We start from the raw sequence: 121896 nt of genomic DNA on the forward strand, positions 1-121896 counted from the left end.
CTGCTCGTGAAAAGGAACTGGGCAGCTGCTATCATCTGTCGCAGCAGAAGGCGATTCCGGGCCAGGCCAAACCGGACCGGAGACGCGCCCCTCCAGACCCCCACTTGCCACATTTCCATCACAATACCGCCAGACTTGAACTGTGACGCCTGTCTGGACTTTGTGAATACGCGAAGGTCGTCCGCTCATGGCCAGCATTCGCACAGCTCGCGCCCTTTGCCAAAATGGACCCCGGTGCAATTGCTCAATGTTTACTCCCAAACACGTTTCAGTCACTTAAGTAGGTTAGGCCGCCATTGTGGAAGCCCTGCTTTCCATCCACATGATCGAGCACGTTGAAGGAGGGAGCTGATCGACGCGCACAAACTACAGATACGGGATAAATAATTAGGAGAAAAAAAAAAAGCGCAAATATGAGCTCAACTCGTTCTGCACGCGTCCTACGTCACAAATCCATCCATGTACTCGCGCATAAATAAAACCACGGTTAGCTCGGAGACGCTCCGACGTAAACAAGCAGCACGACCCGGTTGTTTTGCTTCGAGTACCCGGCAGGTGTCGGCAAACTAGTAGCACTCATTGTGATTTCATTTCTCCCTTATTTTATTTCCCCAGTGCATTTTTTTTTTTTTTGCATTTGACTTTATTTATGGGTCAGCGCTCGCGGTGAGGCAAATCCCCTCCAGTGCGCAGCGGCGGCGCCATGGCGGGGAGGGTGCGAACGACAACACGGATAAGGCACAAGCGCGCGCCGCGCGCACACACGGCGAGCGAGACAAAAGGCGAAAATGTGCTGGGCTCGGCTCAAACTTACCGTTCGCGATCGCCAGCAGCCCGAGCAGGGCTAGCAACGCTCGGCCGGTGTGTTTCACAGCCATTTCTTGCACACTTCCATCGCTTCGCACGCTAAACACGGGAAAAGTCGACCGGCTGCAACACAACACAACCACAGTCCGACCGCAGTCGCCACACACTCCGCGCACACATGCACCCAAGCGCACGGCGAGCCAGGCAGGCGCGTGACGTATTTAAAGGGGCAGCGGCAGTTTAAAGGGGAGGTCCGCGTGTCCTCTTCCGAGGTCAGCAGCAGCAGCAGCATCTTTACGACCGCTGCTCGCGTAACATGCGGGGAAATAAATGACATTGTTTATTCATAGAAAGTACGACAGTCGTGCCCCCCCCCCCCACGACAAAGAAAGCGTGTTCATGCTATTGCGACAAAGTTAGCGTGTGTGCGCATGTATTTGAGATTGCATAAAAGCAGCTGAACTCATTTTCCCTCCCGAGGATGGCGAGGGGGAGGGCAGTGGCCGGGAAGGAACCCTCCAAATAATACTTGTGTCGATAAAGGGGTGATCTTTTTTTTTTCATCTGTGTGAAGTTATGCAAGAATTCCAGAAGGGCAAACCATTTTCTTTTGTGCAAAGATATTTTATGGCTTGTCGCTGATTTTAAAAATAGCAAGACACAGTTGTGTGGTCAAATCTTGCCAGCGGCCTTCCAAAATGGACTAGTTGCATGCCCCCCCCCCCCCCCCCCCCCCCCCGCCCTTGTGCTTGTGTTTTCTCCAAGGCACAATTCCGAAATATCCAAGCTTCTTTGAAAAGCTCAAAAACTGTCCACACTTGTTTGTCTGTTTGGGCCTCGTGGCGACCACTCCAGCGACTACTCGATTTTTTAAGCAGTGTAGAAAATGGATGTCAAATTCAGGAGTTCCCAGACTTTCTCTCAAGGCAAGCCATCAAACAACCTGTTTTTGATCTTTTAAAAAAAACATTTAAATGTGGACTGTTAGCAAACACCTCACAGCTCCATGGTGGTGTTTTCCAATCTTGCTGTGTGAAGTTTGCATGATCTGGCTGTGCTTCTCTTGTGTAAATTTATTTAATCTCTTTTAGAACATTTTACTCAAACGCAAATGGCAAGCTGAAAGCGAATGATCTCGTTTAGGGCACGAAATGTTTTTTTATATTTTGTTCTGCGAATGAATAGTAAAACAAATGTGGCCAATTATTTTGAAATCATACATTATTTCATTTGAAATGCGTTCTTTCCATGCATTATTCAGTGGTTCATAATTTACTCCAGACGGAGCCCCAGGAGCATGTTTGATTTGAGGAGAAAAAAAAAAAAAAAGCAAACAGTTTTTGCTGTGAATTGTTCAACAGCATTTTTTTGTTGTTTAAAATATGCAATCATTTCATCTTCCTTGAATTGGCTCGTTTATAAAGAAAAACATTGCAAACAGGAAAAGATTAACCCCCCCCTCCCCTCACGTATTTTAGTGTAGCACATGTTTTGTTTTTGAATGGAATAGGATTGTTTTGGGAGGCCTCGATTGGGGCCTGCTTGCCTCGGGTCTTGAGACGTCATCACTTTAGGTCCAATTCTGCGGTTTCGGCCCACGGACCAGACGTGTAATCTGGCTTCCATCAGCAGTCCAATTCCGGGGAAAACAATTTGGTTGAATTAAAAAAAAAAAAAAAAAAAAACCAACATTTTGCATTTGCTTACAGAGGTTGAACAGAACAAAATGAGTTTGCTATTGGCTACACCAGCGCAAGGAAGTAAACATGCGCCGCTCCGGGGACTTTGTCTTGTGTCCGATTCGTCTTGAGATGTTCCAACAAATGCCTCCACACCCCCGTGGGAAAAGCCAAACGCACGAGAAGCTAAAGTGAACTCTCAGGCAGCCACCGACGGCCTGCAGGGTTAAAAATAATCAGACTGAGCAGACAGCCTGGGGTTTGAGGGACTATTATTGTTCTGGACCTGGTTCAACAACTCCACGCCTAATCATGCACACAACGCCATGGAAATCAGAAGGGACGTTTTGTTGCAATCTAATTTCAACCGGCTCTTTATTAGCTGTCTGATTTGCTTCGCATTAGAGAAATTGCTTCATGCTCCAACGTGACCGTGTTTGCTTCGTCCAAATGCAATTGAGCGCAAATAAGGAAATGTCTCGTTATGTAAACACTATGCTAAACTTTGAGAGTATTCAAACACAGAGATAAATGAAGATATATTATAACCGTAGGTAAAATAAATAGACGTGATTTAATCCTGTAGGAGAAATAATATTTTTTTTTTTTATTATCTTAATATCTTAAAATTAGTTTGTTTGGGGGCAGCCCAAACATTCATTGACATTAATGGTGTGGCATATTGATTAAATTTGCCTTTTAACGACTTTCCCATTCGTTTTGAAATGTAACATGATTTTTTTTTTAATGTCGATAAAATAATAACTAAATAATTGTCACTCCTCCTTGTCATCTTGAAGCCGCAAAAAATCAAATCCTTTTTTTCCCCATGTTACTTTGCTGCCCTCTAGCGGTCATTAAGAGACTTACAACACATTCAAGCCTATCAATTCAAGAGTTGACACGCTTGAATAAAAAAAAGTTTAATTCGAAATACATAACAGATGTAAATGATACGTTGTTGGAGAAAAATAATCTTGATCAATACTTTTTGTGTTTTGTATGCCGTATACTCAACGACATTCATCCAGCTAAAAAAGTGAAAAGGTGCTTACAGAACAAGCATTGTGCTGCTGCTTTGTGAAGTGTCATCATTCTTATTCATTGCAAAAGTCTTTCTTTGTTTCTCTTCTTTGGATTTTTTTGGAAACTGGTCAGGGGGAAGATAAATAGCCTTCGGCGCAAGACAGTCTAGACACTACTGCAAAAAAAAAAAAAAGGCTATTGTGTAAATAAAATGCAGTAAGTGAGTCATCAAGTGAAAATACGCAATTGATATTCGCCACCGTGCCAACGGCAAAGTAGCCCAAAAAAATCCCTTCAAGCTTCTTCAAGTCTAGAAGTCCTGTTTGAGTTTCTTGATGCTGAAGTCAGCGGGCAGGTCCAGTTTGGAGAGGGTCTTCTTCACACGCAGTGCTGTGAGGCGTGCCGGCGCGTTCTGGAACCAACACTCCTTCATGATCTTCACGATGGACGACATGATCTGCACACAGGCGTAACAATGCATGGATGAGATGATTCTTGGTTGCCGCCATCATTATCCTCCTCATCAGGTGCTGAAACATTGAATTTTTGTGTACCGGGTGGGAGTGCAGCCGGTTGTGCAAGCTGGGCCTCTGCTGATCCACACACACTACTTTCTTCATCTCTTCAAAGCTGGGATCGGAGGGCACCAGGTCAAAGAAGGGAGGACGGTACTCTTCCACAATCCCTGGGAAAAGGAAAAAAAAAGAATGTTTTCAAATTGTAGCCTCAGAAATATTGCAACACATCCCCTGGAGGCTGAGTGGGAAACTGGGCCGAGTGGAATGCACCATGTTGGAAGACTCAGCCTAATGAGAACTTAGATCCATCTTTTTTTTTTTTTTCTTCATCTCTGCATGCATTTGGAAAACGTCTCCGTCCTTGTTCAGCCGGGTTACACATTTGATTACACAGGAAAAGATAGAAACTCCCTTAGGGAACTGCACACACACATTGTGCCGTGTGTGTGTGTGTGTATGCATCCATCTGCATGCTGGCACTCGGGCGTCTGGTGTATGTACAAGGCAGTGCTGACACCAGATAAGACTGTTTATAATTACTGTAGCGCTAATCGTGAGAGAGGATAGTCGAGACGAGGGAGGGGAGGGGAAAGACGTGCCGCTAACTGCCTTCCTCCCCCCCTCCCCTCTCTAATGTACATGCAAACCAACCAGCCACACACGTCTGATAAAACACATAAAATCAGACTCCCGGTTGGATAAAGATTGCTTTGGCTCCAGAAGAAATAGTTGCCGCCCAGTCGTGCAAAAAAAAAAAAAAAAAAAGTCAGATGGCAAGATGTTTTGACGATTCAATGTTCGGTTTGACCACAAGGTCGTGAGCGTCGTTACCATTGACGGTGGTTCTGCGAGAAATTTCCCAGAAGACCAAAGCCAGGGCCCAGATGTCCGTTTGCTTGTAGGACTCAAAGATGTCCATCCGAATGCTCTCGTCCAGCACCTCGGGTGCCATGTAGCGTTTGGTCCCCACGCGAGGGTTGTGGCCCACATCCAAGTAGTCGTTGGACTGGGAGTGGATCACAGCGAGACCTGACAGAGGAGTAAAGCAGGGCGGCGCCCTCGTCGAGTCGCGCCGATGAAAACGCCGGCGGCCGACCGGCCGGCGAGTCCTCACCCAGGTCGGCGATGCAGCACTGGCCGTTTCGCTTCACCAGGATGTTTCTGCTCTTCAAATCTCGGTGGGCGATGGCGGGTTTGCCCTGGGAGCTGACGATCTCGGTGTGGAGGTGGACCAGGCCGCACGCCACCGACAGGCACATCTTCAGGCAGTTCTCGGGCTCCAAGCTGCCGTACTGAAGAAAGTCGTAGAGCGAACCCAGCTCGTGAAAGTGGGTGACCAGCCACAGCTGGGTGCTGGAATTTTTGGACGTCATGTCGGAGGCGATGAAACCTGAAGCGGGAACGGACCGCGGCTCGTTTTTAGCCTTTTGGCCCGACGCGGAGCAATGAAATCGAGCGCAGCACCTAAGATGTTGTCGTGCCGAAGCTGCACGGTATTGTAGATCTCCGTCTCTCGGAACCAGGACTGCTCGTCTCGGGAGGAGAAGATCTTGACGGCGACGCTCTCCCCCATCCAAGTTCCTCTCCACACCTCCCCGTACCTGCCTTTGCCTGCCATGAAAGATTTGTTAAGTACCAAAATGGCAGCAGTGGCAGATGATTCAGACTGACCAACACATTCCACAAGTGAGATCTGCCTGGCCATTGTCCTTTGGACCAGGTAGGGCAGGCCGGTCCCGCTTCCCGATGTGCAGAACTCATCATAAATACCCTGGAAAAGACCACACTGTGATCCAACTCTGGAAATCGATGATCCGATGACTCACCCCGTAAGTGGGATCTTCTCCGTTGGGGACCTTCAGCATGCTGACGTCGTGCTCATCTGTATTTTTGAGGCGGACGTGCGCTCGACGCAAGCGCAAGAAGATCAGCAGGCCGCACAAGCCCACGGCCGTGACGAAGAGCAGCAGAGCCGCCGTGATCCACAGCTCCGGGCGGGGCTGCAGCGGCGCCACCGTGGTCGTCTCGCCATCTGCACGCAGGTGTCATCGTTAGCAGGTGCACACATCACATTTTGGGCAGGGATTTTATTTATTTATTTATTTATTTATTTATTTTATTTATTTACTTATTTTTTCTTTGTATTTTATTATTTATTTATTTTGATTTGTTATTTATTATTAATTTCTCACTCGACACTATTGTTATGCACTTTATTTATCGCTCTCTTCCTTGTTTGTTCTCTTTTGTACTGTTTCTAAGTGACCTAACGGGACCAGAATTTAAATAATTTCATTTCAATAATAAATTTTGTTGGTTTCTCCCAAAATTTGACCCCAAATATTTTGTTCGGCGGAGTTCATGCTCGCTACTGACTGATGTTTGGAGGCGGCGTCGCAGCGGCGTTGCAGAGGCTCTCCCGGCAGCAGTAGACGTGGAAGCGCTCAAAGGAAGTGAAGCACTGCTCCCTGTAGTCATGGTTGGAGAAGCAACCTTTCTCCTCATGGCCTTGCACCCACGTGTAGAAGCAGACGTCGCCCTTGCAAGTGTCGTTCACGCATGTTCCTTTGGTGTTCTCGCACATGCAGAGCAGCTTCCCGTCATCCTCGGAATCTGCAAAAGGTGACCAAGTTCCGTCAAGATTTGCGTGCTATGTCCGGCTGTACATATTTTGCCCACCAGGAGGCAGAGGAGCCGCTCAAGATGAGCTCAACGACAGGCTGCAAAGTGCAGATACTTTTTTTTTTTCAACTTTAGCTGTTTTGCCCTTGCAAGGACATGCGTGCGCCCGTTGTGACGTCATTGATGGATGGAAGTTCTGCATCCAGCCATCGGGGAACACAATTCGCCCAAAAATAATAACATGGAGTTTCTGAGGAATTGTTTGACATGTAACCAGACGAGCGCGTGTGTAAACGACAACATTAGAATTTCACTTCCGGGACCTTCAACTCACCTGTGTGGCGAGCAGACGTCAACAGCAACAGGCCGACCAGTACCAATGGGAAGCCAAGAGATCCGTCCATCCTGCGGACCGGACACGGAGTTAATAAACACAGCTAAGGGGTCGAAGATAGACAAACGTGATTGTCCTGATATTTCTCTTCGTGGAATCTAAAGCCACAGAGGAAACACTGAAGTCCAAAACAACGCTCAGTGGGCCCAGCCTGTCTGCCTATGTTCTAATTACTCTGGAAGGGGAGGGGGAGACGGAGGGGGCACTCCAGAGTGTTTGTCTAAGTGGGCTGAGACTGCATGTGGCGCTGCGCTAGCCAGGCTCCAGCCAGGCCCGACCCGTCCTGGCCCGTCCGCTCCTCGGCTGGACTGCTTGCAGAGTAAATATTGACGGCGATGCTTCCTGCCATTGAGTGGCCCCACCCGGCTGGTCGCCCAGACCCCGGCTGCCCATTGTTTAGGGTCGCGCTGCCGCGAGTCATGCAAGTAGTAGCGCCACCCGCCAATGTGGAAGCAAGCTGGTGGCTAGAAGAGCCTTTGGAGACATTTTGAGATCTTCCGTTTGATGTATTCAAGTATTATGAGTATAATAGAAATATGTGCCCTTTCCCAGCTGAATTTCAATGAACCTAAGAAGAATCATTCTAGAATGTGAGAGGAAGTCAAAAAGTCTGAGGAGAACATTGCCAGTGCACCACACAGGAAGCTCAACCTTAGACGTGTGAGGCGCTCATATTTTGTCCTGCTCGTTCCTTGGGCCTACCTTTACCGCGAGTTTCGAAATGACGAGTAAATCAGATTTCCCGCTGAGTATTTCTGTGCATCAATGACTCAAATCAAAGATGGCCTGCTTTAGTCTCGTGCACTCCACTCTTGGTCCGCAAGCCATTTCTGACCCAACACGAGCACTTCCTGCAGTGCTGGCGTGCGACGAGCAGAATCACAACTCCACCCACTCGGTGCAGGGGCACAGCCGGCTTTCATTTATCTGCCGATGGCTTTATCGTAATCGTGTGTTCCATCGCGGGCCGCTCTGACATTGGACTTCCTATCCAAGCCCTCTCCCGTTTGTTCCCGTCCTGTCCAAAGCTCCTCCTCTGTGACCCAAGAGGAAAAGATCCATTGTCATCTCTTCCTCCCATCGACAACTTCAACTCGGGGAGGCAGATCTCTCATTCCATCTGAATGACTGCGTGGATGGGAGGGGGGGGGGGGGCACAGCCCGCCTCACCGCACAAAATAAAAAACACTTGATAATGTAACCCGAAGCCACCCGAAGAATATCTGCAAGTCCCCAGTTGCTCCTAATGTCACCAGTGGGTGAATGTGAATTGAGTGGGAAGTGCTTTGACAGGTCAAAGTTCACGTTGTTCAAGCCAAAAGTTAGCATATGTGACTTTCTGCAAAAGACACACTGGAATGACTCAGCGTTGTCTTCATCTGGCAGACAAAGCCAAACTTGACAGACGTCACGGCTCACTTAGCATCTGCGTGCGCTCGCACGTCCCGATGTTATAGAATTTAGCCAAGAATGGCGCTCAGCAAGAATTTATTTTGCTCGTCTGATGTGGGCTGGATTCAGTTGAGTTGAGGCCAACTACACCCTAAACTGGTCGTCACTCACTTACAGACAAACAAGCAATTACGCAATCTCCAATGCATTGCCCTATAGCGACAACTGCATGAAATGATATGCGATGCAGTTTATATATATCAAAACATATTAAACACATTTAATTTACTCTCCAGTGTGCACGTGTACCAAATGTCTGTGTATATTTCATATACTTACTTTTATACTTACTGGTAAATTATTGATGCTGAAGTAGACATTGATGCCTTCATGTACGGTAAACATTTGGGGATTTAAAAACTTTCCATAAGAACCACGAAAATATATGCAGAAATACAAATGAAAAATTATCCTAGCTCGACTTTTTACTTTTAGGAAAAAGTACACTGGGACAATCATTATACTAGAATGAAGTTTGTTTTTCATTTACAAACATTGTTTTGGCACTGATCCGACTTTCACTACTATGATGTATTATCTTAAAAGTTTTTTAAAATCTTTTACATTTGATGACACCTGTTGATTCTCGGAAAACACATGTGATTTACGCTTCGGTTCCCAAAACACTTCATGCCTGACTAAAATGATAAAAATAAAAAAAATACATAATTCATCCGTGCCGTGTTTTGACGCCATTACCTGTTATCGGAGCTCCTTTTAACGTGCCGCGTGTGAACACCGCACGTCTTCCATGTCCACTTCAAGTGTCTTGTCTCCCGTTTAAAAGAGCTCCACGAAAAAAGCTCACTTGAAGAAATTTAACTGTAAGATAACTTGCATCCTTGCTCGGCGTTCGTGGACAAAGTAACCCCCCGAAAACTGCAAAAAAAAAAAATTCTCCAAATGGTCCGTAAACGCGTCCGTCAATCGTGGACGCAGTCGCTGCAGTGTGAGATTATCTCATCTCGGATCTCGTTTCAAATCTACGATGACAAACACAACCCAAAACGAGCAGCCCGGAGCCAGCCTGCTCTCCAGCCACCCTGCGAGGGCTGCTAAAACAAGTTCTGTTCCATGCCTTTTGCTGATGTCTTTGACCGTGATCAAAAGGCAAGATTATTATTTTTTTTTGCCACAGTCCAGTTTTGTCCCACCCCTCATTGTCCCGCTCAGCTCAACTCTGCCTGGAATGTTCTCATAGCGGTTTTCCTGTTGCTAAAGCTCGCATTTTCCTCTTTCCCCTGTGGACTGAGTCTGCATTGCACATTGCAGGAATGTGCTTCAAAGATGACGCGACAACACTCGCCGTGGCTGTGATTTGTTTTATTTTATTAACTGGAGGGAAAAAAGATCAAAATGTGTCTCTCGGTGGAAAATCTGACAGTTCAGCTCATTCAAGCTCGTTAGTTAGTTTCAAGATGATGCGCAAAGTTTGCGAAGGGAAGTGCCAAAAAAGGAAATCCAGGTAACACGCACGCGCACAAGCACGCGCACTAGCACAGTATACGTCATGGAGTCAAGAGGGGAAGCCTCGTCCAAAAATTGCTTGACGATAATATTCTTTATGCGTCCCTCTATTCTTAACAAGGCATTCTAATTTTCAGTAGTATGAATTAATTCTTTTTATCTGTTTTGCCTTGGACTCAAATCTTGTGCATAACTTTAGCAATAATTCTTGCAGCTTTTACATTTTGTCTGTTTCTGTGGAAACTTCTAGTTTGGGTCATGTTTTGTCGATATTTTCGGATATTTTCTCTTCCTCCATTTCCTTTTGCTTCTCCCTTTTTTTCTTCTCCTTGTACCTCCACACGGGAAGCTCCAAGTAGCCATTCTGCTGATTCTTCTTCTCCGTTTTAGGAGTAGGCTCCCCAGATTTGGTCACCTCAATTTTGGGGACGCAGCGGGTGGGGAAGATGCTGTTCCTACGCGCCACGCTGCGGGGAATAAAGCTTCTCACGCCCCCTGGTGGTGCGCTCTCCCCGCGCTCCGCCTCCTGGCAGCGGGAGCTCAGCTGTACTGAGGCGGCGGAGGCGAGGGGGCCCTTGCTGTGAGACACGGCGTGTTCCTCCAGCTTCGCGCTGCTGTGCTCTTCAAGTCGCTCGGGAAGAGCAAAACGCCGCTTGCCAATTTGCGGGGGGCTGCTGGGACACAGGGGATGGCAAGCGGTGGCCACCAGGGGGCTCCGGATGCCGGTGGTCATACGCACCATGTGGTCCATGACCCCGTTGTTTTGAGGGTCATGCGGGAAGCTGAAAGTCAAGTTCTTCTTGATGATCTGGCGCAGTTTTCTGCTTGTGCTTTTGCTGCCGGTGGCCTTGGCCACCAGCTCTCGGAGTTGCGGCCACTCGGGTGCGTAGCGTTCACAAAACTGCTCGGCCACAGGACGAGCTTGCAGACGGCGTATTCTGCTCAATGTCTCAAATCGTCCTGTCTTCAAGACCCAGTCCTTCAAAGCACCGGCTTGAACGTGGTCTCTTGCGTTCATATCAGCACCTGCGCGTGACCGAAGAGTCAAATGTTAATGGCTGGCTGCTGGTTCACTCGTCTCGAGTTGGGTCATAAATCACGGTGGCGGCGGTTCTGAGGTTCCAGTTCCCGTGTGGACTTGACCTGCTCTTCCGGGAGTTTTCTCTGGACAGCGCGTCTTCCCAAAGTTCAAATTGTCCAAAGATGTGAACTGTTATTTTTTTTGCCCAAGTCAGCTGGCATTGGATTCAGCACACGAGTGACCCGTTTCATAAGCACCAATATAGAAAAACGGATGGAAGGATGCGCAGTCAAATACCGCCACCATGTGGCCACTTTTGGAACTCAACGCATTCAGCAAGGGCTCTTTTTTTTAATATTGACCAAAGGAGGACCGGGTGCCCCATCGGGCCCTCTAAGCGGCTCTCACCGTGAGCGCCATCTAAGCTTTTATTTTGAAAGGTGTGCTTTTATTTTCTGTGCACAAACAAGCACTTGAGTCTAATGCCGGACTTGAACATCAACTTACCGTGCATGAGCAGGGCCGACACGCACTCCTCCCGGCCCTGCAGGCCCGCCTTCATGAGGGCGGTAAAGCCACGAGGATCTCTGAGCTCAGTGTCCACACCAGAGTAGTGGTTGAGGATGAAATTCAAAATGGTGGTGAAACCTGCGCCAAGAAAAGCTTGCAGTGAACAGAGGGTCAATTCCCGACCTATGTTCGTGTGTGTGGTGCAACGTACCAGCCTGGGCGGCAATCATGAGGGCGGAATTGCCGTCGTTGTCCTGGTGGTTGACGTCGATGAGAGGGCAGACGTGCAGCGTGCTGACGACGTCCACAAAGCCTTTGCTCACAGCCACCATGAGTCCGCTCTGACGGGCAAGAATGCAGACAAGCTAGAAACAGGAACAGGCGCGCCACCCTGCCACCGCAACATACATTCACTCTCCCACCATCCATTGTTTATGTAGTGCGCTGTAAATATATATATATAAATTTTTTATTTTTATTTATTTATTTATTTATTTTTAAATCCATGTGTGTTTTGACATGGACACAAGTGAAACACTAAAGACAAAAACATGACTTGTAAGATCATTTCATAGCATAACAAATTAATCTGAGGGGTGTAACAGAAAATAATTGAGAAGCACTCATCTAATTGTAAATTTCAGGAGTCAGATATTTCGGAAATTATGAATTCAAATTATATTGGGAAAATAGCATTTGTCTCTCTTTACTTTGCCATACAAGTCTATCTCTCTATCTATTTTTTTATTTAATTTATTAAGTAATTTATTAATTTATTTATCAATTTATTTATGAATTAGTTCATGTATTTATTTATTTATTTATTTATTTATTTATTTACTATGGCTATTTATTTATTTATTTTGTTTATTTATTTATTTAATAACTATTGCAGGGGGGATTGGAATTGTGCCTCAGTCTAGTTTTGAAGTTAAGAAAAGACATTTGGAGTTGGTCCATGACCACCAGACTGCACGTTGGAGCAGATGGAACTGCAGCGGTTCTCACCCTGCCGTTGATGTCCAAGTGCATGGCCTGGTCCTTGCTCACACCTTTCTCCAGGATGCTTCGCAGGGAGGCAGCGTCATTGGCTGCGCAGGCCTCGTACAGCGTTTGAGGAGGCTTGTCACGCCTTTCGATGTTAGGAAGCAGCGAGTCGTCACAGAGGACGCTCCCGGTGTCGGAACCGTCTGGGTCCGGGTCAGAATCCTCTCGCGGGCCGGCACCCGAATGGGGGTGGTCATATGTGGAGGCCATGAGCCCCCACCGCTCTTTCGGCCGGGATCACACCTGAGCGTCTCGTCTTCTCATCTGGAAGTGCCAAAATAAGTTCTTGTCCGGCTTTTGAATTGAGCTGTGATGTTTGCGATTCTCACAGGGATTCAAAACCTTCAAGCTTGTTCTTCAAGGTGCGCTGGAGGAGCACACAAGGAAGATGGCAAGATGCACTTTGAGTGTAGCTCTCAACATGTTGAAAATGTATCAAGACCATGATTTAAATATAAAGCGAGAGAGCCAGATTACGCTTATCGACGTGAGGATCCAAACGCTCAGGAAACTTTTTTGACCCAAGTGCGCTCTACCTGCTGATAGACAGCCATTCTAGTGGAGTAATAGACAAACTTTAAACTCCTTTTCATCAATGACCGCAAACATTTTTTTCTGTCACTCAAGCAAAAGTTTTAGCTATTTCTTTTCAATTCAACCCATTCTGTGGTTTCCACTTCCTGCCGAGCGTACCTTCCGCTTCATCTCGCCACTGCTCGAACTCCCTTTAACTTCCAAACGTGACCCGTGTGCCTTCTTGACTGATGCACAATTGTAAATAATCCTCACCCTAAAAGAATCCATCCAGAGAGCGTCATCTTCTTCTCCCTTTGTGTTGGCAGCCGCGTGCATCTTGCTGCTTCTCTTCTAAGAAATTGGTTTGGCTTTGGTTCCCCAAAGTGTCCGTGGGTCTTGTCTGGCCCCTCCCTCCACCTCTTGTAAGGGCTGCTGTCCTCCTTGCAGGTCCCAACATAGACCATGCAGCATGCCTCCTCCCTCCCTCCCTCCCTCCCTCCCTCCCTCCCTCCCTCCCTCCCTCCCTCTCATCCTGATTAAAGAAAATTGAGGGATTAAGACTAGCAAAGAGACAGCGGCAACCCTGGATCCCCTCGAGATTATCGAGTACCCCAAATATTAACCATATTGCCCGTCCATCGAAAAGCCAGTGCAAGGAGATGATGTCAAATTGGGCCCTTCATGTTGACATCCATCAATCATTTGTATAAGGAAAGATGGCTGTTTTGAGTTACAAGCGTGGTCATGGAACTTTTGGAATCCTTCTCTCAAGGCACCCATTAATGTCTTCCCTTTAAGCATCACTTAATTAGCCTTTAACTTAGTTGATTTTACTTTTGAAGCTTTTAAAAAAGACATTTTGTTTTGCTCAAGCTGCCTCAAGTCTTATTTCTTGTGACAAAAACCGCTGCGGGTTTTTGTTAGGTCCAGGGGTGACGCCAGGACTTTAGTTACTTTGTGAAGAAATTGAATTGTCATTAGAAAGCAACTGGAGTTGCAAAGTTCCCACTGGTGGTTCCTCCCATTTTGGGAACTGTGGACTGAATGTGGACAAGAGCCCTCTCATGAGCAAGTTGATTGAAAGCATCACGTCCTGACTCACATGATGTCAAAGTGTAAAAGACGCATGAACCCGGGCGGCGACCTGCTGAGGTTGCGCAAGACTTCCGCTCAGATTTCCGCTCAGGTCTGCCTCCCTCAGGTCAAAGATGGAAATGCAGCACTTGAGTCATATCTGGTGTGGTAGGTCAAACATGTTCAAACGACATGGCGTATTATCAGAAGAGGCATAAGTACGTACAACTACAAGTACTTGTGTAAAAAAAAATAAAAAAAATAAAAAGAGAGCAGGTAAATTCTGAAAGCGTAATCAGGACTGCACGAGCACAGACCAAAAACGGAAGACGGTGCCTGAAAGCTTCAACATCAAGAAAATGAAGGCCAAGGCTGCTGGGCAATAAATCTGGTTGATTTATCAACCCGTCGTCGTCATCCATGCAGGTTAAAAATGTCGCTTCCAGCCAGCAGAGGTCGCTGTGAGAGTAGAAGACATCTGCAAGTGGCTTGGCAAGCCATGACAGCGCTAAGTTTAGCCTGTTTGGTGAGCGATTGTGTACACACATGGCTAATATTAGACTCTTGGCACTTTGTCCAGGACTGTTACCGGCACTTAGCTCCGACTTTTTCAGTCTGCTACTGGATCCTCCGGGAATCAATCCGACGGACGGAGAACTAACAGCAAATTTTGGACATGTAGGGCGATGGAGGCAAAGTCAGAGAAGTTGAGGTTTGCGCTAAGCTCAAAGATTCAAAGACAGCCGCAATTTGAGGCCTGCCTGCCTTCTGCTGCAACTTAATCTGATACTGTGATCTCTAAAAAGGAAGAAGACTCAGCATTTATTGGAAGTGTGATGCAAAGCCTTCCTTCTTTGGAAAGAAGACTTTCCTGGCAACCGCAGTGAGACTTGAGCAACCTTCATGGACTCTCATTGTTGGAAGAATAACTGTGACGATTAAACACGGCATGAACTTTCAAACAGATAACACATGGGCTTCATCCAATTTTATTTTGGATGCATTTTGCAACACCGACAAATAGTGAATTGCTCATTGTGGTCATTTCAAGGACTTTAGTGGAGATGTTGGTCCATTTACTGATGGTATCAGAAATAGATGGGCTTCAGGGGCTCTGCGTTCATACCTTATTTGGGGTTGCGCCTGCTGCTTGAGACTTTACACTCTCCCCGTGTCACTGGCTGAGAAGAGGTGGATCTGGATTTGTCACAGAAAGGCAAGAAGAAGCTAAATGAAGCTAATCTAAGGGATCCGTGTCATGAAGACACGGAGGGGGGGAAAGTAATGGTAGATGAAGGGAGGATAGTTTGGGGGCGGTGATTTTGTGCAGCCAATGAAGAACTAGCCGGGAGGATTCCAGAGAGAGCGACGGACGAGTCTGGGCCAACCGGTTGGACACTTCCAGAAGAGGCTGCGGCGGACGCAGAGGAAGACGGAACGAGGAGGCCCCCATCAATCTGCCATGCGTGTTTGCACAGGAGCTTTTCATTAGAAGCTGCGCTTGGGGATGGAACAAGAGAACAAGCGAGACTCTTCGGAGGCAAGAATGAAGGCGCTTCCCAAGAATCAGGGACGCACGGACCAGATGTTGGGAGCCATGGCTGACATGCTGACCTCGGTGGCATTGCCCAATCAAACTTGGGTGAGTCGCAAGCACGTGATTGGCAGCTTTTATCGACGGTCGGGGGTTGCTTATCAGGTGATCAGGTGATCAGGCGATTGACTAATTGATACGTGGTAATATGAGATTCATGGAGTGCAATGTCGTTCTTGCATAAGCAGTTGACAAGCTGTCACGGCTGCAACGATGCTTGTGGATGATCATAAATGTTAAAGTTGGTAATAATAAAAAAAAATCTATAAAATTTAATGTAACTGCAACAATCAAAAGAAAATAATTGAAGTGGTAAAAACACATAATTTTTTTAATTTTATATTTAACAGTTTAGAGTCCAGCTTTCCAAAGGTCATTAAAAGAGGCCTTCCAAAAGAGCTTTCTGTTTTTTTTTCCATCATCCACATTTTGCGGCACCCTCAGCGCCTCGGGCCGAGCATTCGAGAGCCGCTAGATGACTATCTGGAATGAAGCTTCATGAAGCTTCATGAAGCTATAACACGCATTTTTTTCAATGTGACCTGTGACCTACTCGTCCAAATATGCTTCAGGGGCCTTTAAAGAGCCACGTGAGCATGACATCACCATCATTAGCAGAAAGCATCTGGCATTGTATTACTCCACACTGTCTGGTAGTCTTCCCTTCTTCTTTTTTCGTTTGTTTGAGTCCTGTGAATGAAGCTCACGTGCCAGGAACCATCACGCCATAACAGTGAGTAGCGTCGGCAGACTGAAACCTCTGCCCTTCCACTCAATTGTTGCTGATGGAGGAAAGCGGGAAAGCCTTATGGAAAAATACAAGCTAGATTTTTGTGGTTGTGAGAGCGTAATCACTCTTAGCCAGACTTGCTCCAGGAGAGCAGGACTGCCTCTGACAAAGGCGCTCTGTGTGTGTGTGTGTGTGTGTGTGTGTGTGCAGCTGGTGGAGGGCGGCGAGGCGGACCTCCCATCACGGCGAGAGGAGAGGGGGCCCGTGCAAGGCCGCTGGGAGCCCGATTGGGAGCCCTGCCGAGAAAGAACAGGTAGGACCGGAAAGCTCCGCCCGCCGTGCTCGTCCAAACACTGGCCCTCACCTAACCAGTCACCAGCAACAAAAGCTTCCCGCTCGCTGGACTTTCCGTCTTTATGTGGAGGCTGTAAAACGAACCCCCCACCCCCCCCATGAGCCACTCAATCACTCGAACGTCAAAATATTAGCACACAATGTTAATTTTGCCGCATTTCAAAACAGGGTTTTTTAATTTTTATTGCTAGTTTTTATTTCCTTTAGATTTTTCTATTTTTTGAGTTTTTTTTAATTAGTTTTTAGTAGAGTTGTTAATTTATATTATTTTCTAAATGTTTTGTATTTGTAATTTTTTTTCTTAATATCTGGAGTATTCATAATTTTTTTATTATTTTTTTCTATATCTGGAGAATTTTCCCAGTGCAGGATCACTCGGTGAGTGTCTAACTAATTGCATACCAGATGGATTAGAAGGGGGACTAATCTAAGTCGTGCCGATAAGTGAGTAATATTGAAGTGGACCCCCGGTTAGTCACCAAAACATCCAAATACAATTCGCGGCCATTTTAAATGCATTATGGAAACAAAAAAATGGAGTTAAACTTTGAATAAGCATTTTCCACCTGAAATGGTTTGCCCCGCCCCTCCCACCCAAAAAAAAAATATAAAATTAAAACTGCAAAACGTATTCTAATTTTTTTTATTTAATTGTGTAAGTTGGTCCGTTCGTTGGTGGCACTTCTTGAGGCACTTCATGTGTGCGCCATTCCTTGTTCCTTGAGTGCAGTGGAACAAAAGGAACTTTGTTCTGGATCAGAGTTTGGATTGGGTGCTGTGTGTGTAAGTCAACGCTTGGTGTAGCAAAGAAGTGGCCCGCCGAGGGCGACAGGAAACTGTCCGCGATGCTTATCTCAAACAGCCTGCTTGAAAAACCGCTCCAATTTTTCTTTCCCGAAAACAAACACAAAGAAGTTATGTCGAATCAAGGTGACCAAACGAGAACTTGCTTCTTCCGCCTAAATTTCCTCCGGATAGGAAATTGCATGGAAAATGAGGGCAAGACAAGGCAGGAAGACGGCCAGACCACAACAACAAGAGGCAGACTTGGACTACCTCACACTTGTTCACGTTACACTTTTTCCACTGCCATGTATGGAGTATTACGACAATGTTGGGGGAAGTTGGACAAAAAGCTACAAGCGATAAAAATCGGATTGCAACGCAGCTCACAGAGAAAAGCTAGAAAATTGGATTCTCGTAATATTTATTGATTTAAAAAAAAGCCTTTCTTCTAATTCAACAGCTTAGCTATCTTGGAAATTGTAAAGATAATTCTTAAATATAGTGGTGCCGTCATATATATAACTCAACTTTCCTTGTGTTGTGAGATAGGACCCAGGTCAGGCGATATTTTTTCACTTCGACTTGTCAAGGAACTCAACAGCACCTTTTAGTCAGATAGTGAACGATTTTTCCGAAAATGAGGTTTCAGGTTCCCCGGTCGATGGATTTCAAGCAACCACGTAACTTCACCTCAACTTCCCCTAGCTTAATGCTAACGCATAATGAGTATCACCATAAAGAAGCTAACAATTAGCCTTTGTGTTGCAGTGTATTACCTTTTAAGCGGCAAATTTTTAAAACATATTCTTTATCCTCTGTGAAGAACGACGAATATTACTGCCGCTTCCTGAGTAGCAAATAACGTGGCAACTTTTTTTCACTGCTGTATGAAGTCAAAATTATTTTACCACATTAAAAATCGAACTATTTTGTCTTGCTCGTGAATTTCAATATACTTGAGGCACGTACGTGAATGAGCTCGCTTTTTGGAAGGCCATCAAACATGGATGAAGCCGCTGTGGACGTGTGATTGCACGCCGCTATGCTTTGTCACGCCGAGGTCAGCGTGTTGTTGTGTGTGTGTGTGTATATGTGTGTGTGTGGAAGGGATGGGACGAGGAGAAGGCTCTGCCATGCTCCGGAGAGCCATAAGGGCCATCTGTTCCGTCTTCAAGACACCTTCACGTGCCTTGAGAGGAATCACAGCAGATCCAAATTTTGGATTGAAATCTCTTTTTGCAAACATGACCAGTGTTGGCACGTGACGACAACCTCTTGAAATGACAAGAAGGAGCACCTTGAGAGGAGCTGTCCTCATCTTACTTAGCGTGACCGCTTTCAACACTGTCACGAACGTCCAACATGATCTTCCAACACTCTCTAATTAGAGTGTGAGGTCACGTGAGCAGCATGAAATCATTTCGATCAAGTTCTGCTCGAGGGTGGGAGAGTGCCGATCCTGGAGGCCCCCTGGGAAGGAACTCGGTATGTGACCTTACATGGGCAGAGATCGACCTGAAGCTAAAGCTAAAGCTGAGTGGCATTGTGGCGAAAGGGCCTCAGGTTAAACCATTTTGACTCTTGCCGCATTTTGATGCACCCCTTCACATCCTACAAAGTGAGACTTTCCTTCTGCTAGATGGAGATGCAGCCAAACTCGTTTCCCTCTACGTCTTTGGGAAAAAAGCGAATGCAGGCCAAGAGAGATGCTAACCTGACCGTGGCTCCCATTTCGAGATGGGACGGCAGCCAGAAAAGCTCCCCCTCGACATGTCTAGGATGCCCCTTCTCCTTAATTGGCTCTCAGCTTTGCCACGAAGGAAGAGGGAGAATCGGCAAGGGAATAGGAGAGGGGGGAAAAAATCGAAGTGAGCATATTTTGGCAGGGTTTCAGCTGGATGATGGACTGAGGAGAGGCTAATGTTAGTGGTGGTGGATGGGTTGGGGGTGAAGAACTGAATGCGTAACTGACAATGAGAGCACCGCTGCCATCTACTGTCGTGGATGTGCAATTACACCATCTTTTTTGTATCCACCCACAAAATAAGCAAATTTGGAAAAATATGTTTTCTACTTGTACTTAGAAAAATCAGAGTTCACCGTCTGGGCTCTTCAAATCATATTCCTTCCCGAATTTGTCTCTTGCATGCGGATCGACTGTCTCCTGCCCGAACAAATGTTACGTAAGTTGATTTGAAGCCATTTTGAATTTGGACGCGTCGCTTCGCCGAGACAGCTCACCGTCAATAAGCTTGCTATTCGGTAGCTCAATCCTCTGTGCTGCTTTTTGTTTTTGTGTGTGTGGGGGGGGGGGCATGCGTGGGGGGAGTCAAGGCGAGATAAAAGCAGAGAGACAAAAGGGTGTTAATGCACCCCCCCCAGATCATGAGCACGATTTTCCATATTCCTGCACAGTTTTTTGCGACACGAACGACACGATTTAATCTCCTATCAGCTCCTCGACAAACGTGCCGAGCTTTTACCAAGTAAGCCGACACCACGCGGACGGTATCGATGTCTGTTATGCAACAGCTATTAACGCCCCCTACTGGGCGTCTTGTGCTATCACACTTTGCCAGCTTATTTCAACCTCACATTTATGAATGTTGTTGACTTTTGAAGCGACGGCGAGAACGCTTTGATGCTCGTTTGAATCGCTTTATTTGAAGCACGTGTGGCGTAGAATCAAGTTTTCGAGCTGACGTCTTAGGAGGCATCTCGCTGTTCTTATGCAACGAGAACTTTTGAGAGTGACGGAAGGTGTCGCAGCGAGGCATAACGCGGCACACCTCGAGGATTTTTCTTTCATAAGCACACCTCGAGGATTTTTCTTTCATAAGCTTCTTAGTCACATGATGCACACACTCCAAACAGAACTCCAGCGGCTTCAGATGAAGTTGTCAAATTGTCTGCGTGATGCTGAGATGAGCTCGAGAATAATTGTCAGCTGTGGCCATGTTAAAAGCCCTTTGAGACGTTTCTGGGATTAATTCCTTCACCGCCATTGACGAGAATTGACGTCAGACATCACTTTGTACTGAGCTGACTTTGTGGAATGAATGAATGAATGAATTTATTTATTTATTTATTTATTTATTTTATTTTATTTTTTAAATTATTTATTTATATTTATTTGAGAATCTCGCTGTGCCACATCTTGCCGGACAGGGTGAAAATGTCTTTGCTTGATGAGTTCATCTCCCGAGAAATGGGAGCAAAGACATAAGCGTCGCATACGGAATCTTGTTCAGCACATTGTGCACCTTGAAAGCAGATCCCCAAGCGCCTCGCTCGTTCCGTCTTTGTGCAGAGACGACATCTGGGATTTGTTTGTCTCTCCTAACACATTAGCCAGTCACTGAGCTTGGAGATGAATTGTCAGGACGCACACACACACGCGCACGCACACAAAGCATAGCAACATAGTGAAATCGGAGAGCCCACGGCTCGCTCCACGGAATTACAAAGAGAAAAGAAAAGCTGCGCGTGTTGAGCGAACACAGACGTCGCCGGGAAAGGCAAGAACATTCTTGCATGTCACTTTGAAGCAAACGGCAGCGCATGACACCTGCGACCTAACATGGCTTCTCTTCTGTTCTCAATATGAAGTCTCAACGGGTGGGAGGGGATCAACTTTTCATCTGCTCGTGCAAGAGGAAAAAAAACAGCTGAGATGGAAAAGCGAGTTGTGCTTTATTGGCGGGGGGCGTTCAGGAAGAGCCAAAATAAGGGGAGTGGGAACCTTCTCCTGGAATAGCCAGTGAGGAGAGCTTGCAGACTCCACCCTCCATCCTCAGCCCTCCCCTCTTCTGTCTCTCTTGGCTGAAGCAGTCTGTCTTTTAAGCGGGCAGTTCACACAAGCGGCGAGCGAGCCCGCGTACAACATTGAAGAAAAACTGAAGACAATATGCTCAGCGCAAAATGGCTGGTCATCCCCCGCTCGCTGGATTTCTTTGCGTCTTCTTTTCTGGACTGTGGATGTGAAGTCAACTAAAGGAGGAGGCCAAACGGACCTGATTTTGCTTTCCGCTCGGAACTTTTAACGGCAGGGGGGGGGCGGGGGAGCGGCGGGTCATGCCCACCTCTGCTCATGGTCCAACAGCATGAAAGGGGGCCACCGTCGCCATCGCCACCACCGAGGCTGCTGTGGCTGCCAACACTTGTTCCGAAAAGTCCTGACTAAGTGTGGCTGCTGCTATGCCCGGGTCAGAGGTCAGTGTCACACACACATACACAAAGTAAGTCAGTCGCTTGAAGTTGCTCTCCTCTACCTCCTCCGCATTAGCTTCTTATCTCGACTCGTCATGCATCTTCTGATTTAATAAGTGAAAGGCTCCCACTAAAGCAACAGGTGTGACACACACACACACACACACACACTTTCTCGTATAAAGCAAGCAGAGACGGAACAGGAAAGGAGGATGTGCATCACACATTCTTCCATGAAAAGCAAGCGGGATGGATGAGTGTGTGTTTACGTGAGGTGGAGTTGCAAAGCGTTAGTCGGGAATGCGCGGCACGTGGCTGCATCAAACACGTAAGGGGGAATGTCCCCCCCCCCCCCCCCCTTCACGCCAACTGTGCCGTATGTTGTCATGAAGCTGTAGTCCAGTAGGACGCTCCATTCAAAGCAGAACGGGCGGCGGACGCTCGGAAAGGAAAAAATAGCAAGCTGAGGCTATAGGGGGTCTCGGGGGGTGGGGGGGGGGGTCTTCATAAAGAAGGCTTTAATATTATTGGCTGGCGTTCTTGGCTAAATACCAGAGATTCCTTGAGTTTAATCTCTTATGTAATAGATATTCTACTTTTCCATGGCCTGCAGTTCCCAAGCCAGGGCAAATACGCTGCCATCAGGTTCTGGAAGTTGGACCCAAAAGGAAGACTGAGAAGTCACGGCGTTCCAGTTGACATTTGGAAGCGGAAAGCACTCCGTGTTGTTTTATAGTCTGAGCAGGAATTGGCTCCGTTCCAAGTGTGCAGCAGGCTCCGGGTTCAACTGGTCATGTGAAGCCCGTGCCCGCTCGTTACCACGTCGAGTCGCTCGCGTTGCTTGAGGAATCGAGAGCGGCAGGGCGTGAACTTACTTTCCCCGTGGAATGTTTTCGTCGTGCCGCTCTAGGTAATCTTTAAAGTTGGCGACGAGGATTAGATGTTCCCGCAAGCGTCGGAGAAGACCATCTGTCATCACAGAGGGGCGAGAGATTTTGAAATTCGGAAAAGCCAATTTTCCATCCATCCATCCATCCATCCATCCATCCATCCATCCATCCATCCATCCATCCATCCATCCATCCATCCATCCATCCATCCATCCATCCATCCATCCATCCATCCATCCATCCATCCATCCATCCATCCATCCATCCATCCATCCATCCATCCATCCATCCATCCATCCATCCATCCATCCATCCCATTCATTCAAAAGCCACGTGAGTCATCCCGTCATGACGTGTCTGTCGGCCATGATGTCCCAATGTGCAGGCTCTTTGGCGCTCCACGGGGCGTTGCGTTGCCTCCCCTCTCCTAACCCAGCGTGGCACGCTTAATCTGATAATTTACGATCTCGTTTCAAGTACGCTGGCGGTGGCTGGCGGCGGCCGTCTTTTGCGAGAACAAGCAACTCAATCGGCTCATTCTCTGTAGGCCGCCTCTTCTTTTTGTGCCACAAAGCAGGAAGCACATTTGATTTAATATGGATCCAAAAACGGGCTGCGTTACTTTTGTTTTATGGCCGACAATTTTGGCATGAAGGGAAATGGCAGTGAGGAGGGATTATTCATCTGAACTCGACGGCACGGAGGTTGGAAAGATTGGGAAGATGCCCAACAGTGGGAGCCATAATTACGGAAAATGGCTACAAGTCAGCTGTGCGATATTAGCGCCGATCTGCACGCCGTAACAAAGTCGTTGTTTCAAAATACATTCCACTGGACATATTTAGGTTATTGCTGTGCATTTTAGTTCTCGTGACCCCCCCACCCTCCTTCCAGGCTTGGTCGGACCTTTGGAGTCTTGCTCCTCCCCCACAACAGAATTGGCACGCCATCATTTACATCAGCGGCTATACCGAAAGCTAGCTGTCATTAGCGTTAGCGGAAAACACTTTCAAAAGCTTCTTGTAAGATCTGAAAGCCAAAGGCTGTGAGGAGACACTTTTTGAGACTGACCAAAAGCACTTGAGAGTCCCGACTTGGAAACGTGAGAAGGAATTCACATAAAAAAAGCCGCACAGACTCCCAGTGACAACACAAAACGTGCATACATGGTCATGTTGGAAGCCCCATAGAAATCTCCGGCATCCACAATTATTTTGTAAAAGGAAAATGCTGAGTCATGGAGCAAGTCATGCAAGAGTGTTGTGATTGCCTTGCCAAAACAGAATTCTTGCTTTGAATGGACGATTCCACCCCGACGTGGGCCAGCGGTCGCTTCTTGATGGCTGCTCGTTTGCTTTCCTTCGCTGTTTTGCTTCTGCTTTATGATTGAGCCGATGGAAGGCGCAGCTTGTGTGCTGACTGAGCTGTGTCATAAAGATACACACACACACACACACACACACGATACAGAAAGTATTGATGTTTTTTATCAAGATTTGATTTTTTTAAAATTTTTATTCTTGGCCTCTTTGTTTTATGATTTTGTTTTAAAATTTTAATTTTTTATTTTAATTCTTGGCCTCTGTTTAAAAAAATTCATGATTTTGGGGTAATTTCTTTTTTTTACAAGATTTAAAAAAAATATTTTAATAGTTGGCCTTTGTTTAAAAAGAAATTCAAGATTTTGGGGATTTTTTTTTTTTCTTTGTCAAGATTTAATTTTTTTTGCTTATTTCAATTCTTGGCCTCTTTGTTTTGTGAGCACGATGTCTCCGATTTGGGCATTTTCCGACGAGCACTTAGAAATCAAATGAAGCCACTTTGTCGACGTCTTTTCCTCAGACACTTCCTGACAAATGGCTTGCGTTGTGACGGAGAGCAGCCCTGCTGGCAAAAGTGGGGGAAAATTGCAGCGTGGCTTTTTTTTTTTTTTTTTATGTCTCAGCTGGAGAACCTGTTTTTCACATCAGCTTATAAGGCAGACTAGAGACATTATGGAAAAAGCAACCAAAATAGCAGAATTGAAGGTATGCCGCCACTGCCGCTGCACTGCTGCGCCCCGACCTTGTGTGCCGGCCGAGATATTTTTAATCTTCGCCCCCGAGCCCACCCTGCGCCCTGCCTTTCCGCCGTGTCCATATGATTTTGTTTTTCCTTGCGCATGCAGGCGGAGGACAGAGGGGGGGAAAAGGACGAGGTGACCTGTGGCAACCCGTGTTGCATGATTTGGAATCTAACCCCTCCCCCCTCCCCTTCCTGCCGGTTATGAATGATGTGCAACGTTTTTCTTCTTTTCTGCTCAGCGTTTTGCTCAATTTTCCCGGACGTGTGGGTTTTTGCACAGCTTTCCTCCAACTTGCAAGCTCCCTTTTGGCTTCCTCAAAGCACCATTGGTAAATGTGAGAAGGAGGCGAATGAGGGAAGAAATTATGGAAGACAGGAGTGCATTCCATACCTTGTTTAGCAAGAATTCTCCAACAGCAGAGGCCACTTTTTCAAACGATACTTTTTTCCCTTTTGAACCTTGTGATCCACTTTTTTTTGTACGTGTTGTAAGCAGTTCTCAAACACGGGAGATGTTACACCAACAATCTTTATTTTCATTTTAAGAGAAACAAATAGGTGCAGATGCTGTTTTTATATGACCAAACTGCAAAGATGTTCATTTTTCTTGGGTAAAATTTAATTTTTTTAGAACTGAAGATGGATTGTCAGAGTAGAATTATTATTATTATTATTATTATTATTATTATCATTATCATTATCATTATCATTATCATTATTATTATTTACAACTGACGATGTTTGCTAGGATTGTAAGAGTAGATTTTTTTTGCAACTGATGTTTGCTAGGATTGTAAGAGTAGAATTTTTCTTTTTTTTTTTTTTTACAACTGACGATTGCTTGGATTGTAAGAGTAAAATTTTGCAGTCAATGTCAAATAGCCTGAGCTGCGTCGTTGCCGTATACTAAACAGGTCACATCTGTCACGACTGTTATTTATTATATGTAGGTTGTCATGGTTACTGTCCGTCTGTGTACTCGCCCCTCCCTTCCTGCGTCAACTCACAATCTATCTCACCTGCCTCTCGTTACCTGTCTCGTATTTAAATCCTGTCTGCGTGTCATTCCTGTCGGGTCATTGATGTCCTTTGTCTCTCGTCCCGTCTGTCGTTCTTGTCTTTTCGTTATACTCGTTCCTAGTCGAGCTTCTTGTCGTCTGTCTTTTGAGTTTGAGTTTTAGGCGGCTTTTCAAAGTCACTTGTAATTCTTTTTACTTGGCGTGCAAAAACCTTAGCGAGCGCACTGTAGCGATTTGAATTCTAGATTGCGGCTAAAAGTGTGTGTGTTTGTGCGTGTGTGTGTCACATTTGCCTGTTTAGTGTGTTGTTGTGTGAGTGGAAAAATGTTGTGTATTAGTCGAACGTCCTCCTAATGGCCAGAAGCAAAAGCGTATTGTTTTCCAAATAACAATTGCAGCTGCTCTGGTCGAAACATTGACAAAAAAAAAAAAATCGATGCTAATGATGACATTAAAGCGGCGAGTCTTTTGTTTTCTCATCTTCCCATGGTCTCATATTTTGTGCGTCTCTCTCTCTCTCTCACTTTCTTCTTTTGACTTTGGTTGCCATGGCGATGAAGTCGAGAATCATGACACAATATTTGTCTGGAAAGCTTTGAGCTGCTCCTTTTGTGCGCTCCTTGGCCTCACCAAATTAGCGTGATGCAAAAACACAAGAGGAGATCGTAGGTGCTGCTCGGACTCTGATCTCACCTGGCTCGCATCCTGACCACCACTTTGCTTTGTGTTCTCAGCCCTGCTGGACTTAATGTCAACCTTGTTTGCCAACGTGTGAGTCATCCCCCCCCCCTCCCCCCCTCTTTGGCGTGTGCCTGGATAATCATTGTGATGATGTGTTTGCTTGCTAACACGCGAGCGGACTTTTTGGTTGTATCTGACTCAGTTCTTCTCTGGTATTTGTTCAGCAGATGATTCTGTTCTGTGTGTATTGGACATTCAATAGGACAAATTGCAATGTCGGCCAGAATTTGGCCAGCCGTTTGGTTGCTCTCCCAAATTTCCTAATGGCACTCGGGCAAGGCTTTTTTTTTCTTCTGGAGTTTTCGTTGATGCTTGACACGGGCTGGCTTCTTCCTCTGTTACTTAACCGCGCGTGTGCGTGCGTGTGCTCCTGGAAGCGTGGCGGTGTGTTGATTCCAAAAGTGGGTCAGTAGGAGGACAGGAAATCTCCGTTCCTTCGTCTGCCTTCTTGTTACTTCTACTTCTATGCTTTTAAAAACTGCAAAGGGAAATTTGATTATTATAGGTAAGAAATGATGCCTTTAGGTCGATTTTAGAAAGACGCTTGCACCTCCTTGTTCTTGTGTGCTGACATCCAAGGGGCAAGAGTGCAACGCAGACTAATACGCAGTGGCAGGAAAAAGAATTCGGGGTGGGGGGGGTCAGATGATGCAGGAGGAAGGGTGGGAGAGACAAGTACCGGCCGCTATTTATGAATCACAGGTCTGCATGAATCAAATGTCAACGCGCATAGTCACGCAAAAGTGTCAAAGATTCCCAAAAGCCACAATGACGTCATTTTACAGGACAAAGGTGGAGCTTTGGAAAATGTCTTCTCCACCTGGCAAACTATGGAGTCCATCGCAATTGATACTAAGTGCCTGGCTGTCTGGTTGTCTCCCTTTCAGTCTGCACATCCTGCGTGCTGAGTGTCCATTTCCTCTGAGTGGCTAAAATGCAATCGAGCCGTCCCGCCAGGGATGAACGCAATAAAGTTGTCGGGCGAGAAAGGGGATGTTGTTTGTGTGTGTGATGTTGTGCAGCTCTTGCGACGTGGGGGGGTGTTGTTATTGATTGCATCTGCTTGCCTCGTGTGTGTGTGGATGTGTGTGTTGAAAGGACAAAGTGGAGTTGCTGCGAACAAGGATGCTCCATTAGCGCCCGCGCTTTTAGCCTGATTTGTCCGCTCAGCAGCTCTCAGAGCAAGTGATCAATAATAAAGGAAAAGGATGGCTGTCTATCCGTGCGCCTTTCTCCAAGCTCATTTTTCTTGATGTTCCACGTTTGCCCGCTCTCCTCTTTTGTGCCAAACGTTTACGGGCCTCTGGAGAATACGGCGGCGGTCGCCCTCTTAACGTGACTGGGCAAGTGGTTTGTTAATTACAATTAGCGGGTTAGCTTCCGCCACATTAATTGAGCTTGTGAAAACTTGTTTTCCTGGAGCTTTCTGAAAACACGATAAAATTAGCAAAAACAAACGACCCCAATCTCAACCGTGTAATTAACATTTAGATTTTTCCATGAATCTTGGTTGCAATGAAGATGAGTGAGCAAAGCAGTTTTGATGTTTCTGAATTGTCACAAGCTAGCGCCGTAGTTAAGCTGCATTAAGAAAATGGCTGTAGCTAAGCTTTGATTTGAGGTTCCATTATCCCAATGAATAGCGTGCGGCACTATCAGCACACGGCAGGGTTGAGGGAGAGTGGGAAGATGAACCCCCCCGAATGTGTGGGTGCGTAATATAAAATAAGCAAGGTTGTCAGTCGGGGGAGCGTGTCGCTTTGAACGTCTTTTTCCTTTTGTGCTTTCCCGTTGCTGTGACTAAAAGATTCCACAGCTCTCTCCGCGGCACCTAGTTGAAGGTTTCCTGAGCTTTATCGGGTCAGCTGGGAAACCGCAGTTGCCATGGTGACAGATGTGGAGGTGATGAATCCGGCGTGTTATGTGTATATCAATGTGTACCGTATTTTCCGGACTATAAGTCGCTTTTTTTTCCCCATAGTTTGCCCGGGGGTGCGACTTGTACTCAGGAGCGACTTATGTAATGTGTTACATCAGGCTTTTTCTCAGTTCTTTGTTTATGTAACATTAGCATAGCCTATTCTATTTCGAATTTAAATTTCCTTTCAAGATGTTTGTTCTTGGTGTTGGATTTTATCAAATAAATTTCCCCCACTTATACTCTTATGCTTTTTCTTCTTTATTATGCATTTTATGGCTGCTGCGACTCCAGGGCGACTTATAGTCCAGAAAATACGGTACTTGATTCAGCGGGCTGAAGAGCTTCAGCCGCTCTCTCGGCCTCTCTCGACCTTGGTGGGACTCTCAGAAATGCTGCGAGCCTCAACTATCCAATTCCAAGAGTTTCTAGCATGCAAAGTTCCCAGTCAGACTTCCTTCTCACGTCCGCTTCCAGCGATTGTTCTGCTGGACACACGCTGCTCAGATTAGAGAGGAAATTCTCTCCCTCTTGTGGAAGCGTGAAGCATGTCTGATTTGAAAGTCGTGTTTGCATCAGGCAAGGTGACATTCGGAGAAGGACAATCATCCACGCTCACTTCAAATTGAAGCCACAGTGCCCGCATTCAAGTTGGACTTGGAGTTTCACTCTACTTGGAATTTGAGGGAGCTGTCTCCACGCTCAACTTTATCAAGGCAATTTTCTTGGGAGACACGTACCAACGCAACCCCGATAACATTCTTGGAAAGAATATTTGGTGCTTTCAAAAGGAGATAGTGGCCAAAGGTTTTGTCGGCTTACAGTAATCCTAAAAGCGATCCAGGGTCAAACCTGAGGTCATCTGGATGCGTCGCATATTTGAACGCATTTGGGGGTAACGACGGACACAAAAGAAACAAAAAAAAAAACCAGTCCTAAGCAAACATCCTGGTTCTTTTTGGACCTACTCAAAAGTGCAAGCTTCCTTCGTACGTCTGACATCATCTTCATCCACATTCTTCTACCTTTCATCTCATCATGTGACCAAGTGAAAATGGTGCACTTCCTGTAAACAAAGCTCACACAGCTGTGTCTTCGGGGTGTGTGTGTGTGTGTGGCTATTTTTATATATCCACTCTTTGTTTTTATTTCTCGCTCACTTCCACGTCGGAGCGACCTGCGGCGGTGCCCTCTGTTTTGCTTCAGCGGGCACTTCACATATGCCGTTTTCGCTCCACCGTTTATGGAACATGCAGCGTAAGCCGGCGTGACGTGGTTGGAGTCTCGGAGGCCCGGCCGCGCTTGACCTCTTTTGCTCTTCCCGCAGACTCGTATTCGACGGCGGCAGGCAGCGAGGGGAGCATGTCAACCTCTGTGGCGTCTCTGCCTCCGCTGGCTTCCAGCAGCTCGGCGCCCAGCTCGCCGGGCTCCAAGCGCTCGGTGAGCACGCTGAAGAAATGGCTGAGCAACCCCGTTCGCAAGCTGAGCGTCGGGGCCAAAGGCGAGCGTCAGATCCGCAAACTGGAGGGAAAGACTCCTCCTCTTCCTCCTCCTTTTCCGTCCCGCAGTCCGAGCCAGGATCCGGGCGGGTCCCTCAGGCCCGACGAGCCTCTCGCCATCCTGCCCGTCACGCAGACGGAACTGGTGAGCTTTATGCTGAGCGATCATTTACTTGTCCTTAGCTATCAACTGAACTTTGCTCTAAAACGCTTTGGTGATGATGTCATCATTAATTATGCAGTATGTGGCTCGATAGCAAAAAAAAAAAAAAAAAATCTCTGCGTGAAATATTTCAATGTATTTGGCTTAATAGCCAAAAAAAAAAAAATGCTTCTCTCTGCGTGAAATATTTCAATGCTGATTGCAGCGCTTAGCAAAAGGTCAATTGAGGTCACATGATTAGTTTTGGGATTCAAATGAGTCTCCAACATTTTAGCTGCTATTAATAAAACATGAAGCTGCAGTTCACCTGAAATGACCAACGAAGCTGCTTTTCTGTCTTGGTGTACGGCAGGAGTGGAAAGACGGACTGGCGAGCCCCGAGGATCTGTCGCCGGCCACACTCCAGTCCCCCGCTTACATCACCGACTCGCTCATTGGCTGCACGTCTCTGCCTCACACGCAGGTCTGTCTGTCTGTGTCTCTGTGTCTCTGTCTGTCTCCCTCTCTCTCTCACAATTGTTTTGTTAACAAACAGAACATTTGACCCGCTTTTTCCAAACATCTCCCCCGTTTTCCCCCTCCTCCCCTTGACATGATGGAGGCTGACAATGAAGTGCTTTCTGCGGCCATTTTTTTTTTTCCAAGAAAATCAATAAGTGGACTTGCCAGTCAAGTAAATAAATAATTCCTAGAATTTACGTTACTAGGAACCCGTCAGTCAGTCGCGCAGTCTTCGATTGTCTGTGGCGGTAAGCGGCGGGCAGCAACCTGTCTCAAGCCAGACTCGCATTTTACAAAAAGTCTCGGATAGCATCGAGCAGAAAATGGCTGAAAGATGCCGTCGCTGAGGACACCTGATGCTTGGCAAGAATGCTTTCATGTCGTCATCAAACAAACGGGCGCCTCCGTTTGGCTCTTAGTTCGGATCTGGCCTACCTACCTGCCTGCCAGTTGAAAGAAAAAAAGATCTGAAGCTAAAATGATTATCATGAAAAAGCTCAAATAAGAAGACTGAGGTCAGCCATCTTGAAAGAGAGAGAACAGAAGGAGAGAACACTTTTGGACACACTGTTATCTCTTATCAAATCAGCCCCCCCCAGTCGACCATGCTTATTGTTTCTCCATCAGTGGAACATTTTGTTAAGCAGCAAAAAAGGAAGCTGGCTGGCGAACCAGATGAGAACATTTTCAATGGTTTTCCTGAGGAACAGCCCGTACGGTCGTCTCGCCCCGCAACATCAACAATACGATGAAGTTGTCGGGCGCTATCCTTGGTTCTCCGCGCTCGGGCACGGTGAGAGCTAGCAGGCCAAACACACGCGATGCTCTTCCAAAGCAAATGATGGTTGCTACCTCCAAGCGCAAGTAAAGATTTGGGAATGACTTCATGGAGACCGCACCGCATGCTTGATAAATGGTACCAAAACACAGAGAGAACAAAGAGTGCATAGAAGCAACAGCCGCCAGCCGGCGTTGGACTTATTTTGTGGTCACGCAACTCCAGGGGAACATTTCAGCAGTTATGTTGTCAAGGTTTGTCTCGCCGAGATGCAGCTTTGCTTATTTACGGGCTGGCTGGCTGAAAAATAAAATGTGGACCCGGGGGAGACGGCCATTCGTCTTTCTGCGGGCACATCTGGATGTGATCAGGGAAGCAGCTTGGCTCAAGCTCTCCTGGAGGGACAAAACCAGCCAGGGGTCTCGCCGTCTCCGTGGATACTCGCTCGCTCCTGCTGTGCACCTACCACCTCCAACCCCCTCTCTCTCTCTCGCTCTCTCTCTCGCTCTCTCTCGCTCTCTTTCGCTCTCGCATTCCCTCTCTCCCTCTCTCGCATTCCCTCTCTCTCACTATCTCTCTCTCTCGCGTTCCCTCTCTCGCATTCCCTCTCTCCCTCTCTCGCATTCCCTCTCTCTCTCTCTCTCTCTCTCTCGCTCTCTCGCTCTCTCGCTCTCTCGCTCTCTCGCTCTCTCGCTCTCGCTCTCGCTCTCGCTCTCGCTCTCGCTCTCGCTCTCGCTCTCGCTCTCGCTCTCGCTCGCTCTCTCTCTCGCTCTCTCTCTCTCTCGCTCTCTCTCTCTCTCGCTCTCTCTCTTTGTCTCGCTCTCTCTCTCGCTCTCTCTCTTTGTCTCGCTCTCTCTCTCTCTCTCTCCCGCTCTCTCTCTCTCTCTCTCTCTCCCTCTCTCACTCCCCCTCTCCCTCTTCCTCTCTTTCACTCTCTTGCTCACTCACTCACTCACTCACTCACTCACTCACTCACTCACTCACTCACTCACTCACTCACTCACTCACTCACTCACTCACTCACTCACTCACTCACTCACTCACTCACATTTCTGTCTGTATTTATTTCTCAGCGATTAGGTGTATATTTCTGGTGGCGGGAGCGGTGTGTGTTTGTGCGTGTGTGTGTGTGTTTTGTGTTCCAATTTGGGAGGCTCTGCTTGACCTGACCTGTGATGGCTGACATGGATTTGAGCAAAGACAGACAGCCGTAGATTTAGATTTCGCTTTGGAGCGTCCAAGGAACATAAACAAGCCAGTGTCTAAAAATAAAGGAATGGGATCATTTTTGGGAGAGAGAAGGTTGTTGTTCAAATTTTAGCGGGATTAGCATACGCTGCTTGTGGCCCCCGGTAAATTGTGAATTCCAGGAAAACGGCATCTCAAGGATTGGGGGCGCCCTCTTGTTATGAATGCCGCAGCAGAAATGAAAAGGTAGAGCGGCAGCCATGCCTGTGGGCTCCTCCAAGCGTCGGATGGTAAACAGGAAAACAACCTTGACGAGCTCGTAAATCAGCCCGCCACTTCTCCGCCTGCTGTCGTCGTTTCGCTTGTCCTGCGGGCGCCAAACTCAATCAGGTTCCTCGGCGGCTTCGTCTGTCAGCGGCACCGCAAACTTTTCATGTTTATCACCTTATCTTCTTCCTTCCATTTCTTTGACTGATCTGTCAGGTTTGCCCATCTCCGTCAGATCATCTTCTCGTTCGAATTTGTCGTGCGCCGGTTGCCTCGGCAACCTGCGTCATTACCGCGTCCCCGCTTGCGCTTTATCGCCGTTGTTTGCCACAATGGCGGTCCGCCCCAGCCGCCTTTGATTGACACGTCTTGTGCGTCTTCAGGACACTCTGGACACCCAGTCCAGCTCGGTCGCTCCTGACGACAGCGGCTCCGTCCTGATGGACGACACCTGCAGTCAGTGGTCTTCGGCCGCGGACACCGAAGAAGAACGGAGAAGCGCCCTTGAAAAAAGCTTGTAGGTCTTCTCGTCAAGAGTTTGGATCTTAAGTCTGATGTTACTTTAGTTTATGGTTACCCATTTGTCTCTTTTGTCTCTCAGGTACGTATTGAAGGAGCTTATTGAGACGGAGAAGCATTATGTAGCAGACCTGGGCCTCATAGTGGAGGTAAAGCTCAAAGAACTTCAAATCCTCCTCATTGCCATTTTGGCATTTGGGCGCCGTCTCCAGTTTGAAACAGATGTGAGGAATTATGAGCTGGTGCCTGAGATCGCTTCAAATACTTTGGGGGCGTGCAAAAATTGCAAAAAAGTCATGTGATGCGCAAGCTAGCTTTACGAGTCATGGATTCTTTTTTGGTCCAAATTCCATTAGCACCTCCGTGGTTGTCTTGCAGGGCTACATGGCCACAATGAACTCCAAAGGCATACCGGAGGACATGAAGGGAAAAGACAAGATTGTTTTTGGGAACATTCATCAAATATTTGACTGGCATAAAGAGTAAGGCCTCCATTTTTTTCCAGGGGAGGACAAAGGAACAATGGCTCGGGCATCCAGGCATGTTGTTTGTGTTTCCTCCTCTCTAGCTACTTCCTGGGAGAGCTGGAGAAGTGTGTGGCCGAGCCAGAACGACTGGGTCAGCTTTTCATTAAACACGTGAGTACTGAGGTACATACATATAGCTAGCTAGCTAGCTAGCTAGCGAGCTAAATAGGTCGCTAGCTAAATAGATAGCTAGCTAGATAGCTAGCTAGCGAGCTAAATAGGTCGCTAGCTAAATAGATAGCTAGCTAAATAGCTCGCTAGCTACCTAGCTAGCGAGATAGGTAGATAGATACTTTATTGATCCCGGGGAGAAATTAATGTGCCGTATTCTCGCCCAATTTTGTTTGGCCTGCAGGAGCGACGTCTGCACATGTACGTGGTGTACTGTCAGAACAAACCCAAGTCGGAGCATATTGTCTCGGAGTACATCGAAACTTACTTCGAGGTGAGGAGCTTACTCCATCGCTTTATGTTTTGTAACACGAGACACGTTGAAAATCAATTTGCTGCTTTGTTTACGTGTCACGTTGAAGGTTGGCGCTGTCGCGTCCACATTTGATTTGTTTCTTTGTTTTGCCTCAAGGAATTGCGTCAGCAGTTGGGTCACAGACTGCAGCTCAATGATCTGCTCATCAAGCCAGTCCAGAGGATCATGAAATACCAGCTGCTGCTCAAGGTGAGCATTTTTAAGCTCGCACAATCCAAAGTGCCCGGAGCGCCCACAAAACGGGTCCAGATCTCTGGAATGTTCTGGTGCCCATGCTGTGTTTATTTGCGTAGGACTTCCTGAAGTATTCCATCAAAGCTGGGATGGACACGGACGAATTGGAGGTGGGTGTTCTGAAGGAACCGGTTAGGAGCTTGTGTTTGGATTCATCAGCTTACTTTTCAAACAGAAAGCGGTGGAAGTCATGTGCTTCGTGCCCAAACGCTGCAACGACATGATGAACGTGGGCCGACTCCAAGGGTTTGAGGTAAGTCCTGAGGATTTGGACGGCAAGGCAAAGGGCCACCAGAGGCTCCTTGCGCTAAGTTTAGCAGCGCCACTTCCTCTTGTTGTTGTGTTTCTCTTACGCTGCGGGTACAAGGGCAAGATCACAGCCCAGGGGAAGCTGCTCCAGCAGGACACCTTCACCGTCACCGAGCAGGATAGCAGCTTCCTGTCCCGAGCCAAGGAGAGAAGGGTCTTTCTCTTTGAGCAGCTGGTTATCTTCAGCGAGCCCATTGACAGGAAGAAGGGCTTCTCGCTCCCCGGCTACATCTTCAAGAGCAGCATCAAGGTAAGAGCGGAAGTGAATTGACCACAAGATGGCGTTGTCACCTGGATTGCATTCCAGGTGAGCTGCTTGGGGGTGGAGCCTCCCGCCGAAGGTGACGACGCCCGTTTTGTGTTGACGTCGCGCAATCCCGACGGCAGCGTGGTTCGCTTCCAGTTGCTGGCCTCGTCCCCGGAGACGTGCCGGGCTTGGCTGGACGACGTGCTGCGCATCTTGGAGACGCAGCGTGACTTCCTCAACGGTTAGCTCCGCCCCCATTGGCGTATCTTCTCGGGATTAATCATCAAATGATCTTTTTTTGTCAGCCTTGCAGTCACCGATTGAGTACCAGCGGCGGGAAAGCAAGTCCAATAGTTTGGGGCGATGCATGAGACCCCCCGTGTCCACGGACGGCGCCCTGCGACCGCACTCCTCGGCTTCCATCGACCGCCACAAGCTACCCTCCCTTCATTCCCACAACATATCGCTTCCCGCCCTTCACCTGCCCAGTCAGGGGGGCGCCACTGAGACCTTCTTACGGCAAGATGTAGGTGTACGCCGAACGCCGTCGCATTCTTGAAAGGTCTTGAACGCCCGCCGTCGCTTTTTTCAGTCGTGCCCTCCCGACTCGGTTTCTCCGTCGCACGTTCAGCTGACCTCGTCTGACTCGCCCAGCTGTGGCGCCGTTTCCAACGGGCTCCACGCACCATCCACGCAAAGCACACAGGTTTGTTACCTTTCTAACGAGCTTGCCTTTTAATTATGGGGACTAATTAATTCGGTTAGGACCTCGTATTCTTAATATTATTCGTTGATCTTTCTCGTCTGGCATCGTTCTTACCTCAAAAGAACCAACCTTGACCCTGACGGTCCAAGCGAGCGTAGACATGTGTTTTTCTTGAAGCACTTTTCTAACCACAGAGCCATATAATGAAGTCGTTACCTGAAGCGAGCCACGGAAGGGAAAGTGGGTTCGTGCATAAACATGGTGGAAATTGCGATGGAAAGAAACGTAATCGTCAAGAGAGCGAAAAGGAGAGTAGCACGTAAACAACATACTTCAGGACTCCGGGAACAGAATTTTGGAGCAGCTGGTGAGTCTTGAGAGACTTTTCGCAGCAGCCTGAGCAATATCAATTTTTAATCATGATACTCGTACAAAGTAGGGAAAGTTTTTTTTTTTTTTTCTTCGAATGCAAAGTTCTTATGGTGTCGGGAGTTTGTCCGGCGTTTTCTTCTCTGACTCAAGCTGGAGCGGCCGGCTAGCTCACAAACAGGAAGCAGGAAGTGGCTTAGAGATGCTTATCCAAAGCAGATAATTGTTTCCCAAACGCGCCGACCTGGGCTGAATAGGAGGAACTTCACGCCGGGCCTGCAAACACCACATCGCTTTCTTCCACACGTCAACATTGCAATTTCATGCGCGGCGCTCGTGCTAACTCGAATAATACTGAAAAGCTTTCCGTGGGTGTGTCAAATGTTTTGCCGCAGAGAGCAGGCAACGGCTTCCGCAGGGCCCAAGCGGCGGATTCCGGAAGCCAGGCTCCGTTTTCGGGTCCCTCGACCGGACGACGTCCGAGCAACTTGGCCCAGCTGGCTGAAGATGACCTTTGAACTCAGATGGCTTCCCTCTCATCTTCTAGCCTGGCGTGAAGGCGCCACAACTTACTTGGGCAATCTTGAAGGAACCTGTAATTGACTTTTCTTGAAAAACAAAAAAAAAGGTGATGAGCCACTTTGCGTGCACATGAAGACGATTCCCGCAGGATATCGCCGGCCGGGCAAGGACAATCAGCGTCGGGTGACAATTCCTACTTTTGACTTTGAAGGGTTTTGACTATCAAATGTTCATTCCTAATTGGGGAGGTCACTGGATTGTGCCTTTCAGTTCGTACGCACCAATGTATGGACACCTTTTTTCTTCCCGCCCCCTCCCTGCATGAGAACGGATGTGCATGGACGTGCTCTTCCTGTCCTCTTTGCTAATAAGTGCTGTGGTCCACCTGGCGGATGTTCTGCTGAGGTGCAGGAAACACGTCAATGGTCAACATGACACCAAATTCAAGGGTCAGTGAGCACGGAGCATCTTGAGCAAGTATACTCCGCAGACACCAAGTGCTTTGATTGCGCTTTTGCAGGACAGAAAATGACCTCTAGAGGGCGCCAAGCGTCGGACACTGCGAGGCCGCCTGTCGGTTTGTTTGCGCACCGCAAAATTCTCTGGTCTATCTTGTATTTGTTTTTCTTTGTTGTTGTTTTTTTATTGCTGTTATTAATATTATTTTAAACTTCCTTCCAAAGCTGAAAATTGACTTTTTATTTCAGAGGACAGAAACATGACTGTGATGTCCAAGAAATAAAAACTTGTAATCAGTTATTTGCTCTCTTGTTCCCTCAATTCCATTTTCTCCAATTCTGGTCTTTGGATGTAAACAAACTCATTTGCTTCCCTTCTGTCAAGAAGCGTTATGCCTTTTGACCAGTAGAGGACGACAGAGTGCTTCCTCATCAAATTCGTATTTTTACCTTACAACCAATACTGTTCTTTAGTCACGCAGCTTTCCATGCTATTTTTTTTCTACAAAAAAACCTTACTACACGTGATCATTTTTTTTTATATACAAAAAAAGGCCTATGATACATTTGTCACATTTTTACAAAAAAAAGTCCAACTATACTTGATCATTTTTTTACAAAAATAATCCTAACTACATGGTCATTTCTTTTTATTCAAAAAAGTTTCACTTTACATCTTTTATTTTGAACTCCTAACCCAAGTTTGGAAACCCTTATGTTAAAACCCTGACCCATGTTTAAAACTCTATCCTGACCCTAGTTTGAAACCCCAACCCAAGTATGAAACCCTGACCCTACTTTGAAAACCTGACTCTGCTATGAAAGCCAACTTTAAATCCCTAACCCTAAGTAAATCTGCCATTGCTATCATTTGACTTTTTATCACATTCTTTAAACATGATTTTTCTTGCTCCCAAAAATGCCCAATCAAACGTATCGCTTTTATATGACCGTATTTTTCCATTCAACAATGTTCGTGTCCTCGATGATGTGCAAAACGCCATAAAAAAGTTCTTCTGCCATCGACACGACCTTACATGGACTTCTGCAATCCCCCCCCTCCCTTGAAGAAGCTTCAAACACTGGTGCAAACAAAGAGAGGGAACCCCTGGATGAGCAGACATCTGGTTGGCCGCTCTCGAGATAAAGGCCCATTCGGAGCCGTAAAGCTGAGCCTATCGTAACACGACTGTGATATACGGCTACAGTTCACGAGGGGGGTTGGGGGGGGGTATTAACTTTCACAAGGGTGCAAAATCAAAGGGAGTTTCTGTCACCAGCGAGGGGGTCCCGGCAACAGGGGTCCCATTCACAGGCAATTCCTAGCCAGTGCCCTCCTTCCCTCCCTCTGTGGCATCTGTTGACTCAATCTTCAATCAAACTCTAAAAGGCCACACGACTGTGAACTTGCTTGCAGAAGGCGCGAGCGAGCGACCCCGGGATGACAATTTAGTGCTTTGAACAACCATCTTGGGCTTCCTTCACGCCGGCGGCACAACGGGGCAGCTTTATTATTCCGTAGGGGATCAAATCATCATTTGCATGTACATCAAATGTTAGGGCTTTTGGGAGCTCTGCAGGGGAGGGGTCCCCATTTAGGGAATGAGAAAGATAAATAAAATAAATCAGCCCATTTTTATGCGCATTTGCACTTGTGAAGGGGCGAGAAAGTGACATTAAAGAAGTGCGCCTCGTTTCAATTGTTTATTAAATTTCACATGCGGCCATTAACCGAGTAACAGTTTGCATTTATACATAATTACAGTCACATTGGAATGTTACGCATACACTTTGGGAAAGTGTTTTAAAATATTAAGGTGAGGCAAACAAATTAAAATTTTTGCACTGTAGGGGAAAAAAAAGTTGGGTAAAGGCAACATTTAAAAAAATTAACGTTGGGCAATTGAAGGAAATATTTGAAGTTTGGCTTTCCTGTATTTTCAACAAAAAAATTAAACATCTCTCGTATTGCTGCCCAACTTTAAGAGTCAAATCAACTCGGCAAATTGTTTTGGATCAACCCAAAAAAAACTTGCTTTGTTGACATAAATGTAAATGATTGATCTTTTCAAGTTGTTCCTCTCCCAAAACATTTTCTCCATGTAATTCTTCAATTCAGCATCTCGTCATTCTTCATCATTCATCCCGAGCTTTCTCGTATGGCTTACCTTTAATTGCACAAAGGCGAGGTCATGTTCCTCATTGAAATATAACAAGAGAACCGCTTTCTAAAATTGAGAACCTGTGAAGCGTTTTTTTTTTTTTTGCTGGCCTGCTCAGAACGTTCGTGGAGCTCGCCGGTGTGCAAAGTTTGGATCGGGAACTTCCGGCCGTTACTCTCTCTTGATGTTGGCCAGCAGAGGGTCGGCGGCGTGCGTCGGCTGACCGGAGCGGCTCTTCCTGCTCTGGTGGGTCTTGACGTGCTTGGAGAGGTGGTCGCTCCTCATGAACCTCTTGCCGCACTGCTGGCAACCGAAACGTTTCTCGCCGGTGTGCGTGCGCAGGTGCCGCTGCAGCTCGTCGGAGCGCGTGAAGCTTTTACCGCAGAAGAGCCAGTTGCAGATGAAGGGCCGCTCGCCGGCGTGCCAGCGCAGGTGGGCCTTCAGGTGCGAGGTCTTCTTGTACACTTTACCGCACTCAGGAATGTGGCAGATGTGCAGTCTCTTCTTGCCAAACTCCAAGCCGGCACCACCGCCGCCGCCGGCTTGGCAGTTGGGGCACTTGCAGCGCCTGCAGCGGCGCGTGGAGCTGAGCAGGCCCTTGGAGGTCCCCTGGAGGAGAGCGGCGATCTGCGGCTGGTGCCCCAACACCAGCTGCCTGCCCAGAGTGAAGGGGTGGTTGGAGGGCGGGGCGTTGCTTTGGGGAAGGCTCCACCATTGCTGGCCTTCTTCACCGTGATGCCTGGCCGAGGAGTTCTGGAGGAACCCGGGGAAGTTCTGTCCCACGCCGCTGTGTTGAGGGTAGTAGGAGCCGTTGGCCTGCACTTTAACGGGGGAGAGTTCAAACGAGTACGCTGAGGCGGGCTCGGCCGGAGGGGTGAGAGGAAGCTCGTGGTGCGGATGATGATGATGATGGTGGTGGTGGTGGTGCGGGTGGTGGCTCAGGCTGGACTGCACGTGTCCCGGAAACTGCACCTTGGGCACGGTGAAGGTCATCTGGTGCGTGCCGAGGGCCGTGCCGGGCGCCATGTCGTTGCTCCACAGCTGGAACATGCCGGAAGCGGAGCTGACGCTGGCCTCGTAGGGGAACTGGGAGCCTTCCGAGCCTGTGCTACTGCCCACCTGCCAGGCCTGGCTGCAGGTGGTGGCCAGGAAGGACAGGGCGCCGGGAGGGCCCTCCGGAGACGAGCTGGGCGTGCGGTCCTGTTTTGGGGGCAAAAACAAAATGGCCGTAAATACAAAAGCACACTTAAACTGAGCTTTCATTAAATTGCATTTTATTAGTCAGCGCAAAGGAAACATTTTGTTAATTGTAGTAGCAGATTAGCTCATTGAGCACCTCTCATAATTTAAAATTAGTCACTCTTGTTCAGTGAAAAAAAAGGTTTGTTGAATTTACGCTATTTTATTTTGCCAAGTGGTCACATGAAATAAAAGCATCCGGATCCAAATATATATAAATTATTTTATTTCGTGCAACCACTTGCCAAAATGAAATTGAGTAAATTCAACACACACACCATCACCTGCCAATGTTAAAATCAATTCCAAAATATCGAATCGGATTTATCAATCCAACAATTTACAACGCTGCAAGGAAATCAAATCATCACGAAAATTAACTTCATCCCGAAGTTAGTCAAACACAATCAAGAAAATATAAAGCTGATAATCGGATCGTGACTGCATTTTTATTTTTGTTCACAGGAAGAATAGTCTATTCTAGAAAAAGAAGTGAAGCAAGTCCTCGACGCTGAAACATGAAAGTGCAGAGTCACGTGTCGGCAACAAACCTGCAAAAAGGTATGCAAAAAGTTGTCAGTCCTTTGTATGGTGAGCGCAGCCATGTGTCCTCGCGTCGCGTCTTCTCCACCACGCAAGTGTAACGCGAACGCCTACGCGAGGCTGCAAAGTGGACCAAAGTGACGCTTTTACGCGCGCGGCTCCTGCGCACTCCCGGGAGAACCGCACCGGGACAATCCCGCCGCATTCAAAAACAAAGTCCACGCTGGCGAAAGGTGGTCGCGGTGCTCCACAGTGTAGGACGTACGTGCAGGGGCGGTCCGCATGAAATCGTCGCCATCAACTCCTGACGAGGCTGAGCGGGGTGCGCGTCTTTATAGAGGCAAAAAGATCCGCTCCACGGGGTCTCCAGTATGATGCAGGAGAGCGAGTCAATGAAAAGGAGAGCGTCAGATGAAGGGGTGGGCCGCTCATCATTTCAAGCAAAAGATGACCCCCCAACAAGTGACTCCTCCCCTCTCCTCCTCCATTGATGTGAACACAAGTGGAGGGACGACCCTCCCCTCCTCGCGCAATTTATGATCGTAAACTTTTGACATAGTACGTTATAGTATGATACTGGATATAAAAAAAAAATGAAATTATTCTATTTGTATTGAATTCAGTGGGTCCCAAAATGGCTGGATAAAAAAAAAAAAAAAAAAAAAAACATCTTCATGTTGTCTGGGTTGACTTGTGACCCAACAACAACAATTATATGTCTGCCGTTTTTCACCTTGGTGCTGATTTTGGCTTTTGTTCCAAAGTCCAAGGACCACTTGGTGGTCAGTCTGCAAAAACATCTCTTTTCTTATGGCCACTTTGCACGGCTTCATTTTTTTGCGGGGTTGAACAAATTTCAGAAGTAGAGATCAAAATAGGAGTCAATAAACTCTGATCTAAGTCCTATTTTTTCTTTATTATCGATAAAATAAAAAGTCACATGCACTTAGAGTTCTCGTCATGCGCGTCTCGGCTAAACAATCTTAATCATTCGTGGGGCCTCGGCTCATCTAAAAACGACCAAAATAATTACAAATGACATCAGCGGTTCTATCGGGATGACATTGAAAATTTGCTGTCCATTTTAGAAACCTAAGTGGGTGCTTTTAAAATGCCACTGGGAAGCTTTTTAAAGGCCGGTTAAAGTGCTCAAAAGGTTCAACTGTGACACAGCTCGTTTTATTTGAACAAAATCTAGCAGTCGTCACGGAAACGACCTTACTTGTATTCTACGCAGAATATCAAAGCCGCCATCTCTCCTCCACTGAGGACCAAAAACTTGCTTACTCTGTTCAATAAAAAAAAAACATCTCGCATACATAACAGCAGCTCAGTCAAAAATTATTTTTAACTCGACAACTATTGCTTCATCTCCTCGGTGGGAATTTGAATAATAATTGATTTATTCCGAACGCAGCGGTGTCTGAAATCGGAAGTGTTAGCTTCGGATCCCAGTCAGCAAAAATAATCCATAACTGTCGTGAAATTCAACACAGGCGCGAACTGATCACGCACACAAAATGTTTATCGTCCAAACCGCTCCTCTGAATTCGAAACTTTTCCGTCGAATGGAAGAATGAAGAGCACTTAACACACACACACACGCAAAGCTAATTGATAAAACTCAATCAAAGCGAGTTCTCACCAGTAGGTGACACATGAAATAGGCCGCCCCGTGTGACATTCTCACATCGGCGAGTTCAAGTGGAGGCCGCTTCAGATGTGCTCCATTAAATGCAGATTGAGCCTTAATCTCATTCTGCGAGTCTGCTCACCATTACAATGTTAAGAGTTGAACTCCGGGCTGGGAAGCCGCTTCTCATGTTAATTGGCTTCTCCTAAATAAACGCACCTCCAGGAGAAGGCTGACAAGCTCCTCTTACAAGAAGCCATTTTGTAGATCTGATTTAGCGCGACGTGACACTGCGCTCGTTTTCATTGCGGGCCATATATATATATATATATATATATATATATATATATATATATATAATAAATAATGAAATGAGACTTGTAAAAACTTTATTTTAAAATTATGGATGTAATAAAAATTGCTAACAAAATTTTTATTTCTAAATTTGTAGTATCAGTATCGACACATGAAGTCGATTTGTTTTTGCGGGCCACGTAAAATGATGTGATGGGCCGTATGTGGCCCCCGAGCCTTGAGTTTGACACCTAAATTTTTTTTTTTTTAACGTTGAGAGCAATATTCCGAGCTTGTGTGCAACGCGATGAATATATTCGCTTCGGGGGTTCATTTTGCTCTTATGTTGCCAAAGGTCACCACAGCTCTGGAAATAACTTTCATTTGAGTGAAGGACCAAATACTGACGAAGGATGACGCCGTCTCGGCTTTATTAGGGAGCAGAAGTTGTTAATTACCCCGACTCTTATTTCCTGTCCCCTCTCATCAACCCCCTCCTCCTTCCCGAGCAAATATCCCCCGCCCGCCACCCTCCGACATCCCCCGCCCGCCCCACCTGCCTGCCCCGCCCCCCCCCCTCTAGTGCGCTGCCTCCCAGATGAGTGTCTTTGAAGTGCAAAGTAGCCTCTCCTCACTTTGAACTGTGAAAACAATGCTCATGTGGCTGGCTCTGCTTACCTTCCCCGTGTTAGCTCATTTAAATAGACCTGGATTTTCAAGGGAAAACTCATTTCCACAGAAAGAGGTCCCCGTGTTCATTAAACAGCTGCCGAGATGGCCGCTAATCAGGCCCGCACCGTCGCGCATTTGCCGTCGTCTGCAGCGAGGCGGCCGCTCGCTTTCTCCTCTTCGGGAGGAGATACCATTATAGTCGTGCAAGGGGAAATTAGCCTTCCGTGGGCCGGCGCTAACGTGACAACGGGCTAAAATGTGATTGGACAAAACTAGGAAACATGCACATGGCGTGCAAGCAGCAAATAGAAAATGAAGCCCATTGGGAATAAATTAAAAGGCCTTCACGGAAGAAATATTCAAATGAAGGTTGCGAATGTAGGTCGGCGTTTCTCGTAGCGTCTCGGACAGCGGAGGAGGCCTCGCTCGCCCCGACGGCCTGAAGTTTTCCGTCAAGATAGCGGAGGTCAAAAGTGCGAGTTGCTCGCCGCCATCTGTCCGCTTCATTGTGTCGCGTGATGTCGCCGACGGGATGATACGCTCGACCAGCCAAGTGTTAAAAAACTCGGTTGATTAGTTTACAGCAGGGGCTCAACTCGTCTTTTTTTTTTTTTTTTCAACCTGCGAAACAGGAAAATCAATCGAGTTCACCGGCCTGTTTTTAGTTCCTGATATCGCAAACTCGGAGGAGAACGTTGAATAGTGGAGTGGCTAAGTCAAGCTGTTTTGACCATGGCTGGAGGCAGTTTGAAGTTTTAAAAGCCTCCTCCCTAAATTGTCCCAGCTGTCTTGACCATCTGCACTGGAAAAGGATGAGCTCCACACAGGAGAGCGGCCTTTGTGCTGGTGGCCATGTCAAAGAGGCCATTTTACAGCACGCCGCCGATTCGAACGGCCCTCCTGTGACAAATGTGGTCTAATGGACGCCACAGACAGAAAGACAGACAGACAACATGCTGCTTGGCTCGCATGTATTGAGCTCCAGGACGGGGCAAGCTGGGCTCCAATTAGCATGACACTCCCTTTCACGACCTTCGGGAGCAACATCAACAGCTGGACTTTACAGTGGTACAATTTGATACCTCAGTCTGCTTCCTGCTTCCTGTTGCGATCACGCTGTGCGTGTGTGCGTGTTTCTGTTTGAGACACGATGGCCCGGCAGGCAGCTCAAAGGCGCTTTAGCAGACACAAAGTTATCAAAGAGAACTCGAGTGCCGTGATGCAGCAGCGGCGCCTTCAAGTGGCCTGACTTCCATGTTTGGCGTTCGAGACGAGGGAACGTGGGAGCTAGCGAGATAGCCTAGCACAACAACAAATATAAAGCTTGCGTTTTAGTGAATCGGACCGACAAATTTGATTCAAATTGAGTCACCAATTGAATCCTAGCTAAGGGAACATGGAAGCTAGCGAGCTAGCCTAGCACAACAACAAATAAACAGCTTGCGTTTTAGTGAATCGGACCGACAAATTTGATTCAAATTGAGTCACCAATTGAATCCTAGCTAAAGGAATATGGGCGCTAGCGAGCTAGCCTAGCACAACAACAAATAAACAGCTTGCGTTTTAGTGAATCGGACCGACAAATTTGATTCAAATTGAGTCACCAATTGAATCCTAGCTAAAGGAATATGGGAGCTAGCGAGCTAGCCTAGCACAACAACAAATAAACAGCTTGCGTTTTAGTGAATCGGACCGACAAATTTGATTCAAATTGAGTCACCAATTGTGCTTCCTTAAGGTGGCACAACTTTAAAGAATTGGGAAATCAAAATGATCCGTTCATCCATTAGCTGAAGTGCTCCGTTCACGCTGCATTAAAATTGCCCCGATCATGAGTCGTCGCTACTTTTTGCGTGTCAAAGACGTAAATACGGCCACGATGCAGATCCATTGGCTCGCCAGCCGTCTCGTTATGGTTTGAAAGCGCTCTCGCACTCATTAGCCAGGTCCCCGCGCTCCTAATTATTTTCCATGTTGTGGTGTATTGCTCTGCCAAATGTCGATTTCGTTCTAAGAGCAAAGAAAGTATTTTTTTTTTTGTTTTTGCTTCTGATTTGATACATCACAAATGTTCCAACATTGACAAGAACAATTCATTTCCCAGCAAAAAAAAAAAAGTTCCAACCATCAATTAATAATTGATTCATTTCATTTGGCTTATCTGCATTTATCTTGCAATCTGGAAGAATTGAGGATGAAAGGATGCCCAATAATCAAATTTTCCCAATACACTTACAATTAGTTACTAGTTGGTTATATTTCTGCTCTTGAGGATCACACAATGGGTCCCTCATTTCTTGTCCGTTAACATGGACTCCCCCAAGGCGGGCAGGCAGGTCCCCTCTCCACTTGTCAAAGGAAACTTTTATCACTAGCAAGAGCACTTGAAGTTTGTTTGCATTTTGTTTTCCAGCACTCTTAACAACTTCAGAAGTCGGATCACAGGAGTATCTGATCAAAGCGCTCCACGGTTAGTTCTGGAAACACAGGAGTGCTACGCCACGCTTTGATACTCCACATCAATATTTCAATTCAACAATCACTTGACATGCGCCCGAGACGGAAGACGAAAGGGAAGTGTGTGAACACGGCAAAAGAAGAGCAGGCTGTCTTCTTCTTTGCCTTTTCTTAAAGAACATGCCGCACCTCCGCTATCATTTTTCAATCTTTTTGTCAGAGACTGTTTGTGTAAGAAACCGAATCCGGTATTTGCAGAAAAGCCGGCCAAAAGCAACACGGAAAATGTTGAAAGTACGAGCGTAGCATATGTTTCATGTTTTATCAAAGGCGAGTAGCACGAGGGGCTCGAGTGCGATAAAGACGAGCACGGTCCATCTGGCGCGTGTCACTTTCATGCTGCTTCATAATCATTTCATCATCTCGACAGGATACGACACCAAGGCGTTTGATGTGAAAGAGGCTGCCTGAGTGAGCACACGAGTCGTCCCGTCCGTCTATCCGTCCGTCCGTCTACCTGCAACCGACACGTGCGATACCGCCCAAACCAAACAAATATTTTCCAGCAGAAGCTTTTTGAATGATCGTGGGAAAATTCCAGACACTTGTCAAGCACTTGAAATCTGGCATGTTTTAAATTTCCTACCCAAAATCCCGGTTGCTCCCCTGGCAGTACGGAAAACGTATGACTCGGCAAATCCAAGTTCCGATGTTTGGCATCGTTGAAACTTTTATGAATTTTGATTATTTTAACACATGACTGTGATATCAGTCCAATCTTAAGCACTCTTCTTTAGTATGATATATAAGGATTTATTAATATCAAGAACTCACTTGGTTTAATAGGCCTTGATAGGTGAGGTCAAAGGTCAAGGCAATTCTTCTCGAGCATATTTAATAATAATAATAATAATAATAATAATAATAATAACAACAACAATAACAACAACAGTAATAATAATAATAATAATAATAACAACAATAACAACAACAGTAATAATAATAATAATAATAATAATAACAACAATAATAATAATATTTAATCTCTGATTAATGTTGGTCAGTGTTATTTTTCCATAGGAAGATGAAAAATAAAAATGGAAAATTCCTTTCAGTATTTTTGTGCCACGTCAATCAAGTTTTATTGTGAAAGAGCCACCTTGTGGTCCGGCATTGACTTGCTCTTGGCTGGATGGTGCAATGTGGCGCACCAGCCTGTGCTGCTTCTTTTCGACACGTTCAAAATCCATGTTCATCCATTTCCCCCAGTCTACCATTTAAAATTGATGACAACTAATTTATCGAGAAATAGCGGACTTGTTTATTCATAGCGTTTGCCGAGTAAAAAAATTCCCAACAATCGCTTGTCACTGCGGCGCCGCGTGGAATGAATAAAAAAAGAAGCTGAGACAAAAGGGGGGAAAACAAACAAACAACGAGATTATCAATCATCCGGCGTCTCGGAACACACTCAGACAAAGATGAACAAAGGTAAATAATGAGTCGCGCCGCTTGATGATACCGTTTACAGCCATCAAGTTGTAGCATCCGGGGATGGATGGATGAATGGATGGATAGATGGCGGAGCTTTGTTCTTTGGCGACGGCAGCACCTGTCTTTGGGATTCAAGCTGCCAGCTCTAATCATTTCTTTTGCCTCTGAGATTTCATTTGACCTGGGAGAATAAAAAGTCACTTAATCCCTTCATCATCATTCGTGCTCCGAATGAAAAGGAAATGAAAATAAAAAGTGAAATAGGAGTAGAATGACATTGCACATTTGACCTACATTCACAATTGTATTATAGTTTTGCCAAAACCAAAAAAATTTCTCGTAGCTGCACTTATGGAGATGTCGACTTTTTCCGTCCAATCAAATTTCGGCCTTTCCGCCAATCAAATCTGGCCAGGGCCTTCACAAGCGACTTGCACTGTAAACATTTGAATTTAAAAAAAATTCAAATTCTAAACACTTGTGTGTGTTTTAGCCGACCCAACAAACACATCATCCTTCGCATACTCGAAATAAAATCAGAGGCCCGAGCTGAAGCTTCATAAATATTCCATGTGACGCCCCAACACGCCATCTGGGTGGGGGGGGCCTAAATTCGCCATGCTTACAGGATCTCATGGCGGGACTCCAGCTGAAATCAGGCACGGCGGGCTAAGCTAAGGAGTGCCAAGCCTGGCCCGGATTTATTTGTAAACGCCGGGCCGCCACTCGGCGTTAAGCCCCTCCGTCATCTCGGGGCAAGTGTCATCTTGTCAGCGCGGCGCTACGGATCAGCCTGCCGCTGTTTAGGCGCCGAGTTCTGTGGCGGAGGAGGAGAGAAAATGACAACACGGGTTCTTTCATCTAAGCGCGTTTGCGCCTCAGCGACTCCAACGGTTGACGACTGATCAAATACTTACATTGGGAGGAAAGAGAAAAATCTGATGGAGATTGTTATTTGCCTCTTCAACAGGCAAAAAGAATTCTTAATGCGCCTTACCTGATGTTCTGAAAGCTGCATCTTAGGTATTCCTACTCATGTGGCACATCACAAAATTTGCCACTTGCCGATTTGAGCTCGACAAACTTCATCCGGCAAACTCGAAGCGGGTTCACGAGCAGCTGGCTCCGGCGTGTTCGACTCGCGGCGGCGGGCCGCGCGTCAACGTCATTCAGACAAAGTTAAAGCGACAGGCCCGGCTTCTCTCTGGGACTCGGCTGAACAGAAGGCTGCGCTTTGCAAAACAAACCAACAAACAGGTGACGAGCGGAAGACGATGATGAAAGAGTCAACAACGGAGCAACCGGGCCAAACAATTTGACAGGGCCCGGATGCCATTCCGGTAACACAACTTTTAGGGGTCCGGGTTACCGGACCGGGTCATTAAAAGTCAATGGGTTGCTGTTTCCGAGCTAATTGTAAAGCGAGGGGAATTCACGCGCAGATGTTGCATTTCAAAGCCGTTGTGCGCCAGCAGACAGGTTATGATTTATGCTCCAATGTGTGGCTTCAAAGAGCCCAATGAGCCTTCCAAACAAATTGAACAAGTCAAGCGCTAGTCACCTAGGACCGGGAGGGGGCCCGGCGCACGCCCATCACAGGCGCAAGGCTGCTGCTTGGAATATCACTCACTGCAAAAGTGTGTGTGTGTGTGTGTGTGTTTCCACTTTGGGGGGAGCCTAGCACATAGCGCTGCCTGCACAGATATGTACCAATGCAGCTGCAACACCTGTGCAGAGGCGACCCAACTCCCCCCCATCCAGCCCTCCTGGAGCATCATCCTCACATGAAGGGGGCGGGCTGGGGGCACCCTGAGACTTGACATCCTTTCTTTTGAATGGCAAGATGATTTAGGAGGAGATGGAAGACTTGGTAGAAGGTTTGTTGCCTGTGTCAACACACTGACGCAATTTGGGGAAACACACGATGCACACTGGCTACTTGTTGGGAAGATGGGGAGGGCTAAGGGGTGGGATGTGGGCGGCGGCGTTTGAGTGTCATTCAAGTGTGATTATCTCGATTGTCTTTTATAATCTGCATCTCACAGGGCGTGTCGAGAAATGTCCAAAATAAATAACTATCATTACATTTCTCAAATTTGTTTGGAGAAGCAGTTGATCCAAAGATGCGTAAGTTGCACACACCTGCACAATCCAATGTAAGAAACCTCAATAAATGCAACTTGATATGAAATAATATCAAAATTGTTCATATCATATAATATATATAATATTTGCAGTGCAATATAATGGCAATATTTTGCCAAACATCATCATGTAGTGATAGAAAATTGGCAACGATACATCCAAATATGTTCATTATGTCAGTGATCTGCACGCAAGCATGCAAGCAAAATAAAAAATTTAAAAAAAGAAACAAATAAAATAAATAAATAAATAAATAAATAAATAAATAAATAAATAAATAAATGTGAAAAAATAATAAAATAAAATAAAATAAAATAAAATAAAATAAAATAAAATAAAATAAAAATAAAATAAATAAATAAATAAATAAATAAATAAATAAATAAATAAATCTTTCCATCATTTTATAGTCTGATGCAAAAAAGTCTGATAGTATTTGATAGCAACAATATCAATCGCTGATGTTGGCGTAGAGTTTAACGGTAAAGTTCAGCCAGAATCATAAGCAGGACTTGCTTCTATCCATCCATCCATCAAAATGGGGCAAAAGCAAAAGCTTGACGACATCTGCACAATTTGACGCGAGCTGTTGCCAGCGTACGCGCGCGCATGCACTCATCTCACAAGTCAATTTTCTCCCGTCTGTTTTCTCCTATTTGATGCCGCCTAAATTGGGATGGGAGAAAGGAATCGCTAAATTTTTAATTAACTTCATCACATCTGCACTTGTGCTTTGAGAGAGCTGCGAGCTTTCCTTTTAACCTATTCCAGCACATTTGCACACCAAGGTAAATCTTGACGCTGGCGCTCTTACAGAAAGGAAAAGAAAAAATCAAAAATGGAAATGAACCCTCACTTGTGCCCGCGCGTGTGTGTGCGTGCGTGTGTGTGTAGATCAAAGAAGCAGAATTATTCAACTTTTTTTTCCATTGCTTGATCTTCCAAAAAAAAAAAGGAAAGAAATGAAGAAAAAGTAGGGAGGATGAAAATGGAAGAATCAGTTGGAGGTTGTCCTCATAGTTTTGAGGTTGGGGGTTCAAATCCGAGCCCCTGACGTTCCGGAATCTCCTGATTAAGTCCATAAGATCCAAGATATATTTTTCCCACACGGGGAAATTAATGCTCGTTTCACAAATGATGCGGCCTCTGTTGCTTTATTTATTTTAGTTTATCAAAATGTATTTTATCGCCCTTTAATATGATTTTTTTTCACAGTAAATAAATTAAAGTTCTGCTCATCAACTCAATGATCTTTTAATTTTCATATACTGTGCAACAACCACTAATCCTCCATCACATATATTTAGAAATATTCTGCATTTTGATTTCAATTTACTTCTCCTTCCTTTTAATTGAAATGAAGTTCTTCATCAAAAGGTGAATTTTCCGCTGATTTTTGGCGCCCCCTCGAGTCGACGGCGTCCTTAAAATGTGATTTCTTCCTCGAGCCCAGCCACCCGCCGTGCGCAGTTTTGTTTTCTTGCACTTGCGCTACTGGTCTCTTCCACAAGAGGGCACTGCCTCCGTGTTGTAGTAGTTAACTGTATTTATTTACAGCATTTCTTAGCGTCTCTCACCAGAATTTTTCGAACCTTTAATGTAGTTTTAAACACTATAATGTTTTTTTAAACACTTATTTTTGTATTTTTATAAAGTTTTGTAAAAAATTTAAAGTCTGACTGACTTTCAGGTTAGGGTTGGGTTAGGGTTTGTCACGTCAAAATAAATAAAAGTAAAAAAAAAAAAGTGAAAATAAAAATAAATAAATAAATAAATAACAATAAAAATAAAAACAAAATAAGAAAATTAAAAAAATAATTTAAAAAAATTAAAAAATAAAAAGTGTTTGCGAACTGAGTGTATTTATTTGGTTGACTGACAAAATAATAATAAAGATAATCTATATTGAATGCGATAGGTAGTGGTACCGATGAGAGTCACAAAATAGCACCATGGCTGCTTTGCCCATGTTGTATTAAGTTGATTTACTAGTCTGTAGCTATTTATACCCTTCAATATGCACTTACTTTATGATCGTTGTAGACAAGCCCAGGAGAGTTTCAAAACAGCATGTGAAGTGTGCATGTGTGTGTATTTGGGAGGGAGGGGCAGGGTCCCCAGGGGCGGGGGGGTCTCGAGGCTTTGTCCGCCTTGTTCATTGAGGCCATCAGATAACGGGCAAGACAATGGCGCTCCATTCTGAGGGCTCTCTCAAATGTGCAGGAAGCGGTGTGAGCGCCGAGGCTTCTGGGGGGACTCCCGGGGGTCCGCTCAGCCCTGACGGAGCACGCCGACGTCGAATGGCTGCAGACAGCCGGAGGAAATGAGAAGTCCTTGGCCACCCACATGGACCCTTGTGTTCGAGAAGTGCAGCCCAGTTGCAGGAGAAAGCTGCTCGTAAAAGCTGAGAAGTGTGCATGTAACGACAAGACACGTTATTTTCCTTTGCCAATAAACGCACCTTGCAATTGTCACACATTTCTATGATTGCATTTTGTAATCAGGCTGTCCAAAGAGAAGCGTACAAACCTGGGGCGAGCGGACGCCGTCACGTTTCACTCGAGGACTTAGGACCAGCTTGGAGTGGACCCTTGAAAGCCACTTGAGCTCCTCACACTGAGTTCAGGGGAACTGGGTTGTGCTGCTCTTTGAGAGATTCTAAACGTACAGATTCAATGGGAGCTGAAATTCAGGTGAGTGACACCGAACACTTTAGAAGTTCTCTTCCGAAGGTCGCGTGGAGCTTCCCTGGTGCATGGAAGGAAAGCGCCGCGTCAGCGCACGGCCTCCGTTTGCTACGTGCACAACGGCAGCTGGACAAAACGAAGACGTGAAGTCAGAACTGCGTTCGTGAGCGCTGCCAGGCACGCCTTCCGGCCTGCACAATGCCAGCGCTCACGTACAAACCTCTCAGGCCAGACAACAAAGGTAAAACTAAAGAGAGAGAGAAAAAGTTTTGTTACTAAAGAGCTGATGCATTTTTTTTTCCTTTCGTATGCTAGCTACTTCATTCCCTTTTAATTTGGCCAACCAGAGACGAGATTGATGGAGCCAAACGACACCCAGTAAATGATGGACGAAGAGGAGCAGACAGCGGAAAGGGATGGGAGAGGTAAGGAGACGGGGAGGGACGCTGGCCGGCTCATTTCATTTCCAACATGCCAGAGGAGAGGGCCGGGACAATAAAGCAGATAAGGAACAATTACAGGAACAGCAGCACTGGAGCCTCTCCTTGGATGAGAAGAATAGAAAGACCAGCGCACGGTCGGGCGTGACGACGAAATCACAAAGTCACATGACAGTCAGGAGACAGCCAGGTCCAAAAACATTGGAGTGAAGCATGCGAGCCGCAAACACACTTGACTAGGTTTTGCCGTTGTGAAAATGGCTTCTTCTGGTTCCTTGGCACATTGTTCCTTTGGAGCCTTGATTAAGATCTTGTCTAAACAGCTCGCAGACACGTTGTTGGCAATGTACGTTCGTAAATCCTCGACCGCTGATCAACACAATGGCTTGCATTCCTCAAATGTGAAGGAAGTCACTTCGTATCGCTGCATCGCTACACTTTGGTGGACATGCTTGGAAAATGACCAACAAATACACACACGCGTGTCTGCTCGGAGCTCCGTCTACGTAGATTCTGCTCGTCCAGCGCTTACTTGATGATCGGAGCGGAGGTGCGGTTTGATCCGTGAACCAGCCCGACATGTGCGATTGAGTTTCAGAGGAGGCTCACGGGTTCCAGACTCGGGTTCCCCCCGAGGCCGCACACTTGAAAAGGCCGCCCGCTGGAGACATTCATCCTTCTCGGAAATGAACAAGACCTGCTTTGATGTCTTTGGCACAACACACACTTTGGTGGTGGGGAGAAAAAGGAATCATCGATTGATCCTCGTTTAATTGAGTCATTTGACAACACAGTGAATCATTGATTGTCAATGCAACACCAGAAATTGAGAGTAAAAAACACGTCTTGGAGTAAAAATGCAAAGTGAAGCGTGACGTGAGGGTAGCCGCTATATTTTCATGCCATCATTTTCCTGGAAGTCTGATTTCAAATTATTATTATTTTTTGAAGTGGTGGTTTTGCGGTGTTAACAGAAAAACGCAACGGCGATGTGGAACGAATTTGAGTCTTCATTGAACCTCACGTTCATATTTTGGGAAATTAAGAGAGAAGAGTGGACCACTGGATTTTAATTTTAAAGTCCATGTGAGAACTCTTTGGGCAGTAGGACCCAGAGGATTTGACCTGCGGACAACCTGGAGCAGATCACCTTTTTTTTGCGTGTCTCCAGTCTTTAAAAAAAAAAAAAAAAAGTGAAACAAAAAAAGTTAAGCGTGTCATCGACTGGCAGGAAATTGTCGAAGCAACAGGGGCAGACTTTTTCCTATAAAAGTCATGAGACAATCCACGCGTGTCCGCACTCAATAGACGCCCTCTCGTCACACACACATATAGCCCCTCCGCCCCGCCCCTCCCTATTCGGGCACCTTCGGGACAACATGAGCGCCTCCGTGGCGGTGTACCGGAGCATCTTCACCGAGGACCGCTTCAAGCAGGCCTTTGGCTCAGAGGAGGACAAGGCGAGCGCAGGCGCGAGCGCAGGCGCGCGCGCGCGGCTGTGGGCCAAGCTCGCCGGGAGCTGCAGGTGCTCACGGCGCGCCTGCATCCAACTGCTCCGTCACAGAGTTCCCATTTGCAACTGGCTGCCCGCGTACCGCTTCAAAAAATGCTTGTTGGGAGACACCGTCGCTGGACTGACAGTTGGCGTCCTTCACATCCCTCAAGGTCAGTCAGCGACACGCCATAATTAAGAATACCTGCACTGGATTTAAATCATAAACGTAATTTCACATATTGCCCAGTAGATGTTTACCTTGTTGGGAATAATTATATGTGGGCTCTTTCGTATCACTTTGGGTGAAAGGCAAGTCGTTAGAAAATCCTTAAAGTGTATATTCCGGTGTTTATTTATTAGCCAAGAGTCTAATTATTTTGCCACACTTTTTAAAATTAATTTTCCTAGAAATTAAAAGTGTCATTTCATTAGGTACAGGTTAAATTGTGCAACTTGAGCAGTGGTGATCTTATCTGGCTCACACTGAGTTTTGGAGTTTAAATTTTGATGTTTGATGCCGTGATTATTTTTTTCATGCGAGTGTGAAACTGGGAAGTCTCATTTGTCTCTTGTCAGGTGAAATTGGATGAATGAATTTTACACTCGGAGCATCCTGTTGAAATCATTTTGAAATGTTTTTATTCGAAGTTTATTATCGTGATTGCTAATCTAATTTTGAAAGGGCCTTTTGTGCTGAATAATGCATCTTAATTGATTTTAATCTATAAAATCTTAATCTTTTTAACACAGGGATGGCTTTCGCACTACTCACCCGTGTAGCGCCCATATTTGGCCTCTACACGTCCTTCTTCCCTGTGGTCCTCTACATGATTTTCGGCACGGGTCGCCACGTATCCACAGGTAGAGTCCTTCCTTCCTTCCTTCCTTCCTTCCTTCCTTCCTTCGTTCCTTCCTCCCTTCCTTCCTTCCTTCCTTCCTTCCTTCCTTCCTTAAGGACTTATCATCCGTCGCAGGTACGTTTGCCGTGGTCAGCCTCATGACCGGCTCTGTGGTGGAGCAGCTGGTGCCCGCCACGCCGGCCCAGTTGAACTCCAGTTCGCCCCAAGGGGCCGACTTTGAGCTCCAGAGGATCGGCGTGGCCTCAGCTGTCGCGCTTCTCTCGGGACTTATGATGGTGAGGTGGCATCTGGGACCGGCGATGATGGCCAAGATGACTCACGCGCCAATGATTTTGTGTTCCAGCTGTGTATGTTTGCTCTTCAGTTGGGCTTCCTCTCCACCTACCTGTCGGAGCCCATCGTGAAAGCTTTCACCAGTGCCGCCGCCTTCCATGTCACCAGCTCGCAGCTGCAAAGCATGCTGGGGCTTCGGCTGGCTCGCCACACGGGGACTTTTTCCCTCTTCAAGGTCAGTTTGCAGTCAAAGGTCAAAAGGTTCAGCCCGTTCTTTGACAATGTGTGATTGGCTGCCACTCATCAATTTGTACGTTCAGACTTTAGCGTCAGTGATGGAGAACCTGCCTCAGACGAACATGGCGGAGCTGCTGATCTCCTTGGTGTGCTTAGCGGTGCTGGTCCCAGTGAAAGAGCTCAACACACGCTACCGGCGACGCCTGCGGACGCCCATCCCGGTGGAGATCCTCACGGTCAGTTGGAGTGGTGACCTTCGTTTGCTTGTTCACCAATCTGGCAGGAGACAGCGGTGTCACGATCTGTCTCCGTTTGTTTCCTTGTTGCCATGGTTTCTGTTGGTGTGGCCCCTCCCCTCCTGTGTCTGCTCACAATCTATGTAATTGCCGTCACCTCCTTCTCGTTACCTGTCTTGTATTTAAGTCCTGTCTGCGTGTCACTTCCTTTCGGGTTGTTCTCGTTTCATGTCTTCTAGTCTTCAGTATGTTCTGTTATTCATGTCCGTAGTCGAGCAACTGTACTTTGTCTTTTGAGTTCGTTCAATTAACCCTGGTCCGTTCACTTCTTGACAAGCGAAGCAATTTGTGTTTTTTGTTTCTGCTCCTTCAGGTGATCATTGCCACGGGCGTGGCCTACGCTTTCTCTCTCGACTCCATTTATGACATTGAGATTGTCGGCCATATTCCAGCAGGGTAATTATTTCACAAGTGCGAATCCCTGACGGCTCCACTATTTGACTCGTCTTGCTTCTTTCTTGAGATTCCCCAAGCCCGAATTGCCCGCCTTGCACACGTTCCCCGCCATCGCCGGGGACACGGTGGCCATCACGTTTGTAGGCTACGCCGTGTCCGTCTCACTCGCCATGCTCTACGCCGACAAGCACGGCTATTCCATTAACCCCAACCAGGTGGTGTCTTCAAACCCTCGCTACAGCTTCTTAGCATTTTGCTCTGCTAACTTGGACACTTTGCAGGAGCTGCTGGCTCATGGTATCTCCAACACGGTGTCGTCATTTTTCACATGCTTCCCAAGTTCAGCCACTCTGGCCACCACAAACATCTTGGAAAGTGCCGGCGGACACACGCAGGTGGCTTCAAAGCAGAAAGTTTTCAATGTCGCTAAATGGATAACATAAGAAATAACATCTGGTTATCTGCAGTTCTCAGGCTTGTTCACCAGTCTGGTGGTCCTGATTGTTCTGCTGCTTATCGGACCGCTCTTTCACTTCCTACCTAAGGTGCGTTTGTGTGGCGTCTCAAAGGAGAAGGAGCTGGGCTCATTTGGTTTGTTTGTCCATAGGCGGTACTGGCATGCATCAACGTGACCAGCCTCAGGCAAATGTTCCTGCAGTTCCACGACCTGCCGCAATTGTGGAGAATCAGCAGGATTGATTTTGTAAGTTCTTGGATCGATCTAGAACTTGTTCCCTTGTTACCTTTCGATGGGCAGCTGATTGCAGAGGCATGGCTAATTGGTCTTTTTTTTTATTTTTTATTTTTTTCCATAGATGGTTTGGGTGGTGACCTGGCTGTCAGTTGTGGTTCTCAACGTGGACGTCGGCTTAGCCGTCGGGGTGATCTTCTCGATGATGACCGTTGTCTGCCGCACGCAAAGGTGTCTCACGTTTTTGCTGACAGTCATGAATTGTCTGCCCGTCTTATGAGAAGGGATTTTTTTTTTCTCTTTTGACAGAAGTCTTTTTTTATTTAAATTAATGAATTATTTTTTTTATATAATCTATTTATAAATAAATGTATCTTCTGAACTACGATGCCTTCACCAGGGCCGGTTGCGCCGTGCTAGGCCGGGCCAGCAACACAGAAATTTACAGACCACTGGAGAATCATAGTAAGGTGAGCATGCCATCGTAAAGTCCCAAGTGAAAATACATGTCTTCTAAATTTAGCATCCAAGACTTTAACAGCCCTGACAAATTTGAATGTCGGAAGAAATCAGCCTCTCTTCAAACATGTTCTCTCCAGTGCTACGAGGTGCCAGGGATGAAGATCCTGACCTACAACGGGCCCATTTACTATGGAAACCGCAGCTTCTTTAGGGAGGAGATGAGTCGTTTGTTGGGCTTGACGCCGGAGAAGGTCCGCAGCCGAGAGAAGGCCAGAAAAGCTCGGGAGAAGCGGGAAAGAGAGACCAACGTCATCACGGTGGTACGTTGGCCCCACTCAACCAAAAATAAAGAAAAGTATAAATTTTAAATTCATAAAATTCTGTTATCATTTTGCATTTGTGACTTTTGCCCTTCTTCAGGAAGGAGGCATTGCAAATGCATCTTTTTCATCCGAAAATGAGTTCTTTCAATTTGGTAAGGAGTGGCATCCAAAACACTATGCACGTGGAGAGTTAGATTTCATATAAAATGAGTCCATGTCATTTGAAAGATCTGATCACAGAATTCAGGTGTGGCCTAAGGTTTTCAGATTGTTTTGCTATCTGCAGAAACATCGGAGCATGATGTGCAGGCAGTACTGATCGACTGCAGTCGCGTGATATTCGTTGACGTTGCCGGAGCGAGACTCTTCACTCAGGTCGGTGTGCAAAAGACACACAAACGTCGCGTCGGCAAAAAAATAATTAATTTGCTTGCTTTTCAGATGTGCCACGAATGCCAAAAAGTCGGCCTCGCTGTGTTTTTGTCCAGCTGTAATGGTATCTAAGACCTTTGCATCTTAAATTATCTGTTCATTTTCGTCACAAACTTCTTTCTGATCTTTTTCTCCTAGAGAGCGTTTTAAAAATTCTCACCTCAAGCGGCCTCATGAACTACATGAAGCCCCAGCACATTTTCGTCACTGTCCATGATGCCGTCATGTATATTCAGCAGCAGAAGGTAGCACGTTAAGTCACACATGTCAACCTGTTTCCAACGCTTGCTCTTCGTTGCAGGGAAAACATCTAGAAGACACCACCACTGTTTGGGTCTGAAAATAATGCACGGCCATAGCAGGATCCGACTTTCCGGCACATTTCAAGAAGCAGTAGCCTGTTGTAGCATTGAGGCACCTATTTATGCTGAAGAAAATATTTGTTTGCAATCCAAATAGACCAAAAGGTGCACTGAACTGGTTCAATAGTCAATATATTTATATATTTTATAAATGCTTAAATATGAGCTTATGGACATGCAATACGGTTTGGTATTTGTCTGCAATTGTCTTCCAGTTGCTCACATAGAAGACTTTTCAAGGAAATGAGACTATGTTTTATTAAAAGAAGTGATTGCTTTCTTCATCTTTATAGTCTTTGTGTGTGCTAACATTTTTATTACAGGTTAGGAATGTAAAGTATGCTAGGCTCTTGCGTGATAAAGCCGGACAAGATGAAAATGTGATGAAAAACAGACAGGATGACTTCGGTACAATATCCGGATGATTTTGACACGCAAAGCTTCAACAAAAATAAATAACCTGTGCGGCTCACGTTTTACCATGCAAGGCAATTTTAGGTTAGTTAAACGTTACACCGCTACTCTGCTGCCCTCTAGCGGTTAAACGAGGAGCGTTCTCACGCAGAGTGTAACCTTGACCTAATCTAACAGCATCAAACTGGGACAAAAAAAAAGACAAAAATCTAATTATTTCCTCGCTTGATGTTTGATAGCCAAGTTTTTTTTTTTCTTTCAGTGCATATTTCAAAGAGGCCTCAAGACAAATTTGTACCCTTGTGGATTTTGCCTTTTAAGTGCACGGACTATATGTTTGACTAATTGGGCATAAAATAGACCGGTCTTATTAGATGGCACACAAGCCTTCTTTCCAACCAGCCAGATTTTACAAACAGACGTACTAACATGCAAACCATGAGCTCCACAGTTGACACATTAATCATGTTCATTTATTTGCCCTGTGTCAGATGTTTGTTTCCATACAAAGGAGATTTATGTCAACACTGATTCAATAAATTCAGATTACAATTGGAACTCTTTAAAAACAACGTAACAAAACGGACCGGTCCAGCGAGTCCATTAATTTTTTTTTTTTTTAATCTACGTCCCCACTAACACATGACGTTTACTTTAAGTGCTCTCCAAGTTCCTTGAAGCAAGACAGCTACCTTAGAAGTCACCTGAATGGAATGTAGTAAAACGTCATCAGGCAGAAAAGCAACTTGGAAACGAACTGACGCTCAAAGTGCCACAGTGGAACCAGAAGTCAAAATGATGCCATCCTGGTCTTGGCAGTTGAAGACAGGTTTCAAATACTTGGAGCTCCAGTATCAGTAAAGTCACATTCCATCATGAGGAAATCATCTCGGCAAAAAAAGTTGCTCGTGAAATCTCGTTGTATCAAGTGCACAACAGGTTGAACTTGTGAAAATATTTACTGATGCAGTGGAGGGAAATTAATTTCATTTTTAATACACTCAATTTTCATGTAAAAAAAAGGAATAAGTAATGAGGTAGTCAATATTTCACGTCGTTATTCATTACTGAATACCTTCGATCATAATGTAAGGATGAAACATGTTACACATAATTATAAAAAATTCAATCACTTCCCTTTTATCTCTGGACTCTCCAACTGAACAGTGTTCACAATCAGAGTAATTCAAATTTCTCTGTAAATTATCTGATTGCAGCAAAATCCGTCATAGACTACATCTCTGAATATAAATAAACATTCAAAAGGTTGACATAAAACCTCAAAGTGTTTTTTTTTTTTTTGGGTCACCACAAAATGTGACCAGTAAGGCACATTGCTTGTTCCAAAGCGATAAAACAATGTCAGTTTGACAAACTTGCATATATTATGCATTAAAGCTAACAAAACATTTCATGTTTGTGCATCTGTGGGTCATATTTGTAAATCAAAGGCAGTTTTATTGCGGTTGTCTTTGAGGTTATCAAAGAGGTTGCTGCACTCGGCACCTCCAACTAAGCCGTCTTGAGTTTGATTTGGAAAGACAGCTTGGAATCTTACAATTCTACCATTTGAAATGATCGTTAAATTCATGCAAAGAACAGATTTGTTTTTGCCTTTTGGGACCCCCACTCGTCTCAAGCGCATGTGCTCCTAACATCAACCACAAGGTGGCAGTATAGCCAGTGGTTCCGCATGACAAGACCATCCGGCGGTCAGCAAGGGAAGCAAATTTGGCGAACGCACATAATTTCACAGTTTCAAAGGACACTTTGAACATGAGCTTTGCGCTGATATTAACCTGAGATTTTTTTCACTTCAAAATTCAAACGCCATTTGGCAGGGATGAAAATAAAATACTAAATTCACTTCCCATTATTGCCTGGTCATGCATTTGAACCTGTTTGAGAAGTAAAAGTTTTCATCATGAATGTAATTTTCATCATCGCTCTTGGAGTAGCGAAATTTTTCATAGGCCTTTTCCGATTCGGTTCCGCTCCACGGCAATTTGATCTTTGACGCGTGGTTTACGATCACATCACTGCATGAGCCGACATGGAGAGAGCCCAGGCCGTCAATGAAGAACTCTGAGGAGATATAAAACATTTGCCTTGTGATTAATGTTCTTTCTCCCCTGATTTTTCAATCATAAAGCAATTTGGTCATTACAGCCTCAGCGAGACCACAAAAAAAATTACCATCATAATGAATTATGAAAATAACCAAACGTCAACTAACATGCATATTCATCACAGATATGTTTTGTTATATTGATAGTTTTCTCCAAACAAAGACTAAACCTCAAAACCAGTGAAATCAACATTTGTCTTGTGAGCAAAAATGTGAAAATCAAGTTTGCGGTCAAACCAAACACAAAAAGGAAATACCACATTATGTACTTAAAAACAAACACATAGCACATCCTGTCTTCAAAAATAAAAGCGAGTGCAAACAAAACACTAATGAACATGGGGAAACTAGATAAAGCAGAATTCCAAACGACAAAGATGCAAAAACAGACCTGGATATGACGAGGGGAGGACCAGCACAAAGTGTAGAGCAGACAAGAGAAGCATAAATAAATAAATACAAAGTGACAAGGAGAAACACTTGGACAAGACACGAGTGGCTGAGCGAGCTGATTGGACGACACAAGGGGCGGGGCTAACGAGAGACCACTGACAAGAAAAGGGACAAAAAGGAAGGGGGGACAGTTTCCGTTCATTTGAATGTTTGGAATGATGGATGCGGTTCCACAGGCAGTCAGCTACTCACCTAGATGGCCTCGCCGAGCCAACCGTGGGTTGAAGCCCACCTGCTGCACTTTGTCCGTTCTCCCCATGAAGAAGTTAATGACAGCGTCGGTGACCACGCAGTTAGGAAAGCCCTCGACGGCGTGATGGAAGCCTTGCCGGATGTGGATGCAGTCGCCGTCGTCTCCGCCCGCTTCCACTGAAATGGTGTGACGGAATGTGGACGTCCAGCCGGTTGCTTCTCGAACCGCTCCGCCGACCTGCAGCATGGGAAACAATCAAGTAGATATGTTTTCTGACATCCATCAAGGCCACGGAGAGGTCACGAGAAGAGACAATGGCATCGTTTCATTCGTCAACACGTCGCTCATGTGCAGCGACTGCAGGAAGTCACAACAAAGGCAGCCAGTTATCACGGCTCCACAACATTCTTTCGCTTTAGGAAACATAAAAATTTTTGTTTATCACCAGGACTACAAACAAGGGAAGTCTCGGTCTGCTGGGTAAAGCAAGCGTGTCAGGTTCTTCAAAACTGGGACAAGGAACTTAAAAAAAAATAGCACTGCGCACTTCCTAAACAGATGTTGGACAGTATCTTCTCTTACCAGATCCAGACTGGTCCTCTCGAGAACATCCACCATCTTCTCCAAGTTGGTGTCGGCTTTGAAGATGAAATCATCATCCACCCAGAGCACGTATTTAGTGGTCACTTGAGACACGGCCAAATTTCGTCCAGCAAACCAACCCTGAAGATCAAACTGGGAATGTTGATTGATCCCGACACGCGGCGACGCTTGCTTGAAATTGAGATTGACCTTTCCGAAGGGCATAATGAATTGCTGGACGTGAGCTCCGGTCACTTTCTGCGGGTGCTCGTTATCATCTGCCACCACGATGGGCACGGATGGATAAAATTGCCGTATGCTGTCGATGAGATCTTTCAGTTTGTCGTAACGTAGAAAGGTCTTTGTCACAATGGTAACCAGCTCGCTGATGTTGCTCTCTTAGAAGGAAACACAAAAAAATCATCACAATTCGAAATTGTAAAAAAAATAAAAATAAATACTATAAAATATAAACACAAAAAAATATCCGCTGTCCAAAAAAAAAATAAATATATATATATATATATATATATATATATATATATATATATATATATATAAGAATAAATACTATAAAATATAAATACAAAGAAAATCCGCTGTCATAAATGTTCACCAACCTTTTGGAGGATAGCCAGACTTGTAAAGTCTCGGGGTGGCGGGGTGGCCAATTTTGATGGTGAAAAATGAGTTGTGACTTTCAGTTGCAAACTGAACTGTGGAAAAAAACACAAATGCAATGAACGCTGCGATTCCATTTCAGACAATTGTCACTCTTGAAAGAACAAAAGGCTCCGTTGCGCAGGACTGTTTGCAAAGGGTGTGCGGTTTGAGTGGAGGCGTGCGCCTGCGCCTGCACTTCTGTTCTTATCTGACATCAGCAGCCCAGGGCGGGCGTGCAGAAGCAAGTACCAGCTCATATCAACTTCTCGATGTATAAAGTCTGGCAGAAACCTGTACTGAAACCTTATTACAATGAGAAAAGCAAAAAAAAAAAAGGCAAGACTGAGGTTGCATAAGTGTGCACACCCTCATCTTTTTAGAATTTACCATTTAAAGTGCTTCAGATGAACTTCAGCTGTTCTTTAACTGACTTTTTGCTTTCTAGCAAAAGCCTGACGTTTGGAGAACTGCTTCAAAATGCGAACGATTATCTGTCAACTTGAAGAGGGGGACAAAGTCCTTTTATTGCCTTCCTGATACGTTTCTACGAGAGCGGGGGTGTTCAAAGTTTGATCATTAACTATGAGTTGATCAAGGTCTCTTTGCGTCACAATTTTTTTGTCTAGTATCTTCCGCGGGGCAGCGCAAATACAAACGATGTAAATGAGAGTCAAATCAGTACGCTTTGTTTGTTGCACCTGTGTCTGCTGTCCTGGGATGGAAGATGGTGTTGGTGTAGGTGACAAACTGCAATTGCCTGTTCAGGGCTGACAGAAAAGCACTGGAGAGCATCAAGCGCGCCGTTCCTCCTCCTGCCACCGAGACCCTCTCCACTGTAGCCGCCATATCGAAAGTCCCCAGTGTGGCGGTTAAATATACCTGCGTTGCCATTTCATAAGAAAAAAATTAATATAAATATTTTTTCAGTGATGCAGACTTGCTCAACTTACCGTGTGGTTTGATGCTGCTTCTTCAAAAAGACCTAAACCTAAAAAAAAAAAACAATAAATGAAGATATACTGCACATCATCTGCAAGCGGCTAAAGCTAACGTAGCTTTGCACGCCGCCGTTACCTGGTATGATGATGGTGTTGAGAGGTCGCACTGCAACGCCCTGGGAGGGAAACTGAAGAGGACTGTTGGCTTTATTTACGATCAGCACGTCTGCCGGACTGGACGACCTTCATACACACACCACTGTGGTTTAGTCACCGGAAAAAAAAATGGCCAATCAACCCCAACAAGACTCGACAGTGTAGAACTTGACAAAACAGTTCAAGCGATAATTGTCCATTAATTGGCAGCTCAAATTTTGGATGCCTTTTGATTGAGCAAAGGGTTGTTGCACCATTTCCTCTTTCCTGCCACATTGCTGAGGATTTGATGCAACCACTACGAGGTGCAACTTTGACCGCAAAATGAAGATTGGCTTCAATCGAAACCTACTTCCACTTTGCGTAGTGCAAATATTATCGTATCTGCTGAGAATTGATCATTTATTATAGCATATTTTCCTATAAATCACTCGGAGTACAAGTTACAGCCAGCGTAATGCAAAAAAAAAAGACATATATAAGTTGAAACGGAGTATAAGACTCATTTTTGGGGGAAATGTATTTGATAAAATGTAACACCAAGAACAGACTGGAATAGGCAACAACAGACTGAACGCTACGCTATGCTAACGTTACATAAACAAGAAACTGAGAACGTGGCTGACGTAACATATTATTCAAATAACTATAGCATAAATAACTTGCTAAGAAGTTTATCGAACCATCCGTGTCACACCAAATCATTAAATTCAACGATAAGTCGCTCCTGAGTATAAGTCCACCCGCGACCAAACTCTGAAAAAAAAAATGCGACTTATAGTCCGGAAAATACGGTGATTATCTCACGAATTTACGGTAAGAGGTTATTCAAGCCGAAAATCTTCTGATGCCGTTGACTCGGCATGTGAGGAATTTACCTGATTTGAACGCGGCTGTATTCTCGAGCTCGCTGATGCTTCACGTCTTCGGGGTCGGGATGGGATTGTAAAAACTTCACGTCCAGCTGGTGGGCCTTTACGCGTGGGAAGAGCAGGTTGGAGAAAGGCAGCCGAAAAGTCTCCTTGTCAGCCACGCAGACGCACGCGTTTCTTGCCAGGCGACTGAATCGGTGAAAGAAAAACAAAAGTGTGACGAGCAGCGTCGGCCGATGCGAAACAAAAACTTACCACGCGACCTCCTCTTTAATATTATAGGAAATATCATGGTAGTCATCGAGGAGGTCTCGAACGTGCTCCCTGATGGCCGTCTCCGCTTCATTGGTCCTGCCCGGCCGCAGGTCAACTCCCGAACCGCTCGGGTTCGGCACGTTGAACAGCACCAGCAGCAGCAGGAAAGAGCCGATCGCAAGCACGCCTAGCCACTTGCGAGACAAGACGCGCATCTGCGAACCAGATTATTAATAATGACGTTAATAGTGACTCTCTATATGACTACTATATTTTGCAACTTTGAGAGTGAATTTGAGAAGTGATTGTAATTTCCCTTTGCTGACTTCCCCTGGATGGTGTTTGTTCATTGTTGGCAATACAGTGCCACGCCCCCCCCCCCCCTCCCTCCCCATGCAGCAAAACATGATACCATCTGATGTCAACACAAAGAAATTAATGGAGTTAACGTTTGTTAAAGCAAACATGCAGTTATTGTCTCGTGTCCATCCAAATAAAAAAATGAGTCAACAAAAACTCACACACTTACAAAAATGACAAATTGATATGATTTTACATGGCTAGACATTTGGTCCTGGACTCAGCAATTGGCCAATCGGGTTTCCCATTCAAGCAATCCGAAATTGCCGGCACCCATTTGAAAAACATTGTGGAAAGATCTTTAAATCAAAAGCCGACTTATTCCACTTTAGGAATCTTTTGTATTCTGCTTTGTATCATTAGTTTGTAATTGTAACTCTTAATTATATTTTGCAAAGACAGTGCCCGCTACATTCTTGCATGAAAATATCCTCTTGACTAAAGATGACTTTCCGACACAGAACAGAATTTTGGCCATGATCCTGATGACGCGCGCGTGTGTGTGTGCAATTTCAAGAATTGCACAAACTTGTACTTTTATTTTTTGAGCTCTTCCTGCGTTATTTCATTTTCCTCACATTCCTTGCAATTATTGCAATGGATCTTTTTGTAATTAATTCACTTCACTCGCTCGCAGTTAGCCAACAGATAATGGATTGCCATATGAGGAAAACATGCTCGAATTTGAAATCTTTGGCACAAACAACCACCGAGGAAAACTTACTCAAACAAAAAGGCAGGCAGGCTTACCGTGCGCCGGCAGCAGCTGGATACTCGGTCCGGTCTTGTGATCGGTCCGATCTTGTGTGATCCGAGTGCGTGCGCATTGGGAAGTTGCATGCCTTGGTCGTGGGTGGGGCTCGATCGTCACCGCCGAGTGACGTCAACAAATTAAAGTCCGTGCTGGTCGGTTGTCCATTTCACAACGGCGCGCGCAGCCCTGAGCTCGGGTGCGTTCCAAGAATGTTCCGATGTGTGTTTCTTTTGAATGACTGAAACTCTCTGGTGCACGCGTGCATGTGGTGCAAACTATAATAACTCAGCACGTAAAGAAAAATACAAAAATTGGAGAAATTTTAAGAGTGATTAAAAACTTTAGACCATTTTGAATAATTGTTTTCCTTTCAAAATTGGGAGCCCTAACCCTTGATATGCCGAGTTTTTCCATTTTTAATTTAAAATCAGATGTATTGTTTAGAATTATTAAGAAGCCAAAATAAATTATTTTATTTTATTAATAAGATGATGATTATGTGCGTGCGCCCCTATGGCCAGTGAGTTGTTGTGTCACTGATTTCTGACCACGTCCCTGAATTTACCCCAAACGGAAAGATAATATTTCAACTCAATGAACAAATAGCTCGTTTGCGGTTGAGGTTTCTGTTTCAACGTGTCAGCCGTGTGATTGACAGGTGGTCTGCCTTGTTGTGACATGTTGCAGCTGAATGCAAACATTCAAAGATATTTGCTGGTTAAAACAATTAATTCAATCATGAATGGGGACTTCCAACTGTCGATTGAGATAAAGGCCTTGCCATGCAAGAAAACAAAGTTAAAAAAAGAAAGACAAAAAAAAGAAGAGAAGAAAAACAAGCACCTTGGCCTTCACTTTCTCGGAAACACAAATAACCTTGGTCTCAGCAGATGTGAGCATGATTGCTCCCAGCACAGGAAGAGGAAAACCACTGCATCTGCAACTGCTGCATAGTGACTTGCAGGCGGAGTCAATTCTTTTGTGGAATTTCCCTCCCAAGCTGCCATGCTCCTTTGGAGAGAAAAAAAACAGGCATGCTACGTTGTGTTCTAGTTCAGTGTTGACATGTCGTGCAAGTGTCTCTATATTGTGAAAAAATAGACCGAATCTCCCCATTTAATAAAATAAATAGTTGTACATTTTGAATTTGGATGTAAATGTCCGTAGAAATAATCATTTGGCGCACATTTGATTTAGTTTGTGAGGGGAGGGCGCCATCTTGTGGTAAAAAATGTTACAACATCAATTCAACCCTCTCTCCCGCTTCAGCTCTGCGCTCCAACTGTTGTTTTTTTATATATTTAATTTTTATTTACAGTTCAGGACACTCATTCACAAATTTACTCGCATTTATGATTAGATTTTAAACATTAAAAAATGTTTTGCTGTATGTTCATGCGCTCAACTTAGATTTCCAAAATGTGTTTCTGAACAGCTTTAGGGTAGGCGTTGCCAAGTTCAAAATAAAAACCGACAAATCTGTGGGCTTTTGAAATAAAATCATCTAAACAATCCACTTGTGATAATAGACTATCTTGAGGTAGTTTCATGAACCTGGACATGTGCTATAATATCTAAAATTTGCCTTTATGGCAGTGGTAGCAACACGAGAGCATCAGATGAATTCAAATGCTGCACCTGACCCGTGGATGTTGAAATTGAGACGATTTGAATTGAAAGTAGATGATTGCAGTGGACACGCTGCCTCGTCAACAAAAGGATAATTGCTCAATTTACTGTTCACGATGCAATTAAATACATTTGCAATTCCTATGAGGCAGATCAATTACAGATCCCATCAGCCGTTGAATGGCCTGTTTATTTATCCTGACAAACCGGACGAACGACACAAATTGGCTTTTGTTGTCAAACTGTGAGTTCATGAATTTAAAAACAGAAGCTGTATGTACTTTATAATTATGGACTTCAAGTGAAACACAAATGCATTGTTGCTATTAGCATGCATATGGCTAGCGGAAGAAGCTAACGTAGCGGTTTACTTATTCACTCAGTGCTTCATCGAACAAAGAGATGAACTTTTGTTTGCCGTCATTGTAGACAACTATTTGTAAAAAAAACAAAAAAAAAAACGTCTTTTATTTGCTTCTGTTCATGAATTTACATACAGAGGCCGTACTCTATCCTTACGAACTTCAAGTGAAAGACAAACGCATTGTTGCTAGCAACTAGCACGCCTACGGCTAGCTGAAGAAGCTAACGTAGCGGTTTACATATTCAAGCTAACTTTTGTTTGCCCACTGCCTGCCAGTCATTGTAGACAACTATATTACTATTTATAAAAAAAGAAAAAAGTCTTTTGTTTGCGTATTTTATGAGCATAAGCGGCTCTAAATGTGAAAAGGTGATCTCAACAACAACAGTTTTATAAGTGTGCACCCCCTCACAAGTGAGGATGGGCTATTTTCAGGACGAAGCACTTACACTGAAATTCATGTTCGGTGGGATTCAGCACAAAGCATTTTGAGTGGCCCTCAACTCTTTTGTTCTGTTTTGGCTTTCTAGCAGAACAATATGTTTTATCTAAGCCCCAAATTTCATACATACAAAAAAATCATCAATGAATCTTTCTCGTTGAGCTACGAGAGCAATGGTAAGTTGCTTATTGAGTATTCATCATCACAGTAAAAGAATGTGTTTATAAAAAAGTACGTTTATTTCGAACTTTGAACGCAGTAATAAACACAAATGTACGTATTCTTTTCATTGGTTTGGAAGGTTTGGAATGCGAATCCTCAGTTGTCTCCATAAGGCGACTCCTTCATTGTGTGGATGGATTTTTTTGGTCTTCTATTACAGCCCCTGAAGAAACCTGTAGCAAAACACAGCAGGCACTTTTAAGATGCCAATTTATTTCTACTTTCACATTTCAAACTTTTATTCGCATGAGGGTCTCAAATAGTCAAGTCAGGTATGTTTTTGTTATTTGCACACAAGCTTGAGAGAGCAGAAGCTTGATGGTTGGACCAGTCCAGGTCTTGCTCATCCCACAGAGAACAGACGGATGGATGGATGGATGGATGGATGGATGGATGGATGGATGGATGGATGGATGGATGGATGGATGGATGGATGGATGGATGGATGGATGGATGGATGGATGGATGGATGGATGGATGGTTCGGCCAATGTGTGGGCCCATTAAAAGAGAAAGCGTCTCACCTCAGCCTACACTTGTTGACAAAGATTCCTCTCCTCTCAGGATCTGCTGTCCTCCAGGGACCACTGTCTGGATAAAAAAAATATATATCAGAGCGACATTGGGCACAACTCAATTTTTTTTTCTCTTATTGATCGTATTGGACTGAGCAAGTCTATACCTAATATGATTGATTGGTTATTGATTAAAGTCACACCCACCGGTCTCAGAATTTCTTCTTCCCATTAAACCAACAAAGATGTCATGCATTTCCCCTGAAAAGAGTCAAAGTTACACATGAATCATTTAATATTTTTTTTTTAAAAAACAAAGTAAACTTACTTTTTTGTGGTTGTTGCACAACGTTTGTATCTGAAACAAATATTGCAAAGAAATGTATTAATTAATTTGTGTATGTTTGTGCGCGTGTATTTTCAACTCACCGTCAGCGTCTCTTCTGCCCATCAATCCCACAAAACTGTCATAATCCAAATCGCTGAACCTCTTCATCGGATTCCGTTTGGGGATATTCAAACCCAGACTTTCCCGCTGTAACGAAAAAAACAAAACAAATGAATCCATGGAAAATGTCGGCAAAAAATCAGCAAAACTCACAAGTGAAGTTAACTTGCGCGACTCGGGATCCTCGCATCTGGATTGACTGCATCGAAGTTTGACAAGGAGGAGCAGAAACACGAGTAAAAAGCGTCTCCTCATTTTCACAGCTACACCTGCAAAATATCACGATGAGGGTTTTTTTTCCTGCCTAATGGTGATTTCATTCTTCTTTAATCCAGCAACCGATTTGGTGCGCATTGCGTGCGTAAATACGCACGAACATACCCAACGCAAAATTGCGTGGTTTTTTTTGTCATTGTAATAATTTCATATCATCCAAGATTATTTTCTTACCTGTTGTTTGTAGAAGGTGCCCGAGTGCTGAGTGCAGAGAGAGCTGCTCCGATAAATGTGGTGAGTCTCCACTTTGTGGCAATAAATAAACGCTGGATATCTGCGTAAAGCCAATCAGCAAGTGGAACGTAGGTAGGTGGACTGGAGCCTCTTATATCATGCTGGGCTGAAAAGGTTCGTCGCCTGCTCAGTGATGGGTTCTCCCCACCCCCTGTCACACACGCACGCGTAAACACAGAGCGCGTCATAAAGCCCACACACATTTGTGGAAGGATAATTAAGGCACAAGAACATGACACTCATGGAGAAGAGAAAAAAAAAACAAAAAAGCAGAAGTCCATTTTCTTGGATCTGACTGAGTTAGGCGATGCTGGCGCTGGTTGACATGGTCACTGTCAAGATGTTAATCTTTTTAGGAAGTCATTACAAAGATAGCAGCTGCCTCTGCTTGACACTGTGCGAGATGGTGATGAATGCGACGACAAGATGGGTCACGCAGCAGCTGCGCTCGGAGCGGACTTGCCCGCAACTCACGAAACCAAATAGGAACCCCAATCAATTGGGATGTTGTGGCAAACGTCAATAAAAAAAACAGCACGAATTTTCCCCCAATTTTTTTAAAATACTGTAGACAGGATAAATAAATAAATAAATAAATAAATAAATAAATATGTTGTGGGTATTTTTTTTAAAAAATACTATAGACAGGATAAATAAATAAATAAATAAATAAATAAATAAATAAATAAATAAATAAATAAAATTTGTGGGTAATTTTTTTAAAAATACTGTAGACTGGATAAATAAATAAATAAATAAATAAATAAATAAATAAATAAATGAACATATTTTGTGGGTAATTTTTTTAAATACTGTAGACAGGATAAATAAATAAATAAAAATAAATAAATAAATAAATAAATAAATAAATAAATAAATAAATAAATAAAATTTTGGGGTAATTTTTTAAAAATACTGTAGACAGGATAAATAAATAAATAAATAAATGAATATATTTTGTGGGTAATTTTTTTTAAATACTGTAGACAGGATAAATAAATAAATAAATAAAAATAAATAAATAAATAAATAAATAACTAATATCTATACTTTCTGGGTAATTCTAATTTCCAAATATACAGCTATTATAATAACTATTAATGGTAAAGAGACTTTAACAGTATAGCTGTGGATATTGCCCGGCAAAAACTGATGTCCTGTTTGTGCATCGCTTGTGCAGTTTTAATTCCATAAAGTCCAAAATTTTGAAGTTTGTGTGTCGAAACGGTGCAAACAAACATAAACTGCGGCAGTACTGCAGCTCTTTTCGACAATGTCAACAAAGCTTGGAGTGAATTCTTGTAGGTGTTTTCTCAAACCTCTGAGATTGAGGTGTCAGATAATGGATGGATGGATGGTACGAGAACAACACGTTTTCAAATCTGTCCCGCATGACGTAATTTCCAACAACAATTTGAAATGTGGACTTGCATCAGTCCATCTGAGGTGAATTTAGGCCTAGGAAAACCGGTGATGATCTTGGGTGTTGTTCCAGGCTTGGCTCACTCGTTATGTAAATCACATTGAGCCATTTGCGCTCCATGTTGGAGCTTCAAACGTTTCCATTTCATGCTAGCAGTAAATCCATCATTTATCGTGCAATTACACAAGCAATTACTCCTGTGTTGGGCCTGCTCTAAATGCAAAGCAATATGAATATTTCATCAAATCCCAGTTTACAAAGCAGCCGGCAGGATCCGCAACAGCTGCTTTTGCCTTTTCGCGCTTCTAATCCCAAACAACAAAGTGTCAAACGACCAAAGGTTAGCCACCGTCGCCATGTTTTATAACAAGGGGGACGGCAGCGGCGCAGGGGCGGGCGGGGCTGCTTCTGGCAGATCTGACACAAGTGGGGAAGTCATTAATTGTGCCTTTACATTATTGATGTGTGTTTTTTGTCAGCCCCGCTAATCCGAGCAGAAGGAGCTCAAGCCGGAGGCTGTTTTCCCTCAACGTGCCTTTACTCAAACGGCTCAGATCACGGAGCCCCACGGACATCGAAGCCCTGAGTTCTTGTCAGAGGTGACTGGATCATTCCGAAAGGTCAGCAGGATCTCCACGCCCTGACCGGTAACAGCAGGTGGGCTCACGGTACTTGGAAGTGAAGAGAACAGAGGGCGGCAGACAAAGCTCTCTGACACGCTGTGCCCGATGAATAGAAATAAGGACGTGGTAGCCTTTGCACGCAGCTTGTGTCACACTGCCTTTTCCCCTTTTCAAACACACTTCAATGTCACATGTGCTGGGAAAAAAAACCTTTTTGAAAAGTAATTGCAGGGACATCACTGGGGCATTTTGTAGGTCACAAAGAGAACCTGTGCACACCTCTGATCACATTCATACATGCCGTGGTGGATTCTCAAATCATCTTTCCCCCACGAAAATAAATGCAAATGCCATTCATTTGTTCCAGACTCGCTAAAAACTCAACAAAACGTTTATAATGTGCTTTTTAAATTATTTTTTACAAGAAACCTGATATTATTGTACTATATCAAAGTATACTGTAGTGATGCAAATATAATATAATATAATATAATATAATATAATATAATATAATATATTTTTTACAAGAAACTTGATATTATTCTACTATATCAAAGTATATAGTAGTGATGCAATTTAAAAAAATGTAACAATTAAACACGGTTTTTGGCACATTTTTTGCTTCAAGTCAGTAGACATTGTGTTGATCCTTCTGGAATGTGGCACTAGAATACATGCAAGTATTGCCCATAGAGGAGAAAGAATAAATGAATGTATTGGTATGTTGCCAGTCTATATGTGTTGCGCCACCGTTTGCATCACCATCTTTGGTGTCTTGGATTCTGTTAGCATTAAGCTAAATAAGTCAAGTCAAGTCAAGTCAAGTCAAGTCAAGTCAAGTCACGTCAAGTCGTTAAGCTAAACAAACTAAAGTGCGCTATATGTTTGTCTCTTTGGTTTATGTTTCTAGAGTGAAGTCTCTTTTTTTTTTTTTTTTTTTAAATCCTCACAATTTTCTGTTCACAACGCTGACGGTCCTCCAATTGATGACGCACATCACAACAACTTGCACGTCTTGCACAGAAGCCCATCATGTCACACGCCACATACTGTAAGTGTAAGGAAACCTCTCAAAGCTGACTCCAGTTTGCTCTGGGACAATGTCAAAACACGGAAGCGCCATTTTGCGCCTTGAAGGCGAGCAGCAGATAAGAGCTCGCACAACTGTCACGCCGTCTCTTGAACGGAGATGCCAATCATCGCTTTAGTCACGCTGTCGTGGCCTGAGAAGGAGAATATCGAGCGAGTTCCAGACTGAAGTTGACAGGGCAAAAGTGACGCCACAGTTGGAGAGGGAGGTGTTATGAAGAAGAAAAAAAAAGCTGGGAAAAGTGTGCGAGAGTGATGTGGACATTGTGCGAGCGCGTTGACGTGTGAAAAATGGTCCATTTTCACTGGAGTTGCTCGACATTGCATGCGTATCTTTCGAGTTCCCAAGTCCAAAAGGCGGGGGGGGGGGGGATGTGTGAGGAGCAAAGCAGCCTTTGACACTTCCTGCTGTTTGCTCTTGCTTGTGGCTAAGACTAAAATAAGCCGGTTAGCAAGTCCCACCAGATCTCAAGACGCACTTGTCAATAATTGAATTAATGGGCTCGCATCGCAGACCATCCAACATTGCTGCGTCTTCATCCAAGGAAACGACTGAAGGATGCTCCTAGTGAGCTCCTCACACGTTGCTCATATCGAAATGTTAATTTTTTTAAGTCTCTCTCTCTCTCTCTCTCTCTCGCCCCCCCCCCCTTGAAGTTGCTCAGTTCATATACGAAGATTTGATTTATACAATATTTTAAAAATGTCAGAAAATTTCCCATTGAGATCAAATATATTTAATTTCTCATTTTTACATACTATATCTAAATATGACCAGTAATGTCATCTGCAAAATCCAGCTGTGATTTCATCACTTGCTGTCCTTCCAGAAATAAGTGACGTTTGAGCCACTCCAGCCAGAACAAATCTTATTCCTGAGATTCTTGCTGCCAGTTAGAAGGTATTGGTGTGTCCACGGAAAAAAACTGGACCATCAATATGCCATTGTGTCACCTTCTCAAATTCTAATTTAGATGGTCTGTCTCAATTTGTGCCGATTGGTGACCGGTCGGTCTCGAGTGTTGTCCATTTTTTAACTGAAATCAGCTGGAAAAAGCTCCAGCTCATCTACAAGCCTGAACATGATGAAATACGCCTCGCCTCAATTTGTTTTATGTTCTGCTAACATGTGATGGTTCCCTTCACTGCAGATTAATTTCATCCTTTGCTCGGTTGGACTGCCGCCCAATTACCTTTGGCACGTTTTTATGTTTTGCATTCTCGTTCTGTTAATTGGTGTCTAAAGCTCCGGTACGGGAGCGCTTTCTCATCTCTTGCGTTATTTGGTAAGTGAAGAAAAGATGAGAGCTATATTTAATTGAAAATTGATAATATATTGTTAGTGCAAGAGCAAAGCGATGCTCTCCACAATATCATCCAACAAATGGAATGGAGGAATAGGAATCGTCCGCCTGCTTCATCTCCGATTAAAATACTCAAGTGCTGTTTCATCTTTTGTGATGAGCAAGGTCTCATTAGCATTATTTGAGTGACAGTGGCAAAGATTGAGGTCTTAACACGTGAATATGAAAGCGACCCACGCAGGCTCTCAGGTGGCACCTTCCTGCCGCCCCTCATCATTGCTGCTGAAATGACACCAGTCAAGTTTTTCAATGGAAACTTTAAGCCTTGCCTTTGCTTTAAATCCAGTTTTCCCATTAAAATGAATGCAAGTGCAAGGAATCCGTTCCCCCTCTCAAAAATAGTTTGTAGGTGAAATACAGTAGAAAACACAGTTTGACAATTCAGCATTGTAGCATAAAGAAAAAAAAAATTAAAACCAAGAAAAAATAAGGAAAGTAAAAAAAAATTAAACTCAAGAAAAAAAAATCCCCCACAAAATTAAAATCAAGGTCTTCCTGTAATGCCTGCTTGAACAAACTGTGAGGCTCGATCACGTTTTGGTTGCCTCCCGATGAAATGAACACACATTTAAAGCCATAATTACTTTTTTTTTTCCCAGGTATGCAAATTAAAATATTCATGTAATCTGATGTTATTTCCTCAGGGAGCTAAACAAAGTGCAAACGTGTTGAATGTTTAAAGAGGTTTTTGTGCGGATGGTTGCAGGTACGTCTTGGATGAAGGTGAGACCACCAAAATTCTTGTGCGCCGATCTTTTCGCCAGTCACGTGGTCCAAAGCTCCAAAGAAAGCCATAATTGCTATTATTAACCTGGCGTGTATCCCCTCCCACCTCCATCTAAGTGACAGCACTTATTGCTTTCCTGCTTTGAAGGCTCGGCAATCGATGGCTTGTGACACATCCATAGAGTCCAGTTTACGGGAGGACACGCTTTGAGCCTTTAATCGCCCAATGAGCCCGCAGCGCTACAATGTTAGCATTGTTATTCTTTGTCAACAGTCTCGGTGTAACGACATTTTTTATTATTTTTTTTTATTTAGGACGCCTTTTAAATCGTATGTTTTCTGTGTTGCCAAGATCTACTGTACTTCTTGAGCGCTTACATTTAAACAGACATTGTAAGATTATCCGAGTCGTGTTATCGAACTACGTTTATTCTTGTCAGTTTGGAGAGAGGCGAGCCAGTGCGCGTGCGCAAGAGCACGTTACACTGCCGTAGAACGCACCGATGTCAAAGGTGTTACGACACTGCCGTAGAACGCACCGATGTCAAAGGCGTTACGACACTGCTGCAAAACCCATTATATATTGTTGACATATGTTAGCCGCCTAGGCTAGCACATAACGCTAACCTGTAGCAGCTAGCCGCGTTTCCTATCAGGGCTTTATATAAACGTCTTTTTCCTATCATTTGATCGATAATGCTTGGTAACGACATAAAATTGGGTTGTGTGTAAACAAAAGTTATCGTTAAATATTTTCAAACTGTGTGTGTGTAAACAAAAGTTATGGTTAAATATTTTCAAACTGATCAAATGAAGACGTATATTACCAAAAAGTAAAATCCAGTTTGTAAATTAGAACATGTAGTGATTTTTTTTGTGTGTGTGCATAGTTTCAAGCTTCACTTAAATATGTTTGATATTCCATGTTTTCATTTTTTTTTTTTTTTTTTTAACTCAGTGAGTACGACGAGGAGGAGCACTGATGCTAAACTTTGAAAATAATCATGGCGCGCCCTTATCATTTATCAATGATATTCTTTTCATGTTGCCACTTTTTGTACTATAAAGACACGTAAGTGTGTTAAAATCAACTTAATTAAAATGTGCAATTAATTTATGATGTCCTGTGAAAAAAAAAAATCAGTTCCCTCCTTGCTTGTATGAAAACAGGCCTGTTTTGTGGCGCTACGGCGACATTTAAAAATATAAATAATAAAAACACGTGCACACACACAAAGAAAAATAAACCGCCTTAGGAAGTCCCTGTGCCACGGCGCACACACTCACACATTGAGCTGAGTGATGGCCCCGGGCTCGGGTCTGTAAATGACAAGTGCCATCCATCCATAACAGGCAGGCAGGCAGGCCGGGGCCGCTAAAGTGATTACGTGCAAAGCGTCGGGCGTCCCGGCAAACACAGCTGGCACCACGTCTGTCATGCTCGGCAAGAAGGCAAATTGCTTAGTGTGTGTAAAATTATACATGGTGTTTTAGCTTTCTTGACATAGACAATACACACGCACACACACAGGCTTGATCTTTATTTCCACACTACTCCTGAAGCAAGTCCGAGCCAGCCGTTGGACGTCATGGCGGAAAGGGATGATAAAGAACGATAAGATAGCTGGAGGAACACGATTGTGAGACATTATAAACTGGTTAGACTTCCATAATGAGATGGCTATCTGTCAGCATGATGTCCTGCTCATTACAAGCATTCGTTTATCATAAATCAATGTTTGGACGCAATGGGCGGCCGGTAAAATCCTCACCACTTGATTAGTGTTTTGAAATAATAGGCTTTGAATCTCATATTTATGATTCCACTTCTTTTATTGATGAATATTTAAGTGAATAATAAAAATAATATAAAAAAATAATAATAATAAAAGAAAAAATATTAAATGAATAAATAATAAAAAAATAATTGACCCTGACTGTGCTAGATATGCAGAATTTAAAAGTCCAAGACAGCGTTATACTTTTCACTGCACGCTCCATTTTGATGAAGACCAATCATAACGAAGGGTGATGATGATGTTTGATTGCAGTGCGCCAAATATTTCAGAAAAAAGGAAGCGGTGACATCTGAGGACGGGTCACACAACAGAATCTTACGCAACGACGTGATTTGTCTGATTTAATTAAAGGTGGCATGGCTTCCTTCACATTGCATCCATCCTTCTGGGACCTTCTGGAGAAGACACGTGACTCACTCTGTGTTTAGGAAGTCACATGGGAAAAAAACCTTTTACAGTATAGGGAGTAGATCAGATGACATGAAGACCAATCACGGCAAAAAGTTCCAGCGGGTTTACGCCCGTGAGGCGTATTTTCTAATCTGGACCTCATTTCCAAGCAGCGGACAGACACGGCCGCAGGAAGTTGTGACTTATTTGGTCGGATGAATGCCAACAGGTGGAAACGCAGGTGAATTGCACACTCTGCCATCATTTGTCCTGCCTGTCACTGAAATGGAGGGAATGGACTTGCCATTAATCTGCTACAGCCCCCCCCCCCCCCCCCTAAAAAAAAAGAAAACGGTTGCAATGTGTGTTTTGATATAAAAATCAGCACTCTATGATATTGTGTTTCATTGAAACACACTCAGAACATGATGAAATAGAATGTTGGGAATTAAACCGTTGATTCATTTATTGAGACCTTTCTGGTGTGGATATGGCGGCATGTGTATACCACAAACTCTAAGTATGATGCAGTAGGAAATATATATTTGGTGTTTTTCGTATAGGAAAAATAATCTATGCCTGTGAGTATTGTTAAATTGTCTGTTTACAAGTGTTGCTCCACCGTTTGTCTTCAACTGTCAATGCTATATATAAATGTGCTTGTTTTGATACATGTTTTGTTTTATGTTTAGCAAACCGACAGTACCTATTGTTTATATGTTAGATCTCATAAATTTGAGTTATTTTATTATTATTTTTTGTTAATTTTTTTCAATTTTTTTATTTTTATTATTTTTATTTTATGTGTAATATTTTGTTATTTTATATTTCACACTTTACCTTCGCATTAGAGAAGGAGAAGACATTTTGTTGCTTCTTTTCAATTATTTTAATTTAGATCTGTTAGATCTCATAAATTTGAGTTATTTTATTATTATTTTTTGTTAATTTTTTTCAATTTTTTTTATTTTCATTATTTTTATTTTATTCGTAATATTTTGTTATTTTATATTTCACACTTTACCTTCGCATTAGAGAAGGAGAAGACATTTTGTTGCTTTTTTTTCAATTATTTTAATTTTATTATTTTAATTTTGTTTGCATTATTTAGTTATTTTATATTTCACACTTTACCTTTGCATTGGAGAAGAAGCTGCTTTTTGGAAGAATTGTTGAAAGTGCTGCGTGTTGTGAAGTGAAACTCATATCTAAAATGAAATTTTTGCTTGCAAGTCAAAGCAAAAAATTGTCGGGAAAACGACATTAATATAGTAACACTTGATGATTACGACGTTTGGAATCCGAGTTGATCTAGTTCAGTTGCAGTGTCCAAGCTAATATTATTTGGTGACCCAGCTCCCGTTCCGCCGGCACCTCCGAAGATTCCTCTGCCGTTGGGTTGATTAGGTGTCCAAACCTATCATTTGTTCACGTTGGCATATTTATCAGAGCCCAAAGCAAACACTCTGTTCAATTTCACTACTCATCTGCTGTCGTGGGCCTCGGGGGTCGCGCCTACCTGCTTGGACGTGCGGGATTGGTTTGCTTCGCCGCACCGTCATCAATCTGTTAGCTTGTGCTCCATCAGTAAGCAACAGGCTTCCCAAAAAGACACATAATGAAACAAATACTGGCTGAATCTCATTTAGCTGTCAGCGTGTTGGGCTCTATCACCACTTGTGCTTGTTGCAATCTTTTTTTTGGAGGCATTAGTGATTGTGAGTTGAAGCAATTTTGACTTGACAGTGAGGCATGATACATTTACAATGGTTTTGTGCGTCGTGGTCATAGATGCAAAACAAACACACATGCTGACTGGACTGGCGGTTGCCATGACGTCGTGGATCCGACGACCACAACATTGTAAAAGGAAATGAACCGTAGCATTTGAAAAAAATGTCAATAATCAAACAATAGTGTTGGTGCACAATCTGCATGGTCATATTTATGAGGATATTATTATTATTATTATTAATACATTTTTTCTTTTTCTTTTTATTATTATTATTTATTTATTTATTTATAATCAATAATCAAACAATATTGTTGGTGCACAATCTGCATGGTCATATTTATGAGGATATTATTATTATTATTATTTATACATTTTTTCTTTTTCTTTTTATTATTATTATTTATTTATTTATTTATAATCAATAATCAAACAATATTGTTGGTGCGCAATCTGCATGGTCATATTTATAAGGATATTATTATTATTATTATTATTTATACATTCTTTCTTTTTCTTTTTATTATTATTATTTATTTATTTATTTATTTATTTATTTATTTATTTATAATCAATAATCAAACAATAGTGTTGGTGCACAATCTGAATGGTCATATTTATAAGGATATTATTATTATTTATACATTTTTTTCTTTTTATTATTTATTTATTTATTTGTTTATTTATTTATTTTAGTGGTTAAGTTTGTCTTTAGTATTAGTCTGAAGTCTTGGTTGTGATTAATGAAGAAAGAAAATCAGTTTTCTTGGGAAAGCGTTCTCAGGAAAGTTCCGACTTCCCTTTTTTTTTTTTTTTGATATTGTATATTTTAATTTTAAGTGTGAACGATTTATGCGCTTCCTCCATTAAAACATCAACCTCTCTTTTTTTTTTCTGTTTTCTTTGCATAATGCATTGTACTGGTTACAAGATGTCCCGTTCTTTCACCTTTTTTACTTTTACTTTTCATTTCACATTTTGGGGCAAATGCTTCCAAACGCCAATCATGGTTCTGCAGATGACACACGGCTGGATATATTTAGCAATGCCCCCAGATGACAGCAGTTCGATTGACGTGTGGTGTCACCGCCAAAAGCGAATTAACGAGATGAACCCAAATTCCCTTCAGCCAAACCAAAACAAACTTGACTTCATTAATGTGTAGCAGTCCCAAATTTGGGCTACTGCAAATTGTTCAATTTTCCAAAGCTACTTTTTTCTTTAGCTGACTTAGAAATGTGCTTAAAAGTCACCTCTGGATGTTCTTTTCGTCATCTTGCTAAGCTACTTTAGCTTTCTCTGCTGGGCTTCCAAATGTTCTTTGCAAATGCTTTTTCTTTTTGGGTGTGCTTGCTCGATGTGTGTCGTTCACAGCCCGACCGTTGTTATTTCAACGTGTCTGGACTTGTTTGAAGAGCTCAAAGCGTAACATTCATTCATGACTTTTTCTGATTGCCCACAATCATCTTCTTGCATTGCCATTTATGACGGTCTTCACATACAAAAGTTTAGCGAGGCACACCAAGGAACATTTTGTTTTCTCCAGGCGCTGATGTCCACTTAGAGAGAAGTACCGTCGTCGAGCGACCTCTTCAGATTCCATTTGGAGACAATTTGACTTTCTCTTGATTGACGGCTACGTCCCACACGTTCTTCGGCCCGCCTCCATCCAATATTTAGCGCAGCGCAGACAATTGCAATGAAAACAATCTTGCCTACCTTTGACTTGGTGCTTTTCGATCCAAACGATGACCAAACAAAGTGAAGTTCCCGAAGGTGGACTCCAATCCAGTTGTGAGAACCTCTCATGATGATCATGGTGAAGGTCGGCTCAAGTTTGAGCTTTATGTCAAAGGCTCAGAATATTTATGTACATGTGAAAATAAGAACTTGTTCTGAATTGTTTGCCTGGTTAAACAAAGGTAAAAAAAAAAAAAAAAAAAAAGATTCCTTTGTTATTTTTAGTCTTCATAATTTTTCAGATTTTTTTTGTCTGTCGTGTTGTGTGTAAAATGTTAATGGCGCAAAATTAATTGTTTCCATTTTGGAATGCTGTGACTACCTCGTAGAATAATTCTAGAATAATTCTAATAGAATAATTCTACCTCTTTATTAATTCTACCTCTTTATTTTTTTTAATTCTAATTAATCCTAAGAATAATTCTATCTTTTTCAACGATGTGACCTCTTTTGCTCCCATGTCGGTCAGATGTCAAGGTAGCAAAGTGTGTCGTGAAAAAGCTATTCGGTCAGGAAAATAGCTTTTGAAATTGTGAAAGGGCGGAATGACGTCGCGGGCAATTGACAGAATGAAAGGCCCAATGTTCAATTCAATCTAACAGAACAAGTCTGGCGGACGGACAAATGGACGGACGGAGGTTTCATTAAATATTGATGGACTCTGTAGAATCAACTGAAGGCAACAATAAGATGGCCTCTTTGGGGGACTTAAGTCGTAACCATTCTCACAACAAAAATAAAGTATCCCAGTTGAGGGTTCCACAATATGTAGCTGATGATCTTAGCTTGGCAAAATTTGAGATTTTCTCTGATGAACCTTGAGAGCACATCCAAGAAATGTTTGAAATGTGTCAGTGGTTTGCGGAGCCGGATGACAGAAGGCGGGCACTTAACTTGTTGGCATGGCAGCAGCTGGATGGAAGAAGTGCAATCGTGAGTGAACGGGCCTTGATGCTGGCTGGAGTGGGTGGTCAAGGCCAATTGGCCTTGCGTGCGACACAAGCAATGACGCCGGCGGCGGCGGCGGCGGCGAAAGCGAATGTAATCAATGTTTCTAAGCAGGCAAGAAAATGGCGGGCGCTATTTTGAGAGCAAATTGTGCTTCGATGTTGCACTTGGAAGAGGCTTTTTAAATGTTCGACTCTTATGATGAAGTGCTGCTCGCGCGAATGAAAAGAGTTGACAAAATATCAGCTCGCTTCTATTTCAAGTTCGAGATCTGAGGAACTCATAGATTGAAAGCAGTTGGGGAACGCATTAGCATGTTGGCTAGCATAAATTTGTGTAACCTCTCCAGTATTTCATTTGATATTCTCAATTTTTTTTCAAATTATTTTCTCTCGCCAGCTCAAGATGATTTGAGCTTTGTAAGAACGGATTGCGTGGCTCATCTTCTTGATGGAAGTAGCCTCAACCGGCAGATTGATTTGTGATTTGAGATGTTTACACCACCAGAAGGAGACTCATCAGAGCACAAAGACTTCTCATATTGCAATTTTGGTGACATCGTGACAATTGAAGTCTCAATTTAGTCTTTCAAAGAGGAAACCAATTTCACCTTCTTCACTCTTTGATTATGCTATTAAAAGATAGATTGCTTTCTGCACATTTTTTTGTCACCCACTGTCAGTGGATGAAAAAAATATAGCTGACAGGGAGGGATGGAGGGAGGGGGGAGGGGGCGGTCCTTACTTGAGCCCCGAGCAACTGTGATGTCATTTTCAGGGACAGATGAAATCGGGTGGATTTTTCTCCTTAATTGATTTTCCACAAAGCCAAGAGGAATCATCACTGTGCTTAGAACATATTAAACATCTAAGGAGAAATCTTTTTTGGAGTTGACTTCCACTGAAAAGGGTGGATGAGCGTTGGGGTGGAATCTTCTTGATAATTCCAAATAATGATGCAACTTGTCTGAGACGCAGAACGAGTGGCGCAGTCGGTAGCGTACTGCCATCTATCGGCCGCACCGCGTATTGTTTGAAAGCCGGATAAATGTCAGGAATGCTTGGAGAAAAAAAAAAAAAAAAAGAGCATGAAAGCTTTCTTTCATCAGACTGGACAACACAACGTCTGTTTCTGTCCGCAGTCAGAATTCAACAGAAAAATCCCCCACACAAAAACCTTGTTTGCGTAATGCTTTATTGACATTTGCTTTTCTTTTTATAGCGACATTATTTTCCATCTTTTTTTAAATTACATGGATAATGACTGACTCACATACACGCATATGATTCAAGTTCATCTTATTGCAATAAACAAGAGTAGCCGGAAGGAATCAGGTATTGCTACAGTTCATCATACAAAGAAAGTCTTTGTCCATCCGACAGTGAAATTCAAAAATAACTTTATTGGCAAGACAAAGTTACAGCATGACCTCTCTGTCTCTTTCTCTCTGCCCCCCCCCCCCCGCAGGAGAGATGGAGGGCAGCATAAGGCTAAGGCTAGTAGCCCAAAAACAGCTAACATCTGCTCTCCAAATAAGAATCCAACGTGATTTTGAGCATTTTGTGAATATCAAACATGAGCCGTGATGATTGCTTCGTTTGTGGAGCACTGGATCACGTGACGACGGCACAGCTTCCAAATATGACCTTTTGACCTCCGGAAGAGAACGAGAAGGTCTCAGCGCACACAGGAACAGAAGGAGAGCACGCAGAAAACCATTCTGCCAGTTTTGTGAGTCGCAAGACTTCTGGCGTTATACCCTGTTCCCAAAGCAGACATTAGCTAAGCAAAAAAAAAAAAAAAGTTCTTTAATATGAACCCAATTCTATTTTTGTAGTCCAGTTTAGGAAGCCCGGGGAAGGTTCACCACCCTCATGGAAGAAAAAAATCTGCTCCTGGTTGACATGTACGACTCTGAATGACATGTCACAAAGTTAAACAACAACGACAACGAAATGCTCGTGGCTTTGCAATATTCAGACAAAAAGACATTAGAATTCATTGCTTCTCAAAGAAAGGCGGCACAGTGAACATGTCCGGAGCTCATTTGCGGCAATCGCTGCTCCCCCTCCCTCTTTCCAAAATGTCATCATGGTGTTGCTTCTCTTTGTTTTTGTTTTTTTGGTGCTCTGAAGTCAAAGTGTGAACTCAATAAAGTTCTCACCATGCAGAGGAAAACAAATCACGGTGCATTTCATGGCTTTTTGGAAGAACTTTGACCTCACTGCGGTTCTGGTCCAATTGTCGCTCATTGCTCAAGTCATTTGGCTTCTATCCGATCGCTCCTTCTTTCTCTCAGGTTTTGGATTTTCATGTGTTTGCTCCATGAAAGGAAGGCTTGGTGAGGTGGAAGATGAAGGAGCAGGCTTGGGGGAAAAAAAAGCCAGACCTAAAAGTAATAAGTTGGTGTTGCAACCTCAGCACCCACAGCTTGATGAGACGTAGCTTCTCCAAGAGAACATGGAAATACAGCAGTTGCCATTTCAGTGCATACTTTGACTTTCCCAAGCAGATGCTAATATGCGACTAGCATGTAGCTGGCCCGATTGACATAATAATTCCTGCAGTACAAAGCAAGCGCCAGTAGATGGCAGTGTAAACTTTCGGCCGACCGGTTGTTGGCTCTAACTCGTCACTGTCATGGACCTTCTTTACTTGTGTGCCATTAAGGAATGTTTTTGGAAAAAATTAGGTGAAATTGCAGGATGAAACAAAAATGACCTCCAAAATCCCAACTTTTTATAAATCGTGAATACTATGTTTATTTAAAAGCGAACAATTTTGAAGTTGTCGGATTATGTTCCAATTTGGAGATTCCTACGTCCCAGCCTGCTCTGGTTTCTGTGGAAATGTTTTTGTCGATACCATCTATTTTGGAAATGCAGATTTGTCCAATCTGAAAACCTGCGCTAAGACTTTTCCTCACTCGAGCTGACATTATCTCTTGTTGCTTTTACGACTTGCGTGAGCATTATTACTAGCAAACACCCCGGCACAAAAAAAAAAAAAAAAAAAGTGGACTATCACAGCAAAGCTACCAAGAACCAAATGTGTTTTTTGGAAGTGCATAGGATGAGAAGAGCACATTTTGTCATGATGACAGGAAAGAAACAACACGGTGCAGTGACACGTGGTTTTGATATGCCTTTTTTTTTTTTTTGTAGCTATTTGGGACTGCCAGGAGAGTCGGTCAGGATGTGCCAGGAACTTCAACCCCTTATGAATAATCATCTCTGACCATTCCATCTGCAAGTCTCGCAGAAGTCTCAGAAATGGAGGAAGAATTTCAGGTAAAGGGAAATATGAGAGACTGCTCCGCCCTCTTTTTTTTTCTCAGTTCAAAGTTTGGATCAGTTGCTTTCTGCGCCTTCACAGTGTGCTTTTGGAGTGGCTGATCCCGATCAGGCCCGAGTCAGTAAGGGGAGAAGAGGATGGGTCCGTGGGTGGTGCGGATGGGTCCCGGCGCGGGTCTTAAGATGGCGTGGCTGAGGTGCGGTCCTTGCAGAAGGTGGTGATGCGGGTGCGGCGCCTGGGCCGCGGCGCGGAGCGCCAGCGGGTTCGTCGAAGCGGCCGCCGCCATAGCCGCCGCCACGGCCAAGGGGCTGGGGAGCAAGCCGGCCCCTAACGCTTTGCTCAGACTCTTGGAGAACGTCAGAGAAGACTAAAAGTCGCGAGGAGCAGACACAACAATTAGTTGGAGGCCACCAACATCAGAGGTGGCTTTTTGGAGAGTTAGCTTCTAGATTAACGGCGTCAAGTCTGAACTTACCGTCAGATCAGCTCCCCTGTGCTTCTTGTGTCGGCCGAGGAGGGGGTTGGGCTTGCCCGCCATGCCGTCCCGGTGCCTCCGACTTGATATGTGCTGCAGCAAACAGACAGCTGATATGATGAAGAAGAAGATGGACCATCCATCCATCCATCCATCCATCCATCCATCCATCCATCCATCCATCCATCCATCCATCCATCCATCCATCCATCCATCCATCCATCCATCCATCCATCCATCCATCCATCCATCCATCCATCCATCCATCCATCCATCCATCCATCCATCCATCCATCCATCCATCCATCCATCCATCCATCCATCCATCCATCCATCCATCCATCTTCCGCATACCTGTTTGAGCTGAAGTTCAGAATTGACCCGCACATTGCAGATCTCACAGTGGAAGGTTCTTTCCTGAGTGTTGGGGTCAACCGGGCCGCCTCCCTGCTCCCCACTGGGCTTGGGACCCAGGCGCGGATACGCCTTTATTGGCCCCAGCCCGCTCCGAGCCTCCAAAATAGTTTTGTGTTTGGTACCTGCGTGCAGACAGAAATGATTTTGTTTTAAATCCTCTCAAGTGGCCTGAATGAAGCAAAAATATACGGGCTGTATTTCTCCAATAAAGCGAGCTGCAGCTGTAGCGCAAAAAAATTCCCGCTAGTCATACAGCTGCACAGCAGGTGAGCTCCGAGAGATCAATTCCATGTGCTCATTCATGTGTCATTTTTATTACAATATTGTCGATTGATGTTCCCGTTTGTGAAGACGGGAAGTTCGCGCCACATGTGCCGCATCGTTGCTTTTTTTCCTTGATGGTATATTATTGCAGCGCTTTGGTTTTTTTATAACAACAATGATGGAGTGACGCTATTATAGTAGTGAGCAATTCCACGAGGTATCTATCTAACGGCAAAATTCAAATAATACAATAACACATTCAGTGCCATTGACGGTTATAGACGTCAAAAATATTAACTGGGTTGGCAGTGAATGAGTTAAAGACCCCGCTCAGATATTTTTAGTTATCGGTGTTGAAGATCGTCGCTGTGCAATGAGGATGCAGGTATTGGGGGGGGGAAATCCAAAGGGGAGGGGCGAGTCTTGGGGCAGTCGTGCTCACTTGAGAGCGAGTGCCTCGTTGTCACGGCGTGTAAAAAAGCTGCGACAAGCTGGGGGCGGACGAAATGAAATTTGAAACATCGCAAGGAGGCGAAATGTTTGCCACTGGAGCGTCGTGTCGTTGGCTGGTTCAAGGGTGTCAGTGTCATGTGATCATGTCGGTGTCGTACTCCAACGTCTACCGTGCCCCCTCCCCCCACCCTTGAAGGAAAGCCACTGGCTCAGTCTTGACACTCCCAAAGTCCTTTGAACAGAGTTAAGGTTTCAGAATGATGGAAGGCGAGGAGGGGGGTGGGGGTCACGGGGGTGACATACACCGAGGAGGACGAAAGCTGCTTCTACTCAAGGCCAGAAATGTTTTCTTCTCGCCTTTCTTCTATTTCGGTCAGAAAGCAGATAGTGCTGCGGATTTGTTGTCTTTGTAAACTTGCCCTCACATGTGTAGAGCGACACGCAAAGCACATTTCTACAAATAACAACACGGCCAATGTGTTTGCATGAATATCCTGACAGCATTTCTGTCTTTATTTTTAGAGTCTGCACGCCGTTTTGTTTCATTGATTCCAGAACATTCCGACTCAAGCGGAGCGGGCTGGCCTTCATGACCCGGTGTCGTTTTTTTTCTTTTTTTTTTTTTCTATTTGGTTCAGCGGACGCCTGATTCGAGTAGCAAGTGCGTCGCTAGCTTGCCCTCGAGAAAACCACGAGAAACTGAAATAAGGGTGAAAACAATTGCACCTCAAAATGACGAAAGTTGCAAAACCTAAATGGTGTGTAACCTCCATTAATAATGCATGGGTATAAAAACAACAGAAAAAATAAAAAAATAAAAATACTGGCAGTACATTTGGCCTGCAGGTAGATAACAAAGCAAAGCCAAGGATAAACACAAGCACACGAGCGCTAATAGCCAGACAAGAGGGGCGGGGAAGAAAAGGTCACACAGAGGGCAAGAAGGATTAAAACAGAAAAGTAACATTTTGCCGCATGGAGACGTGCTGGCTGTTTTTCTTTTGCGTAAACAAACATATTTAGTGTAAGCAGAAGGTTGCAGGGATCTACGTCAAGCCAACAAAGAGAGAAAATCGTCCATTTCAGCTTCAATTGTTTATCCCAGTGTTTGGAGCCAAAGCAGCCACTTTAAACAAGATCAGAGCAAATCCTCAAATATTGACCAACGTGTCTACATTGAGTCAAATTGAAAATAAAGCCGATCTGCTTGCTTCTGTTGAATGACTGGAAGGGAACATGAGAAGACGCTGAGGTCTTAGTTACACTCGGGTAGGATATCAGTACGCCTTCTGGACTTTGGACCAGGTCATCCTCAGGTGTGGACCCAAATGGCTGTTTTTGAACACTCACCTTTATTGTGAGCTTCCAGCTGGGACAAGGAATTGACAGCCACCTTGCACAAGGAGCAGTACAGAAGCTTCTTTGCCTTGTCCTCCTCCGTCTCCGGGCCGGGCGGCCCGCCCGCCGGAACCGGGGGCGACTCGGAGTTGGCACCGGAGGAAGACGTGGAGCTCGGGGGAGGGACGAGAGTGGGCAAATTGGGAAGTACACTGGGTGGCTCTAAGGGTGAGGCGGGTGAGGTGCTCTGAGGCGGGAGAGCTCCTGGGGCAAGCCCGTTTGACAGAGGCTGCGTTTCATCTGCGGAGAAAAAAAAATTCGACCTGACATTAAATACAGCAGGGTTGTCAAAATTATTTTTGCGGCGGGCTGCATCATAGTTTCCTTCCGAGGGCCAGTGAAATCCAAATATGTGTGGATGTCTCATATTATATATTGTGTAGACTGCACAACAAACTAGCGAGTTACTAGACGAAGAACTAGTTTTCAAAACAGACTAATAAAAATAAAATTTCAAAAAATATGAATGGTAATAAAAGTTGCTAGCAATATTGCTATTTTTTCAAAGTGAAAACAATTTATAATTTTAGCATTGACATATGAATTTGAGGCACGATTTGGGGGCCACATAAAATGACGTGGCGGGCCGTATCTGGCCCCCGGGCCTTAAGTTTGACACCTGTGAAATACAGCGTTGAAAGGTCGAGAATGTCGTCGTCCATTCCAAAAGGTCAACGTTTGAAAGTTTGGCTTGTTGAGTTCACACAAAGCAGTGGAAAGCAGGTGCGAGTCAAATAGTTTCATTTCCGACCACACGCGCCAGAAAGAATGAAAACCCGTCGGACAGCCAATAGACAAGGGGGGGGGGGGGGGGGGGGGGGCACATTTCCGGCAGACGTGAAGCCTTGAAGTGGATGTTAGCGTGTTTGACTTGAGCGAAATGTTTATTTGAGGTGGAAAAGTGATACGTTAGCTTGTCCGTTAGCTTCTTTCCTACACAGCTGTTCCTTTTGGCACGTTTTGTCACAGGGAGAAGCAACAAAGTCCGTCTTTCCCGTACTTGACATGCCTTCTCGCTTTTTGTTTGTGAACCTGTTGGCACAATGATCCGTCCGCCCGTCTGTCCGCACGAGCACATGTGTTTTTGCTAATGCTACGCCATGCCTGTGGTATTCACCCTGGCTGTTGTCTGAACAAGACGCCCTAAATTTGGGTGGCTTACTCACGCTCACTCACCCCCAACGAGGAGGTCGAGCGGGCGGGCAGGTTCGGCCCTTCTCCAAATTCCCCCTGATGTCGAGCCAACTTGAGCGCCCCGCGAAAGCCTCCCACCAGATTACGGCATTAAAGGGCTACCATGAGATATTTGCGGTCAGAAGACAAGCGCTCAATTCAACGACTCCGTCGCTCTTTAACAGCTTTGTCTTGACAGCTCGTATATTTATCTTCCATGAGATCATTTTGGAGTTATGCAAAAAAATGAAATCTTTGATGACATCATATCTGATGAACGGGCTTTCCGAAATGACAATCCATGCAGGTTTGGAGGTTTCCAGCTGCAGATGTTCTCTTAGCCAGAAATTTTTATTTTTTTGGGTCGAAATGGAGTCTTCTCATTCGTCCTGTGCTGCAAGCCAGCGTTTGACGCTCCAAATACAAGCAGGCCGTTTGCGAAGCCGATGAAGGCTTGAGCAGATTCTAAACATCTAAATTAGGAACACATGACACACATATTTGAATTCTTCTGGGGAGGACTATTGATCACAGATCCATAGCATACGGTTGACATCTGGTCAAGTTCGTGGAACGGCCGAACGCCTTCTTACCCTCAAAGCAGGTCAGCCAAAGGCGAAGTAACACTCCCAAAGTTCTTTTTGGGCTACTAGCGGATTAGCTAGCTTTTGCTATAATTAGCCAATGTTTGCGTCAAGTAAGAATCGGACTGTGACAGACAGCACGATAGCGTCACTTAAGGCCTGACATACTTATAGTCCGCCTCAACTCCAAACAACTTAACTTGGGGGGGGGGGTCATGGAGGTCAACAAAGAGCGTTAACACAGTCCAGATGCTTGATAAGTGCGTCTGCGTACATAATCCATGTCAGGAAATGAAAGTTACGCATCATATGCTGTTGCTTTGTCGGTGAAGTCGTGGGAGTCTTTTGGATTCCACCAAAGGAATGTTTTTGAGCCGGATGCTTCGAGGGAAACATTATCTATCAAAACATTGGGGGTCATCAAATGATGCTGTGGGAGCTTCTACCACAAGTTCAGCATTGAAAAGCTTAGCTGGTTCAACTTGCTAGCTGCTCGCCGGGACATTATGCTAGCTCAATTAATTGTTGATGAGGCGCGCATCGGGTCTGAAACTCAATGCTCATCTTGAGCGCTAGCTAGCTAACTAGCTGATGGGTGCCCTTCACCCTCATCACGCAAACGGAGAAATTTCAGATAGGAACTTACATCTTTTGAATCGTTTGAACATTTTGTAACAATTCCCACATATGATAAGATGTGATGGTTCGAATCACTAGAATGGAAACCCTATTTACCCCGCGTAACCTAATAGTCAGGCGCTAGTCATGCAACCTAGCCTTTAGCATGAATGTCATCGCTTTAATTGTCCTTGAGTGTGTCTGCGTGTGTGTGGAGGACAACAAGGCCCGACATTCAAGTGGGTGAGTGTATCAGAGAACAGCGAGGGGAAGAAGGTGAAGTTGTGTTTGTCTTCAAGTTACCAGCTGCCTTTCCATCACCCCCTGAGTCAAGTCAAGTCCTCAGCTTACCATAGCAAATCCCTCAAAGCAAAGAAGACCTTTTCCGAAAGGTCAACAGCCTGGATAAAGGACGCCACCAATTGTGTATTGCTGGATGTACAGCACAGATTGAATACATTATTTTTTTTTTTTAGCAAATTCCACAGGAGCGTTCCCACGAGAACGAGGAATGAACGCGTCGGTAACTTCTAAAAGCCGCTTTGCAACCAACTCAATGACGCCTAGCAAACGACGATTCAGCAACATTGTCACGGCCATGTTGTGTGTTTTTGCTGACTGTTTTCAGTTTTCTTGGTTGACCTTGCACATTAGTTAGTTCCTTGTTTCAGCCAATCAGCTCCCTCCAGTCACTCGTGTCCTGTCCAGGTGTAGCATGTCCCGTCGCTTGACTCGTATTCGGTTCCCTGGTTTTGTTCCATCTTTGATTTCTGATAAGTTTGTAATTTGAATCCATCCATCCCTTTTCTGAATTCCTTCTTCTCAAATTCTGGATTATGCACGTTGTTCTTGGCCTCAGCGGGAAGAACCAGAGTGAAATCGCACATTCACATGCTTCAAAGAGGGCAAGGCAGGAAGACGCAAGGGTCACAACAAGTCGATTCTTTCACATGTTTCTACTTTGTGTTGCCAATAATAGCGGGCTTGCTTTGGCTCAGCATGCTCCAATGGTGAGTTCAAATCCCTCTGGAGAAACACAGAGCAACCCAAACGGACCTCTCGCTATTCCGGGATGGCTAACACAACAATCTTGGCTTTTACAGTGGTTTTGCGGGTTAAAACAAAGTCAAAGGTGGTTCAAAGTTCACACTTTTGTACTTGAAAATACATCTCCATTGTTTTTGCTTTGCGCCGCTGCCACTTTTGGGAAGGAATCTTTATAAATGTCACCAAAACAAGGCAGCTATGTCGCCTGGCGCTTATTCCAAGGACAAGTCCGGGGACACTGAGGCAATGGAAAATGGAGGAAGCAACAGAGAGGAGACACACGGCCTCCACGTCAAAGCTACAAATATAAAGATGAGCTGAGTTGAGCTGCTGGATAAAGAGATTCTGAGAAAACCAACAACTGGACGACACAAGGTCGTACCGTGACTCTTGTTTCTTAAGTTGGACTAAGTGCTAATGTTTGCTCAACGGCGCCATCTTAATTGCGAGTTACTTTGACGACATTACTGTCCTTCCTCTTCTACAAGTTTCCCTCCTTCATACACGTGATCATCTTAATAGCATTAGCTTGTGTTTCCCATTAGCATAAATGTATTTATATTAAAGTTAATAAACAAAAACATCCCAGTTGCGTGCAATTTAGTCTTAATTCTGTCTTCTAAATGAACAGGAAGAAAATAAAAAGAGTTCCACGCCAGATGCTTCACTGAAAGACGGCCAATCAATTAGAACATCGAATGTTGTGGGACGGCAACCGATCAACGGTGACCGAAAGGCCAGCCGATAAAAGAAAGCAGTCGTGGCAAGACCGGTGCCAAGGGAGTGGATGCAATACTAATGAAATATTAGTCATCCCCAAATTCCGAAGCATGACCGTAAACGTGTTGTAATTTCTCCAAAGTCACAAAACATGAAGGAGTCGAACGAAAAAACCAAAACAAACGCACTCCGCTCCTCGATGTGATGCCAAGGGAATGTCCTGCTGCTCGTGTTCAAAACATGTTTACATTTAACAGATGGGGAGCATAGCTGTGGTTAGACGTGATTAAAACAAGATATTATCTTTGGCACACGCTCGACGAGAGCAGAAAAGAAAGTAAATGCCCTTTTCGGATTTGTGCAATTGTAGACGATGAGCAATCAAAACAGTATCGGCGCTGTAATGTAAGATGGCTGTGAGAATTCTTGTGATCAATTCCAGCTGCAAATTTTGATCAGAAAAGAAAAAATACGCACTTGGCAGGAGTCCATTTTTGTTTGTGGAGATAAAATAAAATAATGTATGGCGGGTGACATATTTCTGCCCTAAGGCAGGTTGGACCCTGGTAACGTTACAAATCTAATTTGAATTTCGTTGAACAGCATTGATAAGCGGAGTGTCGTTAGCAGTTTGCCTCAGCAACTCTGAGTTTGTATTTGCTATCCTTGAGAATGTTCCATTTGTTTTTTTTCTTTCCAAAGATAAGCGCTTGCCAGTGCAATTTGTGCCCGCTATTGCGTGAAGCGTTTTCTGCTTTGTCACCTTGTTTGCCGGTCTCGCTATCTGAGGCAGCGCCCGGAGGAGATGGAGAGGCGGTGGGGGTCACAGTCTGAGGTTTGTCGCCATCTTGACAGCGACTCTTTGACGTCTCGATGCCTTTGACTCTCCTGGCGTGTCGGTTTCCTTTGTAGTGAGCTTCCGCTTGGTTCTGGATTGTGACACAAGAACACGTTAACTATTGGTTCTTGCAATGCATTCCTTCATTACTGACTTTGTGAATGATTGAATGGTCATTGAGTGTGTAAACAGGCTTTATTCATGTGGAATTCTTTAAAAAGAAAAAAAAAAACATATCAGGTGCTGTGTGAACTGCAAATAAATAAATAAATAAATACATACATACATAAAACAAATAAATTAATATTTAAATCAATATTTAAATAAACATATCACGTGCAAATAAATAAAAAAAACGTATAAATGAATATTTGAATAAATAAATAAATAAATAAATAAATGAATAAATGAATAAATGAATAAATGAATAAATGAATAAATAAGACCACCAGGCATATTATTTTTAAGTTTGCAGATGTCATGTTCTTAGTTGGTTTCGTTTTGGCTCGCAAAAATGAGTAAGAATTTATTTTGAAAAATATAAAAACATTTGGGCGATTATCTCCCAATTACATCCGTCGGTTACATCCGGTCACGTGACATGTCACCCAGGTAGAGCCCGAGAAGCAAACAAAAATGAGCGAGAAATAGAGATGTTTGGAAAGCTTCTTCGGAAAGGGAAAAAAGCCCAACGAGGAGACGGAAGAAGAAGAGGCTACGACTTCAAAGAAAAGGAAAGCTGCATTTGAAAGAACATTTTTGGAGCCCTACTTAAAATATGGATTTATCAGGTGACTCTGACGCGCCAAGCCCACTCAGTATATGCGGCGACAGGCTTAACGAGGCAATGAAGCCTTCAAAACTCCTTCGGCACATGGAAACCAAGCATTAAAAGACAAACCTTTGGGATTTTTTGAAAGAAAAAAAAAACGTGGACAAGAACGACAGAAGCAATTACTGAAGTCTCTGAAGCTCAGCGCTCCCATAAATTCAACGTAATGGTGAGTTTTATTTTTACGTGATTTATATTTGTTTTTATGCCAGTCGTATTATTTTATTTCATCGTTTTTATATATTTATTATAAAGGTCCGTGGTGCAAAAAAATGTTGGGGACGCACATATACAGTGTATATAATACAAGGTGTAATAATAATCATAATGGCCTTCCAAAGAAAACAATCAAGTCAAGTTTAAGTCAAGTCAAGTCAAGTTTATTTGTATAGCCCTAAATCACAAACAGTCTCGAAGGGCTTCACATAGCCAAAAATTGACAATTATTCTCAAAGCATCCCCTGATCTTAAGCTCCCAAACAATGGCCCGTGACAAAAATGAGTTTGACCTGCAATAGAGCCTCCTTTTGTTTGTTTTAAATTATTTATTTATTTAATCTTTAACCCCTATCCCTGCTTCCTTGCACGGGTCCTCATTCGCCGCTACCTGACTTGACCTGACAGCGGGCGAATACGTGTTATTCTATACGCGGGGTGGGACTGTAGCACCGACGGCAGCCTGGTTTCCAGTGAAAGGAGAGATGGCGGACCAAAATCCTGCTGAGACAGACACTTGAGCCCCTTCTTTGTTCCTTACTCATCACATATTTATTTGTCATTTCTTTTCCCAAGGACATTTCATGTCCCTGAACGCGTGCTTGTCAATCATCAGTGCAAAGTCTCTGACGGTTACTGGCTCCGTCTTTCATTAATAGCAGACTGAGAATGCCAGTGGGAGTTAAACTGGGGCCCACTGGGATGCCGTTATACTGGAAGCGCCATAAACTATCGTTTTAATGCGTGTCATTAGACAGCATTTCATTAATGGCTTCCAGCTTTTTATAGTTCCCAAAGAGACGAAGACACACAGCAAGGCACGCTTGCTTGCTTGCTTGTCCGATGAAAAGCAAAAAAAAAAATCATCCTAAACTACAAGAGATAATGTTTCTGGGATTTATTGCAGGAAGTCATCTCTGGCCACGAGCGAATGTGTTTGCACAGAGCGTAAACAAGCGGGGCGAGCCATTCGTCAGGGGACTTTTTGTTTGGTTATCTGCCGGCAGTTTTGCGAGGCCGGGACGAGACGGCGGATGAGACGAGACGGCAGTTTGCGAGAACGACGATTTTTACGAGCTCACTTTGCTGCAAAGCACGTCGAACGTACAAACAAGTCCGCCGAAAGAGCGTAGCTGGAGGGAGCAGATGTGCAGCGTCGTGTGCTACAAAGTGAGCTCGTAAAATGACATCGTGAAGATGTTCCTTTTTAAGCGGCTGGCGCAGGGTCGGCGGCATGACGGGTGGCGGACAGCTGCCGCGGGTGCTGAAAGGCTCCGAGCATTTATCTGGCTAAGAGGGGACTGATGGAGCAGCTTGGTGAAGGTGCTGATCGGCGGGCAGGCCCACTCATGTTTGTTTGCTGTGCTCCCTGCCATGTCTTGCTAAAACGAGAAAGATGCGAATCCAGCAATTTTGATGATGAAATGGCGGAGATTGAAAAGGTGGCTTGGTTCAAAGCTTGGATCTCAAGAAGGTGAAGCTCTGCCTACCTGGTCTGGCCAGCGAGGCTTTCTTAAGCTCTTCAGCTGAGCTCAAGGGATGGACTGGCAGTGGGAGGCGTCCATATTGGGAGCCGACCAAGAGTGACACGCCGATCGGGAGATGGAAGCATCCCTCACCTTTTCGAGATAAATTCTGGTCGTGATAAATGACGAACGAGCCGGCGTGATTCTAATTCTTCGTGTGTTTGTGGCCGCATAGAAATAGAATATCTGGTTGTATTTTATTTCATTTCACTTCATTTTGTTTATTGATTGATTTTGTTTGAGATTATTATTTGAAACAAAGATCAAATGACTCATGTGACAGATGTGAAAATAGAAAGCGGACAAGGTGGAGCTGAAGGAGAAAGTCAGCAAATCGACAGATCTTTATCGGGCTAATCGTGCTGCGTGACATTGCTCGATGCGGAGGAAGCAAGCGCTTATGACGTCGTCAATGCGGAATGCCACCAGAGCAGAAAACAAAAATACACTTGCAAGAAACCACACCAAAAGCATTCCCGATCAAATAAGAATCCAAATACAGCTTGAAAGCCGAGGAGGAAAAAAAAGGACGTTTTTATGAAATCGACGTAAAAAACGGCAAAATCGAACCCTTTTAAAACACGATGATTTTATGATTGCACACAAATCAACAGCTCAAACCACATTAGATTGAAAGTCATTTTGAATTGTTGATGGAAAATGTGAAGAACATGGTGAGCTCAGTTGGACGAGCAGACGACCGCAACTCTGACATAACCGACATTCTGCTGCTGCTTTACGAGCCATCGACAATTGTTTGCTTTCCAAAATGCACATTTCTTGAAGCAGCTTCTCGTCAACGTCGGGATAATTGCATGTTTTGGGAAGGCCATGTTTGGTGTCGGACAACACATGAACGAGCTCGATGAACGCGAACAAATCCCTCCAGAAGTCTTGACAGAAATTTGAAAGCTGTTCCGCAGCTGAATACACATTGTCCTTCTCTCTCCTTCACTTCCTGTGGGTGTAGCTCCATAATATATTTTTTTGGTCCAAACTGTGTATGTTTTTATCCTAGCCTGAATCCTGAACACTCCCATAAACATTGGCGAATAAATATCACTTTGGTTTGAAGATCTAAGCAGAACGACTTGAAAGATTGTAAGCGTTAGCGCTTAGCCACATGATTGCAGACTTTGCGCGTATATTTAGCAGCGGTGCGCTACTCCTCCGTGTGGTCTGGCCAAAACGTCTTTTCAACATCACAGTCTGCACGGTGGAATTCTTTGAAGGCTTCCCCGTCATCAGACATACTTTGTGTCCTACTGAGGACTTCCGATAAAAATAAAAACAGGGCAGCGACTTGTAAACAAGCTATGCTAACAAGCTAAGCTACTCATCTTTGCTAGATCTTGTTTTGAAGCAAAGTCAGTTCAAACGGGGGTCAGAAGGGCCAAAACAAGGCCGAGAACTGCACCAAGACCCGGCTCTTCTCGCGCTTTAAACGTACCTCCGAGTTGAAACGGATCTGGCAGACGTTACAGGAGATGACCGGCCGCTTGGTCTTGACCAGTGGAACTCCAAAGGTGTGGTTGATCACCGCTTTCTGGACCGGGTCCATCTGCCGCAGAACGGAAAAGAGAAACACAAGTTTTGTTTAAACAGTTTGAACTACACATTTTGTTTTCGGTTTAGCTTGCCGGAAGTAAACGTCGACCGGCGTTAGCAAGAAACAGCTAGCAGCTTCACTTGTGACGTGTTGGGCTTCAACGAATGACGGGCTGACATTGTTCTGTTGGACTTTCACATTCTTGCTGTGTGACTTTTTTCCAGCTGCCCCATCAATCAGCATCTCGTATACGTTTAACCGACTCATTTTAGCGACTTGAACCCTGACTGCATTTAGCCTTCAGCGCAAATTGCCTTTAGCGTTAGTCAACGGCGGGATTTTCCATCACACACAGAAAAAAAAAAAAAAATCAAATGATGTGGCACTGTTTGGGGTAGGAGGAGGAAAGGAAGGAGGAAAAAAAAAATGCATTTGGTGTTGCGTGTTCCTTAAAGTCAGAATGTTCCACGGAGCCTTCCAGCTGTGATGCAAGTGTGCTGCTTTGGCAGGTTCATAGACAAGCCATGACTCAATTTGGCCCATCTTGCTGTTTCATTTGGCCCATTGCCAAGCTTTCCCTTGCGTCCTCCCACACCTTCATTATCAGGAAGAGCGTTTCCTCCAAGACTGAATGTCTCTAGGACTTGAGTTACGTGCAAAAAATTGGACGACGCCGTCAGATGTCACCTGCAGCGCTCCAAGCGGCGCTTGTGACTTGAGGGCGTTGCCGCCTCTGGAGAACGTTTAACAAGAGCTGAGGTAACTGTGCGCATGAATGATGGGCTTGGGTCCAGTTCCCTGGGTGGAGGAGGTCAGCTAAACTACGTTCCATGCAGGCTCCTTCAGCTGTTAAAAACACTGTGCAGCTGCCAAGAGGCCTTTGGGGGGGGTCATACGGAAAGCAACCCAAACTCCCACTCAAGCTCAGCCAACACTCTGAGATGATGCCTGCTGGCTTCTTGAGACACTGACGATCCAAAAAAGCTTTGCTGTCCACATCTATTTACAGAAGTGCCTTGAGATATGAGTTTAATTCCTTCAGCGGCTCAAAACAATCAAATCGTAAATGTTTTTTTCCTCCACTGCAATGAATGAAAATGGGAGTACAACAAAAGATCAAGTGGATTTTGAAAAATTCATCGGGTGGCTAGCTCAAGGCTAGCTCATTTTTGCACCTGCAATCAGCACACTTGCGTTGTTTTTGCGTTGACTCTTCAAAATGCGCCAGCCCGATTGTGGCAGGAATCATCCAAGGATATCTCATCCCGTCTCCCTCTTGGATGGTACGGCTTCCACCGGCGCAATTTGAAAAAATAGAACAGTCCTCCAAGAGTCCTGAGTCGGATCGCTTTGGCTGTTCTGGTCTTCTGCTCCCAAAATGGCTTTTGTCACTGGCTGTCTTTGATGGCTTCTAGACAGCAAATTGTTTTCATCATGTGCAAGTGGAGAAGCTGGGAATGCGCGTGTCACCAAGTGGCCACATGAAGACACGGCCGCTTGAAAGAACAAGAAGCCTTTCCAAGGAGCTTTGTACTCACCTTGTTCTCCTCAGTGTCTGCGGCAGCTTGGAGCTGCATTTTCCCCAGCGTGTGTGCGCTGCCGTCACAGGTGTGTGTTTTTCTCTCCGAGCAACTTAGACTCAAAGTGCCTGGTGCACTCATTCAGCTTCCTCCCTCACTTGTCAAAAATGAAAACAAAGTTCTTCTAGTGGTGCATGGTTGCCTTTTTGTTGGAGATGTTGGCATGACACCTTCCGTCAGGCGTCAGGCATCGTCCTCGTTTACCATGTCCCGCTGCTCTCTTGCCATGCTGAGTCCCTCAAGCTGCACCGCCGTGTCTCCTCCCCTTCTCCTTCTCTCCTCCCACCTTCTCATGCATATTTGCTCTCTCTGGATGTGCTTGAAGCGCGGGGGAATCTATATTGGGAGCAACACATACTGTACTCTACTGTAAAGCAAAGTCCATCACTGTCCTAAAAGCATCGGGAGTGACAGCCAAGTGGAGCAAAAATCATATTACGGCTGAGTAAGAAAGGCCATTGAGGTAGCGAGCCACGTTGTCAAGCTAAGGCTAATTAGGATGGACACAATCAAGGAAGAGGCCAAGAGTGCCAGCTACAAGGACTTTTACAAATGTTGAGTCTCCAGTGACACGTTCAACAGAAAGCAGAAAGACACCAGGGGGATTTGAAGATACCAATTAGCAGTTCTCCTTCCAGAGCTCCGTTCTTTTATTCTAGCAGCACTCTCAGCTCCAATCAGTGTCCACTCTCGTTACCGTCTGTCCGTCCGTCCATCAGTCCATCTAAATTCCAAGACATGACTCGCAAACAAGCAAGCCACAAAACTATCAGGGCCAGTTTTCTGTAAATCAATCAGATATGAAAGCTGAATTTGAACGTGCAGCTTGCTTTAGGCTACATCTGTCAGGGTGGCTCCCTCTCCTGGCCGCACGTACACATCACACGCAGCAATTTTTTTTTTTTTTTTTAAATCAAAAAACTTGTTTTCAAATTAAAAAATAAAAGCAGCTGGTTTGAAGCTATTTACAAATGGCTTATGCTAGTCGAACTGTAGCTTATGGTTGTAAGCAATATTTAGTACAAACCTTAAAGCCAAATTTGAAAAAACAATGAAAGACTTTATGGATCATATACAAATTTATTTCCTGGCTTTTTTTTTTTTTTTTTGACCGTGCTTAAAAAAGGCAACAGATGCTCCCCCTTTTGGACAAATGCCCAAACCGAGCATGACGTTCTCAATTCGGTGTTGTTCAGCCCCAAATTGGAAACTATGATGTCACTGCATTTTTATTTGCTAACACCACTGTGATATATAGCGACTAGTGATAAAAAACAATGCTAATCATTCCATATGTTCTTCAAACTTCTTTCTACTGCCCTCGCTCCAGGCTTGCAATAATAATCATAATAATAATAATAATGATGATAATAATACAGTAATCCCTCGTTTATCGCGGATAATTGATTCCAAAAACCACCCGCGATAAGTGAAATCCGCGAAGTACGGTCACCAACAGGAAGTACTGGGCAAGCTAACGAGTTAGCGAAAAGATGCTAATTCGCGATCGTGCTAACACGCAAAAACGGACTTCTAAAGGAATGTAAACGAACATTTGGAGCAATACTACATTGTCCTAAAGGTTAGATACATGTTTCCTCAATTTAGAAGTTTTATTTTGACTTTAAAATGTTTTTTTAATTTGGAAAATAAACCCGCGATGTAGTGAAGCCGCGATAAACGAAACGTATGAAGTACTGGGCAAGCTAACGAGTTAGCGGAAAGATGCTAATTCGCGATCGTGCTAACACGCCAAACGGACTTCTAAAGGAATGTAAACGAACATTTGGAGCAATACTACATTGTCCTAAAGGTTAGATACACGTTTCCTCAATTTAAAAGTTTTATTTTGACTTTAAAATGTTTTTTTAATTTGGAAAATAAATCCGCGATGTAGTGAAGCCGCGATAAACGAAACGTATGAGGGATCACTGTATACAGTTTGGATATTCTCCAATTATTTTGCTCATCCAAAAGAGAATAAGATAAGAATCATCCTTGCTACTCTTGGAGCCAGCGACTCATTTGACGGATTAAATACTGAAGCTGCGGTCCAAACGAAGCCCGATCTGCAATGGAGGCGGTGACAGTGTGCAGGCGAGACTGACGCCATTCCCCAGTGGCAACAAAGCTTAGCGCTGCTTAAACATATTGATGAGCAACATGTTGACATTCTCAAACGCCGTTCGGAGGAGCAACATAAGGCCGAATTGATGAAGTGTTGAAAGCCTCGGCGGTCTGTTCTGAATTATGAGCATTTTTCCAAGGCCCGGAGGGAGAAGGAAAGTCCCAATCTGTCACGATAAACGCTGAATCAAACAAACTGTGCCATTTGAAGTGTGTTGCTACCTTTCATTTGGCAGCCTTGATTCATTCAAACAGACTTTCATCACAGAAGATCTATTTGAAAGCAGTGGTGGCTTCTGCTCATTCCAAGAGAGCAGCTCATTTATTTCCCCGGCCTTTTTATTTATATGTAAATTTTAACCTCCCCGAAAATAAGTCGCCAAACTTGGATCAGTTCATCCAATCATCACGCAGGAGATCGGCGTCACGGTCCAAGCCGTTCGTTTCTTACCGTGCTGAAGTTGTGGAAGAGGCTCAAGCCGTGTGGAGGAGGTGGAGGAGGAGGGGGAGGAGGAGGTGTTGTCTCCATGGAGAACTGCAGGAAGGGCTTCATGTCCAGGTGGGATTGGATCATTGTTGGGGTCCGCAAGAATGCTGGCACCGCTGCCCCGGCACGATTTATACTTCCTGCACACGCAAATCACAACACATTTTATTTTTATTTACTGTTCATTCAGCAAATGGGTCGCCAACGTCACCATCATTTAACCAGTTCGTCAATGATAACGCTAATTGTCTAATTTTGAACAAAAGTATCTTCTAAAATATCAATTCTGGCCAGCGCAAGCAATCAGGCTGATGTTACATTTTTTATTTCGACGGACATTTTACAAATTACAGCAATAGAGAAAAAGACTCAATTCATTATTCAACGTAATCAAGATCGTTTTTTAACTCGTGCTGCTGTTGAAGCCAATTCCCCCCCCCCCCCCTCCTGGCGGTCATCATCTCTCCTCTTCCCTTCTCGTCTCCTTTTTGACCTCTGTCAAGGATGATAGCGTTGGGCCCCACGCGGCAAAACTCCTCTTCAGCAAGCTTTCGGATTAAACCTTTTAATATCCGCCGGCGCGTTCAAATTCCAACCCCCGCGACTTAAAGCTTTCGCTGCTCTCCTTTCGGGGATTGCTGGGGGCTACACGATATTCTCGCTTGGCCTGGAAAATTTTCCATCTACCTGCCTCTGCACCGGCAAGATGTAATTTGAGGCTTTCTCGACACCCGGGCTTGTTCATCAAACTCAAAGCGCGCCGGATGAGATCAGAGGAAGCTTCTGAGCGGGTGATGCTAAGCGATGCACTCGACAAACTTTGGATTAGAGAAAGCGACTGCTGTCAAGTGGAGATTGCCTTCTGCTGAGCATCTGTCAGCCTCCAGGTGGGGACGAATGCATCGTTACCGCAGCTTAAGCTCTTGGAGCGCTCCAAACGTTGGAAAAAAGCACATTGGCGCTGCTAAACTCATTCACTACCAATGACGGTTATAGACGTCAAAGTGAACGAGTTAAGGAATGAAATTGGAATCAACAAAATTGATTTGGTGGTCTGTCTGTGCACGACTTGGCCACTTGAGGGCAGTATAAAACAGGGAACATGATAGACATGGACACGGTCACAACTCCTCAAGAAACTGCAGTCATTAATTATTCGTTGGGAGCGGAAAAATAATCCGTTTCATCAATCATAAGTTGCACGGAAGGTATATGCGAACGGGTGAGGGCGTGTCAAAAAGGTCACGGGCGGCTTAGTTCCAATATGAGTTGCAACATGTTCTCGTTTCAGTGTTCCGTATTCTGCGTGCAGACGTTCTGCTCGGAAATTTCCCTACGCAATCACAAACTACCACTTTACAGAACGATAATTCAATAATTTCGACTGCAATAAGCATCACAAAGGTCATTCGGGTTCATGAAGAAAAACCCGGCAACACGCCAATCTCAGCTTTCCTCGCGTGAGGCAATTGTTTTAATTTCAAGGCAAGTCGAAGCTTCAATTTATGGGCTGGCTGTAATGAAAGGCTTGATGCAAAAGTAATGACACCCCGGTGGGATGATTGCGACACGTCGGAGACCCCCCAGGTAGATCCCACTTTGATATCCGCTAAGTCGCCGAATCCACGTAATATTTAATTGCCGCTTGGTTAGTTTAGAAGACAACAACAGACTAAATGACGTCAGAATCATGGAATGACTGCTCGTGACCTCTGACCTCCGCTCGGCAAAGCGCAACGTCTTGAACACACACACACCAGTGCACGTGAGCCACAGATGCACCTCCCTTAATCCTCCAGATAAATCTCTTGCTGGCTCCCGCAAGCGGACCTTCGCAAAAGCGCTCGGCTTTTGTACTTGTGGCTCGAGGGATTTCACGCGTGTGTGTTCGGCGGGGGCACCTCTGGCTAACACACATGCATGCCCGCTTGACTTCTCCAAGTCCTTTGACCGGGCAACGGCGTACGAATAATGGAGCGCGCCGAAGGTGGATGCGCAAAAAGTATGCAGCGTCGAGCTTTCCGTTGAGTCGGCATCCGCGGGTCGCATGTCACGACACGTACTCGCTCGCTCAGAGGAGGATTTATATACTTAATGAAAATATGCCAGAGTTGGCTCTCGGCCACGGCATTCCCTCATGATGGTTATCTCCAAAGCGTGATGAAATGTTAACGTGGACTCGAGACTGAGGCCCTGGGACAAAATGATTTTGTCGTGCCGCTTTGAGGTCAGATGAATAGCTAATAGGAGAGGACAGCTCGGGGTGAGGGCTCGAACGCAGACGGTGCCAGAGCGACGCTGCAGCTTAGCACAACAAGAACATGCAAAAGAGAAGAAGATGAATGCGCTCGCAACTCTCTGGATAACTGGGAAAGAGCAGAAAGCACACAAATGGTAGACTTTGTAGATTTGGCACTAGAAGAAAATTCATAATTTATAAAATGAACATCTGGATCCTGGAACTCGATTTCAACTCTGAGATTTTAAATTAAATTCAGCAAGAGTCATATTTTAGTGCGATATATGCATTAGAATATATTTAGGATATGGAAATGCTGCAATTGGATGATTCAAGTCTAACAGCTTGCAGCGATATGGCTCGGTGCAAAGGTCAAAAGTGTTAGCGAAGGAATCCAAGCCTGATTATTGACCTTTGGGGGGCGCCTAAACGGTTTCCCAACACAAAAGGCCATTTTTGTTATGTCTGCCGCAAGACTTGTGGGCATGGATGATAAAAGTGGGGCGGAGCAAAAAAAGGGGGCGTGGCCACCAAAGTGACGCAAGGTGAAGCACCACCATCTCCTTCCACCTGGCCTCCATTGTTTTCCATCCCGCAGCCAGCCCTCCCCCACATCCTCTCCGTCTTTTGTTTAGGCGGGCGGTACCCTGGTGGAACAATAGCCGGCAACTTTATTCCCAGGAACTTGTGCCCTCAGGTGTGCAATTCTATCAGCCCAAATGCAGTTTGGGCAGGGGGGAATGTTCCATCAGCCTAATAGAGCGGGGGAGGGGGCGAGTTAGCCCAAGCAACAAGCATGTCCTTTAACTTTAAGCCAGCAAAATCTTTTTAAGTAGCGGGTTCACTTGTCATTGCAGAAACTTGTGTTCGAATCAGCATCAGTGGGACAGCTGACACTCCAAGGGAAGAATCCAAACATGATCATTTCCCCGCACAAGCCGTTTTCAAATTTGATGAATGCGCACTTGGCATATTTTTCGAAGAAAGCAGCGATTGCATCACTCGACGAGCCGCCGTCGTTCCCGGCCGCCATAAATCTCAGTCCTGTGGCGCAACCGAGCATGAGATCACAGCAAACGTCAAATCAAAATGAACAACGGTGAGCTTTTCCAACAAGTTTTTTAACAAAGCCGAGCGTGGATGAAAGGAAAGGCGCGGATTGCGGCTTTTGAACGTCGCTCCAAGGCGCCTTGTCGACGAGCATCGGTGGAAAAAATGGGACGGCAACACGTTTGCGAGGTGTGACTTTTGATTGTGATCAGACACGAAGCCTTGTAAAGTAAATTCTCATCTGTCAAAACGACTTTGACGGTTTGCGACACCCTGGCTCGCCAAAAAACAGCGAGCTGGCTGGAGAAAAAAAAAAGAACTTGACAGCGAGCAAAAAGAGAAACGTCCCCCTGGTGGAAGAATCAATCAATTCCTCTGCACATGGATTTTGCTAATTATGACTCAGGAAATGCTGAATCGGCAAGATTGGAATCCATTTACGGGCCCCTGAGTGTGACGATAATAAGTTTTGCAATCATACCAAAATGTGCAGTCGTCACGATTTGAAGAATTAAAAGACAGGCGATCAAATTAGCTAGCAAATTGCTGCTCCTCGAGCCGACGTCACCATTCTGAGGAGCAGAAATGGAAAAAAAAAAAAAAATGAGAGTACGTCCGGCACTGCGGCTCGGCCTCATTGTTGTTTCGATTCTTCTGCTAATGAGCAGCGCCTTGCTCCGGCTGCCATACAAAGGCCCGATTGAATCTGGCACGCCATTAGCATGTCGGAGAGGCCCGGCCGGCTTCGTCCGCCCGTGAGCCGCTGACTGACAGCGGCCGTCATCTCCGTAATTGCGCCGTACGCCGGAGCCAACGCCGGCCCGAGAGAGCCACGTGGTGCCGGGAAGAGGCGGGACTTGGAAAAAACGGGGATTAGGATTTAAAAGGGGATTCGGGGAGGAGAGAGGGAGACGACAGGCTGGGGAGAATTAGCCGCCAAACTCCACGTCGGTGAGCTCAAAGAGGACGCTGGCGAGAAATAGCTTCGGCTGGCGCAGATGACAGACCTTTGTGAAAATAAATAAATAAACAAATAAATAAAATGAAAATAAATTAAATTAAAATAAATTGAAATAAATGAATAAATAGGTAAATAAATAAAATTATTTATACTTTACAAATTAAATTAAATTGAAATAAATTGAAATAAATGAATAAATAGATAATCATTTATAAAGTAAATTAAAATAAATTGAAATAAATGAATAAATAGGTAAATAAATAAAATTATTTATACTTTATAAATTAAATTAAATTTAAATAAATTGAAATAAATGAATAAATAGATAATCATTTATAAATTAAATTAAAATAAATTGAAATAAATGAATAAATAGGTAAATAAAATAAATACAGACCTTTGTGAAAATAAATAAATAAACAAATAAATAAAATTAAAATAAATAAAATTAAAATAAATTGAAATAAATGAATAAATAGGTAAATAAATAAAAGTATTTATACTTTATAAATTCAATAATTCAATTAAATTGAAATAAATGAATAAATAGATAATCATTTATAAATTAAATTTAAATAAATTGAAATAAATGAATAAATAGATAAATAAATAAATACAATTATTTATACTTTGTTTTGATGGTGTGCGTGGTGCAATTGCAAGACAAACCTTTTCAAGGAACACTTTGCAATTAAAAAAAAAAAAAAAAAAAAGACTGCCACCGTGACCTCAGCACGACACCCTCGCTTGCGCTGCTGACCTTAATTGTAACCTTCAGGAGCTCTGCTCAAATATTTCTGGAAAAGCCATCTCGAGAAAATTAAAAACATAATAAGACATTTTAGATGTTCCCGCTCCTGATGTGTGTTTAAGTCCTCCCTTAAGTTCTCCCCATATCTCAAGTGGGACGTTAATTCTCTTCGTCACCTTCACCTGCAACGTCTTTGCTTACTCTGCTTTTTTACCCCCCTCTGTGACCCTTTGGCTCTTTTCTCTGCACTCAATGTTCATTGTACAAACAGCATGAAGACACTCATGCAAGACATCTAAAATGGGCCAATCACACCAGCCCCGCCCCCATCCACTCGCCATCCCTGTCGCTGGCTGGCTTTGCTTCTTTTCTGGGCTGACACGCTTGCAGTCAGTCTCAATGTGTGTGTGTGCATGTGTGTGTGTACGACTGTGATGTGCAGTGCAAGCACATTTTCAAGCTTCAGCCACCTGGGTGACACTGAAAGATGTTTCCCACACACGAGGCGCTTCCTTGCCCCCAAACATTCGTAAATATGGCGCTCACATTCTTCTAACTCACTGCAGTAAGAATGAGAATTCATATGTTGGTGTGTGTGTTCAACAACCAAATTCCATATAATGATTTAATTTTTGCAGATGGAGAGCCTCTCGCACAAGTGTTGATTTTGCGACAATGTTTGTGTTGTTGCGCCGTGAAATATTTGCGACATACGAATATTAAAATGCAAGCACCGGAGCAACATATTAAATGCGATGCTCACAGTATTTTTCATCCTTAACAAAAAAAAAATAACTAATTTGTCTGCAGATTACCGAGACAGCTGAGAAACACTTCTTTGTGTGTCTCCGTATGCATTACACTGCCCCCAGGTGGCAAGGCGGGCACATTGCAAGGAGTGAAATCTGTTTTATCTTTACATTTGAGTTGAGTGTCGTTAAATATTTGTTCATAATAATCGACGACGAAATACAGAATAGTTTAAAAACTGTCAGATTAATGGCGCTGGTGCTTTGAGTCACGAACATGGTTGAAACTTGGACCTCAAGGCACCGCTGGATTTCTTTTGAAAATAAAAACCCACTCAAGGGTCAGACTATATTATATTTAATATAATCTGTCTTTGCGCCACGATTGAGCACACACGCGTGATGTGCATGAGAGTCCGTTTGCCGACATGTGACGGAATGTCACGGACAGTGCGAGTTCATCGCTCGGCGGCCGACGGACGTGACAGCGGCAACAAAGCGTTGCGCAACCACGCAAGACGCGCCACGTACACTCCCTGCCATCGCTTTCTTTCGCTCGCCTTCAAGTCTGCCTCGATAGGAGCCTCAGACTGCGGCAGTGCGGGGCAGTGAGGCGGAAAATACAGTGATTGTCGCTGACAAAAATAGAGGAGCTGGGAGAGAGGGAGGGCGGGGGGGGAGGGAGGGAAGGGAGGCAGGGGGAGTCAAAGGATGACAATGCAAGGGCATGAAGAGAATTGACGGATAGAGCAGCAAAGCTTCGGGGGTATATGGAGTCTCTGAGTTGATGTAGGTGGGGGCCCAAAAAAAAAAAAAAGGGGCACCTTGTTCTGCACCATGCGCCCACGCAGCAAGCCAGCTGTCCGGCTCGCTCTCAGGGAGGGGGGGGGGGGGGTACTGGGACATGCAATATTCATGAGCAGGGGTCTATTTGGCTGCGTCATCGCCCTTACCTCTCTGCCAATAACAATCTGTCACTGGAGTCACCTTTATTCAGCCCTCAGGGAACTACAGCGAAAAAATGGAGTGAGGATTTTTATTCTCCCAAGCTTTAAGATTGAATGACAAGAGATGATTGATGTTTTTGTACTGTGCATTTGGTCCAGCGGAGGCTAAGTCATTGAAATCCAGGAAAAGGAATTTCTTGGATCAGACGAGTGATGTTTGAAACAACATTGAATGTAATTATCGCAATTAAAATGGCATATTTCATCGAAGGCCGCCATCCTTTTGCCTGTCGCAGCCTGCCAGCCTGCCCGCCCGCCCACCATGAAGGTCACCCTCCCTGCAGCTACGGATTGCACGTGCAGGCACAATATGATGCCGCCCTTCCACAGAGGTCTCCAAGGACAAACCCCCTGGAACTTTTTTGTGTTTGAAAAGATTTAGTATTAACCACAGTAAGTGTTTAGGATATTTAAAATAATAATTATAAAGTAAAAGATGAGCAGCCACTGTCTTCGAAGAAGTCATGAGGGTGTGCCACCAGGAGAACCTTCATGTCTGTCTGCTGACCTGGATTCGAAAGAGGGCCAGTGTCACCTTTTATCTTGCAAACTAGCTCACCGAGGAGGACAGGAGATGTCTGCAGTCAGGTCCATTTTTAGGGGTCAGCAGAGTTTTTTTGAAAAAAAAAAAGTCATACACTTGCACACATCTCGTGTGGTCCATCCCTGCTGTGACCTTAATTTGTTGTGTCTTGAGGAGGCGTGCCAAACGGGCAGCTGATGCTCCCCGAGGGGACACGCTGACAAATCGTGTGAGCATTAGCTGCCCGCCATGAGGGATGGAGAGCGCACACACATGTGGAGTCTTTACATGCAGACGACATGTGATGGATGGAAGGAAGGAAGGAAGGAACCGAGGAAGGAAGGAAGGGAAACTTGCTGAGCAACTGGTGAAAGTAACGCGACACAAGCTGTCTCCCTGCTAGCTAATCCTCTAAGCAAAGATTTGTGGCAGTGCCAACCAAATCTATTGGGACATTTCAAAACAAGTCATCACAGGTTTGGTGGAGAAAATGAGGTAACTGAAAAGCTTTTTTTTTTTTTTTGCAGCTCACGTGATTTAGTTTGGTTTCCGCAACCCTGTTCTCATCATCCACCAATCGGCTCTTTCCGTCCGCTTGGGTCTTGTTGCCACGTCATACTGTTGAGTTTAGTCCCTGTGTTACTTGAATTTTTCTTTCGAGGGTGGGGGTTATTTTTATATTATATTTATTTCACATGGTTTTTTCTTTTACTGTGAATAAATGCGAATTTCGGAAATTCACCACTGCAAATAAAACCACAAATATCATTGAAACGATTTCTCTCGGACATTTCCGTCAGTTTAAAATAACATTTATAGAAAAAAAAGGAGTTGAAAAGATAGAAGCATATGTTCTTCACTCTCCTCCCATATGCAAGCGTTGCCGTCTTGAAGCCCAACATTATTCAAATGTCAACGTGCGCCGCCGCTTCTAAGTGCATCAATATGCTAATGCTCCTTCCATTGCTTTACAAATTATCTTTTGTAGTGTTGCTTTACATTTCACAAGGCGGCTTAAAACGACTCAACGAAAATGCTGCAACGGGAACGTCATCTTATGACGAAGGCGTCGCACGCCGTCACGGATATCCTCAGCTCCCACTTTGGCCCTGACAGCCTTTCTAATCTGCACCTCTGGCATCTCCCGCCCCAACCCCGCCCTGCCCCTCCCTCCGGCCTCAGGGGCGCTGCGTGGGGCAGGTCCTGGCAAAACCCCCTCTCACACGCTCTCTTCAAGAGACTCGAGACAGGTGTGCATACCAGACCTGCAGCGGCTTCTCCTTGAACCAACGCTCCAAATACGTGCGGGCTAGACGACATATTGGGCTCGCTCTCAACTCCGGCTACTGCCATCTTTTTGTCACTAACACAGGGGAAGATTTCGTTGGCAGTGTCTGCGTGGCCAATCAGGCTATTTTGAGAATCTCGCTGTAACATTAAGGATTAGCTTCTTGGAAGCCAATGAAGCAGGTTTTGTGCGTGCGTGGTTATCCCGAGGACGGAAAAGAAAATAGCCTTTGTGATGGTCGTGATCAGGAATTGAGGTGATGGCATTTCCAGCGGTATGTCATGGATAAAACTCGTATGGGCCAGATTCCATGAGTCAGACGATACAAGAGAAAGCTGGGCTTGGTGTGTGTGCGTTGCTGAAAGGAATCCGTTTCTTCCCGTGGGCCAATTTTAAACTGAAAGACGAGTATGCGGCCATTATCTTACTCAATTCCTTCGCTCGTGTCGTACGTTTCTCCCACGCCTTCCCGTGTAGCTTCGTCGCCACGGTGACCTTGTTGCTTCTCAAGGACAATTGATTTGCGAGGAATCTCCTCCATTAGCTCATTTGCACTTTCCACTGCATTCGCTCCTCATCGTCTTCAGGCTGCACAGAAATAATAATGCGTCATCTCTGCCCACCAAACACGTTTGCTTTGATGCTCGGCTGCTGCCGCTTGGGGATTTATTCCGAATCTTACCGAATGAGGTGATCGATAAAAAAGTTTTCACGATGGCTCCTGACAAAATATTTTGTTTAACCGTTAACAAAGCAAGAAAATTTCCCCCCCAAATATCTCAGAAGGCTTTAAATGTAGCGCAACCACATTTTTAGTTTATTTTCCAAATTCTCGTTAGCGAGCGAGATTGAGAAGCTCAAATAACAAGCTAGCACGAACGGTTAAATGTTCGGACGTGTTTTCCAATCAGCTAGCATGAGGCGCAGCGTGAAGCAAAGAACGGATCGACGCCCCCCGACTCGGCCGCGCTCCGCACGACATGACACAAAGAAGGATGCGCACGGGCACAAACGCTTTCCTCCGCGCCAGCCCAATGACGGCCCCCGTCGTCAGAGTCTCCCGCACGGTTATTGACAAAACAGGCTTGCGGACGAGTCGGATGTACGACTCCACATCGACGTACGTAGCTTACACTCAGCTAATCACCGATGATGTGTTTTTCCTGGCGTCTCTTCTCGCAATCTGTTCACTTCTGACTTGTCATCGGCCTGGAACGCTCCACGAGTCCAGCAGGAGCCAAGGCGAGGCTCGTAATTATTTCTTGAAGCTTTGGCCCTAGCACGTGCTATATGGATGGCAGTCAAAATGGCGCATGAAGAAGTTCAGTGAAACTAAACTGATTTGAAGAATTGTGCTTCACCGGATTATTTCAACACAAGCTCATCTTCAGAATTGTCGAATATGCAAATGAAAGTCAGAAGGATGACGTGTCTATGCGTGCTTGGCAAATGTCTGCCTCGTCGAGGCCTTCTAATTAGTGTCGCTTTGTCACAAACACGAGGAGCAGTTGAGAAAATGGGCAAGAAGTTCTGATCTGCTCAAAGAACATATTCTCTCTCATGTCTTTTTGAGTTGACCTGCTGGAGCCAGTTGAGGGCAGTTCAAGGGGGCGGGGCTTGTGTGAATGGAATGATCATCATCAGCCATAAAGACGGGTCAAAAGCGAGCCGGGCTTTATGAAAACAGATTAGGCATCCAAATACAAAGCGTCAGATGAAGGTAGATGAAACACACACAAAAAAAATCCACAGGAAGCCGAGCATCAGCACAACATTCCTTGCTTGACCCATGAAAGACGTAAAATGATGCTACGTATGTCAAAGTATTGGCTTTTTCGTATCAATTTTCTACTTTGTTTAACATTTATTTATTTATATATTTATTTATTTATTTATTAATAATTTTTATTTTATTTATTTTTATGTTTTTTTTTTTTTTTTTATTGGCAAAGAGTGAACAATTCTTCCAAATAGATGAATGGTGCCAATGGTGTGCTGGTATTGAGATGATTTTTATGGTGTGTTTGCAATGTTCTGAACTCTCCCTGCCACATGCTCCTTGGAATTTAGTCAAATGGAGGCGATTGCTTCCAAAGTGCGCTCCAATTGATTGACTTTCTGATCCACGGGTTACCCCGGAGGGCAACCAAAGAGCACGTCCACTGACATTCCCATAATTACCACTGTCACATTGAAAAACGGCCACCGGGGCTTGTACGACCTTCATCGTGTTATTTTCTCCAAAATGGACTCTCGAGTGCACAATAAACAGTAGAAGGTGGACGCTCAAGGTCATTCACAGTAAACGCCAGCTGCTGACGAGTGTTTACATTTTTGGAATATCACAACTCATCCTTGTTTGTGTTCTAGCCGCACTTAAAAGATTGGACGGTGCGTGAAAAGGGACAAAAAGTACGACTCGACGATCCTCGACATTATGCAGGCCGCAAACGAAAAACGAGAGTCATCGTCCAAGCCAACCATTGTCGATGACGCTGAGGAACTTTAACGTTGCTTGACTAATATCATTCACAAGCGCGACAAACACACACACGTCTAACTTACATAAGTACTGCAAGCTCCGGCAAAAACCTGAACGTGCCAACTCTGCTGGAATGATAAACAAAAGAACGCAAAGTGTATTTTGTTCTTTTCAAAGTCTGCATGAGACGCCTGCTCTGAAAACACGTCTGCCCACAGAGCAGAAGGGCAGAGCCCGAATCAGTCCAGGCATGCGTTAACACAAAGTGGCGTGCATAGCGACGCAATTAACGCACACACAAACACACAGATGCTGGCGGGCACGAGGTAGATATAGTTAAATGCATAAACATCGTCCTTCATCACGCATGATCGGCCATGTGGACTTGGAGAGGCGAGTGCTCGCAGAAGCGATGTGTGTGCGGGATCAGACATGGCCACTACGAGAGCAGAATACTAAATGCCAAAGTGCCGACCGAGCGCCCGGTTGGCCGGCTGACTCACAACCCAGCAAGACTGCATCAGAACTCCATTTTTTTTTTCTGAACTGAATTATGAGTTGAGGTCATCCGACGCATCACATCTGACAGCGGTTCCCCCAAATCTGTAAATACTGCTTCGGAATCGGGTTCCTCTTTAACGATGCTATCCACCTTCAACTCCTCAAGCCTGGTCATGTGACCAAACACGTCCTAATCAGATAGTTGAGCGTTAAACAATTTGACCTTGTCTGTCATCGCTCACACCTGCCATATTAATGGCACGCAAGGATGATAATTACAAGCCCTCGCTGGGATTTAAAGCTTTTACCCCGCCGCCGGCGTGTGTTGACAGATGTGGAATGAACACCGCCGCGCACGCCGCGCCACTAATGAAGAGCCGCCAGCTTAGCGAAGGAATTAGTCAGCCGGGAAAACCGTTGACCTTACGAGCGCAAAATAGCCAAAACTGCCAACTCACCCAAAATCATCCTGCGTGCTGGCTGCGGGTCAGCCGACGCAAAGGTTCTGGGGACGGGTAGCTCCAAAGTCCTTCCTCAGGGGTGCACTCCAGTAGGAGGCAAGTCAGAGAGCCTGACGGGAGCAGAGAGAGCTGCTGCTGCTGCCGCCACCGCTGCTGCTGCGCATGCCGTCCGCTATGCCCGCGCTCGCCAGGTGAAAAGCTAGGTGTGGATGTGAGAAAGAGAGAGAGAGAGAGCGAGGGAGAGAGAGAGAGAGAGAGCGAGGGAGAGAAAGAGAGAGAGCTCACGTGTGTGTGTTTAGATGAGGGTGGGGGGTGGTGTTCCTGCAGCTGTGGCTCAGGTAAGCTTGAGGACACTACAGAGGGGGGTTTACTTGCAAAGGGGAACAAGGGAGGGGAGAGTCAGGAGGAGGCGGGAGAACCTAAAGTGAGCTAACCAATCAGAGGGGAAGACTAAGGTCTTCTTCTTCACAGTAGCCAGGAGGGATTGCAGTGAGCTCCAAGAATCAGCTGACAAGCAACTTCTTCACAAGTATCATTTCATTCCGACGCTTCAACATGCACACACTGTCTTCTCCAGCTTTGTGTGCTTTTTTTTTTTGCGTATAACCGAGAGGCACCTTGCATGCCTTCACTCTGATTGGTGGCAGCCAGCACCAATGGGAGCCGCAGAAGACACTTGTCATCATGCAGAGTGAAAGTCATGAAGGAGAGGAGCTTGACCGAGAACGCGATCTCCTCCCACCATCCCGTTTCTCGCATTGACTTTGCACAGAGCAGCGCCTCCCTGCAGGCTCATGGATTGTCACATCTGTTTAGCGAGCGCAATTGTTGTCTCCTCTCCGTCCTCTAACTTGCTGCGTCTGTGCGACTTGCCAAAGGATGAACCTTTATTTAAATCGTCGCCGCTACCGTTTCTTTTAACCTACTCGGGGGAGGGGGTTACGCAAAAAGATGAAATGGAAGGCGACAAGGAGAGAAAGCAGTAGCCTATGAAGGGGGGGGGGGGGGGGGGCAGTGATTCGAATCAATGCAAAGAGACAGGGATGAAGCGATGTGGAGTGGCAGCGAGGAGGAGACCAAGCGCAAAGTCACAGCAGAAAGGCAGCACAAAATGAAACATTGTGCAAAGACGCGCACCAACAACAGCAACAGCTCCTCACTTTCACAATCAAGAGGAGTCGCAGCATGGCTTTTGAAAAGCACCCTGACGCAATGTTAGCGCAAAGCTTAAGAGAAGGCTTAACGGAGCTGTCAAAAAATTAATCCCCCTCCGGGCGGGCGGGTGTGTATGCTTGGAGACGCAAAGACAGAAACACGTGAGCCCGCGGCTACGGAAAACGCTGATGTTCACAGCGGCTCTTCGAGTTGCGCGAGATGCTTCCCTGGGTTTCCTCTCAGCCTCCATGCATGCACCAAAAGCGCCTTAAGTTTGGAGGAGGAGGTGATGAGTCACTGGCCGCCGATGCCGCAAAGATTCGCAACAACTCCACCGCCGCCGTTGTGTGCAAACACTGACAACTAGCAAACTAAATTCCACGAAGGAAGACAAACACGTGCATTCAGATCCTGCTTCTGCGGTTTAGCAAAAGAAAAAAAAAAGCTGCTTTAACCAAACACAACGAACGAGTGAACCCTTAGCGCTACATGCGTCGAGGAACCATTTTTGCCCCCACACGTGCGCTTTTTTTGCCAGCCAATCAGAATAGAAAGTTAAGTCAGCAATGGAAAGGCCACGATTGTGGAATATTACAGGAATGCCTTGAGATAAGAGTCATTTTTGTTTCCCTTGATCAGGCTTGTAACACTTGTATTGCAAATCATCATTTCGTATTGAAATGCATGGAAATTCCATTCATCCCAGTCATTTTGCAAAAGATATTGAATATACCGTATTGGCCCGACTATAAGACGACCCCGATTATAAGATGACCCCCTCTTTTTCAAGACTCAAGTTTGAAAAAAAGCTTTTGTCTAGACCCCGAATGTACGACGACCCCCCCCCCCCTCCCCCTTTTTAATTTTTATTTCAATGAAATAAACCTCGTCTTATATTCCGGCCAATACGGTATCTCTGCCACATTGAGGCCATTTGCTCGCCTCGCTATGGTGTTACATCACAAGTTAGCATTTAGCTAAGCGGACTTTAAGGTATGTTTATATTTTAAAGGTAAACTAAAAGTGGTAGTAGCAATAAACAGCTTAAAAGTTCTTTTGAAGAAGGCAAGTATGTGGAGCTCCAACGCAATGATTTACCGATTTCTCATTCTGCATTCCTGTCGTCATAATTAGTTTTGTTTACTTGGCAATCAGCCAAGGTGGGACGCTGACAGCAAAACACGAACAAACAGGCAGACGGATGAAAATGACGGCAACAAGTAAAAGCGGTGGAAGCGATCGATACGGCCACGTGTGAAGGTCGCTCTGTCAGCACAAAAGTTGCGCTCGGGTTTCCTCATTAGTTGCGTCGCTATCAATAATTCAGAGACGCCCCTTGTCCGCGTTCAATGGTCCGAGTGCTAATGTGCCGTCGAGCAGACGGGGGCCCCGAGGACGGGGTCCGGTGCCACTTTAATGGATGTCACGATGAGAAGGTGGAAGAGGAGGATGGAGATCGGGTGTCCCCGATGAACGAGAGCGCCGAGAGGCGGCGCTGGGTGACGGCGCCGGGCTGAGCCGGGGGCCTCCGAGGGGGGATGCTTGGCATCACCGGACATGGTGAGGGAATTGAGCGGAAGCGACGGGAAATCACTTCTTCAGGCAATGATGTGGTGATTTTTGGCACCTCGAGGGAGACGCGTCAAGGAAGGAAGCACACACGGAACGTTTTCGATGAATAATAAATTGGCAATGGGCGACCTGTGCGGTCTTCGGGGATTGAGCTCACAATTGTGTCATGATGATGACAAATGACTTTTTAAAGGATGACAGAAGAATGGAATCGAATCATTTTCACATGCTGGGATGGCAATTAACTGTGCATGCGCTAAATGGGAATAAAATATTTTTAGTGCTTTCCAGTTCTCATTTTAGCGAGGCAGTCAGCTCCCTTCCATTGTGTGTTGCTGCTCCACCGGAATAAATCTTATTTATTTATTTATCTATGTGTTTATTTATTTATTTATTTATTTATTTATTTATTGCTTGTTTGTTAGTTTATTTTTTTTAATTTATTTATTTATTTATTTATTTATTGCTTGTTTGTTAGTTTATTTTTTTTAATTTATTTATTTATTTATTTATTTATTTATTTATGTATTTATTTATTTATTTATTTAGAAAGGGTTCCTGCAAACGATGATTAACTCAGCTTTGCTGCCCCCTAACGGTGGAACAATGTCAACATACCAGCCATACGGCGAAGCCACCAATTCCTGCAGCTTTGACTTTGTGAAAAGTTCCTCTGAGGAACAAATGATCTCCTCAGTTTGTAAATGCTGATTGCCCGATAGACTGAACGCAACAAATCTGTTGAACACACTTGAGGAACATCCGGCGAGCTATGAATAGATCAAATCTAGGAGGGTCAGGATCACATTTCTCCATCGATCTACAGTATACCATCCACCATCCAACCTCCGCATTCTTTCCTGAAGGAGAGACGCGGCTAAATCTCTGCGCGGCACAAACGATTGAAGTATGTTCAAGTCAAAGTCAAGTTGTCAAGAGGCAACTTGTGCGCCAGTCATTTATCAAGAACCGACGGCGGAGAGCTCAATGCTAGTTTGTCTTTGCTCTTTGTGTGTGCTGCAACGTCAAGGTTTGATGTTGATACACTCAGCTAGCTCATATATCAGCACTTCGGGTGCCGGCTGGCACCGAGGTGGTGAATTTAGAACCCGCCTACGAAGGTCAAAGGTGAGAGGGCGAGTAGGGGCAAGCGGCGGACATACTTGCACTTGCCCGCTTTAAAGCCCCGCCCTCCTGATCTACACATCTGACTGGATAAAAAAAAAATGTCAATCATGACAGCAGGAAAATCTTACGGGTCTAAAGAATACGTGTTAATTGTTACGTTTTGTTGTTGCTTTTTACTTCACGTGATGAATCGACAGAATTGAAACACCTTGTTCACCTTGAATTGGGCGCATTCGACATTCGAGTCTATCAGCTTGCCGCCATGACAGATAATCATCACTCTGGATTTAGACCATTGATTATATATGCGGGAAAAGGAAACGACCTCAAGTATACTTTGTGAAAAAAAAACATATAAATTTTATTTATTTATTTATTTTAATATATACATATATTAATATATATTTTATGTATATATATATATATATATATATATATATATATATATATATATACTCAATGTGTGTGGGTGTGTAATCTGTGGTGTGCCCAGAGAAGAAGAATGTTGAAGTTGACTGTCACACTCTAGCACCTCCATGACACTTTTACGCCGCCCCCACTGGAGAAGAGGGCATCTTTCTTTGGCAAGTGCATCGGGATCACATGCTTGCCCCAAATTCTATTCTCTTTTGTCTCTTCAACTCCCGTCCGAGGGATTGGATGACAGTAGATTTTGTAGAATTTGTCCAATTCCGCTTAAAATGATCATTACAAATTTTTCTTCATTAATCTGTACCAATCAGGTTACAGACACAGGCTCAATAATGAAGCGCTCCTCGGTGAAGAACCTAAAATGTGTCTCCCCCAACAGAACGACGGCTTTGCCTTCAACCAAAAATTGTCTAAATTCAGATGAGGTCATCCTTATTTTTTTTAATTTTGGTGGTGCGCTGTGAGATTTTTTGAAGTAACATCTCAATCCCGAATAGAAAGCTCTTCTATTTCTTGCCCCACATTCAAGCAAAACGTCCTCAAAGAAAAAACTTCCTTTCTTACCTGCAGCCCACATTGATTGTCCGTCTGCTGTCAAACGTAGAGTCGCTCGCTAACTCCTCCGGGGAAGTTACATCAAACTAGTCATCGCATGCAGATCTTGTAATCATCCTTGTGAAAAAGATTTGAAGGCCGGGGGAGCATTTGCATACACCTCCCCGTGCAAACGTAAAGGACCTGCTAGCGGTGGTGGGCACACAGAGACCGCAAACATATCGGCGTGAACACCTCCCCTCCCTCGTTCTTTTGCAGCGCTGTGTGAAAACAATCTACAGCGGGCCATTGCAAGCTGCTGAGACGGACGTTGGTCACGAGGAGAAAGAGCTTCCAATGTCAATCAAGTCATGAAATTCCAAAAGTCATTTGGAGTGTGATCATGTTAACACACATACTGAAAATCAAAGTTGCGGTCACTCCTGCCGTTTCCACTTGCGTTCAAATTTCAGAATCGAGAGGCCAGTGGCTAAGGTCACATTTACCACCATTGTTGTTTCTCGCAAGAAGAAGAAGAAAAAGCTCTTAAGAGTACAGAACAACAGTATAGATTAGGAAAATTATGTCATGACTGCATTTATTGAACACTGAATTTGCATTTTACACTTTACTATACTCTTAACCGCCAATAGGGGGAGCCATGGTCATGTGCGTCCCCTTCCTTGCGTGACGTAACAATACCCTATTCATCATTGAATTGATTTAAAAGCACACAGAAGATCGCCGATGAGTTATACCCAAAATATTTTGACTTTAAAATGTCAAACGTGTAAATCACATAAATGGATGTATATGAGGAAAGCGTTTGACATATGACCACGCCCACTAAATCAATGTCAACTGAAAAGTCCTGTGAATATCCAGGAAACGTCACGGTTCGGGTCTTTTTGGTGCATCAACCCAATTGTGCCTCAAATCAACTCTACTGCTGAAAAGATGTCCAGCATTGAAGTCATAATGAGTAGATTTAACTCTTATGCCGTGATGTACAGTTTTGAGTCACGTGAGGAAAGCTTCGCCAACTGGCCCTTTCGAGAAGATTGTAACTGCACACCTGAAAAGGTAAGACCAGATGGGCCGACTTTACTATAAATGCAAAACGTCAAGAATGTACTTTATATAGCCTACTGCAGCGCTAGATGTGATTTGCAGTCAAGCAGGTGCCGGATTTGGTTTTACTCCAAAAGGAGTCGAGTGCGCTTGATGGGCACTCGGATTAGAAATGGTTCTTTAATGTACATATTGTGTCATAATTTTTTTTTTTTTTTTTTTTTTGCTGAGTGGGAGCCGAACTATCGTGGGAAAGCATACATGTCTATTAAATTGTACATATGTTGCTTGAACTACCCGCCGCAGCCTCATTTGATCAAACAGTGACATCTAGCGGTTGTTGTTAAGCATTACATCCCGAACTGTCTGCGGTATAGTTCGATTTTGCTGCAGATCGGAGCGAGCGCATGCAGCTTTTTGTGTGCAGATGGCCAAGGCTGGCTTTGTGCACTGTCCCGGAGACAACGAGCCCGATGTGGTGTGCTGCTTCTTTTGTCTCATCGAGCTGGAGGGCTGGGAGCCCGACGACGAACCCTGGTGCGGCCAAAATCCAATGGACACTGAGCAGCCAGCCACATTGGCATCACTTTGATCGCTGTGGTAGAAGAGCCAAGTTGGCCATTCAAACACACCAGGACAAAATGAAACCTGCTATTAAGCTTAAAATGCGGCTGCAATAAATGCTCGCCCATCACTAATTTAAAATATTTATTTTGGCAAATTGTTTTAATGGCTGGAGAGCTTTCCACTGGTCCTGGTTTTGCAACTGGAGTTTTTTTCTTTTTCCAGAATTTTTAAAAACTTTTTTTCAAGTGTGGATTGACTAATTTTAAAAATACTATAAAATCCGATTATGCTGACAGTTCTTAATTTGCTAAATGCAAAGCTTTGATTCACTTTTGATTGCCCTTATTTGCTCAGCTCTTAATGACATTTCTAAATTTTACACTTAGTTTCTCCCCAAATTTATTTATTATTATTATTGTCATCCAAGTGGTCAATGTCGAGGCTGGTCAGTGTCTTTTTTTTTTTTTTTTTGCTACAGTATTGTTGGATAAGAAATAAAACACCCCCAACCTTTTTTTTTATTTTTTATAAATAATAAACTCCCAGGAACGAACACTCAAAGCGCTCCCCCAAGTGTGCCTTCCTAAACCTGAAGAAAGACCAGCGCGAGCTGACCCTGGCTGAGATGTTCCACTTGGAGAGCGAGAGGGTCAAGATCTTTACAGTGAGCATTGCCGCACCAGCCCGCTTAAACCCGCACGTTGTTTTGTGACCTTCTTTACTTTCGTAGAGAAAAGTTTGCCACAAGAAGATGGCGGTCATGCGGGATGCGGTGGACGAGGCCCTTAAAGGCTTTCGCTCGCAACTGACTTCTCTTTGACAACACGTTGACTTTTATGATCTAATTGCGTGTGGTGAATGATGTTTTGAAATGTAAATAAATTTTTTATGTTAACCTCAAAGCCATGTTTTTGAGCTTCAGGTTTTTCGCGTGTCTATTGGAGCTCACTAATTTGACAAAAGGCGTCCTAAAAGAAAGTTAGATTACCATGTCGTTCGTATTCCCCTCCTTTCAAGCACACACTTAGCATCTCGGTGAGCGTGTAGCCATCTCCAGCATCCCTTTTCAGAAGTTGACCCCGGACAGATGGCCCCGAGCCCCTCCCTTTCAATACCAACTGTTGCCTCCGGAACATCTGTTCCACTCGGAGAAGGCCCGTCGCAACGCTGGGAGGAGCGCTGCTGACACATAGGCCGAGATTCAATATGGCGTCTCTTTAGCTTTTCCCAAATTTGTCGTTTTTGAATCAAGCTAGCGGGATTCTTTTTAGCTCAGCGCAACGGGATGAGA

General features: G+C 44.6%; 10 protein-coding genes across 17 annotated transcripts in view; 3 read left to right on the forward strand and 7 right to left on the reverse strand.

Annotated features, from left to right (window-relative positions):
* acvr1ba (activin A receptor type 1Ba) overlaps positions 1-1009 on the reverse strand; it is an 8388-nt gene extending 7379 nt beyond the window's left edge. Inside the window, exon 1 of the mRNA XM_049755841.2 lies at positions 815-1009. Within this exon, the coding sequence (XP_049611798.1) occupies positions 815-878 (64 nt within the window). The 5' untranslated portion in view covers positions 879-1009. The remainder of the gene's footprint in view (positions 1-814) is intronic.
* Positions 1010-3393: 2384 nt separating this feature from the next.
* On the reverse strand, positions 3394-6670 carry acvrl1 (activin A receptor like type 1). The gene is made up of 8 exons (XM_049754060.2): positions 6407-6670; positions 5857-6062; positions 5702-5801; positions 5495-5641; positions 5145-5420; positions 4862-5059; positions 4067-4197; positions 3394-3969 (listed from the first exon to the last, which is right to left on the reverse strand). Exons 1-8 carry the CDS (start codon positions 6612-6614, stop codon positions 3823-3825), a joined length of 1413 nt encoding a protein of 470 aa, XP_049610017.2. The 5' UTR covers positions 6615-6670; the 3' UTR covers positions 3394-3822.
* A 3145-nt stretch (positions 6671-9815) lies between these two features.
* On the reverse strand, positions 9816-13464 carry ankrd33aa (ankyrin repeat domain 33Aa). Its single transcript, XM_049754062.2, has 5 exons — positions 13333-13464; positions 12505-12807; positions 11708-11837; positions 11494-11634; positions 9816-10991 (listed from the first exon to the last, which is right to left on the reverse strand). The coding sequence occupies exons 2-5, from the start codon at positions 12751-12753 to the stop codon at positions 10222-10224; spliced, it is 1290 nt and encodes a 429-aa protein (XP_049610019.1). The 5' UTR covers positions 12754-12807; positions 13333-13464; the 3' UTR covers positions 9816-10221.
* A 1223-nt stretch (positions 13465-14687) lies between these two features.
* arhgef25a (Rho guanine nucleotide exchange factor (GEF) 25a) lies at positions 14688-52250 on the forward strand. Of its 7 annotated transcripts, none has more exons than XR_007488204.2 (18): positions 14688-15775; positions 16668-16770; positions 29766-30082; positions 30453-30563; positions 33218-33351; positions 33436-33502; positions 33732-33835; positions 33922-33991; positions 34236-34325; positions 34464-34556; positions 34661-34711; positions 34777-34854; positions 34969-35160; positions 35218-35398; positions 35463-35683; positions 35750-35863; positions 41079-41174; positions 52075-52250. XR_007488204.2 is itself a non-coding variant. In XM_049752740.2 (18 exons), the coding sequence occupies exons 2-18, from the start codon at positions 15641-15643 to the stop codon at positions 36748-36750; spliced, it is 2184 nt and encodes a 727-aa protein (XP_049608697.1). In that variant the 5' UTR covers positions 14699-14845; positions 14940-15640; the 3' UTR covers positions 36751-37513. The 7 variants fall into 7 exon arrangements, 6 of the variants coding, with proteins under 6 accessions (XP_049608699.1, XP_049608696.1, XP_049608697.1 ...); XM_049752740.2 differs by lacking the exons at positions 41079-41174; positions 52075-52250 and adding an exon at positions 36628-37513 and having other exon boundaries at positions 14699-14845; positions 14940-15775; XM_049752742.1 differs by lacking the exon at positions 52075-52250 and having other exon boundaries at positions 41079-41199.
* sp5l (Sp5 transcription factor-like) lies at positions 38904-41305 on the reverse strand. Its single transcript, XM_049752748.1, has 2 exons — positions 41165-41305; positions 38904-40574 (listed from the first exon to the last, which is right to left on the reverse strand). The coding sequence occupies exons 1-2, from the start codon at positions 41216-41218 to the stop codon at positions 39546-39548; spliced, it is 1083 nt and encodes a 360-aa protein (XP_049608705.1). The 5' UTR covers positions 41219-41305; the 3' UTR covers positions 38904-39545.
* A 2092-nt stretch (positions 52251-54342) lies between the features above and the next one.
* slc26a10 (solute carrier family 26 member 10) lies at positions 54343-59095 on the forward strand. The gene is made up of 18 exons (XM_049752746.1): positions 54343-54643; positions 55224-55334; positions 55448-55608; positions 55677-55841; positions 55927-56079; positions 56453-56535; positions 56603-56750; positions 56817-56930; positions 57003-57080; positions 57143-57238; positions 57351-57457; positions 57627-57696; positions 57826-58008; positions 58109-58163; positions 58298-58386; positions 58453-58507; positions 58582-58688; positions 58745-59095. Exons 1-18 carry the CDS (start codon positions 54358-54360, stop codon positions 58781-58783), a joined length of 2100 nt encoding a protein of 699 aa, XP_049608703.1. The 5' UTR covers positions 54343-54357; the 3' UTR covers positions 58784-59095.
* Positions 59096-60535: 1440 nt separating this feature from the next.
* Positions 60536-66733, reverse strand: b4galnt1a (beta-1,4-N-acetyl-galactosaminyl transferase 1a). The gene is made up of 11 exons (XM_049752747.2): positions 66570-66733; positions 65460-65674; positions 65211-65393; positions 64313-64419; positions 64189-64226; positions 63937-64117; positions 63196-63291; positions 62786-62973; positions 62576-62716; positions 61993-62230; positions 60536-61304 (listed from the first exon to the last, which is right to left on the reverse strand). The coding sequence occupies exons 1-11, from the start codon at positions 66657-66659 to the stop codon at positions 61093-61095; spliced, it is 1689 nt and encodes a 562-aa protein (XP_049608704.1). The 5' UTR covers positions 66660-66733; the 3' UTR covers positions 60536-61092.
* A 2491-nt stretch (positions 66734-69224) lies between these two features.
* Positions 69225-70823, reverse strand: tac3a (tachykinin precursor 3a). The gene is made up of 7 exons (XM_049753059.2): positions 70643-70823; positions 70346-70461; positions 70174-70279; positions 70073-70102; positions 69952-70005; positions 69754-69820; positions 69225-69403 (listed from the first exon to the last, which is right to left on the reverse strand). Exons 2-7 carry the CDS (start codon positions 70445-70447, stop codon positions 69385-69387), a joined length of 378 nt encoding a protein of 125 aa, XP_049609016.1. The 5' UTR covers positions 70448-70461; positions 70643-70823; the 3' UTR covers positions 69225-69384.
* A 12890-nt stretch (positions 70824-83713) lies between these two features.
* On the reverse strand, positions 83714-115088 carry znf385a (zinc finger protein 385A). Of its 2 annotated transcripts, XM_049753676.2 has the most exons (8): positions 114144-115088; positions 102099-102274; positions 97842-97952; positions 93743-93908; positions 88790-89077; positions 86660-86844; positions 86306-86398; positions 83714-86197 (listed from the first exon to the last, which is right to left on the reverse strand). In XM_049753676.2, the coding sequence occupies exons 1-8, from the start codon at positions 114151-114153 to the stop codon at positions 85949-85951; spliced, it is 1278 nt and encodes a 425-aa protein (XP_049609633.1). In that variant the 5' UTR covers positions 114154-115088; the 3' UTR covers positions 83714-85948. The 2 variants fall into 2 exon arrangements, with proteins under 2 accessions (XP_049609633.1, XP_049609634.1); XM_049753677.2 differs by lacking the exons at positions 102099-102274; positions 114144-115088 and adding an exon at positions 99479-99800.
* A 4715-nt stretch (positions 115089-119803) lies between these two features.
* birc5b (baculoviral IAP repeat containing 5b) lies at positions 119804-121507 on the forward strand. Its single transcript, XM_049755039.2, has 4 exons — positions 119804-120050; positions 120466-120575; positions 121152-121269; positions 121336-121507. Exons 1-4 carry the CDS (start codon positions 119925-119927, stop codon positions 121423-121425), a joined length of 444 nt encoding a protein of 147 aa, XP_049610996.1. The 5' UTR covers positions 119804-119924; the 3' UTR covers positions 121426-121507.
* The last annotated feature ends 389 nt before the right edge of the window (positions 121508-121896 follow it).

Source organism: Syngnathus scovelli, chromosome 2 (genome assembly GCF_024217435.2).
Source record: "Syngnathus scovelli strain Florida chromosome 2, RoL_Ssco_1.2, whole genome shotgun sequence".
NCBI classification, from domain to species: Eukaryota; Metazoa; Chordata; class Actinopteri; order Syngnathiformes; family Syngnathidae; genus Syngnathus; species Syngnathus scovelli.

Bases quoted from the DNA above. Each gene is read 5' to 3' on its own strand.
- birc5b (XM_049755039.2), top strand. From the start codon at position 119,925: ATGTCCAGCATTGAAGTCATAATGAGTAGATTTAACTCTTATGCCGTG. The intron at 120,051-120,465 runs GTAAGACCAGAT...TTTTGTGTGCAG, and splicing joins GTAACTGCACACCTGAAAAG to ATGGCCAAGGCTGGCTTTGT. The intron at 120,576-121,151 runs GTGCGGCCAAAA...ATAAACTCCCAG, and splicing joins GAGCCCGACGACGAACCCTG to GAACGAACACTCAAAGCGCT.
- ankrd33aa (XM_049754062.2), bottom strand. From the start codon at position 12,753: ATGGCCTCCACATATGACCACCCCCATTCGGGTGCCGGCCCGCGAGAG. The intron at 11,635-11,707 runs GTACGTTGCACC...TTCTTGGCGCAG, and splicing joins CATGATTGCCGCCCAGGCTG to GTTTCACCACCATTTTGAAT. The intron at 10,992-11,493 runs GTAAGTTGATGT...GGTCACGCGCAG, and splicing joins GTCGGCCCTGCTCATGCACG to GTGCTGATATGAACGCAAGA.
- znf385a (XM_049753676.2), bottom strand. The intron at 97,953-102,098 runs GTAAGAAACGAA...GTTCTGCGGCAG, and splicing joins TCTTCCACAACTTCAGCACG to ATGGACCCGGTCCAGAAAGC. The intron at 93,909-97,841 runs GTACGTTTAAAG...GTCACAATCCAG, and splicing joins AGATCCGTTTCAACTCGGAG to AACCAAGCGGAAGCTCACTA.
- arhgef25a (XM_049752739.1), top strand. From the start codon at position 15,641: ATGGAACAAGAGAACAAGCGAGACTCTTCGGAGGCAAGAATGAAGGCG. The intron at 33,352-33,435 runs GTAGGTCTTCTC...TTTGTCTCTCAG, and splicing joins AGCGCCCTTGAAAAAAGCTT to GTACGTATTGAAGGAGCTTA. The intron at 33,503-33,731 runs GTAAAGCTCAAA...GTTGTCTTGCAG, and splicing joins ACCTGGGCCTCATAGTGGAG to GGCTACATGGCCACAATGAA.
- b4galnt1a (XM_049752747.2), bottom strand. From the start codon at position 66,659: ATGCAACTTCCCAATGCGCACGCACTCGGATCACACAAGATCGGACCG. The intron at 65,394-65,459 runs GTAAGTTTTTGT...TCACCGATTCAG, and splicing joins ATTAAAGAGGAGGTCGCGTG to TCGCCTGGCAAGAAACGCGT. The intron at 62,717-62,785 runs GTCAATCTCAAT...TTTGATCTTCAG, and splicing joins TCATTATGCCCTTCGGAAAG to GGTTGGTTTGCTGGACGAAA.
- acvrl1 (XM_049754060.2), bottom strand. From the start codon at position 6,614: ATGTGCGAGAACACCAAAGGAACATGCGTGAACGACACTTGCAAGGGC. The intron at 5,642-5,701 runs GTCAGTCTGAAT...CTTTCATGGCAG, and splicing joins CTCACTTGTGGAATGTGTTG to GCAAAGGCAGGTACGGGGAG. The intron at 5,060-5,144 runs GTGAGGACTCGC...CTCCTCTGTCAG, and splicing joins GTGCTGCATCGCCGACCTGG to GTCTCGCTGTGATCCACTCC.
- slc26a10 (XM_049752746.1), top strand. From the start codon at position 54,358: ATGAGCGCCTCCGTGGCGGTGTACCGGAGCATCTTCACCGAGGACCGC. The intron at 55,609-55,676 runs GTGAGGTGGCAT...TTTGTGTTCCAG, and splicing joins TTCTCTCGGGACTTATGATG to CTGTGTATGTTTGCTCTTCA. The intron at 56,080-56,452 runs GTCAGTTGGAGT...CTGCTCCTTCAG, and splicing joins TCCCGGTGGAGATCCTCACG to GTGATCATTGCCACGGGCGT.
- tac3a (XM_049753059.2), bottom strand. From the start codon at position 70,447: ATGAGGAGACGCTTTTTACTCGTGTTTCTGCTCCTCCTTGTCAAACTT. The intron at 70,280-70,345 runs GTGAGTTTTGCT...TTTTCGTTACAG, and splicing joins CGCGCAAGTTAACTTCACTT to CGGGAAAGTCTGGGTTTGAA. The intron at 70,006-70,072 runs GTAAGTTTACTT...GACTCTTTTCAG, and splicing joins TGTGCAACAACCACAAAAAA to GGGAAATGCATGACATCTTT.
- sp5l (XM_049752748.1), bottom strand. From the start codon at position 41,218: ATGGCTGCGCTCACCATACAAAGGACTGACAACTTTTTGCATACCTTT. The intron at 40,575-41,164 runs GTTTGTTGCCGA...CCCCCAAAACAG, and splicing joins TTTTGCATACCTTTTTGCAG to GACCGCACGCCCAGCTCGTC.